The sequence below is a fragment of the Leopardus geoffroyi genome, chromosome A1, assembly GCF_018350155.1.
Source record: "Leopardus geoffroyi isolate Oge1 chromosome A1, O.geoffroyi_Oge1_pat1.0, whole genome shotgun sequence".
Lineage (NCBI taxonomy): Eukaryota > Metazoa > Chordata > Mammalia > Carnivora > Felidae > Leopardus > Leopardus geoffroyi.
The window spans coordinates 9410776-9554954 of NC_059326.1; the positions used below are offsets into that span (position 1 = coordinate 9410776).

A 144179-nucleotide genomic window follows, 5' to 3' on the forward strand; every position below is an offset into this window, starting at 1 on the left:
TCCCAACTACAAGTAAAAAGCTCAACAGACTGAAAAGTCAGCAACCCTTCTTGGATCCATAAAAGAGGGAAGGACACAGGGCAGACCACTGTCCCTGAGATTGGAGAGACAGGCAGGCAAACGTGGTTGACTAGAGCAGAGACGCCCCAGGAAACTGAGTCATACTTGACTCATTCCTAGAGGCCCTGTGCAGATGAGTCTGAGAATTAAAACACTCCACGGGAACCTGGTCACAGGGGCCCCCACAGTCTTACCTCTGGTAAATGGACTAAGTTCCCACAGTCAATAATGGAGAAAAAGTCCCTTGGGTTTCCAGGAAGTGAAGAAACGATTCTGAAATACCTCAGATCACTGGTTTTCTTAAAAAGGCCAGCCCTCGGGGGAAACTAGTTGACCAACGCTTCACAGCTTGTTCTCTGAACCTAACTGGCATGGGAAACCCAACTCCCGCCCACTCTTGCCATCCTGATCTACTTAAAGGGAGAGAAAACACTGAGAAACACTTGTGAGGGTCACAGGATCACTAAAGGACTGAGGCCTAATGACAGGATGACAGGACACTTCCCCTCCCCCACACCTTGCCACCACATCACTCAAGGCCTATGTATAGCAGCTCTTTCCACCTGGTATGTCATGTTCAGCTATCGGGAAAAGATTACAAGGCACACAAAAAGGCAAAAAGCGCAGTGTGAATACACAGAATGAGCATCAGAACCAGACATGTCAAGGATGATGAAAATATCAGACTGGGAATTTAAAACAGCTATGATTAACAGGCTGAGGGTTCTAATAGATAAAGTAGACAGAGTGCGGGAACAGACGGGCAATGCAAGCAGAGAGGCAGAAATCCTAAGAAAGAACCAGAAAGAAATGCTAGACATCAAAAACACTGATTGATACAGAAATGAAGGATGCCTTTCATGGGCTTATTAATAGACCGGACTGGTTGAGGAATGAATCTCTGAGCTATAGGATACATCGACCGAATCCTTGAAAACTGAAAAGCAAATAGAGCAAACGCTGAACTACATAGAATATCCAAGGAGTGTGGGAAATTACAAAAGGTGGAACATACATGTAATGGGAAGGGAAAAACCAGGAGAAGAGAGAAAGAAACAGAAGAAATATCTGAAAGAATAATGACAGATAACTTTCCCCAAATTAACTTCAGACACCAAACAACAGAAGCAGGAAGCTCAGAGAACACCAAGCAGAATAAATGCAAGAACAAAACAAACAAACAAACAAACAAACAAACACAACAACAAAAAAACCCCACCCGACCTCACTGTATCATTTTCAAAGTACATAAAGTCAAAGATAATTTTTTAAAATCCTGAAAGAAACCAGAGGTTAAAAAAAAAAAATTCTTACCCATAGAGGGACAAGGTGAAGAATTACATCCAATTTCTCCTCAGAAACCATGGAAACAAGAGCGTAGAGTGAAATATTTAAAGGGTTGAGAGAAAAAGAAAACCCACCACAATTCTATACCCTGCAAAATTATCCTTCAAAAGCATGGGTGGCTCAGGCAGTTGTGTCTGACTCTTGATTTCAGCTCAGGTCATGGTCTCATGGTTCGTGAGAACGAGTCCCACATTGGGCTCTGTGCTGACAGCACAGAGCCTGCTTGGGATTCTCTCTCCCTCTCTCTCTGCCCCTTCCCCGATTAGGCACGCACATGTGCTTTCTCTCTCTCTCTCAAGATAAATAAATAAGCATTAATAAAAAAAAGTGAAAGGGAAATACAGACTTTCTCAGGCAAATGAACATTTGGGAAATTTGTGACCAATGGACCTGCTTTATAAGAAATGTTAAAAGAAGTTCTCCTGCAAGAATGAAAATAATGTAGCTTGGAAACTCAGATCTACATAAAGAAGGAAGAGCCTCCAAAAAAAAAAGAATAAATGAAGATATAATAAAAACTTTTTTTCTTACTCTTAACTGATCTAAAGGATAACAGTTTATTCAAAATAATAATAGCAACCATGCATTTTATTAGGCATGCTAATGTATATATCTTCTGTGTGTACATATATGAATGTTTATGTTTGTTTACATGAAAATGAAATGAATGGCAGGAATGATACAAGGGATAGGAGGAAAAAAATTGGGATTATTTTGTTACTATGAGGCACTCACACTACCTGTGAAGTGGTATTGTGTTATTTGAAAATGGACTTGGATTAGTTATAAATGTATATGGCAAACTCTAGGGCATCCACTAAAACAAGTTTTTTAGAAATTATCATTGATATGCTAAGAAAAGAGAGAAAATAGAATCATATAACATGTTTGATTAAAACCACAGGTCAGACAAAAATGTGAAAGACAAAAATACGAACAAAGAACAAAGGGCAAATAGAAAACAGTAACAAATACTTTAGCTATTAATCCAACTATAGAATAATCATTTGAGTATCAATGTTCTAAATATACCAATTAAAACACAGAGATTGTTCAAGTGGGTCAGAAAACCTAGCTATATGTTGTTTTCGGGAAACCTACTTTAACTATAAAGACACAGATAGATTAAAAGTAAATGGATGGAGGGGCGCCTGGGTAGCTCAGTTGGTTAAGCGTCCAACTTCAGCTCAGGTCATGATCTCATTGTTTGTGAGTTCCAGACCCACGTCAGGCTCTGTGCTGACAACTCAGAGCCTGGAGCCTGCTTTGGGTTCCGTGTGTCTCTCTTTCTCTGCACCTCCCCCATTTGCACTCTTGTGCTCTCTCCGTCTCTCTCTCTCAAAAATAAATAAACATTTAGGGCGCCTGGGTGGCGCAGTCGGTTAGGCGTCCGACTTCAGCCAGGTCACGATCTTGCGGTCCGTGAGTTCGAGCCCCGCGTCGGGCTCTGGGCTGATGGCTCAGAGCCTGGAGCCTGTTTCCGATTCTGTGTCTCCCTCTCTCTCTGCCCCTCCCCCGTTCACACTCTGTCTCTCTCTGTCCCAAAAATAAATAAACGTTGAAAAAAAAAATTATAAAAATAAATAAATAAATAAATAAAATAAAATAAACATTTAAAAAATTTAAACAAGACAACAACAAAAAGTAAACGATGGAGAAAAATATAGCACATCAACATGAATCAAAAGAAAGCTGGAGTAGGTGTATGAATTTTAGAGCAGACTTCGAAGTAAAGAAGGAAAGTAAAGAAGGGCATGAATGAGGATAAAGGGGTCAATTCTCCAACAAGACATAATAATTTGTAATATGTATGTACCTAACAGAGCATCAAACTACATGAGGCAAAAATTGATAGAACTCATGGAGAAATAGATGAATCCACTATCATAGTTGGAGATTTCAACCCCTCTCGCTCAGAAAGGCACAGATCCAGGAGGCAGAAGTCAGTAAGGACATAGTTGAACTTAACAACACCATCAACCAACTGGATGTAATTGACATCTATAGATGAATTCTGAATGTACATTTTTCTCAAGCTCACATGGAATAGTCACCAAGATAAATCACATTCTGGATCATAAAACACGCTTTAACAAAAACAAAAGTATATAAGTTATACAATATGTCTCCTCAGGCCACAACGGAATTACACCGCAAATCAATAACAGAAAGATAACTAGGAAATCTTAAATAAATAAGATGAAACAATACACTTCTTCAGGGTAGGGACAGAGAGAAGGAGAGAGAGAGAGAATCCCAGGCAAGTGCCATGCTTAGTACACAGCCCAACGTGGAGCTTGATCTCAGGACTGTGAGATCATGACCTGAGCCAAAATCAAAAGTTGGATGTTCAACCAAATGAGCTACCCAGGTGCCCCTAAACTTATACTTCGAATAATATATGGGTCAAAGAAAAAGTCTCAAGAGAAAATTAAAAATAAACTAAATAAGAATGAAATAAGAACTAAATAAGAATGAAACCACAACTTAGGAAAATGTGTGGGATGCAGTGAAAGCAGTTCTTAGAGGGAAATTTATAGCATTGAATGACTCTATTGGAAAAGAAGAGGGGTGCCTGGGTGGCTCAGTCAACTATGTGTCCAACTTCGGCTCAGGTCATGATCTCACAGCTCGTGGGTTCAGGCCCACATCAGGCTCTGCGCTGACAACTTCGAGCCTGGAGCCTGCTTCAGATCCTGTGCTTCCCTGTCTCTCTGCCCCTCCCCCTCTTGCATACACACTCTCTCAAAATACATAAATAAATAAATGATAAGTTAAAAAAAATAAAAATGATAGGTCACTTTTAATTTTTCAAAAATAAAATTATACTATAAATTTGAGAACTCTTTTTCAAGCAAGCCACACCCCACTCACACTCCAATGTGGGCCAGGGAGAGGTACCTTCACCTCCAAAAACCACTTATGAAGAAGGGAAGGTTAGCAGCCCCTTAGACTCTTTCTGGAATCTTCTTTTGTTTATTCATTTGGTTAGTCATTCAACACGGTCTGCACAGAGAGTAAGATAGGGACAGGTGCCTTGCCTGACCTGAGGTATTCTGACTAGTTTGTTGAAAGGAAGAAGTTTGGGTGGCCATGGCTGAAGGAAGCAAAGCTTCGAATTTCCTAGGGAAATTAAAAAGCCAATTATATAACCTTGCTTGGGTGAAAGATCATCTCATCCCGGGATGGATTACGAGAGAACCAGAAAGCAGGACTGGAACTCTTCTCAAAAGGCCTTGAAGAGTTTTAACATGATTTCTGTGAACTTTATTGTCTTGAATGTTCACCTCCTATAACACACCAAGATGGGTGGGTCATCAAATACACTCCAGAAAGTTAGCCTGTTTCCTAGAGTTTAGTACAATCCATCTGGACGCTGAAGACGGTTGCCAGAACCGATAACATGTGGCAAAATGGCGCCCGGATAGGAACACTGAGCGCCTCTTTCGGATCATGACTGGACAGCCGACTCAGGGGCTTCCTGAGAATGTTCCCGGCACGCCCACGAACCCCGCCATGGTAAGCCATTTACCCTGGCAGAACTTACGCTCATCTGAAGATGACATAGCATTTTAAAAAATGTCATCAAATCAGAAGTTTAAAAATGCCATCAAATCGTAACATTGTGTTATGTCAATTAGAGTTGGAATTTGCCTTCTCATTTTGTGCCATCGGGTAGTTCCTTCATCAGTTGTCAAGAGGAGCATAACGTGTACTTGTATAGACAGTTCCTGAGGGGAACTGCTATTGTAGAATCAAAGATAGGCGGCCGACGACATTACGTGTCACGTCAAAACCCCTGAGCCCGAATGGGGTCGTGAGGAAATGAGCAGACAGGTGCGTACCGAGGGCCCCTCCGTGACACAACTGATCTGGGCTGCTCTGGAGAGTGGCGACAGGCAGAGGAAATCGGCGCTCTCTGGATTCTAGAGCGAAACTTCGTCACGGAGAACATTCTTGGGCCGACTGGAAGGAATTTCACGTAATTTTATTGCATTAACGTTAAATTTCTTGCGTGTCACAGCAGTAGTTTGGTGGTGAAGGAGGCGCTCGCTCTTAGGAGAAGCGGGGCTCACCCAAAGTGAGGCTTGTGCTCACCCGAAGCAGGGCTCCAGTTCACCGGAAGTGGGGCTTGAACTCACCAACAGTGAGATCGTAGCCTGAGTCAAAGTCAGAGGAGCCACCCATGCACCCTATTGAAAAACGTCTTTAAAAAGTAGGTGGTTGATGAACGAGTTATACAGGTGGCAATGTTGCGAAAAATCCTTCAGTTATTCTTAAGTTTTCTCAAATAAGTGAAACTGAGAGTAGCGATAGTTGATGTTAGAACAGGTAGGCCTTGCTTTGGATTCTGTGTCTCTCTCCCTCTCTCTCTGCCCCTCCCCTGCTCACGCTCTGTCTCTGTCTCTCAAAAATAAATAAACATTGAAAAAAAGAATAGTTAGGCCTTAGAACACCTGCTTTTCTTTTTTTTTAATGTTTATCTACTTACTTATTTTGAGAGAGAGGGCGAGAGAGTGCACACATGTGCGTGAGTGGGGGGAGGGGAGGGGCAGAGAGCGAGGACAGAGAGAATCCCAGGCAGGCTCTGCAGTGTCAGTGCCGAGCCCCGTGCGGGGCTTGAACTCACAACTTGTGAGATCATGACTTGAGCCGAAACCGAGAGTCAGACGCTCAGCCACCTGAGCCACCCAGGCGCCCCAGAGCCCCCACTTTTCAGGTGTTCTATTAAACTGCGAGGCTCAGGCCTGTCGTTTATGGAGGAGAGAGCTGGGGCCGTTGACAAGAACATCCTGGAGAAACCGCAGACGTGTGAGGGAGGCATGCACAGACCGGAAGCACTAGCAAGAACCGGTGAGAAGATCCCGGAGGGACCGAGGGTGGTTGCCGACGGCGGCCGGGCCCGGGGTGTGGAGCCGGCAGCGTGCCGCCGGAGGTTCTGGAAGCCTGAGGCTCAGCTCTCGCGGTTCAGCCTTGGCACGGTCAGAGCTGGCCCACTGCCACCGGGATAGACGGTGACAGGCCAGGTCTCAAGAATCTCTGCCCACCCCCCCCCCACCCTGCTCAGCTGAGGAGCAGGTGAACGCAGGGTGGGGGCCTGGCCTCAGCACCGAGCCTTGCAGCCCGGGGGCCCTGCCTCCTCCCAGGCCGAGGGTTTACAGCCGCAGCTCTGATGAGGGGCATCGGTGGCAGGCTGGGAGCAAAGAGGAAAATCAAAGAGGCCGCACTGGATCCAGGGTTCCTCTCGACCCGGGACTCATTGCCTCCTCTCTACTTAACCTCGCCGGAGGAGCACACGTGAGGGCCTGAAGCTTAGTGCCCCCCTGACACACGTTAGCAGAGAGGGCGGCCAAGAGTTACAGGGAAATGCGAGCTCCGAGGCCAGGCCACACCTCTGAGGATACAGCGGCCGTCGAAGAAACACATCAAGCCCAGCAACGTATACTCCCTGGGGCAGAATTGTTGGAATAGAGGGACTAAGGGGTTGAGTCGACAGAATAAATAAAACCGGAAGCGATAAGGGAGTATAAAAGTAACGTGAGCCGGGAACGAGACGATTATTGAATAGGGAGGCGCCTGGGTGGCTCAGGTGATTGAGTGCCTGACGTCAGCTCAGGTCATGCTCTCACGGTTCGGGGGTTCGAGCGCCGCATTGGGCTCTCTGCTGTCAGCTGTCAGCGTGGAACCCACTTCGGATCCCCTGCTCCCCTCTCTCCGCTCCTCTCCAACTCGAGCGCTCTCTCAAAAATAAATAAACATTAAAAAAAGAAGAAGTTATTGAACAGAAAGCACATAGCAGCACTTGGTGCCTGACACGGAGGCAGGGATTGGTTCCAAGGCCCAGAGCCGAACGGCTCGGGACAGCCGTAAGGACTCAAGCCCGCTGTGCTGCCTCCCCAGTGTGAGTGACAGAGATTCGGGGGGTGATGTTAAATCTACCCTTCCTCACCGCTTTAAGGATGTCCTTTACCAACCTCAACACTGCCTCTAAAGAGTTAGCTCTTTGCCGCACGTCTCACAATTGATAGCTACACAGCAGAGCATCGCAGCCCCTCGGTGGGGGACGTGACTACGCAGGTCTGACCGTGTCAGTCTCCAGCCTAAAAACTTTAGGTGGCTTTCTATCATCACCAGAAGGAACTCAGGACGACACCGAAGGCCCCTTACATCCCGGTCGCAAAACCACTTCCTCTGTTCTCTAAACACCTTGTGATCTAGCAACAGAAAAATTGCAAGCCCAGGGGGGCAAAGAGGCCGTTTCTCAAAGGTGGGTCCCGTGGATCTGTTACTGCTGCCTCGGAAGCTTTTGGAGAGAACTGGGGAGACACTGCCGTGGTTGGACTGGCTTGGCTGCGCCGGGCTCAGGAGGTGGGGGATGGCTTGATGTGCTGTGAATTCACGAGCCTTCCCTGGACATTCCCCATCGGGACCAAATCTTTTCAGTTGATCTTAGCCAAAAGGCCGAGAGGTGATAAGACCAAATCTTTTCATAACTTCATGCTGTTGGAACCGCCTACAAGCTTCTTTCCTACCCTGCCCACCAATTAAACTCCTACTCATCCTTCAAGACTCACCTACATAGTAATCTTTCTCAGCATTATCTCTTGTCCCCTTCCAGACTCCCGCCCCTTTGCCAGTATGGCTGGTGCCTTCCTTCGTACACGGCCGTGGTTGTGCTTATAGGCTCGTACCACACTGCACTGGTAGCATTTGTTTATCGATCCTTCTCTCCAGTCGTGAGCTCCTAGAGGGCAGGGACCATGGTTCACTTTTCTTTGCAGCCCCCGTGGGATGTGCAGCGCCTGTCACAAAGACAGCATTTAATAAATGCTCAATTAATTAAGTATAAGTGCCTAACCAGCGAATTAATTACCCTGGATAATTGTGTATTGCTAAAGGATCTGTCCAGGGTGGTTCTTTGGAATTCCTGCCTTGAGGGAGGGTCAGATTCGTTTACTCTGGCTTATCCTCGAGGTGGGTCAGCATGATTTAATTTCAGAGCTTTGTTATGTTGTCATGCTTTCCTCCAAACACCTGCCTATTCTCTAGACTGAGGCTTTTGCCTGCAGGGCCCTTCAGTCTCCTTCCCGGCACAGAGGTCGCCTGTCTAGCGGTGCTGGCCGGTGTCACTGGTGAATGTGTCGGGCGCTAAACGTGTGCTTTCCACTTTCCAAACCTACCTGGAATTCTCCGTCCCGCCCCCACGCACCCTGCAGCCTGCCCGTGAACACCTACCTGTCTTCTGAAACTTCGCTCAGGCGTCATCTTACGGAGGAAGCTCCTTTGATCACCTCCCCCCCAACCCCGAGCCCCCACTGCTCCCAGGCCCCACGAAGCACCGTCCATCACAACACCCTCCCTCTGTCCATCACAGCACCTATCACTTGGTTGTGCTATTTCTGGGGCTGAGTCTGCACAGATCCCGGCTGTGAGGCCAGGACAATTAGGGACAAAGAGCCGGGCCCTCTCAGCATCACCGGAAACGGTCCTAGGCCAGAGCCGGAGACACCAGCCTGAGAGGCAACACAGACAGGCGTGTGCTTGCGGCATGGCAGGATTCTGCAGGTGCCACGTGTGGTCTTGCTGAGGGCGGGCCTGGTGTGCAAGCCAGCCAGCGGGGCCTGGGGGACAGGGCAGGGTGTAGGAGCCACCTGTGTGCTTAGGAGAGAGTGGTGACAGCTTGGCCCTGAGAGATCCGGAGCGCAGTGCCCTGACCAGCCAGCCCGCGGCGCACAAACACCCATTCGGAAGAGTTTTGAGCTCAGATCCTGAATCCGTTGACAAAAGGGATCAAGGACTAGAGGAAAGGGTACCGACTTTTTTGTAGGCATTTCTCCCATGGCTCTTCTTCAACAGGCACCTGCTTCAGGAATTAATAAGCTCAAGTTCTTTAGGGAAGAGAACTCTTTAAAAATCGCAGACGGAAGAGCATCCATCATTCCCTCCGCCTCCCTTCAGCTTGGTTTCGATTTTAGCCTTCCCATTCAGGCTGGGTGGCCAGGCATGCTAAGCCTGAGGCAACAGCAGCGCTCCTAAAAGGACAGAAACAAGTTTTTATTAAAAGCTGGCTCGGCTTTTAAAGATGAGCTTGGCAAAATAGCAAACACACAGCACTTAGCATGTGCTGGGCCCTGTTCTAAATGCTTTATACGAATCAATTCACTAAGCCTTCCCAACAACTCTGTGAGGCACCGACTCTGATGGTGTCTGTTTTATAGATAAGGAACCTAAGGCCGAGAGGGTCATGGACTTGCCCCAGGTCTCACAGCCAGGAGAGAGAAATTGGCATTTGCAGGCCAGCAGCAGCTAGGCTCCAGAATGCACACTGTTAACTCACAGTGATATCCCACCCTCAGCATCACAGGCCATATAGTGAGGTGTGCAGGACATTTGGGACGGGCGCCCCTATGGTGGCAGGGTTATAGAAAGGCTAAGTTGGGTTTGGGGGGAGACTGTGAGTGGACGAGGATGAATGAGGGGGAGGAATGAGAAGCAGGAGCGTCCAGGGAGGGCTCTGGTCAAAGAAGCTATTGCCTGGGTGGGCGATGTCCAAGAGTGGCCAGGGGACCAGCAACGATGGGTCTGAGAGAATGTCAAGAGACCCACAAGACAGGCAAAAGCCAAGGCGAACCCTAATGTTGAGGCTCTAAACACGTGCAGAAGCCAACGAGAGGCCAAGAGACCAACATGAATGAAGAATAAGGAGATAGGGTCCCATGTGGACAGGCAGTGGAGTGGTCCAGCTGGAGCCTCCTGGTTGATGCAACCACCTGAAGGCCATGGGGGCGGGCCATGAGGAGGAGGCCTGGGTTAGGGAGCACCATGATAAATTGACCCCATTTGAAGTCTGGCCACCAGCAGTGAAAATGGCGCCGTGGAAAGAGGAACTGGGATTGATTCCTCGGGAGCATGCAGTCAGGAAACGTTTGGGCTGGATCCCTGACGTCCACTGAGCTGGGAGGCCATGATTCTGGGCTTCTGCCTAAAAGGTCCCAAGGGAGAATGTCCCTTCCGCAGCCACAGTCTCACTTGCTCTGGCCTTACTTGCTGAGGGTGCTGGTGACTTAAAGCAAACCTGCCGCCACGTCACGTCGTATAAATCTGGGGACTAAGCAGATACTAAGCTATAAAACAAGAGCACAGAAGTCATTAGCAACATACCAGTGAGCTCATCATGTCACTGTGGAGATTTCCCAAGTAAATGACTTCCTTTCCAACCACCCAGTGTCATAATGATACCACCAAGAAAGGTGTCTATTTATTCCTGGCCAGCCTCTCTCAGATTTACATTCCGATCATGAGATGGGACCTCTCACTGCATTTCAATTCATTACTTAATCAAGTGGGATGCTGACTGACCCCAGAGTGTCTTAAAGTTGGGATTATTTATGGATATGGTTTCTTGTGTAGGGTCACTGCGGGGTCTCATCTACATATGTCCCTCAGGAAAGCTGAGAAGTTATTTGCATAAGAACCCGTAGGTTTCCTGGGAGGGTCTACAAAGAGGACCATGGAGGAACTAGAGGGCAGATTGCCTACAATTAGGACCCAGCTACCCAAGGGGAGACCCTAGCCAAACCTTGAAGGGGAGCACTTTGGAAAAGGAAGCTCCCACGCCCCCTCAAGCCAAGAGTGAGCCAGTCAACACTCGCTCTGCTTCAGAGTACATCTCAGCCGAGAGAGTCTATCATGGCGCCATGACTAGCCTCAGTAGGCTCCTCAGTTCCTTTGAGGCCCTCCCTGGAGAAGGGGGTGCTCTCATGAGCCAGACCACAACTGCAGTAGACTTCCACTGCACTGGGTTCAAAACATTTCTTAAGCACCTCCGGGGGCAGGTGGGGTGAGAGAGCAACGCCAATGGGTATGCTGCTTGTCTTCAAAGGCTCTCATGGTCCAGTGAGGAAGAGAGAAATATGCCACCCAAACCTGGGCCTTGGTTTATCTTTCATTGCTTCGTGTCTTCCGGTGGCCTTGAGGCTTCCATCATCATGCAATTTAACTTTGGTCTCTAGTCATGTTCTTTGCTTTGAAGTCTACTTTAGCCAGACGTTAATATAGCCACTCCTGCTTTTTATTATTACTACTATTATTAATGTTTGCATGATATATGTGTTTCTATTCTTTTACTTCCAACCTACCTATGCAGTTGTGTTTGAAGTGTGTTTTTTATAAACAACATATGTTGGGCCCTTTTTTTTTTTTAATCCACTCCGTCAATTTCTGTCTTTTAATTGTTATATTTAGACCATTTACATTTAAGGTAACCGTTCACACATGAGGGCTTAAATCGGCCACTTTTTAATTTGTTGTCTGTTTCCTCTATTTCTAATTCCACCATTTCTCTCTTCTTACCTCCCTCTGGGTTACCTGAGGATTCCACCTTGATATAGTTACAACATTTTTGAGTGTCTTAGTCTGCAGAGTTTTCTTAGTGGTCACTATTATAATATACAAACGTAACTTATCATAGTCTATAGTATCAACGTCAACTACTTTTGAGTGATGGATAGAAACCTTACTTCCATTTTGGTCCCTCTACATTCCGCATTTTAAAAATATACTTTTTAGAATTTTCTGCACATATATTGAACACCACATCAGATGTTGTTATAATTTTTGCTTGAACCTTCCAAAATGTTAAGAAACTCATGAGAAGTAGAACAGTCTATTCATTCCCGTTTTTTACACATTCTAATGTTCCTTTATTCCTTTCCTCATCCAAACTTTCTCCCGTTATCATTTCCTTTATGTACGGGGATCTTTCTTCAGCCATTCTGAAAGGGTAGATTTCCTAGCAACAAAATCCCTTACTTTTATGTTGTCTGAGAATACCTATTTCCCCTTCATTCTTGAAAGATATTTTTGCTGGTTATAGAATTGGTGGTTGACAGTTCTCTGCTTTCAGTTCTTGAAAAATGTTGTGTCATTTCTGTCTGGCCTCCGCGGTTTCACATGAGAAATCTGCTGTTTTTGGAGTTAGTGTTCCCCTATATGTGATGCATTGTTTCCCACTGGCTGCTTTCAAGATTTTTTTTTTTTCTTTTTTTGGTCTCTACGTTTAAAAGTTTAATTACAATGTGTCTTATCGTGGGTTTCACACCATTTGGGTTTATCCCATTTAGATTTCACTCAGATTCTTGAATCTGTAGATTTATGGCTTAACCCCTCGGACGCCTTCCCAGCAAAAGTGGGGCACCACCAGCCCATTGCCTCCAAGGGCCCCACTGACCCCTGGCAGTAGGGAAGCAGAGGGCTCACTCACATGGCTCTGTCGCTACAGGATTGGGACAGCAGCTCAGCTCCTTGCTGGGCCCTGCTGACGCCGGGGGGCGGGGAGGGGGATCGGCACGCCAGCTAGCCTCGTACCTCACTCTGCCTCTTTGATCCCAGGTAAGTGAAAGGCTCAACTAGCTACTGGACTCTACTGGTATTATCCAGGGAAACTGGAGCACTGCCTGCTTTCACCAGCAGAGACTAGAAGATCGACTACCCACCTGGCCCACAGATAGTATCCTGGGGAGTTAGGGCACCACCTGCTTCCACCAAGTCAAAGACGAAAGACTAGAAAGATCTCTGCTTAGCCCTACTGAGCAAGGGATTGGAGTACTACTGCCTGCTTCTGTGGGGCAGGGGGTTGTGGAAAAAGATCAGCTCCCAGTTCGGCCCTGCTGAAACTCTGGGGGCAGGGTGTTTCTACTGGTACTTGGCTGGGGCAGGGCAAGTATTGCCCAAAAGGTTTTCTGTTGCTAGGTGACCCCTTTCTTGGCCTTTTGGCTGGGCTTTTCGTGAAGATTCTTTTGGTCTGCCTGTTGGCAATTCCAGTTTGGAGGCTTCTGTAGGGCTCTGTCCAGAATATATAGAAGGCAATTAAGAAACCCGGGGGGCCCACCACTGTGCCGTTCCTCAAGTCCTGAGGGCCCTGGGTCGTCTGCCTTCTTCTCCCCCCAAGAATCTTCTTGTGCTGGTTTGATATGTCCATGGCCTTTTTAGCTGGGCGAGAGAGGAGCTGGGAGGGTTGGGGCTGCTTCATCTTGGCTGTAACTGGAAGTCTGACTATATCGGGCACGTTGAGGAGAGGTCAGATATGTTGCAAGAGACCTACGGTTCCCTTTCGGGTTACACGCGATCTCGAAGTTCCCTCGTGAGCATGCGGAGGGGGGAAGCAGCTGAGAAAAAGAGCCAGTGAGATTGTCACAAGCTGCTGTGCCGTGCAAGGACAAGCTTTTACTGCTTTAAACACAAAGCCTTTCCTGCACATTAAAACTAAGTAGTGATCCGGGAAGCCTGCACATTGAACCAGTTTCAAAACATAAACTACAGACTTTAGAGAGCACAGCTCACGCTCCCGTGCTGCATGGATACATTTGGTGACTATTATATATTTCTCGGTAGGCTACCCAAAGTACTTAAAAAAAAAAAAAAAAAAACACCACGAAAAAACCAACACTGTAGCAGCAGTTCATTTAAATGGGCTTTCCGGGGAATGTGGTGTGAATAAACCAAATCAGTAAGATGCCCATTGAAAAGGAAGGCTTTGATATGCTACAAGAACAGCGACTTTTGGCCCCCGTTTCTGACGTCTCTTTTAACATGAAATTTTAAAACATCTGTCTCTGAAGCAGAGCAGGAAATCTCCAAGCAGCCATAATTCTTTGGTTGCAGCACACGGCGACTAACAGGCTGTCTGCATTTTTTTTTTTTTTTAAATCCTACCAGGAAATCTCTATTTTCCCTTTGAAACTAGTTCAAAGCAGGGTATTTAATGGGCATTTAGATGGAGGGAGAGTTTGAGAGGTCACTTTTACAAATGGTGTCATGAGATGAGTCATGGTCAAGGACGTGATTCTGCTTTTGGCAGGGTTATGAATGGGGCTGCTTTATTACCAAGCCAGGGGCGGGGGCGGGGTGGGGGCGAGCGGGAGACCACCTGATTCTACGTCAGTCTCATAGAAAAGGCAAGTTGCAAATGTCCCTTGTCAGGTACCTGTCTTCTGGGCACCTCTTTGAAGCAAGAATAACCCTCCTGGTCCTTTGTTTGAATGAATGGCTTTTGGAGCTGTGTTCCCAATCTCTTTGACGGTGGCTTATATTGCGTCAGTGGCCGTGGATTGGACAGAGAGGGTGTTGGGGTTATGCGTGCTTGTGTTTGCCTACGCAGCAGGGGGAGGTCAAGGTAGGTTTTTTTTTTCCTTGATGAAATATATGAGGTGCCATATGGTCGGAGTAACCTGAGAATACCAGGTGTGCCCGCATCAGAATCTGAGGTGCTGTTACCATGGAGACATTAGCTCCCTCTGCAATGCAGGGCCTCTACTTCCCCCCTCTGAAGAGCTTACTTGTCTAACAGAGGCAGGTGCTCTGACATACAAAAGAAGTAAACCTTGAAGGCAGACCTTTAGCAATTTCCGATTTCTTTTTCCTTGATTCCTCTTGGAGTTTTCTCCCTCTCTACTCAAGGCTCTTTTTTGAGCCAAGGCCTTGGCAAACCAGTAACAATGATAGTGACATCGATTCAGATGGCAGATGCAAACAGTGTCTACCCTTTTAGATGAGAACACCAAGGCTTCAAGAAAATAGGAGATTTTATACCAAAGTCATAAGTCTCATAAAGACGCTTGTCCAAGACAGAACCTAAACCCTAAACCATCTGACTTCACCCCGTGCGCTTAACTTCCTGCCAGGGATTAATCCATTACACTATTACGCCTACCTTTGCAAAGACACATCAAACTATTTTTTTTTTTTTTTTTTTTTTTGCCCTAGCTGGGCTGTTCTGAGTAAACGCCAAATGCAATCGGGGGTGGGAACGGACTAAGAACTGAGAAGCAAAATGGAAAAGATGTGAAGCCCCTGAGGGTTTTAGACTAGCCAAGTAGTGACTTACAAACAGGACATGTCACCACCACACTGAGAAGGAATGGCTACGATTTACTGAACATCTGTGTGTTCACCTTCATTCTTTCATTAAATGGGTATTGAGTCCTACCTTATGCGAAGCATTGTTCTAAGTCCCGCGGATGCAGCAGTGAACAAAACCAACAGACAAAAGTCCCTGCCTGTGGGGACTCCCCGGACTCCCCAGTCTGTGACCGTGTCAGGCATTTGGCCCTGGGAACTGGGAAACGGGGAAACCATGGTCCTTATCCTGAAGTTTACACTTAAGGAGCCAAGACAAGTGCACAAGAAGCTAACTGTAATGCCCTGTGACAAGTCTAGTATATGTGCTGCCGAAGCGAGCACGCCCTGTGACAAGTCTAAAGAGAGGTCCAAAGTGTTGTGAATGGTGGATTCTTGGGGGGGGAGGCGGGTTCCAAGGTTTTTCTCACTAGCTTAGGTGATCAAGACCCTCAAGAGATCCCAGATCCACGGACGAGCCTGGAGGTCCTGTGGGGGCCTCGTGACAAACTTCTGGGAAGTCAGAACGCCCTCAGGTAACACATATGGGCACAGGCCTTTGTGCTCTCAGGGACTATTATACTAGGTCTCCCTAACTTGTGCAACAAGCAATTGATCAGGCTTTTTGTATCTGTTTCTACCCCATTTCATTTCTTTACATTTCATTTTGCTTATTCTAGCTCTTCCTTCCACCTGCTGAGCTCTTTTTAAACGTTGTTTCAATAATCTTCACTATAATCTGTCCCTCCCAGCTTTGGGCCATCTAGAAGTTTGATATCTGCATCTTTACCTTCTACGAAACTACTTGGAGAATGGGGTCTCCATGTACGAGGTCCTGTAGCCTGGTATTAAGCCTTCTTTCCAGCCCAGCACAAATCTACTAATTAATGCCCTTGGATACAGCCATTCTATTAGCCAAGAACCCAGGTAACCATCATTCAGGTTGCATTTCTCTACCTTGTCCACAAGGACATCACTTAGAGACCTTGCCAAATGTCTCAGCAAAGATCCTTCTTCCCCCCACAGAGGCCCACGCACACGCACCTCCACCTTGGTAGAAAGTTGGAGAGATTGCAATGGCTTTAAAATTCCAAATGAAAGATGAGAATACCCAACTATCTGGCTCTAGCCAGCCTGGTGAACTCAGGCCTGTTGTTTACACTTGGGTTCTGTTGCAATGATGCCAAACTGTCAGTCAAACACAAATGAAATGTTACCAGACAACTGTCCCATTTTGTTTTATTAATTTTTGAGTAGACAGGCCTGGTATCAGAGCAACATACAAACAGAGCTCAGTGTTACCATTAAATAAAACTTACAACAAAGCAAACCTAATACATTTTAATGAGACGCACAGCCATGATTGTGCCGAGTGGTCATGAAAAGGGAATGGTAGGACACAACAATTGAAAAAACTTTCTGACACAGTAAAAAAAAAAAACCCTTGGAGGTGAGAGGTAGGTAAAGAGAGGTCCTAAGAAAAGGAAGAAGGGATAAGGGGGAGGAAATTAGGACCACCTAATAAGATCATGTGTAAGAGTGGGTTCTGCCCTTCTTTAAATCAAGCAATTCCAAGCACTGTTAAGTGTTGCAATCCCTGGACGTGGCCAAATTTACGAGCTGGGAATCTGGGCAGGAAGAATAGACTCTAAGAATATCTGTTGGGTTCTTCTAAAAGAAACTGACAAACTTTAAAAATCAAAATCAACTGAAATCAATCAAAGCTGATTCTAGGAGTACTGTTAAGATATAAAGTGAAAGATAGTTCTCACCCCCCGCCCCACCCCCCCTCACCAAGAATGGCAAGCAACAAGAGAAAAACGCTTTCCTACGCAAGAATTCTTTACTAGGGAAGCAAAGAATTAGATGATTCGATTAAAAATCATCCAGGAAGCTTAAAAAAATTTTTTTTTGCAATGTTTGCTTATTTTTGAGAGACAGGGAGTGAGCGGGAAAGGGGCGTAGAGAGAGAGGGAGACACAGAATCGGAAGCAGGCTCCAGGCTCTGAGCTGTCAGCACAGAGTCCGACACGGGGCTGGAACTCGCAAACCCTGAGCTCATGACCTGAGCTGAAGCGGGACGCTTAACAAACTGAGCCACCCAGGCACCCCATCCAGGAAGCGTTTTAAAAATTCAGACACCTAGATCACTCCGAAGCCCACAAAATCAGGATCCTCAAGATCCTGGATGCGTAGGCATGTGTATTTTTAAAAGCTCCCCCAACTGGTTCTGAAAATCACCCTAATTGATTATCTAGAACCTTGATGGATATGTATTTTATACCCAGGGGGAATTCAAAATTATAGCCGAAGAGAGAGGAAAAACTGGGGAAAGCAAGCTGAAGAAGTGGAATACACAGAGCGTCACAATGTCAAGTGTATAATAATAAAATTTAGTCAGATTGCTTTCCTAACTCCCACCACCTAGGGAAAGGGTACTCTGACTGGCAAGGTGAATGGGGAGATTGTTTTGACTCCATATGGAGCAGGCTGAGTGGGATGTCAAAACAGGAGGTTTTAGAAAATCCCAGAGAACCCCCCCTCCCCCCCCACCCCCCCTCCCCCCCACCCCCCCTCCCCCCCACCCCCCCTCCCCCCCCATCCCCCGTCTCCAGAGGCCAAAGCAGTTTTCAATGAACTCCTTTTCAAAGAGTCCTTTCCTCCTCCTCTCTTTCGCTGCCCGGGGCGAGAGGCGGAAGCTGGGTGTGCTCTTTCCACCCTGTGTGCCATTTCACCCCAACCTTGCTGAAGACATCCCCTGCGATTGTGACCTGTGTTGTTGAAGGCGCTCACGAGGGCGGACAACTCCCAACTGTTTTAGAGATGTTAGAACTGTTGCCCAAGATGTGTCCAGTCCTGCACCCCTAGGGGGCCTGCCTTCAAGCTTCCCCCTGAGGGAAGCGGACGCGCTGTATGTCAGAGGCTCACTGGGGCCCAGAGGCCGCTGGTGAGCCTCTCACGAGATAAGCCCTTTGGTCTCTCCAGAAGCCACTGCCCAGCTGGCCCCCTGTTTGCCGTCTCCGGCCCTGGACTCACCCACCTACTGTCCACCCCCCACACACACACACACACAAGGATCCGAAGGAAGCATGCGGAGTACTATCTGCAGGTTTTATTTTAAATCAAATCAGCACCGGGCGCAGACTATTTATAAAACAGAGACACGATCTGCCTTGGCAGGAACTGGGGCTTTACTAGAGCACTGAACAGCTCCCAGCACTCTGTTGATGCTCTATAATACATTTAAATAGGTTGCCTCCCACACAAAGGTGGCTGGAAGGAAAACGGGATAGAAAACTGAGCCGGTTTTCATTCCGAGATGGACCACTCGGGTCCTGTTTCACTTCTCTGTCTCTCAGACGGGGTATGATTTCAGGAACAATCAAGGTGTTTTTCTTTTACAGTTAGCAAAGCAGCAATTCCTGTCTAACACTTTCACAAGTGGATGTTGGGAAGAGAGTGAGCAGCGTAGCCAAGCGTCTTGCTGTGTGATCTCGGGCACATCACCTCAGTTCCTCTACGGGGGAAAATAATGGCACGAGGCAAGGTCTCTAAACATCCACTCGGCCCGAGAGCGGTCTGGCTTCCCAGGTCGAAAACTTCCAAAGAAGAAAAAATGAAAACAAAAGACAGACAGGAAGCCAGCTGGGCAGTCCCGTCGTCGCCCAGCACGACAAGGAGCTGTGAGGTACGTGGGTGGATGGTCACCCGCAGTAGATTGTTGTCCCCCGTCGTCCAACCCCCTCCCTGGAAGAGGCTCATACATCTCTACCCTTGCCGTGCGACACCTTGCAGAGAGAATAATATTTCCCTGTTTCACGGACAACAGGTTCGTCCACGTGGCCTGGTTTGGCCACTGAACACAGCAGAAATGATATATGCGCCATCTGATTTTTAAGAGCTTTTGAGTGCTTCTGAGCCCTCTTGCTCTTTTCCTTAGGTCATGAGGATGGCGGGTGGGGGCTAGGGGGGGTCTACGGAAGGCATCACGGATCTCCAAATGAGACGATGTAGGATCGCAGCCAAAGAGCTGCCGGCGACGTATCTATGGGAATACGAAACACACCTTTGCTATTGCAAGCCACCAAAGTGTTGGGGTGGCTTCGTTATCTCAGTCTTACCCACAGAAAGTTGACCCATCCAGCACCCACCACTGGGCCATGTGTGATAAATACGCCAAGAACGACCAGGGCTGCTCGGCTATCCTGTACTCTTAGAATGGACGCTTCTGGCTGCAGCAGCTTTATAATTTAGATACCACCATGGACGCCAGAAATACACAACTATTCAAATATGTAACACCGGCTGCCTCCCGCAGGAATTTGGGGGTGGGCGTGACGTTGCCATCATGGCTACGCCCTCAATTCACCATGTATCTAAATTCCCTTAGGCCCGCAGGAAACCTTGACCCTCTCCCTGGAGCCAAGTCACGTAACCCCTGAAATCTCGTGGCAGTCCTCCATTCAGAGAGGTCTGTGCTTATTTTTCTTGTGGTTGTTCACCTAATGAAAACACGGGATTTAGAAATTCCTTAAAGAACAAATAGATCCTCTAGGCCAGGATGAGAAACACCGCATTCAGTGATCTGAAAGAAAGGTCCCTTCCAACTCTGAAATAGGTCAATCTTAAAGCATTATCTAACCTGGACAGGATTTTCCTCACCATCTCACAGGTGGATATCCTATCTATTAGGGGCACACGTCAACCGGATGCAGCAAATTAGGGCAGAAAGACGGATGAATTTTCCAAATGAACTGACAAGATAATTTAGGGAAAATGAATATGGTTATCAGGCAAACCTGTCCCGACTTAGCAGACTTTGTTCAGAAAGTAACGTGTGTTCCTTTAAGAGGGGGGGAAAAAGTCAGAGAACTAATTAGATTTACAATCTGTGAACATCGTCAAAATAAAGAGTTCAAATCTATTTTTTTCATTCCTGTACAGCCTGAGGGCAATAGCCAGAAGAAATTACTATTAAGAGTGAGTAATGCAAAAGAGATTGTGTGCGAATTTCAATCCGAAACGTGCGAATTTAATATACAACTGCGAATTAAGAAGCGCCTTTTGATTTACGAAGTAGGCTTGGTTCATGCTTGGAACAAAGTTCTATCCCGTAGACGATTCCAAGATGGACTAATGGACCGCACGTGCACCTGGAAAAACAAGGGCGGATTTCGTAGCACTGGGAAGACACTGGGGCCGCAGAGCTGTCTCATCACCCACGGCACGTAAAAATCAAACCACCGAGGGGAACACTGTTGCTTGTGTCTCTGTGGCCCGCCGTGGCCCGGGCCAGCCGCCATCCTGCTAGAGAAAGCAGGCAACGCAGTTTGTCAACAACCAGTCATCACAAGAAGGTGATTTGGAGCCACACAAAAATCAAGGAGATTTGTGTTTATTCAGGCCATGTCCATAGACGAGACACCCGGTTCTTCTGCTCTAGATTTTCTGCTGAGCAGCCGATTTCAAATCCAAGCTTCGCCATTACCCTGCAGCGAACGTGTTTCTTCGGGTCAGTGTTCCTCAGGACGGTTTTGCTTAAGGGGTCACAGTGAGGAAAGGAGACCTTCTTCTATGATTACAGATTCTCATTGCCCACTGGGGATGTTCTCACAGTATACAAAGTACAGGAGGCAATGATCATATCGCTCCCTACCCTCACAGAGTGTTAAAGAACTTGCTCTAATAAAAGGGGACCGTCACTCTGATACAAGTCAAGAGGAAGGCGATGATCGTTACCTCTACCTGGATTAATATTCCTTCCCTCGCCACCTGCCGAACTCCTCTTCATGCTTCAAAACATGGCTGACGTCACCTCCTCTGTGAAGCCTTCTTTGTCCTTTTCCTCCTCCACACCACTGTCATCGGTGCCACATACTGTCATCGGTGCATAGAATTCTGTGATGGTTTGTTTCAGGGCTTTCTCTAGCAGGTCAAGTTCCTTCAGGCAGGGATTCTACCCAGAAGCTGCTGGACATTCGAAACTTGGAATGATTTAATGAAGGTCTAAGTAGACTTACGTAAATAATCTTAGTTAAGATTCAAATTAAAATGCATGAAAAAATAAATCTTGCTTAGATCCTCTAGGCCCCCTTCCTGCAGGATCCCTCAGGCGTTACGTAGAAAACGTCTGAACAGGGAAACCCTTGGAAAGCTCCGCTTTATGGAACCGGAGACCTTCTGACATCATGTAACACCTTTCCTTCCTTGTGAAAAGCCAGTGGGCCAACGAACTACCACTCCAGTCTGTGATTCTTAAGCAAGGCACACAGGCCCTGTGCGACCCTCTAGAAGGTACGTCTCTAACTACAGTAAGAGAAACATCGCGTCGCTCGTAAATTCCCTCTTTGTTGAGAAATTATGCTTACTTTTCTGTTTCTGTCGTAAATAGCGAGAAATGTGATCGTGTGCTAAATGAGGCAAGAGAGTTCTAATTGGGTTCTACCGCTAAACTCCAGTTTTTGGATCAGGGAAGGTATTAGAAGAAGTGAGAACAGAACCCTCTCTTCCTCCTCCCTCTACCACCTTTGCTTAAAAAAAAAAAAAAAACAGCCAAATAGTTTTCACAAATACCTGGCAAAACACTTCTATGGACACATGCCTACAACCACTAGGTAAGCCATGCCAATGCTGGGGGCCAGAACCTTTTGGGCAATTAAAAGAATCTCACCTTTGGTAAAAAGCTGAAAACAGTGTGGGCAACTGCCTGGATAGAGCTCACCCTGCATTGGACAGGGAATTAAGGGGTAGTGCGACACTTCGGTCGATTTCTGGTATCTTTAGATTTCTGCTCGGCTGCAGAAAAGTACCAGTGTAAGAGAAGAGAGTGGCCCCTAATTTTGACAGATCCCCAACGGCCATTCACCCGAGTCAAAAATGGCCCAATGCAAATCAATGTGCCCCTATTCACCGTGACTGGCAGGGGTTGGGAACATTATTCGTCATTGCATCTACTTAGTTCAGAGGGACTGACAAACAGCCAGCCTGGGCATCCAGGGCTGCTTTGCGCGTGGAGGAAAGAGAAAAAACGGACACAAAATAAAAATAGCTAACCAGCGGTGTGCTCCAGGGGGCGTGCGGAGGAAGCCCCTGACTTGTAATTACGCTTGCTGGCTTCTGTGGCATAAATAGGCCCGCGGAGGCCAACTCCAAGCTATGCGTGGTTAAAAGGCTTGCCCCTTCCCTTAAAATTCGACGATCGGCTCCGGGAGAGCCTGCCAGGGGCCAGCGCAGCACGGCGGCTCACGTTTCCTAACGGCTTGCTGCGCTGCCAAAAACTGATCAGCCCTTTAGACTCAGGATGTCATCTCGTCCTCCCGACAGTCCTCTACGTCCTCACAATACCACCACGCCTCTCGCGACCCAGCAGACGGACCCCTTGTGTAACCCAGCTGGTAGATCTCCAGCCAGAGAGCAGGAGTGAGGCTTTGACCAGAGCGCACACAGTGCACGTTAAGACGGGACATCTGTGGCGCGCGGCAGTCTTGGCCTGGTCACAGGAATACACGCGGATCCCTTCCCTTTGAAAACGCCAGATCCTCCCTCTTCGGTTCTCCCTGCTAGCCGGGACTCTCATAGCTTAGCACTTTTCTGTTAGTAACTAGGACTCTCTGCTCTACTCTTGCTTCTCCCTTCGACAGTTCCATTGACATTCGATGGAAGGGTCCTCGTCCTCCTCCCTCAGCGAGGAGAGGCCGCAAGCCGCTGCCTCGGGCGGCTGGCGGCTCTGGAAACGTCCCACGCGGATAAAAGGAGAGCCGCAACAACCTGGCGCCTCTGCGGGGCAAGTTTTGCACAGGAGCTGGAGGAACGGTTGTGCAGGTTGTGCACTGACAAGTGAAAAGGAAGAAATGGGCAGTGACATTCACATGGTATCTAGAAGGCAGGCACTCTTTGAAGACTGGGAGAGGAAAACTCACAACAGGAATGAAACTTGTCCCATGGTGTTCAAGAGCTATCACGTCCAGACAGAGCAGAATGGGGGACACTATGGGAGGGGCTGACAGAACCAGGATTCCTGGGCACACACGGAGCAGGGAGGCAGGCAGAAGGAAGACCCAGGTCTCGACCTCGAGTAGGGGCTTCCACTGTTCCGTGATTTTCTTGCCAAAAACACTGAGTCTCTTATTAAAAACTCTAATATGTGCAACTTAAACTTGAATTTTCTTATTTGTTTAAACATCTTCCAAATGAAGCGAGCGGTTCACAGGTTTGGCCAAAGGTAAATGAAAACTTCTGCGTAGTGAGCATGAATTTTAATCATTTTTAATAAAGCTCCTGACTTAGAGTTGCAGTCAATGATTTACTTCTTCCACTTGGATCTATCCGCTTTTGTGAAGTAACCTTTTCACCACAACAGTCATTAAAACTAAGCAGTGAAATACATTATAAATCACTGTACCCAGTGAGGCAAAAGTTAAAGTTAAAAAAAAGAATGAGGTGTATTTAATCTCATGGCTCTCAGTACAAACACTCTTCATAATTTCTAGAGGGCATTTTTGTACCAACAAAATTATTTGGCAATGTTTTCATATTTTCGGTCTCTAAATTTTCTAATGTGAACATTGTTATAAGTTGCACACAAAAACTACTGTAAATTACAAATGTTCTGCAAGCTATCAATACAGTCAGGGTGCAAAACTCACAAATCACTTCTTGATGGAGAGGCATCGTCACAGAAATTTGCAGAACACTGTCCCAGGTCACCAGTGACAATGGCCAGCACAGTCCTGTCCTAGGAGTCGTATGAAATGAGATGGAATCATGACTGACTTCTAGGCCAAAGGCTTTTGGGAGACAGAAACACAAGCACTGACCAACTTGATTTCTATACATATTGCTTTATGTGTAAGCATATTTCCTTTCTAAGTAATTATCACATAGAAAAATATAAGGTAAAAATATCCCCTCATGCAAGAGGTTTCTCATTTTCGTTTGAATTTTTAAAAAGTAGGTGTTAATTCTTAAAAGGAGTTCATCTATCATAATGCTTTTTCATAAAATATTAAGAGTTCATTTACAGCACAAACTGGCAAGATATATAAGAAATTGGTATGCCCTGAAAAGTACAGAAAAGATGTTTTCATCCCACATTAAAAAGTTCAGGGAGAAAATGATAGTTTCCACCGAAAACAGGAACTAAAGAGGTGATTTCTTGCAATTAGCAAATATGTGTTTCATGCAATTCTCTGATGAGAACCCAAGAAAATGGTACCTTTCTTTTAATGTGAATATTTCTGAATATGGCTTCTAGCTGCCTCGAACAACCTCCATTCCTCTGGTGCTGTGTTTCAGCAAATCATTTCCAGAGTCACTCTGCTGTATGACATTCTGTCCAATTAGCTGTCAGCCTTCTACCTTCACTGCAAGGACCTTACTTTTCCGAAGAAGATTTCATACAATCACCCCACCCCGTTGAATTAAAACTACACAAAAAGCTGTGCTCACAGCCCGACTGCTGGGCCACACAAACCCGGTGAACGAAATCTCAGGTGGGGAACATTTCTGAAGAGACATGAGAACAATTACAGTCATTTCACGATCAGTTATTAATTTAATCCAGAATACAGCCAAGTCTTGCTTGAATTTTTAAGTACAGGTAAAAACAAACAAAAAAGGTAATCTATAAGAATGTAAGCATTTTATGAATGTATGCGTGTATATTTGAATATGTACACATAGTCATCAGTTACATGACGGACCCCCCCAAAACAGTTCATTTTGTTTGCCATGTCTGATCGACCCACATTTGTCACCTGTGCTATGAATTCGGGAAGGCAGTATAGAACGTCAGTGCACTGTTTTCAAGAAAGCACACTGTTATTTATTACAAACTCTTTGCAGAGGCCTGCTTTGAAGAGAAACAAATTAAGCCAGTTCTTTCGGTAAAGGCAGAACAACTTATTACACTAAATTCAGAACCAGCTTAGATTTTGAAATACGGGCTCTGCATTGTAAACCGAAATTTCATCCACATTTATCTTTGGAGGAAAAAAGTTTTGATTGGGGAAAAGGCTTTTAAAGGCTGACGGAATCCATGACAAGGGTTCCTAAGGCTGCTTGGAAACCAAATTGTTCTTAAAAAATAACTTTGATGAGTTAAGTGTAAATGAATCAGAAACATATGGATTAAATTTCCCTTAAAATACACAAGGGCTTGAAAATTAGAGGAAGTATGCCTGGTAAAGTACATTTGAGAAATGTTACAAAACATGTTTCAAAATGTTTGAAAAATAACTTGAGGTATTTTACAAATTGCAACCGAGGCTTCATTCATTCATCTCTAATTACATAATAATTACTAACACTATAGTTTAAGATTTATGTTCTGTAATACAGTAGTCATACCATGATTAGTTATTTGTCTAAAGAAGCTATTCAAGATGTGCTAATTGGAAACATCCTGAACGTTCATAAGTAAACTCAGCTCTGGGGTAGTGCTTCAAATACAGACCCCAACCCCAGGGCCAGCTCTCCTGGTAACCGACGGTGACCAAGCACACAGCTAATGACTCTGGAGCTGTCATCCAGTGGGCAGAGCACTGTCAGGGATCTTATTAACCGATGGAGCTTTATGTCGCTTAAGTTGGTGGTCTAAATATAATTTGTGGAACCTCTTAGAATGACTGGCTCGTATAATAAAGCCTGTCCTGAAAATCAAGAAGGTGTATATTCATATACACCTACAGCAAATAACAGTGACATTCTCCAATTCACTTTAATCCCACAACACAAGAGCCTAAAAGTCTCCTGGCAAAAAAGCATCATAGGAAACAGAAGGTAACAGTGATTACTAACCTCAGAAAAATGAGTGAGTGTAACATTTATTTCAAGAATTGAGTACTTTTAGGGGTGCCTGGGTGGCTCAGTCGGTTGAGCGTCTGACTTCGGCTCAGGTCATGATCTCACGGTTTGTGGGTTTGAATCCCACATCGGGCTCTGTGCTGACAGCTCGGAGCCTGGAGCCTGCCTTGGATTCTGTGTCTCCCTCTCTCTCTGCCCCTCCCCTGCTCATTCTCTCTCTCTCTCTCTCTCTCTCTCTCTATGAATAGACATTACAAATTTTTTAAAAAGAAAAGAATTGAGTACTTTTGCATTTACACTGTTGAAAGTCATCTTGGACTATGGCAAAGAAATAGGTTGTGGAGCTAAACTGACCTAGGTCCATTCCTTCCTCCGCTTCTTAGGGGCCGAATGACTAGGGCAAGTCACTTTATAAATCTCAGTTTCCTCTTCTGCAAAAAGAGAGTAACAGTAAGTGTTAGAGCCAATGCACAGATTTAACAAAACAATAAAGGTAAGGTAAAGTGTCTAGCACATAGCAAACGTTATACACGTTAGCGCCAATCTATGGTGTCAGTTTATCTCCTATTTCTTATTTTTAACCATCATTAACTTGGGTGAACAGTCTCCACTGCTATGCTTCAGAGGCTTAAAGGTCCTCAGGAGACATCTTGCCTGCTTGCTTAACAGCCTCTCTGTAGCATTCTCTCAGATCAAAAACAGATACAAGTGCTACTTCCTCGTTCAAAATGTGACCTTGGATACACATCAGAACGTTTCTCTGCGTTCCGGCCTTTCACCTGTAACACGAGGGGACTGGACCAAGTCATTTGCTCCCAATTTCAGATCTCAGCATCCTGGGTTGCTGCTGAGTGCCTCTCAGAAGTTGCGTGAAAGGTCCACAGAAGATCTCAGGAAACTCACAATTAGAGAAGAGTTGGCCATGAGACTTTTCTTTTCTTTTTTTAATATTTTTTTTTCCAACGTTTATTTATTTTTGGGACAGCGAGAGACAGAGCATGAACGGGGGAGGGGCAGAGAGAGAGGGAGACACAGAATCGGAAACAGGCTCCAGGCTCTGAACCATCAGCCCAGAGCCCGACGCAGGGCTCGAACTCACGGACCGCGAGATCGTGACCTGGCTGAAGTCGGACGCTTAACCGACTGCGCCACCCAGGCGCCCCGGCCATGAGACTTTTCTGATCATGAGGATAGGAAGTAGCCAGTGAACACCGTCCTGCTGTGACAGGGGCCGTGGTGGCGAGCAAGGAGCCGGACGCATCCCAGGTGAATCCCCGTGTCTGTCTGGGCCAGCTGTATCTGCCTGAGGTCACGTCCAGCCAGGGAAGGAAGACAGCACGCAGGTAGTTGCCTCCAGAATCCGAGCCTGAGTGGACAGCCCACGTTGCCTTTCCGGCTATCCATTAGCAAGGCGGCAGCTGACGCTGGCCGGGCGATACTTACGCCTCCCCCCACGGTTCCCAACTCAGTCCTGCCTCCACTGGGCAAACACCCCAACATTCAAGTACGCGCCGCCGCGTGAGCCAATCCGCACGACACATCACGAGGCAGCATCGGAAACACGTACTGGAGAAAGTAGCAAGGGCCAAAGGGAGTGGGAAGGCCCTAGCCACCAATGTTCCCTCTTCTTTTGTCCCATTTACCTAATTCTTTTCTGGACAGCCTGTAATAGAGCAAATCCTCAGCAATGGTCACAGCAAGAAGACGGGTGGGGTTGTGGGATTAAAGGGACGCTGGGCGCCTTCCAGCTAGAACTATTATTCTCTAGCTACGTGACAGCATAATCAGACATAAACATCTACTTCGCCCTTGGGTCTGCCAGGAACACCTCTGGGCGCCAAAGATAAAGCTAAGAAGGCCACACACAGCCTAGGGAAATGACACACAGCACCAGAGCTCAGAGACGGCAGCTCCCTACTAGTCCTCATCCCCAGCTGGCTGTCCTCCTGAAGTTACCCGTAATTCTAACAAGCCTAACGACCCTTTCACTGGGTTCACTACAGACTGGGGGCAGAACCTGGAACAGGAATAGAGGTTGTCAGTCTGATAACAGAAGAGTAAAAATGCTGTTAAGAGCAAACACCAGGGGCGCCTGGGTGGCGCAGTCGGTTAAGCGTCCGACTTCAGCCAGGTCACGATCTCGCGGTCCGGGAGTTCGAGCCCCGCATCAGGCTCTGGGCTGATGGCTCGGAGCCTGGAGCCTGTTTCCGATTCTGTGTCTCCCTCTCTCTCTGCCCCTCCCCCGTTCATGCTCTGTCTCTCTCTGTCCCAAAAATGAATAAACGTTGAAAAAAAAAAATTAAAAAGAGCAAACACCAAAACTCAAAGGCCAGTGAGCGACAGACAGAAAAACGCTGCTACTTCGCCCCCCCCCCCCACCAGCTGCTGGGGGTAGCATGTCTTCAGGATGACCTCGAATCACAAAGCAAAGGTGAAGTTCAAGTTCTCTGTTACAAACTCGGAGAACAAGTGTGATACATTTTGGCAAGGTTTCGATAAAAGCCAAGTGAAAATAGATAAGCATATGAGGAGATGCGTGCCCTGTCACTACAGAACTGGGAATGACGACGGCAATGTTATACTGGGACACACTTTTCAGAGAGGCAAAATCACAACACTGACAACACCAGATGCCGGAGAGGATGTGGGACGACCGGAACGCTCACGTGCTGCGGCTGGGGACGCAAACTGGGACAGCTCGCGTGGAATATGGTTTGGCAGCTTCTTACGAAATTAAACATACTCTTTAGCACATATTCCAGCCACTGCATTCCTAGGTATTTACTCAAATGAGTTGAAAACTTACGTCCACGCAAAGACCTGTACATGAATGCTTTTAGTAGTTTATAGCGATTTCTTAAACTTGGAAGCAACCAAGATATCCTTCAAACAAACTGGAATATCCATGTAACATCCGTGTTAGTCCATGTTAGTTAAAAAGAAATGAACTATCATGCCACAAAAAGACACGGCGGAACCTTAAGTGCATATTGTTAAGTAACAGTATGATTCTGACTATATAACATTCTGGAAATGGCGAAGTGCAGAGACAGTTAAAAAAAATCAGTGCTTGCCAGAGGAGCGGGGTGGGGGAAAGATGAACAGTCAGAGCCAGGAGGATTTTTAGGGCACTGAAACTACTCTGTATGATCCGGTGATGGTGGATATATGACATTATACTGTTATCAAAACCCACGCAACTGTACCACACAGAGTGAACTTTAATGTACGCTATGTACTTTAGTAATTATGTAATAATAACGTATCAATATTGATTCAAGTATAACAAATGTATTATGCTAAAGCAAGATATTCATAAAAGGGGCTTGAAGCATTGCGGGGCGGGGGAGGGAGCAAAGCAGGGAGGAAGAACTCTCCCCACTGTTGAATTTCTCTGTAAACCTAAATTGCTCAAAAAAAATAAAGTCCATGGGGCGCCTGGGTGGCGCAGTCGGTTAAGCGTCCGACTTCAGCCAGGTCACGATCTCGCGGTCCGTGAGTTCAAGCCCCGCGTCGGGCTCTGGGCTGACGGCTCAGAGCCTGGAGCCTGTTTCCGATTCTGTGTCTCCCTCTCTCTCTGCCCCTCCCCCGTTCATGCTCTGTCTCTCTCTGTCCCAAAAATAAATAAACGTTGAAAAAAAAAATTAAAAAAAAAAAATAAAGTCCATGAATTAAAAAATGGAGGGGGATTCATAAAATAAGATACAGTCATCTGGAAGAGTCACCATACGAGATACCCATTTTATAGTGGCGTCCTATAAATAAGGCAAGTGTATTTATTAAACCAGTTAGAATTAATTGAAAAGTCTCTCTCATCTTCATCAACCCTGAAATCAGTAATATAATGCGTGGCAAACGGAAGAGGTCAGGTTTACCATCTGTGATCTTTTAAGAACTGATACTTGGAAAAGTCATTTCTTACTAGTGAAAGGTTTCTTACTCTCATTAACGGCAGTAAGGGCAGCAGTGACCGCAGATCAAATATGAACCACAAAGAAAACACCAACAAGCAACACTCTAGAGATTTATTACCCAATCGTAACCTATGCACAGAGACAACTAAGCTCATGAGACCAGCAAAGTAGCAGCACAGAATGTAAGGAAAAGCACGTTTAATAAATACAATTTAGAAACATCTTTTTCTTTAAATTAGGGTCAAAATACTGAGACAAACACTGAGACAAAATTCGTAACCATACATAAACCGTCTTAACGTGTAATGATTCCCTGGGAACTGTCCCCACACAACGGTACCTGAAGTCGATGCCCTGTTGCCGTATCAACACGTGAACAGACGTGTGTCCACTTTTGTGTGTTTTCAGAAAACACATGTGGGTTTTTAGAAAGTGGACACGGGAACGGTTAGGTTCCAAGATTTTTCATGTCATCACATTACTTTGCGTTTATGAAGCCACGAGAAAAGAGGGGGATGTGTGTTGTGTTTGAAACTGCTTGTTGAAATGAAACACATCCCAATAATGAAGCCACACCAAAAAGGGAATTAAGATAATCCAGACATGTCACAGAGGCTTAATTTGGAATAGACGGTTTTGCAAAAGCAAGTATGTTAAATAAAAACTTCAAGATTTAAAAAAAGGCAGCGGGAAAAGGGCAGGAGGAGAGAAAAGGAAGTACTTGAAGAAACAAGCCTGCATAGATGATGAACAGAATTTAAATATGGTTTCAGTTCTTTTCCTCCTAAAACTAAGCCTGGGTAACTGAGGTAGACTCTGGAAGTAACAAGTGCAAAGATTCAGGTTTTCCAAAGGGCAATATTTAGTCATCTCAGAGGTTGTCAAACAAAAGTGCGTTTTATAGTCTTGAACACAAAATCAAATGGGAGCCCGTTTATTGGAAGAAAACCTCTACGCTAATTCCCTATTTGTTGTGCCAAATTCCCAAAGGTATAACAACCTACACACTGCTGGGGACAAAGCAGTATCTAGCTGATTTATAGACATAAATGAAATAAGGTTGATCAAGAAATAAGAATGGGAAAATGAGAAGAATAAGTGACATTACCTTAATAGTTTTCCTTTTTTTTTTATTAATAAATCACTTGGAAATTTAGAAATACCATAGAGCTAAAGAGTTGTCCAGAGCCAAAAAAAAAACTAATAAATATTTCAAGAATTATTGTTAATCTGTGAATGTTTAAAAATGTATCATCTTAGGGATTTTATTTTTCACGTACTCCCACAGGTTCCACATTAAGAAACAAAATTAAAAGCAAATGTCCTTAGGGGCGCCTGGGTGGCTCAGTCAGTTAAAAGCATCCTACTTCAGGGGCGCCTGGGTGGCGCAGTCGGTTGAGCGTCCGGCTTCAGCCAGGTCACGATCTTGCGGTCTGTGAGTTTGAGCCCCGCGTCGGGCTCTGGGCTGATGGCTCAGAGCCTGGAGCCTGTTTCCGATTCTGTGTCTCCCCCTCTCTCTGCCCCTCCCCTGTTCTGTCTCTCTCTGTCCCCAAAATAAATAAACGTTAAAAAAAAAAAAAAAAATTAAAAAAAAAAGCATCCTACTTCAGCTCAGGTCATGATCTCACAGTGTGTGGGTTCGATCCTCGGTCTCCTTCCCTCTCTGCCCCTCCCCTGCTCACGTGCTCTCTCTTAAAAATAAATAAACGTTTAAAAAAAAAAGCAAATGGCCTTAAAAATTAAATAAGTAAGGATGAAAAGCCCAATTTGAAGGTATAAATAGATAAATATAGTAACTATAATGGAGTTTCTAGCTTTCTCTGCAAAAATAATACTTTTGTTCCCTAACAAGCCCTCCAACCATAATTCCTATATTTTTCTGTTATGACAGACTTCTAGGCTCACATAAATATTATGTGCATCACAGATTAAGTGGTATGTAAAAAATATACAATCGAAACAGTTAAGGAACGAAAGGTACAAAAAAATGTTAAAAGAATCATTACTACTGTCTCACGCAAGTCAACGTGGCCCTTTCTCGGAAAAGGCCAGAAAATATCCTTAACATTTTATGCCTATCACACAGGATACAAGCTAAGGTGGTTTATCACTTATGATGAAGGAAAGAGTGGGGCCCTACTATTACACAAAAAAGACGCGATAATCAAGATTAACACTGAAGAAGCCAAAGCCCACACAAGGTGAAAACACCTGCCTAAGCCCTTCACTCTAGCTGCAGTCAGAGCGGGGGAGAGTGACACATAATTATGCCAACGGGCTCCTGTTTTACAATTCCCATCACAGATTCAAGAGTGTACATATAAGAAACCTCCAAGGCAAGGGTTAACAGCAACTCAAGCTGTGCAAAACCCACAGAATATCAGTAACTTTGTGTTCAGGGGAGTCAGGTACATTAGCCAAGTGGCAGAGTGACAGTCACATTATAAATCTGGGCTGTTAACGCACATTTTATTCTTGACGTGATTGTATGTTTGTTCATCGGAGATTCACCAGATATTTGCTCGCCCCCTTTTTGAGTAATTAGTGGTTTCAGCCTATACTTGGACAGTCAAATATCACATCATAAAAACTGTAATCTCAGGGGCTCAACTGAAGCCCATAATTATGCAGCTAGACCACATGTTTCCTGTTCCAAGCTGTCTTGGTAGTTCAGAAGATAGAAGTCCAAGCCCAAAGCGTGTTTTTGATCATTCTAGAATTTCTACACTGCTACTGACTAGAAGATAAAAGTCTGTGATACCATCGTCTATTTTCCTGCTTCGATTTCTAGAAGGTTTCGGCCTACAGTTAAAAGCCATTTATCTGGCGCATTTCATCAACACAAATTTCCTTTAAAAAATAAAGTGATTGTGAGAGCAAAATGTTCACAATAAACACGGAACGTGCATACACAATTACATGGGTACGTGTTTACCGTAAACATGAACTTTAGGAAATGATTCATGAAAATAGCCAGATCTATAATAGTGACCTTGTTCAAACAAATTTCTTATTTTGAAACATTTAAAGGAAAAAGAGAAACACCTGTAAATATTATCTTTCCAAAGCACACACAGATTACTGCGCCTCTCCTTTTATGATGTGGACTCATCTCATTAGTTGGAGCCAGAAGCCACACGGTGTAATTACAGAAAGGGCCCAGAGTCAGTACTGCACGACAACTTGGCCCAACTCTGTAAGCCACAGAGCTCCCCCTCCAAGGGTCTTGTACACAGTAAGCAACCAGTGCAAGGTGGCTGAACAAAGGGACTATCTGATCAGGTATGTGCAAGACAGAATTGCACAAAACTCAGTCCTAACATCACTTTGTTGCAGAGCCCAAAGCACTCATGTTTTCAGATGAAGTAAAGGAACCAAATCCTTCTAATTTGATAATGCAACATAGAAAAAAAGCAAAAGACAACAATTTTCTCATTCTGGGTAAGGCAACACCCTGTCTTGCAATAAAGACAGTGGACATACGATGTACAGTAAAGGCCGGATAGAAGACCTGGGGAAGCTCCTTGGGATCCTTTAAGGGGTTTAAGAAATACAAAGCATTGGGGCGCCTGGGTGGCTCAGTCAGTTGAGCGTCCAACTTCGGCTCAGGCCATGATCTCACGATTCATGAGTTCAAGCCCTGCATTGGGCTCTCGGCTGGCAGCCCAGAGCCCGCTTCAGGTCCTCTGCCCCCCACCCCCCCACCACCCCCGGTCTATCCGCCCCTCTCCCACTCACTCTCTCTCAAAGATAAACAATGAACATTAAAAAAAAAGAAAGAAAAGGGGCGCCTGGATGGCGCAGTCGGTTAAGCGTCCGACTTCAGCCAGGTCACGATCTCGCGGTCCGTGAGTTCGAGCCCCGCGTCAGGCTCTGGGCTGATGGCTCAGAGCCTGGGGCCTGTTTCCGATTCTGTGTCTCCCTCTCTCTCTGCCCCTCCCCCGTTCATGCTCTGTCTCTCTCTGTCTCAAAAATAAATAAACGTTGAAAAAAAAATAAATAAATAAATAAAAATAAAATAAAAATAAAATAAAAAAAAAATCGCGATCACCATGCTATTATCCGTGAAGAATTTTAAAAAGAAGAAGAAATACATACCAACACAAATAACACAAAACCTAGAAAAAGGGCCTAACTAGTCAACCAAAATAGAAGTTTTAGCAATCAAAACACAAATGTATTAACGACTGCCCCTAGGACTTCAGGGGAAAAAAATATGTTACTAGATGGCAACTGTTTGCAAGATTATCTTAGTGTGATCATTTATTTATTTTAAAAGGTCATGAATAAAAGAAAACTTATCTCAATTTTTTTAATGAATTAAATAAAAAAGAGTTAAAATAAAATTACGACGCCTTATGATTTTAACTCTTATAATCTATACCTCAGGGAAGCAGGGGGTAATTTATAGCATTCTATAAAATACTGGAGTTTAGAATCAGACTTAAGTTATCTGAAAATTATGCAATTCTTAGTAGGGGAAAAAAATCTCTTAAAGCAAGATACTAAGAGGGTTTTTTTGTTACATATCTAAAAAGTTCCATTATTTTTAGTTTTAAACCAGTGGCTGCTCTCCAAAATTGAGAATTCAAGATCTCATCAAATACAAATTTTAAAAAGCATCACCATTAAAGCATAGGATGCCCAACCAAAATGGGATAAATGTAATTTAAAACAACTAACACCAGGATATTTTACTTGTGATTAGACACATCTACTACTTTTTCTGGCCTCTTTTGACCGTGACATGTGCATGTCAGATTTCTATCCTAATCTTATCCTAATGTACACTGCGGTGTACAAGTTCTCAACCTAGACAAGGAATAATTCTAAAATTTTCAAACGAACATCACTCATTATGTACAATGTTATTGTGTTAAACAAGCTATCTGGATAATTATAACGATTTTTGTTTTGTTTTGCATTAGCCACAAAAGAGTGGACTTGTTTCGAACACCCACGCATTTATTTAGTATATGAAAGTCAAGTTCAGCAAAAATCAAACATTGCTAGAGCTGAGGAAAGTAAAGGTCTTATCTATTTGAATGTATTGAAAGAAAAGCGAAAACAAACCCAGAAGTCTCGAAGGAGGAAATGCATCTGATGCACTCACTACATTCTTCCCGTCCTTCCAACGGGAAATCTTAAGTACCAGCAAAAAATACTGAAGCCCAGAGACACCACCTGACAAAACGTCTCAAAGACCACGAGGCATGAGGATATGTAAAGCTGAAGAAATGATGAGATGGCTAACAGAAGAAATGGTGGGGGGAGGAAGGGTTAAAATTCAACCATATGATAGACGGCAACAGTAAGAGTTGAATTGTAAAGGTTTAACTAACAAGTTCATTATTTAATTCCAAACTCTCGTTTTTAACAACGAGCGAGGAATTTGACACAAACGCAGTGTTGCTGTTAAAAGTCAATGTATCGGGGCGCCTGGGTGGCGCAGTCGGTTAAGCGTCCGACTTCAGCCAGGTCACGATCTCGCGGTCCGTGAGTTCGAGCCCCGCGTCAGGCTCTGGGCTGATGGCTCAGAGCCTGGAGCCTGTTTCCGATTCTGTGTCTCCCTCTCTCTCTGCCCCTCCCCCGTTCACGCTCTGTCTCTCTCTGTCCCAAAAATAAATAAACGTTGAAAAAAAAAAATTAAAAAAAAAAAAAAAAAAGTCAATGTATCTAGGTCCCTTGTGTTCAGAGCAAAGAATAGAAGAAAACAAAGCAAAAAAACCCAACAGACGCACGTGAGAAAAAGAGGTCCCTCTAAACCTTTTGTAAACAAGTTTCTACAAGAGCACGCGGAGCGCTTCCTTCGGCCTCCCCGACACCTTGGTTTGGATGTGCACTATTCACATGTGCACACGTGGATACCAGCGCAAAGCCAGGTGGTGGAGACTACCAGGCTCTCTATGTAAGCCGTTCTCATTTCTCAACTACGGTCATACTCTCGGTGGTTTGGGGTTTTTTTTCTTTTTTTTTTTTCCTGTAAGGGAAAAATCTCTCCAATGAGAAGTTTTAAACCTGTTTTTAAAAAAAACTGCAGGGAATTTCTTCACATTTTATAAGTAAAAATACCAGAAATGAAAGAGCCGACAGAAATTCAAGCAGATCCAAATTCAACCATCCATTTTTCATACTTCTCCAAGTCCGCAGCAGAGACAGACTTCGCAATTTTCTTAAGAGCCAATTCAAAGTCTCCTTTGGTAACAGGCATCTGAAGTTCCTCTTTAGAAAGTGCACGGATCTCTTCTGGACCTAAGCCATTGATTCGCCGTCTCATTGCCATTAAAGAGGCATCCCTAAAAACATACAAAATCAGTGAATACATACTGATGTAAGTGTTTTAAACACTTTCAACTGTAAGAAAGTTAACACAAAACATTCAAAAGATCATTTTCTATGTTTTTACGATGCTGCTCAGAATTTCCCATTTTCGAGCTATCTGAGGGTGCAAGAAAGGTTAAAACAGGATGGAAACGACTTAAACATAAAATGTACTATTCATGAATCCAAAAAGTCTAGGTTAGGCTCAGCTCGTACCAAATCTCCTTTTCCTCACTTGCTCTTCAAAGACAGCCAAGAAAGTTAGGAAACAGAAGTAGAATTGTGAACTACTGCATTGCATACTTGAAAACGAACACATGGCTAAGGTTAACATAATTCAAATCTTACACCAGTTTGTCTATAACCTAATTAGAGGAGGTAAAGCCAGGAAACTCCTTCTTTGGAACATGAATGTATCTACATATAGTGGATGTGGGATTCTCCACATGGAGCATTGCTGGGCTACTAAAGGGATAAAATCTAGCCCTTCCAGATCTTATTTTCAGCTCCACTCTGATCAACTGTAAATTATTATCAAGGTTTAGAAGAGGCAGATAATGCTCACAAAAAAGCTAATAGGAAGCCAACCCAACCAAAACTTCAAAATTTTATATATTTTATTATAGTGATACTAGAAACTATTGTGAGATTATGTGCCGCTAAACTTAGACGCACATGAAAAATACTAGTATACAGAGTGAGAAACAACAGATGTTATAGTTTTAAAGAAAGGCTACTGATGTCAATTTCAGTACAGTTAAGAAGGTGACAACTAAAAGAAAATCCTCTTGGGGCGCCTGGGTGGCTCAGTGGATTGAGTGTCTGCCTTCGGCTCTCGTCATGATCTCACGGTCCGTGGGTTCGTGCCCCACATCGGGCTTGCTTGCTGTCAGCCTGTCGGCACGGACCCCCTTTCTGATCCTCTGTCTCCCGCTCTGCTCCTCCCCCGCTTGCACTCTCCCCTCCCCCCCCCCCAAATAAATAAAAGAAAATCCTCTTCTTTGAGTGATGTAAATTGTCTATAAATTATTATGTCACTAAATTGAAAGGGAAATATGTAATATATACTTATATAACATGATATAAGTATTTATTACCCAGCTTAAAAGGATTGAGTGATGTGAATTACCTACAAATTATGATGTCACTAAATTATGATGTTACTAAATATGTAAGTATATATTATATATTTCCCAGTTTAAATTGATCAACTTGCTTGCTCTTCTGCATGTGGTAAAATACTACTAACCAAAACGAAATATTATTTTATGTTGACGCAGCTAGGCTCCAATTTAGGGCTAAACTGACCTTAGCTTGTCAAAATCATTATTACCAAGTAAAATTTCTTAAAAACCAAAGACAGGAAAGGGGACCATATTGTTATGTATTTATTCATCTAACAATGACCAATGAAGCTATGTAAAAAAAAAAAAAAAAGAAAAAAGAAGACAAATGAGAAACCATTTCAAGGAAATGGACTGCTGCTTTCACGTCAAAGGTTTTAATACCTATACTGACTTTAAGACCAGTCCTCATGTCAAATCTATACCTGATATCTAAAAGTCACAGACTATTAAAAAAAAAATACCTGCAAACATTAGTTATATCAGCACCAGAATAGCCCTCAATCTTTTCTGCTATATCTTCCAGCTGAATGTCAGGATCCAGTTCAACCTCACGAAGATTGATCTTCAGAAGCTCAGTTCTTCCTTTTGCTGTTAAAAGATGTTTGTGTTGTTACTGTTAGATGTTTTACTTTACAAATCATTTTGATGAGAAATCGCATATCAACATTTAGGAAAAGAAAGAGACTAATGCAAAAAGGAGTCAATAACTTGAGTTCACCTAGTATCACCAACTCATTGCAGGACTCAGAATTATTTAACTTCCTATGTGCCTTGGCTCAATAACGAAAAATTGAAACAAAACTCAGAATTTTAAATACAGATTGTGAAATATAGGAAATATAATGACTTCAGAGTAAATATTCTTAAGATATAAACATATATATTCAAAAAGTTGTGAAGAAGATTGTGAAATACAGATTTGAAAACAAAGGGTCTGTGATCCCTCATGAAAAATAAAATCATTAATATTCAACATTAATATTCAAGTACCAGACATTCTTTTAGTAAAACAACATTTGGCCTAGTTTTATAAAACTATAGACTACGTGGACTAACTCCTGTGAATCACTTTGCTCACCTTTTAGTGTGATATAGAAAAGATTTCCTATGATAGAGGAAATCGGCAATTGTCGCAAAAAACATATTAATGTGTTTTTACTTGGAGAGCTAGCCCACAGACATCTAATGTTCCAGTACGATGAGAATGTGTATTGTGTAAGCTCTAATGAAGTACAGAATTATTTAAATAACCAATCATGCTTGCTTTTTTTACCATCAGTTTTCGTGGCAAATTCGCTATTTAATACAGCACACTAAGAGAATGCAAACTTAGGTTGGATCTGGCTTTCTACTATTTCCTGATATATCAAATTAAATTTAATTTTCTCCAACTTTTCTTTTGAAAAGTTTAGATTTATTTTAAATCTACAGTTTAAAAAAAAATCAATGAACACCCATTTATCTTCCATCTAGACTCATCAATTGTCAACATTTTGCCATTATCACTCCCTTCTCCTCCTCCCCACTGCTTTCTGAATTGGGAGCTAGCTGTAGGCAATCGCACTTCATCTTAAATTCTTCAGCATGTACATCCTAAGAACAAAGGTATCCATTCAACTATCACACTTGCCAGGAAATTTAACATTGGTACATTAGAATCATCTAATAGACAATCCAGATTAAAATGTCCCCATTTTCCCCAGGACTTTATAACTTTCTTAAAAACCATCACACACTATATTTAGTTATCTCTTTAGTCTTCTCGCTTATCTCTTTAGTCTTCTTTAATCTAAAGCAGTTCCCCAATGTTTGTTTTGTATTTCATGACATTGACAATTCCTCCAAATGATCATACAGCATATAAAGATGCTTTTGCATTCCAGTAAAGACCACAACAATTTTGTTTGTGGATCTGAACAGTCAGATACTGAAATGTTTATGGCAATGGAAAGAAACAAGAACAACTAAGACAGTCTGGAAAAACAGTAAGATGGGAGGAACTGCTCTATCAGAATTTAAGACTTATTACAAAGCATTAGGACTCAGGTAAATAGATCAATGATACAGAATAGGGAGCCTAGAAGTAGATCAAAGCATACACTATAGATACCTGATTTATGACACAGGTGGTTCCAGCAGTGGGAGAAAGGATCCCAGAACTGCTATTTACTGGGGGGGGGGGGGGGGGGGGGATTGGGTCCTACCTCGTACCATACATAAAAATCAGTGCCAGATATATTACTACCCTAAACGTAAAATGCAAGAATTATGAGCATCTTAAAAGATAAAACAGGAAATATCTTAATGACTTCAGAGTGAATATTCTTAAGACATATATATATATATTCAGAAAGTTGACCATAAAGGAAAAGATTGATAAACTGACCACATTAAAATTAAGAACTCTAATTCATCAAAAGACTCTCTAAATAGAGTGAAAACACACAAGCTACAGAGTTTGAGAAGATATTTACAATGTACGTAAGTAACAAAGTTCTTATATATCCAGAATATTTAAAGAACTCCTACAAAAACTAAAAAAAGATCAGACCACCTAATTAAGAAAAATGGGCAAAAGACTTGAACAGATATATAACAACAAAATCCAAGTGGCTAATAAATAAAGGAAAATATATTCAAATTACAGTAAAACCTTGGAATGTAAGTAACTTGTTCTGCGAGCGTTCCACAAGACGAGCAAACATTTCTAATAAATTTTGGCTTGATAAACGAGCGACGTCTTGCAAAACGAGCAGTACGTGACACCAAATGTCACAGGATCACAACTGAGCCAATGGTTCTGGAAATTCGCTTTGATAGACAAGTGCTTTGGATTACAAGCAGGCTTCCAGAACGAATTATGCCCATAAACCAAGGCTTTACTGTATTTAATAACAAAGAGAATAAAAATTAAACCACAGTGAGATAGCACTGCACACCAAGAGGCTGGTATAAATGAAAAAGGCTGAGGTTTTGGAAAACACTAGGTTTTGGAAAAATGGGAAGCAATAGGAACTCTCACACCTTGCGGGTAGAAGTCTAAAGTGCAACAACCACTTGGGAAGACAGATAGGATTTATCGACTATTGTTCCAGCTATGTAGCCTGACCCGCAATTCGCTGCAAGGATGGAATGCGGCATCTTAACCTAAGGAAGCTTAGACGTTTTCACCATGATACAAGTATAAAAATATTCATAGCAGCACTGTTCATAATTGCCTAAAACTGGAAAGAACCAAAATGTCCACCAAATAATATGATGGATAATCGTGGTACAATCACACAATGGATATCACAGGCCGAATTGTGTCCCTCCTACTAAAGTATTATGTTTGAAGTTGAAGCCCTGACCTTCAATACTTCAGAATGTGACTGTATTTGGAGATGGGGCCTTTAAAGAGGTAATTAAAGTAAAAACGAGGTCATATGGGTGGGCCCTAATCCAGTCTGACTGGTATCTTTATAAGAAGAGGAAATTAGGACACAACACACACATGCACGTGCACACACGGAGGAAGACCACCTGAAGACACTGGAAGAAAATGGCCACCTACAGGCCAAGGAAAGAGGCTCCAGAATGAAATAACACCTTGCTTGACCTTGGACTTGTAGCCTGAGAAAATAAATTTCTGTTTAAGCCACCCAGTCCGTGGCACTTTGTTGTGGCATACCTTGCTGACTGACACAATGGAATGCTATATGCAACAAAAATGAACAGCATCTAGAAATCGTAATCTGGATGAATCTTAAAAATGTACTGGAGCAAAAGAAGCAAACTACAGAGGAACACCATCAGTGTGATTCCATTTAAGTTTTTTTAAAAAAAAAAAGGTTAAACTTTGGGGATATATTATTAGGCGAGAAAATTATAAGGGAAAAAAACAAAGTATTTCCATAAAAGGAATAACAGTGATTACCAGTAGGGGGCAAGAAGGGAGCTGTGCTAGCGAAAGAACATACTGGGGGCTTCTGAGGTCTGATAACGTTCCATTTCTTGAGCTACAGAGGTAGTTATCTGCCTGTTTGCCAATTATTGGATAGATTGAACCAAATTTTAATACGTTTCCATTGTGAGTTCTATTTCTCACTCACACAAAGTGAGACAAGAGCGAAGCAACGCAAAGAGCAGCCACAGTGGGAAGAGAAGCAAGCACGCATTATCTGGGATTGCCAGAAAAACAGAGTGTGACTAGGCAATCTTTACCTCCAGAATTCCTTAATTTGGAAGTAAGGAGGCTCCTTATCTTTGTCCATCCCCAGCCAGCAGGCCCATCCCTTGAGGTATGGTGCCAAAGAAGTCCTGTACTCAGGTGGCCAGCCAGAGGGGGGTGGGGGAAAAAGAGGGAGGGGCAGGAAGCTCCCAGGTCTGCTGCTACACAAAGTGGCGGTGCTCCCGATGCCTCCGTAAGAACTCCAAACTTAACGTAAGTGTGACTTCATAGTGCTCCACACACACGTGTTAGTGTGAATGTTAGTGAACAAAGATCACTTTGCTCTTTTAGTCCTGATACTAGAATTCATTGTATTTGGAAATCAGAATGTTTAACTGCCCTAAGAACTCAAATGCCAAGTTTAATATACTGTATTATCCCATAGAAAGAAAGTTCCAGACAGTCACCTTAAATGAACTCTGGAGTATAAGCCAGTACTGAAGCCCTAGTTGGAAGCATCCTTTTCCCTCGTAACTATAATTTGGGGAAAGTGACTTCGAATTCTGCTTGTATCAGTGGTTTGTTAGAAGGTTCCAAGTGGGATTTATCAGCTCTATAAAACTGTACGAATGATATTTAATAACCTTGTGAAAGGATTTAACAAGTAATTAATAGATTAATAGTCAAGAACCACCAACACTACATAACCAAGTTAATAAACATTCTAAATTTAAATAAACACTGTTAAAAGGATCATACACTTCTTGTGATAACAACTTCCCTGAGCACACTTGGAGGTCCAGTGCAGAAGAACATGAGTGCACACTCTGGGGCCAGACCGTCTGGGTTCACTGCCCTGCTCTGCCTCACTGGGTAGGATCCTTAACCTCTCGGTGCCTCAGTTTCCTCACATGTCAAATAAAGATAAGAACAGAATCTACCACATAAGACTGTTGTGAGGGGTAAATGGGTTAATAGATGTAAAGCCTGGCCCACAGTCAGCACTCAAAAAACTGTTCATTGCCCCCGCACCCACCCACCACCACCATCAGTCAATCGACAAACAAGATTAGAGGGAGACAGAGAAAAGCCAGATCCCTTCTATTAAGGAACATCTGGGAGACAGATAACCCAGGGAAGTGAAGTCTACACAAGGGAGACAGGCCAGGCCAAAAGAAGCCTTCACAGAATGAGTATGCTTTAATGCCAACTTTGAAAAACCAATCATTTTTTTTTTTAAGTTTTATTTAAGTAATCTCTACAGCCAATGTGGGGCTCGAACGTACAACCCTGAGATCAAGAGTCGTATGCTCTACTGACTGAGCCAGCCAGGTGCCCCAATAAAATTTAAATAGAGTGGAAAAGGGAGAAAATCTGGAAATGGGAGTACCATAAATAATGACATGGAAGTAGAAAGAAGCACATATATATACGCCAGAGGCGGGGAGGGAGGATGGTAAGGAGAAAAGTACAAAAGAGGACTGAGAAACACAAATAGATATAAACAAGACAGATAAGAACTTATGGTAAACACACACACACACATACACACACGCACAATAAACAAAGAACTCTGACCCTGATGTGATGGAAAATTAGACTCAGCTCTAAGAGACTCTATGATGCTTTAATGATTTAGGGAGGTTATTCTAAAAGCAAAATATAATTAAATGAAAGGGGCTAAAAAGGGAGTTCATTAAGCCGATCAGGCGGTTGCTGCCATAACTTAGATGCATAAAGTGAAGGAAGAGACTTATGTAAGGCCAAGCTCCCCCTGGGCCTGCTGTTTTGCCTTTTGTTAACTATGGCAGGTCGTACTTCCCAGGATGGCTGCGAGAGTCTCTCTCATCCCACACACGCTTCGGCGGTGCGGTCTTGACGCTCTCCCACCCAGAGGTAGTCTAATTCCCACCTCTTGAAAATGGGTGGGCTTGTAAATGCTTCAACCCAGGGTACAGGAGAAGTGACACTATATGACCTGTAAGGCCAGGTTATAAAAAGCGACGCCCCTAGCGGAACGTCTGGAGCCACGGCCACCACGAATGAAATCGGACGGTCTTGAAGCCACCGCGCCCGAAGCAGCCTGGGCCAATGGAATGACCGGAGACAACATGAAAGTGCTCCAGCAAGACAGCTCCAGCCGGGGCCTCCGGGTGCCTTTGGTATTATCTATTCTCATTGTTTTACTTTTCGCCTTTTCCAACTAAAAATTTACTTTCATAGGTTGCTTGTGTTCATAAAATGTCCTCCAACTTCTTTTTACTTTCATATAATCTCTTCTTCCCGTTAATTTTACCCTAGATTGCTATATCATTCTTTCAGATCTTTCCACATGTTGCTGTTTTGTCTATTCCAGACCTTTCTATCCTACCAGATGCTTCAGCCACAAGAGCTATCTATCTATTCGTTTTCAAGCAATCACACCTTTGTTTCTGTTTTTCTCTCTCTCTTTTTTTTTTTTTTTTTCTGTTTTTCTCTTTGGAAATGAGTGAAAATGCAACTCCCTCCATGAAGTCTCCCCAAAGCACCTCAGTCAGAATTTATCAGTCCTCATTCTCCACTCCGAAGTACTGTGGACCAGAGTGGGGGATGGGTTAAATAGGTGATGGGGATTAAGGAGGGCACTTGTGATGAGCACCGGATGTTGTATGGAAGTGATGAATCACCATATTGTACGCCTGAAACTAACATTACACTCTATATTAACCAACTGGAATTTAAACAAAAACTTTAAAAAGAAAAGGAAAAGTACCACGGAGAACAATGGCACCACATGTTACACTGTTTTCCCTGCAGTTAGGTTAAGTGTATGCCTACTTTCCAACTACAAAGTGAGTTCTCTAAGGATGAGGCCTGTCCATTACTTATCTTTATATTCCCACAGAACCCAATAAATGTCTTTCTAATAGCAAAGAGCTACATAAACACCTACTGAATTAATACAGATGACAGAAAAAGAGTGGAGTTCTAATTACGATGATCTGTTTGGATGCACTTTAGGAGAAAGCGATTTCTCAAGTTCTGTGGTCACAGGTACAGACCTTCAGACTAGTAATGAGCAGACAGAAGCACTCAAAAGTGATTACCTATAATGGATATAACGTTTTCATAAGGGAAAACAAGTTTAGAAGAAAACCCTTCAGTCAGCCAAATCTATTTTCTTCTCCAATATTTCAAGGAAAGCTAAGTTCCTACCTTTGTATCATAAAGTACGTGTTTCTCCCCAACACCTAAGTTCTCCTTAGCAGTTTATAAAATTGCTATCATCAACTATTTTTCTAGTTACATTTTTTTCTCCCTATCATGGTAAATTAAAGTTCAAAGTACAAAAGTTTAAATGGTGTCAGTTCAAGTAGTAAAACTTTTATTTTCCCCATTAGCATTAATTTCTTATTTATAATCATTGTATACAGTAGTAAAGTTGAAACTCATTTCATACAAATATACTAGATAGCATAGAGAGATTTGTTTTAGAAAACAAGGAAGAGTAAAAAGAGGAACAAAGAGAAAGTAAAGAAACAGTAAATCAGAAACTGTAACAAACCACTCAAATTTCAAAATTTCATGCGGCTAATATGAGAGCGAGCCAGGCACTAAGGAGCTGATTCTGGGAGGTGTAATATTCCAGAACAGCTTCCAGGTTCTAAATTGAACCACTTCCATTAGTGCTTTAAATAAGTTTATTATTATTGTAAATTCAACTGGTAATTTAAGCATGTTTTAAGAAAAAGAACATTCTTCTTTTTAAGTAACAAGATTATTAGAATTAATGGTATATACATAGTAGCAGGCAGGAAAGACAATGCGAGATGGAATCGGTGAGCCAATTAATTACACCGTAGAGCTTGGAGATCTAGTCACAAAAGTGAGTAAGGAAGATGTTATAAAAATTAAGTTCCAAAAGTCATAGGTGAGGCTTCCACTTCTGATCATCAGGAAAAAACTGGTACCAGACTTGTCTTTTTATGGTAAACAAATATAGAACAAAAGAGGCAACTTTTTTCATGCATTAGCCAAGAGACAGCAAGTAACTGTAAATTGGCTTTTTCTTAAGTTCTGCCCAAAATTTGAGTGCCTGCTGGAATAACATTTAGTACCCTTCAAAGAAGGGTACATGATCCAGACTCTCCACAGTGTAAAATATACAATAAAAATTACTGAACATGTGAAGAAACAGAAAAGGTGACCCACAGTCAAGAAAATTAAAAAGCAGCCAATAGAAACTGTGTTCCACATATAAGAATTAGCTGACAAAAACTATAAAGTAGTATATCAATGATCTATTTCCTTATTTTTACAATATTTTTTAATGTTTATTTTTTTTGAGAGAGAGAGAGAGAGACACAGAGTACGAGTGGAGGAGGGGCAGAGAGAGAGGGAGACACAGAATCGGAAGCAGGCTCCAGGCTCTGAGCTGCCAGCACAGAGCCCAACGCGGGGCTTGAACTCATGAACTGAGAGATCATGACCTGAGCCAGAGTTGGAAGCTCAACCGACTGAGCCACTAGGTGTCCCCCAATTATCTATTTCTGAATAAAAAAGTTACACTAAAGCATGGTGGCCTAAAATAACAATTTATTACCTTCATAGGTTCTGTGCATCAGGAATTTGGGAGAAGCTTAGCTAGAAAGCTCTAGCTTAGGGTCTATGATGGCTAATTTTATGTGAACTTGGCTGGGCCACTGTGTCAGATATTTTGTCAAACATTATTCTAGATGTTCCTGTAAAGATGTTTTTGTATGATGTTAGTATTTAAATCAGTGGATTCAGTCAAGCAGACTGCCCTCCATAATGCAGATGGGCCACATCTAATCAGTTGAAGGCCTGAACAGAACAAAAGCCAGACCTGCCCAGAGCAAGAGGGAATTGTGCCCAGAAAGGGCCTTCAGACTTTAATTGCGACATCAACTCTACCCTGAGTCTCCAGCCTGCCAGCCTACCCTGAAGATTTTAAACTTGACAGTCTCTGTAATTCCATGAGCTAGTTCATTAAAATAAATCTGTCTCTTTATACACATGTTCTATTGGTTCTGTTTCTCTAGAGACCCTGACTAATACAGGACCTCTCACGAAATTTCAGTCAAGGTACAGGCCAGGCCTACAGTCATCCAAAGGCAGCTAACTCACATAACAGAAAAGCTGGTGTTGGCTCTTGGTGGGACATGTTAGTTCCTTCTCACATGGGCTTCTCCACAGGCTCTTTGAATTCATGGTGTGGCAGCTGGCCTCCCCAAAAGCATATGATCTGAAAGAGGGAGAGCCAGGCAGAAACTATCCTTTTTATGATCTGGCCTTGGAAGTCATATATAGATAGCATCATTCTGCCATATTCTATTCCTTAGAAACAAATCACTAAATCCAATCCATTTTCAAAGGGAGGGAAGGAAATTCCACCTTTTGAAAGAAAAATCTCAAAGAATTAAAGGAAAAGATGGACAAAATGGATGAAGAGATGAGGAATCCCAGCAAAATAATGGAGGCTATAAAAAATAACCAAATGGAAATGCTAGATTTACAAAATATATCTGAAATGAAAAATTCACTGGACAAGACTGAAAGCAGATTAGGCAACGGCAGAAGAAAGTGTCAATGATCATGAATATAAATGAACAGAAATTATCCATCTGAATAAGACTGAAAAAAAATGTAAGAGAGTCCCAGTGACCTATGAAACAATATCAAAGTCCAACATACATATAGGATAAATAAAAGGAAAACTTCACAGAGGTACATCATAGTAAAACTGCTGAAAACAAAAAGATAAACATAATCTCTTAAAAACAACCAGAGGACAACCACTTAAGAAAATCCAACCCGTTTTCTATAGTTAGACATATAGTACCACATGACCCAGTTATTTCACTGGTAGGTATTTATCCAAAAGAAATGAAAACATGTCCACACAAAGAACTGAACATGAATGTTGACAGCAGCTTTATTTACAACAGTCTCAAAACAGAAACCACGCAATGTCCATCAATAAGAGAATGGATAAATAATCTGTAATATGGCCATAAAAGGAAATACTACTCACCAGTAAAAAAATAACATTGATAAATCCCAAAACAATTATGCTGAAGAGGACAGTCCAAAATAATTCATACTGTATGATCCTACTTATGAAATTCAAAATTATAATGGCAAAGATCAGATCAGTGGTTGCCTGAGGTAGAAGGTGTTGGGAAGAAAGAAGAACAGACAAAGGGGCACAAGAAATCCTATCATAATGAAAGATACGTTCTGTACCCTGATTGGGGTATGGTTTCACGCTGTATACAACTGTCAACATCATCACATTGTAAGTGAATAAAGTTTATTACATATAAATCATTCTTTGATAAAGCTGATTTTGAAAAACAATAGCCAGGAGGGAAAAACACATTATATATACAATGAGATGAATGAAAGCTAATCTCACAGCAAAAAGCAGTGGAGGCCAGAAGATGACAACATGATATCCTCATAAGTAATGAAAGAAAAAACAAAACAAAAAAACTTCCCAACCCAGAATTATTTATCGATCAAGAATATCCTTCAGAAATAAGGGTGAAATAAAGACATTTCAGATAACAACAACTGAACTTGATGCTGGCAGACCTTAAACCAGAAGAAATGTTACAGAAAGTTTTCCAGACAAATGGGAGATAAACCCAGATGAAAATCTGGACCTTAAAAAAGAAAAGCAGAGCAGCAGGGGTGTTAAATATGTAGGTAAATGAAAAACACTACTTTCACAAAGGCAGAGGGAGGCAAACAGTTATTATATTTTACATGAAGTGGTACAGTATTAGCTTTAAATTGACTGTGAGAAGTTACAGGTACATATTATAATCCCTAGATTAACTGCTAAAAAAATAGGTACAGGTAAAAAAATCCAATAAAGGAATTAAAGTGTATAAAAAAATCAATTATCAAAAGAAATTAGGAAAAGAGGTACAGAGAAACAAACAAAATGGCACACTTAAACATAACCATATCAATAATTACATTATACTTAAATGGACTAAATACTCCAATTAAAAAACAGAGACAAACTAGATAAATAGCAAGACCCAACGATATGCTGTCTACAAGAACTACACTGTAAAAATAAGGACAGGGTGAAAATTAAAGAAGAAAGCAGATATATCATACAAACAGTAAGCAGAAGAAAGATGGTGAGGCTGTATTAATATCAAAGTAAACATCAAGCTAGGGTGTCTGGGGGGCTCAGTTGGTTAAGCATCCAACTTGATTCAGGTCATAATCTCACGGTTTGTTGAGTTCAAACCCTGCATCGGGTTCTCTGCTGTCAGCATAGAACCCACTTCAAATCCTCTGTCTCCCTCTCTCTCTCTGCCCCTCCCTTGCTTACTCTCTTTCTCACTCTCTTTAATAAACATTAAAAAATAAGTTAACATCAAGCCAAAGAGTATGTAACCAGAGATAGAGATATTTTATAACGGTAGAAAGACAAAGAGGGTATAACAACGATAACTATCTATGTACCTAATGACAGAACTTCAAAATGCATAAAGCAAAAATTGAGAGAATTAAGGCAAACAGTTATAAACAAATTCACAATCATATTTGAAAAGTTTAACAACCTATTCTCAGTAATTGATAAAAAAAAAAACTAGAGTAAAAACGTCAGTAAGAATCTAGAAGATTTCAACAATACTATCACACTAACTTGATCTGACCAACAATTACAGAATATTGTAATCAACAAACACAGAACAACATTCTATTTAATCGCAACTAACACATGTCACCAAGAAAGACTATATGTTGAATTATAAAATAAATTCAATACAATTTAAAAATTGACATTCTACAGAGCAGTTCTTGACTATAATGGAATTGAATTAAAAATCAACAAGAAGATATCTAGAGAATCCTCACATATTTGGACAGTAAACCACAAACTTCTAAATAACCCGAGTCAAAGAAACAAAAACAAAAAGGAAAATTAGAAAATATTTCTAACTGAATAAAGAAAATATGCTATAGCAAAATCTGTGGGATGAAGCCAAAGTGGTGCACAAAGAGAAATTTATAGCTGTAAATATTTATACTAAAAAAAGAAGAAAGGTTTAAAATCAATAGCATAAATTTCTAACTTTGGAAAGAGAAAATTAAACTCAAAGTACAATGGAGAAATGATAAAAATAAGAGAAAAAAATCAATGACATAGGAAACAGAAAAATTGCAAAGCAAAATATTGAGTTTTTAAAAGATTAATAACGTTGATAAATCTCTAGAGCAAGATGATCAAGAACAATAGAGATAAAACACAAATGACCCATTTTAGGAATGAAAACTGAGCCATTACTATAGACCCTACAGACAATAAAAGGAAAATTAGGTGTATAGATTTGTATTATGTCAACTTAAGCAAAGCTGTAATTTCATTTCCTAGAATTCTCCTCACTGAATAGTTCTGATTCGGTGTGCACCACATAAGTCATTATGGGTGAAATTTATAAGGCAGAAATGAATCAACTCAGAAAATTGGTTCAGAATATGAAGTGCATTTGCAGCTCTAGCATACTGTCACTTATCTGCTGGCTCTGCCCTGCTGGGGCAGATTTCTTCCTTCAGCTTTTTTGACTCCTTAGCCAGGTGTATATTTAATACTGTTACAAACAGTGCCAGCTTCTTCAATAGGACATCCCAGTCATCAAAGTTGGAAGTCTTAGAGGCAATGAGAGCCCAGCATGGGTTCCAGTATGTCCTCATGGGGTCCCAGCTCATCCTCAGAGGTTATAATTTGTCTTTCTTTCCACCACTTCATCTTGTCTTCCTGACTGCTCTCGCTACTGACTTCAGGCTCCAGAACCAGATGTGAAATCAACAGCCTCACATAAACCCTTTAGTCAGCTTGCACATTTGTATTAGGTCAAATCCCAATAAATTTGGCAAATTAGAAGAAATGGACAAATTCTTTTCAAGACAAGGTATCAAAACTTAAGAAAAATCAGATAACCTAATTAGACAGCCTTATACTTATTTATTTTTAAGTCAATGGAATAGAACAGAGAACTGAGAAATAGACCCACAAATACACAGAAAAATAATTTTCAGCAAAGGTGCCAAACTAACCAAATGTAAAAAGAAAACTCCTTTCAACAAATGGTGCTTGGAACAACTCGATATATATTTGAAAAAAATGAAACTCAACCTCTAAGCAATACTATACACACGAAATTACTTCAAGATGGACCACAGATTTAACTATAGTTTCTAAAAGAAAAATAGGAGAAAAGCTTTGCCCCTTGGAGTAAACAAAGATTTCTTAAGACACAAAAAGTGCTATCTGTAAAGGAAAAGCTTAACAAGAAGACCATCAAAATTAAAGCTTTTCCGAGGTACCTGGGTGGCTCATTCAATCAAGTGCCCAGCTCTTTGTTTTAGCTCAGGTCATGATCTCACGGTTCATGGGTTCAAGCTCCACATTGGGCTCTGCGCTGATAGTGCAGAGACTGCTTGGGATCCTCTCTCTCCCTTTCTCTCTCTCTGCCCCTGCCCTGCTCATTCTCTCTCTCTCTCTCTCTCAAAATAAACAAATAGGGGTGCCTGGGTGGCTCAGTCAGTTAAGCATCTGACTCTTGGTTTCTGTTCAGGTCATGATCTCACAGTTTGTGAGTTTGAGCCCCACACTGGGCTCAGAGCTAATGGTGCAGAGCCTGCTTGGGATTCTCTCTCTCTCCCTGTCTCTGCCCCTCCCCTGATCGTGCTCTCTCTCTCCTTCTCTCTCTCTCTCTCAAAATAAATAAACTTAAATAACTAATTAAAACTTTCCTTATCAATAGACACCATAAAGAAAATTGAAAGGCAAACCACACTGGAAGAAAATGTTCATGATGTATATATCTGATAAAGAACTACACAGCATTAATAGAACAACAAATAAACCAATTAAAAACTGAGCAAAGGACTTGAAAAGACACTGCACAAAAGATACACCAATGACCAACAGGCCCATGAAAAGTCACTCCACATCATAAGTCATTAGAGAAACACAAATTAAAACCATAATTAGAGTATTTCAGACTTGTTAGGAGGACTAAAATTAAAATACCGACCATACCAAATGTTGGCAAGGATGTGGAAATACTGGAATTCTCGTTGGTTGATGGTGAAAGAGTAAAATGGTACAACCACTTGGGAAAAGTTTGAGTATTATAAAGTTAAACATATACATATCTACCCTAGGACCCACCTGTTCTATTCTTAGCTATAGTACCCAACAGAATCCAAAACACTCATCCACAAAAAGATTTGCACAAGAATTATTTACACCTTCATTCCTAATAGCTCTAAACTAGACATAACTCAAATGTTCAACCAAAAAAGGAATACATAAATTGTGGCATAATCATATCAGGAATATACCAATACACGTAACCATGTGGATGAATCTCAAAACATTATGGTGCCTGAAAGTAACAGACACAAGAGTACATACATATTACGATTCCATTCATGTGAAGTTTAATAATAGGTAAAATTCATCTATGGTGACAAAAACCAGGAAAGGTAATGCCAGTTAAGGGTTTGAATTAACTGGTAGGGGGCACATAGAAACTTCCTGGGTGCAGAAATATCCTACATCTTCAGTAGGGTACCAATTAAACAGGAATATTCATTTGTCAAAACTCACCAGAATACACACTTAAGATTTAAATTTTATCTCAATTTTATGTAAATTTTATTTCAATATAAAAAGAAAAAAATTCACTTATGAAAATTTCAACAGTCTTCAATAGGATGAAATTATATTTTTCGGAGTAGCATATTTTGAAGAAAATCCCAAGAGAACTTTATTTTTAATCACTTAAGATTTAATGAGGACTGTAAAAGTAAAAATTCAGGGGCGCCTGGGTGGCTCAGCTGGTTAAGCGTCCAACTCCGGCTCAGGTCCTGATCTCACAGTTAGTGAGTTTGAGCCCCACACTGGGCTCTCTATTATCAGCTCGAGTCCACTTCAGATCCTCTGTCCCCTTCTATCTCTCCCCCTCTGCCCCCCCCCCTTGCATGTGCGTGCAAACTCTCTCTCGCAAAAATTAACATTCAAAAAAAAAGTAAAAATTTAGATATCCTATCAAATTTATTAACACGAATACTGCTCTGAAATGTAAGGAGCTCAACAGAGAACTACTGTGGCCTCTCTTTCCACTTAAGGCCAATTGGTTTTGTGATACTACAACCTTTAAGTAGAATGCCAATGGACTAAATTCTCACGTAAATGGAAAAAGGAAGTAAAATAAAAATATATATATAGTAAAAGGAAGGCATCATACCTGTTGGGAGAGGTATATATATCCTTTTTTCTAATCTCCTTCTCAAAGCTTCATCAATGTCCCATGGGAAATTAGTAGCAGCCAATACCATAACCATTTTGGAAGGATCATCATTCTCTAAAGCTCCTCCAACTCCTATAAATGGTAAGGGCAAAAGAAGGAGTTTTTCTTACAGCTCCTTATTCTTTCATTCAACTCACATCTCTAAGCATCAGCCACAGGCTTCGTCATAGGCTCAATGACGAAAATAATGCAGTCCTTCTGACCTCTGTATGGTGACAGAACCAGACACATCAACAGATAACTACAAAACAAGGAGGGAACGATTTACATCATCTAATCCGATATGAAAAATATTTTTTTTCTGTAAGAAAATGAATATAGATTTAATTTGCTCTGAAAAGAAAAGGCATGGGAGATTATGCTGTTTTCTTCCTTATTTTTTTAAATCATGAAGTTCCTCAAAAAAAATTGTATTTTAGTTGTCAGTCTAATTTATTTTCTCAAGAATAAAAAGGTTCACATCTACTAATGTACTAGCATGCAATCATAACATTTGTTGCAGGTTATATACTGCAACAATTTTATCCTTCAAACTTCTAAGTGACTTGTTAAAAATCAACAAAAAATTTGAGAATAAACCTAATAGTCACCACTGCAAATAGCATTTCTTTTTATACCAAACAAAATATATGCACATTGAGTCTACCTTTTCCAGAATTAAAATTTTAGAATACGAAGCTTCAGATTACACAATGGCAACTCTGGAAAATGTGAAAAAAAAAAACCATCAAAAACTCCACAAAGTTTATTGATAAGAGTTTCTAGTTGTAGCCTGGCATAACAAAGTAGCGAATTTATTTTTTTTTTAATTTTTTTTAATGTTTATTTCTTTTTGAGAGAGAGAGAGAGAGAGAGAGACACGTGAGTGGGGAGGGGCAGAGGGAGAGGGAGACACAGAATCTGAAGCAGGCTCCTGGCTCCGAGCTGTCAGCACAAAGTCCAATGCAGGGCTCCAACCCACGAACCATGAGATCGTGACTTGAGCCGAAGTCAGACATTTAACTGAATGAGCCACCCAGGCGCCCCACAAAGAAGTGAATTTAAAGCAACCCAGTTCAATACGGTATTTTCTTAATAAATTATTACTAAACTCCTGATTCAACCATTGCCACAAAGAATCAAGCTCTCCAGGGTGCCTGTGTGGCTTAGTTGTTAAGTATCTGACTTTGACTCAGGTTATGATCTCATAGTTTGTGAGTTCGAGCCCCACACTGGGTGAGCTCAAGACCTGCTTGGGTAGCCCCGCTTCTCTCTCTCTTCTTCTCCCTCTATCTTTCTATCTGCCCCTCCTGGGATTTTCTCTCTGCCCTTCACTCACTTGTGCCCTTTCTCTCTTTCTCTCTCTCTCAAAAAAAAGAAGGAAAGAAAGAAAGAAAGAAAGAAAGAAAGAAAGAAAGAAAGAAAGAAAGAAAGAAAGAAAAAGTAATCAAGCTATCCAACTAATAAGCAACAGAACTGTAGTCACAAATACCCCTCGATGAAATTCAGCTAAATTTATATTCAGTGATATTTTTAAAACATCTAATAGGTTTCCTCTAGATCCCTCCCCAAAAATATAACATACTCACTCTTTTCTTTCATACTTTAGCAGAAATTAAAATGATAAACGTTTTGAGGGGAGGACTTGTACTACATTGTTTCATGTATCTTACAGTGCCTGGCACCATATAGAACACACACTACAAGTATTCAGTAAGTATCTATAGCTGGTGTATAACCTTATTTGTTTTGAAACAGCACATTCTGGATATTAACACATTTTACATATACCACACAACTACCAGAATAATAAACCTCTAAAAGAAGGCTCTGGCCCATCACTCTCTTCCTTCACTGACATTCCTTTGTCTGAAAAACTTCTGCCAAAGCTTCAAAGCCCAACTCAGCGATTCCCTTCCATGATTCCCTTAGTCTGGGTGGCACCTTTCCTACTGTGTTTTCACTACACCCAGAGGTCAGTTCTACCACACAACTTATAACGTATTGTTAAGTTGCCTGCTTCCCAACTAGACCAGTGGTTCTACTATCTGGTTTCATGCTCCTTTTATTTTTTTTAAGTTTATTTATTTAGTTTGAGACAGAGAGAGAGAGAGAGGGAGAGAGAGAGAATCCCGAGCAGGCTCCGAGCTGTCAGCACAGAGCCTGCCCGACGCAGGGCTCGAACCCATGAACCGTGAGATCACGACCTGAGCTGAAATCGAGAGTCAGACATTTAACCAACTGCGCCACCCAGGCGCCCCTCAGGCTCCTTTTACACTCTTCAAAATTATTGAGCTCCAAAGAGCTTTTGTCTGTGTGTAATGTAACTATCAATATTTAGCATGAGAAATTAAAATGGAGAATTTTTAAAAATATTAATTCATTTTAATGTAACAATGAATCTATTATTTGTTAATGTAAATACCATTTTATGAAAAATAACTATGATTTTCAAAACCAAAAAGAAACCAGTAAGAAGAGTGGCATTTTCTTACATTTTTGTAAATCTCTTTAATGTCTGACTCAACAGAGAACAGCTGGACTCTCATATCTGCTTCTGCTTTCCACCTATTGTGACATCCTAAATGTCTTGTAGTCTCTGAAAAACTACACTGTATTCTCGGGGAGAGAATGAGAATCAGATATTATCATGAAAATAGTTTAGCCTTTGCAGACCTTTTCAAAGGGTCTTAAAGGGGTCCTGGGGCCCCGGACCACATCTCCGGAACCTCTGCTCTTAATAGTTAAGTCCTTGCAGACCATGACGTTCCTTTTCTTTGTAACTTCAGAACCTGAAATGGTACGTGATTCATGACAGGTATACAAGAAGTGCTTTTCCTGAGTGCACGAACAAATGGGGGGGGGGGGGATGAACAAATGATCACAAATAAATTCGGACTGCCTTCTAGTCCCTTCCCTGACAATTTCCACAATACGAATCTCCACAAAATTCAAAAAGGAAATATAATGGCTGGGTGACAGTAATTAAATATCAATTACCATCCATCTGAATGAGTAGTTCAGACTTGACTCTGCGACTTGCCTCATGTTCATCAGAGGTTCCTCTTCGACTGCAGATGGAATCTATCTCATCAATGAAGATTGTGGTGGGTGCATAAAATCTAGCCTTTGTGAAAAATATTTTAAAGAAACCATTTAATGAGCTCATAAAATAATCTGATTTTTTTAATGCCATTTCCTCCTCCTAAGGAAATGGTAAAAACAAAAAGAGCAGAAATTTTTCACTGCTTTAATGTCACCATGTGGTTACCAACAGAGATTAAATCATTTATATCACATAAAGGAAATTTCTAAAAATAAAAGCTATATGGTTGGTGAAGGTAGCTGACATACATGGGGATTCATAATACTATTATTTATACTTTCTGTGTTTGAAAATTTCCAAAATATAAATCTTTTTAAAGACAAATTACCAATCACCATCCTCAAACATACATACTTTCTTAAATAACTACCGCAAATCCCTTATGAAAAAGGAACAAACTTCAATGATAGATCAATTTGATTTTTAAAATATACATTACAAAATAGTCTGCTCAACCAGCTCATTAGAAATACAGAAATATCCAACATACACAATTCCAAAGTGTCTTCAACCCTCACTGGAAAGGATGCTGAAGGGCCTTCTCTCATGTCAGAGAGGAAAACCCACATCAACTACTCCACAAAACCCACTACCCCATATCTTCCTCATGGGTCAAGAACTGTTCAACTATAAGTCCATTTGCCCTTTTAAAAACAGATCCCCAGGTGAATGGATCTAGATTTATAGGGATATCATTTGCCTACACAAACAGTACTTTGAAATCTGAATATATAGATCATCACTCACCATTTCAAACAACAGACGGACTAACTTCTCAGATTCACCTCTATATTTAGATGTCAATGTAGAAGAGGAAACATTGAAGAATGTTGTGCCACATTCGGTGGCAACAGCTTTAGCTAGCATAGTCTTCCCAGTGCCGGGGGGTCCAACCATCAGTACGCCCTGAAATTTCAAAAGATGTATTAAATGTTTTATCAGATTAAAATACATTCTTATAAAGTATCATCAGCTATTGACATACATAAAAATTCCCATCAAAAGGTAAACCCAATTATCACAGTGAAATCATGGTGCATTTGATATGAGTATCATTTTACAGAGTAAAAAAAAAAAATGAAGACTGGTTTCATAAAATGTCTCGAATCAGAGGTAGTCAGAAATGGGTGTTACAACAAAAGGCCCAGACAAGAAGAAATCTTCTGATACATTTCGAAAGAACCTACCCAGGGGCACCTGGGTGGCTCAGTTGGTTAAGCGTCCAACTCTTGGTTTCGGCTCAGGTCATGATCTCACGGTTCATGAGTTTGAGCCACACTCTGGGCTCTGTGCTGTCAGTGTGGAGTCTGCTTGGGTTTCTCTCTCTCTTAGTCTCTCTCTGGTCCTCCCCCACTCATACTCTCGCTCTCAAAATAAACAAATAAATTAAAAAAAAAAAAAAAAGAACCGACCCAATTTTCTTAAACCTGGAAGAAGATACGTATGTAGAGTCTTGAGCACTGCTTAAGAATGACTGCTCTATTTAAACATAAAATAAAACCTTTTCTACCACATCTAGTAGAATTACCTATTCCTTGCCCTCCTAAGGGACAAAACCAATCTTCCACAATACATAATACACAGTTTTTAATCAAAACTAGATCCACTTATCAGTTAGTAAGGTAACCGAAATCTAGTGGCAATTCAAGCATAACCAATTTAGCTAGCATTTCGTCACCTTAATGTGCTAGACAATAGTTTACATACGATAGTGTTACCGATGAAAGAGCCACTAAATATAACAGACTCAAAACTACATTTTAGTTACTTAATACCTTTGAAAACAAAACTATTCTGTAAAAATAAATCAATAAGGAGTAAAAATTATTCAAGAACACCAATCCTTTAGTGTTGAAGCCTACTGGATTTTCAGATACTTCCTATTTTCTTCTGACACTTTTAATGGGAGTGCAGATATATAGGTGACGCTACATTCCTTTTGTATAATAGTGGATGATCTTAATTCCTTCCCATTTATTTGGCTTAATAAGCTTCTGGGGATTTACATTTTGAAAACTATGTGCACATAAAAGTTTCAGAAATTTAGAAAGTGTCCAAACGCTTTTCTAGTGTAAAAATTAAGAAAAGGAAAACTCTTTTAAAATAGAGCCTGGAGGCCAGAAGGGGGAGCTCTCACACCCTACAACCCCTAGTCGATTGCAGACCCAAAGGGGAGAGATCGGTCTTGCAAGTCTGTGCTACCTTAGCTACTTTACCACCCCAGCAGGAGGAAGAAAGGTTTTTCTACTCCCCTGGCAACAGTCCAGCCAATGAAAGAGTGTCATAACCCAGCCAATGAAAAACCACTATACTTTAACCTTACCCTTTGCTCCCATAGACTTTTCCTTTTTTTTTTTTTTTTTTTTTAATGTTTATTTATTTCGACAGAGAGAGCAGCAGCAGTGTGGAGGGGGTGCAGGGAGAGAGACAGAGAGTGAGAGCGAGGGAGAATCCGAAGCAGGCTTCCTGCTGTCAGTGCAGAGGCCAACTCAGTACTCTAAATCAAGAGTCCGACAGTCAGATGCTTAGCTGACTGAGCCACCCAGGAGCCCCTCCAATACACTTTTTCTTTGCAACAGGCCTCCCAATTTCCCCTTTCCTCTATAAGAGAGTGTTCCTCTCCTTTGTTCTCCAGTCTTGCCTATGGTTCTGCCATAGCTTGCTTGTCCTAAATTGCAATTCTCTGCTATTCCTAAATAAACCCAGTTTTTGCTGATAAAGTAACTGAGTTTTATTTTTCAGGTTAACACAGCTATAGAATTCAGACACCCAGAAAGAGCAGAGGTCACTAGGATTTAAAACACTACTTTTATAAAAAGTATTTTGCTTTGCAAGGAGCCTTTAACGGTGCATGAGATTGGTATTTTGGAACCTGTAAAAACAACTAATATAGCACAGCTATAGCCAAATTCATTATTTCTTTTTCTAATGTCCCCTTTGAATGCCCTTCTCAGTTCCTGGAATGTCCTTCAATGGGGCCACCTCCAACAGGAGCTAATTTCCAAAATTAGCATCTGTACATAGATAGATTCACACAGTACAGTATTTATAAACGTCAGCTCCTCTTTCAATTATCTCCTCGGTTTCCTGTATCTCCTTCTCTATCGGCTCCTTCCCTCAGTATATAAACAGACTTAAATCTGTCCTGTTAACAAAAAAATCCTTCACTCGACCCTACATATCCTCTAGCTACTATTCACCTCGCCTTCCCTTCTCAGCCAACCTTCTTAAAGAAATGGTATGCGTTTACTACTTTTTCTTTATGAGCTACAATCCACCTTCCGCCTCCACTAATTCACTAAAACTGCCTAATTTACTAATGCCAGGGTCATTTTTCAACTTCTGTCGTTTCTCCTTCTCTCTGTCCATTGACGGTGCTGATACCTAACGTTCGTTCCCTTCTTCCTGAAACGCTTTCTCCCTGGGTTAATTCTATGACCCTCTTCCTTCCCTGGTACTCCTCCTACTTGGGACTCTCTTCAGTGCCTTTCGGCTCTCCTCTTCCTCTGCCCTTCACATTCTCAAAGCGATTCCAAGCCTTTTGCTCTTTTCCCTTTATAGACCTCCTTGAACCATCTCATCCACATGCATATTCTCACTATTTTAATTTAAATCCAAACTCTGTCCTAAGCTCCACACCTCTGTTTCCAATTACTTGCTGAGTATTTACCCAAACATATTTTGTTTCTATTTAAACCTGCGTCTCTTCTCAATTTCCAGTGTCAGTTTATAGCATGCATGCTGTATAATAAAGGATTTGGCTGGTTTTTTTCCCCCCGTTCCTGGGAGGTGGAGACCACAAATCCTCGGAATTTCCAAAGTGACAGGAGTGTCTTTGTTGTTTCATTTGAATCCTGAAATTTTATGTTAATGTGGTGACTCATGGTAGGCCCCTATATAGTTTATGCTAATGAGATGATTCAGATGGTAGCTGGCCTTGCCAGAAAAACCAACCATAGGATCAGAGCGTTAGGACTTTGAGCCAACTTTGGGTTGAGTGATGTCAACTAGACCTCTAGAGAAAGGAGACTGGAGACTGAGACGCGTGGGCAGTGATTCAATCAATCCCAGCTATGTAATGAAACCCCAATAAAAACCCTCCACAGTGAAGCTTGAGTGAGCTTCCTTGCTGGCAGGACTCTATGTGTTGTCACACACCCATGTGCTAGGAGGGCAAAGCAACCTGACTCTATGGACAAAAACACAACAGAAGCTTCGCTTCCGGCATCCTCCTGATCTTGCCCCTATGCGTTTCTTCCCTTGGCTAGTCCCGATTTGCCTCCGTTTGCTATGATAAAAATTGTGATGGTAAGTACAATGCTTTCCTAAAGTCTGTGAGTCATTCTAGAGAATTGCCAAATCTAAGGGGATAGTAAGAACCCCCAAATTTATAGCCAGCTGGCCAGAAGTGAAGGACACCTGGGGACGCCCAAGTAGGCAGTTGGCATCTGAAGTGAGGGCAGTCCCACGGACAAGTGCCTTCAACCTTTGAGGTTTGGCCCAAAGTAGCTGGTGTCCCAAGTAACTGCACACTCCTTCAATTAAGCCTGGAATTTGGGGGTCATACAACTTGTCCCTCTTCCTCATCCCTATAAACTATGAGTCATATCTTTTATGTATCTCATAAATCTACCCATTTTTCACTGGCCAAATAACAAATGCCTTTGTTCAGGTCCTCACTGTTCAGCTCGACTGGTGCAACATCTTCTTAATCAGATTCCTCATCTATATCCATCTAGGCCCATCTCCAGTCCATCCTCCATACTTCTGGTCAAGGTGATCTTTCTACGTTTGCAAATCACCCTCCTGCTAAAGACTTACAGAGCTTGGGGCGCCTGGGTGACTCAGTCGGTTAAGCCTCCAACTCTTGATTTCGGCTCGGGTCATGATCCCACAGTTTTTGAGTTCAAGCCCTTCATCAGGCTCCACACTGACAGCACCGAGTCCACTTGGGATTCTCTCTCCCTCTCTCTCTGCCCCTCCCCCCCCCCCGCTTGCTCTCTTTCTCTCAAAATAAATAAATAAACTTTATAAAAAAAAGATTTACAGGGCTCATCGTGATAGGTGGGTGTATGCCTACTATTCCTGCTGTCTTAAAGCTCCTTTATTTTTTTTTTAATTTTTTTTTAAGGTTTTTTTATTTATTTTTGAGACAGAGAGAGACAGAGCATGAATGGGGGAGGGTCAGAGAGAGGGAGACACAGAATCTGAAACAGGCTCCAGGCTCTGAGCTGTCAGCACAGAGCCCGACGCGGGGCTCGAACTCACGGACCGCGAGATCATGACCTGAGCCGAAGTCGGCCACTTAACCGACTGAGCCACCCAGGCGCCCCTTAAAGCTCCTTTAAATACCTACTTTTAAATACCTACTTTTCTCTCTTTTAAATATCGTTTTAACAGTTACAATAAAAAGGGAATATACAGTAATTTGTTACCAAAATTTGGTAGATTTGTAACAGTCCACAAAAGTTTTTAAATTGTAGAAGACAATCAAAATGCTATGGGTATTCCAAGCTATTTGTGTAAATACACAATTTCTCCTCTTCTTTACTGTAAGGCATGTCCAAAGAGAAAGAGATATTGAGAAGAGAAACAGACCTTCCTACGTAATTCAGAAGGGCAAAGTAAGATCATGGTTTTATTTCACTCTACCAGTCAGATTTGCCTGTGACTAAGACCAAACAAAGTTCCAGGCAGCCATTGTCAGAAGGTTCTTTTTTAAGATGCCAAAATAAAAGCAACGGACTTGGGAACTAGCCCTGGGCAGACTTTTTAATCTAAAGTAGAGGGCATGTCTTAGAATTATACCATGCTTAAATGAAGTGACCAAAATAATTAACAGTGAGAAATACGTCAACTTTTAGAAAGGCATTTATTTGATCAAACACTTATTCTATGAGATTACCTGCTGTTTAGGGGCACCTGGCTGGCTCTGTTGGGAGAGCATGCAATTCCTGACCTTGAGGTCGTTGAGTCTGAGCCCCAGGTGAGGTGTACAGATTACCAAATAAATAAGTAAATAAATAAATAAATAAATAGGCTCTTTAATTTGCTTCTTAATTTTTTTATCTACAGAAACAGACATCTAGAAAATTCTTAAAGCTAATCCCTAGCTTGGCAAACCTGAGGGGCATGACTTAACCGAAGACGGTAATTTCAACACTCTGTCCCTCTCTTGCCATGCAGAGGCAACACACCTCAACTACAAATTCAAATCCAGGTATTTAGGGGATACACAAACCTCCTCCAGCTTTTACTCACTGTGCTAACAAACACATAAAGAAACCACAATGGTGTCTTTCATTATCACGTAAGCCACATTTTTATACCTATTTTATTTTAATACATGCTCACCTTCCACGGCCTTCTAATCCCTTTGAAAAAGTCAGGCATCCACATTGGCAGAACAACAGCTTCCCTGAGCAACTTCTTAGCTTCTTCCAAATCTGCTATGTCATCCCTTTGCAACGACAGCAAAGTTTCGTGTTTATTCAAGGACACCTCTGACTTATGGGCAATACTAATTCTTTTACATTTTTTATTTATGAAGTTATTATTACATTAAGAACATGATTTAATTAATACTGCATAAAATGATCAGTGAAAACATATGGCAGTTATTAATTAGGACATGTTATTCAATTAACAACCTTCATCAGTTATGGCAACATCAAATTAACATGTAAAATGTCTTGGTTGTATTTTGAAAGAATTGTCCTGTCAATCCTACACACTCATATATTAGGCATGAAGTCACAGTCGGGAAGATTAATGGATAATAAGAAAAGACTCACACCAGGCCACCCAATAACGTGTTTTCTCTGCTACTTTAATTCAAGAACTTAAAGACTAACCAATGAATGCTAGGATTCCTGGATACGATGTCTCTCTCAAGAGTTTCTACCAGATCCTTATCGTAGCCCGCACCATCAAATTTGGGAATTTCACCATCACTTGCACCATCTTGCATATTCTTCCTTCCCTGGAGACAGATATAAAAACAGTACTGTTCAATAACAAAAGATCATTTTAGGGGCGGCTGGGTGGCTCAGTTGGTTGAACGTCCAACTCTAGATTTTGGCTCAGGTCATGATCTCACGGTTTGTGGGATCGAGCCCCGCATTGGGCTCTGTGCCGACAACTCAGAGCCTGCTTGCGATTCCCTCTCCCTTTCTCTCTGCCCCCTCCTGACACATGCACTCTTTCCCTCAAAATAAATAAACATTTTTTAAAAACACAAAAAAACGAGATAATTTTAATTAACATCACTGAGTTTCAAAATATTACAATGTAATCATTTTAAATAATTTTTTTGTTATTTTAAGATAGCGTTTTCTGATTACCCAAATGCCACCCTTCCTTGTTCATTTCCTCAGAAACAGATGAATTGGCCAACTTTATTATCCACTCCTTCAAATTTACATCCGTGGACGGACAGTTGCAAGTAAGACTAAAATGACCCTTGCTAGATATTTCTGAATTTGTGGATGCAGGGAATTTCCACCACCACCAGATAATACGCAGACTATTAATGCAGAGGACAAAACAACCTTAATTCACTGAGAACCTACTACCTGCCAATAAATCTCACATATACTCACAACAAGGTAGGTATTATCCTTATTTTTAAAATGAGGACCTAGGACTCAGGTGAAATAACTTAATCACCCATAATTATTAAATGGCAGAGTAGAGATTTTAATGCATCTCTTCCTGACTCCCCGAACCCGTGCCCTTTGCGCAACATCAGACCATCTCATGCCTAATTGAGTCGGCTTACAGCTTAAGAGCTTTACAAACTATGACATCCTTCAAAGCAACCAAGAAGAGGCTGCATATAGGGAAAGAGTGGGGACTCTGAACTGCTTCTTACAAAGCCTTTTCCCTGTTACTCTAAGCGCCCCTCAGGATTCAGGGGTTTCTTCCTAGTAAGGTCCTTGGACCACATCATAAAGTCATTGTAATGATAATGGTAAAAGGACCTTTTTAAGTAGTGCTATTAAGACCACTAAAGCAATATACTTTACCCCAATTCTTCATTTAATAATATGGTGGCTTTAAAAAAAGAATTACATGCTCTGTTTTCTATGGGGTTCTGCCAAGATTAACTCAGCTTTGAAGAGCTTGAAATGAAATGTGCTCAGTTGCTAGAGATAGTTCAACCAATGGAACGATGTCAGGGGACAGAGCCAAATACCTCCTCAGAGCTTCAGCCCCACAGTTACTGTCTAATACAAAAACGAAAGGGAAAGTAGTCAAAAAATGAGTCAATATCCTAAGCTTAAATCTGAAGGGAGAGAACAGCAATGAACCCCTCCTACCACACTTCATCTGAGATACACCATAGGCTTGACCATAAGTGCTGACAGGGGACTAAATGGCTCCCTTTGGGCAAATGCTCTAGTTCATTAAGCCACTAGGTAAATGACCAAATAGTAATCTTGGTGACTCGACCCAAAAAAATGAATAATTTTCTGTTTCTAGGTAGCACAGTGACACTATCAAGCTGAATTTTCAGAAAGATTCTTGTATTTCAGATGATAGATATCAATATTGACACTATGAAAAAGGGTAAATTTCGGGGCGCCTGGGTGGCTCAGTCAGTTAAGCATCCAATTTCAGCTCAGGTCATGATCCCACAGTTCAAGGGTTCAAGCACTGCATGGGGCTCTGTGCTGACAGCTCAGAGCCTGGAGCCTGCTTCGGATTCTGTGTCTCCCTCTCTCTCCACCCCTCCCCCTCTTGTGCTCTGTCTCTGTCTCTCTCCCTCTCTCAAAAATAAATAAATATTAAAAAAAAAGAGTAAATTTCTGGCATACCTACACAACAAACATTACATCTACAAATTTAAAATGAGCTCGGCCTAGAATCACATTTTATAATACAGGTAGGGCACAGTTACAAAGCCACATTCAAACAAATCACCAGAAACTAATCCCTTTAAAAACTCTTCTAGGGCTCAGTCTGTTGAGCATCCAGCTCTTGACTTCAGCTCAGGTCATGATCTCACAGTTTGTGGGTTCAAGCCCCGCATCCGGCTCTGCACTTGGGATTCTCTCTCTCTTCCCCTCCCCTGCTCGTGCTCTCTTTCTCTCTCAAAATAAATAAACTTAAAAAAAAAAAAAAAAAAAAACCACCTCTTCTAGAAATAAATCAACTAAAGAATGCAACAGAAACTGATATATCTGAGACTTCAGTCTTGAAATGGCATCGTAATTTAAGACCTACCAAAAAATTACTATTAAAAAATGTAGGTAGACATCCATTTTAATATGAATGTCCAAGTGGTAGGAAAGACTTGATAAATACTACCAAGAGAAAGAAAAAGCTGTACACTTATCTGAAAGTAATAGAAATCAGAGGATTTTTAAGAATAATAAATACGTGAGCATCTGTCTAACACATTTCATTGTGCAGTAGGTTTTATCGGTGAATGCATATACACTATCTGCCCTCATTGAGCATCTGGTCTGGTAGGGGAAACAAGTAAACAAAACAAAAACACACATAATCATAAACTGCGAAATGCTACGAAAAATGTGGGTGGTCAGGGTGGCTAAAAGGTATTGAGCAAATAAAACAGATTGGAGAGGAAGGCAGGGGCCAGCTCACCTAGGCCCCTGCAGGTCACAGTGAGGAGTTTAGATTTTATTCTAAGTGCACGGGGAAATTTCTGAAATGTGTTCGATAGGGAAGTAACAGGATCCGATTTACATTTTTAAATGATCCTTCTGCCTACCATGTGGGAAAAGGATGGGGTGGAGGGTGGAGAAGAAGCAGAGAAAGAAAAGCCTTTATTACACTACTCAAGGTCAAGCCTCTTAATTCGCAGAAGAGGAAATATAGGTGTAAGCCAGTCAAATGACCTGCCCTAGAATCCAAAGTTTATCAAAGGTAGAGATGAGATCTTAGTACAAATTAAGCAAAAAAGATTCTAGGAACTTTTACAAATCAAAATGGTGAGGTTATTAAAGAAAAAAATCAGGGAAACTAAAAGTAAATCATTTCGTTACATTGAGAAATCAACAAAATGGGTGACCATTATCCTTCGAAACAAATACCCAGCTAACCTGGAATAGGGATATCAAATATAAGTAACTGTAGTTTCAGTTCACGGGCTAGACTAACTGTAATACCTAAAAGGGACTGAGTTTTCAGGCAACTAAGATAACCTCACCCAAGATATTATTACCTGTACAGTTTATTAATGATAACAATACTAGCTGCAATAACACTGAAATGATCTTAGAATTCTTTGCTTAGATTTTCACATTAATTGACAAAGGTCAACATTAGCAAGAATCTGATATTTAGCATGAAGTCTAACAGCCCTTTTTCCTCAAAATATTTTAGTATCTTTTTGCTAACATCTCAATTACCCTTATCAAGAAAGATTTGTTAATGATCTTTCATTAGTATTGGCTCATCATTCTATTTGAAAAAAAAATGAGGCTAAAATTAGCAACTAACCCAATATTAGATAGAGTCCATTAATAACACAGCTTGGCCTAAAGCACAAACAACGGTTTTTGCATTTTATTGTGTGCCTCCCCACAGGGGCAGATGAAGTGGAAGATGGTCAGTTACAGCTCTGAGTCTTGCGTTTCAGGTGACAAGTGAATTAGACCCAGAGAAGGATACCCAGGGTGAGAAAGGATTGAAAAACCACGTCATATAGAGGAGAATCAAGGACACCAGAGACATTTAAGGTAAAGAAGAAAACACTAACGGACCCACATGACCAACTGACCTGTTTACCTCCATCTCCTCTATCTTATTCTAAAAGAAAGAACTGGGACCAATAGAAAGTGACAAAGGATATAAATTTCAGATCAGCAAACAATTTTCTAACAATGGGTTCTAACAAAGGGGTCATTGCTCTTGTTAGGTGGTGAGCTACCCAACATCAGAATTACTAGCTAATTAGTAATAAAAAGCCACTGGCCCACAGTCCCAGTGATGTCTAAGTTCATCTCAACTGAGGTCAGCAACATCATGCCAGTGGTTTGGAATCGGTCATAGAAGTACTTATACCACAGAAATCAGCTAATGGTATAAATCGGGGCTTGATTGTTTTGTTAACAGTCTCGACTTAAGAAAATAAGGGGGGGAATGTTAATGCAGGTGAAACTTAAAAGTATGTCATTTCCGCAGTTGTTACTTCATAAATAGCGCAGAAATTAAGGAAATATTTTTCCGGTATCTGAAAACCATGATCCGATTCATCGAAGTTGCTCAAATACCTGATGAATGAATGAACTACCGACATACATTTCTATTGTTACACTTTCATCTTACTCGTTAATGAAAAAAAAATACCACCCAACATTCATGTCAGAACTACATTTCTCTTCATCTGTTAACTGCAACCATAGGTTGGCCACAGACACAAGATTAGTAAAAATCAGCAGAGGCCTTGTGTGAGAGGCCATTAGCTCTACAAAATTTACAATAATAGTACTATATATTTTACGATTTGTAATGATGTGCTACACATCCTTAACATCAGATTTATAACAAATGTGTGAATGTGTATATACACACACGTTTTCAGGAAACTAGTTACTGAACGTTTACCAGTACACTACTAGTGAGATGATCATCGTTCGTCAAATAGTACCCATATGATGGTATCCTTTTCTTCAAGGAAAAAAAAAAAGTTTTCTTCAAGTCACTGTTCATCTGTACAAGGACCCATCAACAGCTCTCAATCCAGTTTATAACATCTCTCCACATCAGACATCCAGACATCCCTACACTTACTCAGGGATGATAAGGAAAGGAGTCAAAAAGGGTCATTTGTTACATGTAATTCAATGAAATAAAGTCATTGACATGTAATAATTTTAAATTAATTCTATTAATGTAATTTACCATACTTTATTCTGAATTCTATTTAAAGGCATATACAGCTTTAATCAGGAGATCATAATGGAAGCACTGCTCATTTCACTAACAGTTAATTCACCATAGAGCCATAGTCTGAAAATACTTGAGAATCAGAGTTTTATGAATTAAACTTATTTTCGGTTGTAGTACAAAAACATTTCCTCTGCTACCTAATATTTTTAAACCATCTTTTTTCAATAAAAAAATGCATTTATTATTTCTGCGTCTATTTCTATACCGACCCTAGGTTTAAACAGTTAAATAATAATACATCAAGGGGCACCTGGCCGGCTCAACTGGTGGAGCACGTGACTCTTGATCTCAGAGTTGTGGGCTTGAGCCCCCTGTTGGGTATAGAGATTACTTAGAAAAGACAAAAATCTTTAAAAAGAAATAATAATACATCGAACGTTCTCAGGTACATTCAAATAAGACTGAAAAATATAGCTGTAAAGGTGAACTGATTCTTCTGACTCCCTCTCATCAATAAGAAAATAATCAGCGTGAGGTCAGGAGTCACACTTTATTAGAGTCTGTATTCCCAGTCCCTGCAAAGTATGACTAATACAAAGTACGCACACAATAAAGGTGTGTTAAGTAAACAGGGTAACAAACTGGCTTATGATGAGTCTGTGGACCTCAGGGAGAGAAAAACTGTAAGGGCTGAACAACAGATCACCACACACAGTGATGGTTACTGGTTAAAAACCAGTATTTTTGGGGGCGCCTGGGTGGCGCAGTCGGTTAAACGTCCGACTTCAGCCAGGTCACGATCTCGCGGTCCGTGAGTTCGAGCCCTGCGTCGGGCTCTGGGCTGATGGCTCAGAGCCTGGAGCCTGCTTCTGATTCTGTGTCTCCCTCTCTCTCTGCCCCTCCCCCGTTCATGCTCTGTCTCTCTCTGTCCCAAAAATAAATGAAAACGTTGAAAAAAAATTTTTTTTTTAATAAATAAATAAATAAACCAGTATTTTTAAGCTTGGACCTCACTGGAAACCTGTCAACAGTTTTAAAAAAAGGGGGGGGGGTGCTTAATCACTCTCAGAAAAGGAGCTGGAAAATCTTATAAAAGGCATCCGTGATACATTAAAATAAGACAGTAAGCGTTTTCAAACAAGAGGCTGCATAGCAAACCGATTAAAAGCCCAGGTGTTCAAAGAGTTCAACTCCTAGTTCCCGCACCGACTTGTGCAGGTGCGACGCTGGTGCCTCAATTTCTTCATATGTAGAACAGGGGAAATAATGCTGAGGTCACAGAAACTTATAGGAATTAAGTAAGCCACCATATATATAAAGCTTCAAACATCCAACGATACTGAGAATCTTGGGTGAGGTACAGAATTTCTCATGTCCTCACTTTTTTTTTTTTTTTACATCTATAAAGTTAAGCATTGAAGTACAAATTCATCTGAGATCACGAGCTACCGTATACAAATATATAATTATATAATTTTTATACATATTCATGTAACTAAATACTTTTCCTCAAAATAATAGTGTCCTTACTATCGCCAGTGCATTCTGAATTTTCTAGTCTACTCTCCTTTAAAAAAAAAAAAAAAAAAAGCTGGTTGCAATACACAAAACTAATTTTAAAAAACCAACAGCACTGGGAACCAAAATATCTCTGAGGAGGCGTCCAATACAAGGTACTCATTTTCAAATTAGCTTTCAAAAGCAGTTTCACCTAAACTTCCTCGAACCCTATCACAGGTCTCAGTGAGTTTTAGGGACATGGTATTCTAATGGGTATTTGAGTGCTTACAATGATCATAGCTGAACCACGTACGCTTTTCAAATACTAATAAACTTTGCATTCGTTTTTCTTAATTGTAGCCCCTTTTGTGTCCAGAGTGACTCAGAAGACATCTTTTATCTTCAAACAACTGTAGAGTTCTCTTTTTAAAAAAATAAAGGGCTTACTTTCCAGTGACATTCTGAGTACTTACATGTCAGTGAAAGAATAGAATTTAGAAAATTATTTGGAACTTTTTAAGAGAAAGACAATTTGCAATCTCCAGAAAAATCTGACATTCAACAAATGCTGCCTCATTGCTTTGTTCTTTGCTGACGAATCACATTAAAAATCAACATTTATTTAATTGTTCCGGGACTCTTTTCAAATCCAATCCATATTTTTAATCTAGTTTGGTAGGGATATTCCATAATATGAAAAAATCCTAAAATAAAGAGGAAAAGATCTGTGACTTCACAAATTCCATTCCAAGCTCCATTCCTTAATCTATGACCTGGGGCTAGGTACTTCGGCTCTCTCCCTCAGTTTCTTCATTTGTAAAATGGGAAAAAGAGGACTACCTACTTCATGGGATGGTTTCATGGATTAATGTCTAATTGCTCTGAACGCTGCCCAGCAAGGAAGCATCCAAATAAACCAAGACCAAGGTTATTCTCTTGCGTTATGTGAAATTACGGTGAAAGCCTGGCATTTCCTCACACAGTTCTAAAAGTTTTCCTGAAAGCTACGAGCAGAGTGAAGGTTGGACTTTAGCCCCTACTTTATGTTCCAAAGTGCACGCCAGGGTTAACTGACAAAATGAAGAACAAGGAAAGAAACAAAAATGACAGATAACATAGAGATTTTTAAGTATCCATTCAGATGGCTTTTGATAATGGGGGGAAAACAGTACAATTTCACCAGCAGGAACAATTAATTAATTTATTGGTGTCCCTCATGAATCCCAAAAAGGATCGGAGATGGAATCACTTACTGTTTTATGGTATAATAGCTCCGACAAATTATCAATGTAAAAATATCTAATTCCTTTGCTGTGTCCTAGCGAGGCAGACAAGTAGAATCTATCTCTGAATCTAGCTCATGAACAGAAATACTCCAAAAACACCGGTTGTATTCTACCAGACACAAGGCCTAGGAAGGTGGTCTGTGCAGAGTCCTTATCTACTAATTGAAATCATACATCATAAAAATATTCCAACACAGCATCTAATCTTTAAGGATAACAACTTGCTATTAGTGGTAAGTTATATTTTCATTATAAGTGTTCTGGTATCGACATGATGACGTATCCTGAATCTCTAGCTAGGAAAATTTTCAACTTCTTGGTTGCAATTCAATAATCATCATCATTCATTTATGACGTCACAATGGAAATGGGAAATGCTATCGCTAAAAATCTAATTTTGTTTTCACTAAAACTAAAGCTAAAAGATGGGTCAGATCATCCTGGCTGGCTCCCTACTCTATAAGATTATCTCCAGCCCATGTTTCTAAAGTCCACTGTAAGGGCAGTACAGAATCGCCACCTAGTACTATGTTTATTCACGGATGAATTTCCCAGATAAAGTAAATGCACACAGTGAACCCCAACCTAGGAAAATTCTCTCGTTAAGAGAAAAAAAAACGATATCCGCGTTAAGTCCTTCCCCTACAACTGTTTTCATTTATTGCTCATTTCAATTCAGAATACTTGTTCAAATATATTTTAAGTTTTAAAACTTTATTTTGAGTGTTTCTCCCAAAGACCTATTTTACTAAAGATCTGTGTGTCTTTATTGAAATACACCTCTGAGGTTATTAGCATTGCGGGGTTCTGCTTAGATTGCAAAGACTGCTTGGGGTTCTGAATCAGACTTTTTTTTTTCCACTCTCTTCCGTGTCAAAACCGGGGGTACCCTGAAAACCCGAAAGACATGATAATATTCACCAAAAGCCATGGGCCTCAAGCGAACGAGTTACAAAGAGAGTCTTGCCTTATCCTCTCTTCCTTTTGCTCTATAATCCTTGTCTCTACTGGTGGAGGGTTTTTCACTCTTCGATATAGGATGTGCTCGGCCCACAGGTCCCCGGGCTCCCGCTCCGGGCATTTCTTTCCTCAGAGGTCTTACTTCTCGATTGGGACGCCTTATCTGAGGTGGAGCTCTGACAGGAAAAAAATGAAAATGAAAATTAATCAAAGGCAAAAGTAGTTTGACGCTCTTGTAGTCAATAAAACTATTCAATCAAGAAGCCCTAAATCTCCATCGTTTCCCTTTTGCCAATTCATGGCTACAACTATTAGATCAGTTCTTAAAAGTACTTTTCTGGGGGGGTGGGGGGAGCAATAGTGCTTTTCTATAAAATAGACTGGTTGATACAATTTTTAAGTACATATAAATGATATGTATAACAGCAGTTATTTTGTCAAAAATAACTATTAATCACCAATAGAGGGCAATACAGACTATTTCCATCTAACAATCTTAATAGTGTAATGGAAAGTCAATTACTTTATTCATTACTGTCTTAAACCCAATCTAAGTAACTTTTAAAAAAACAAATGCATTTGAAACTAATATCACATTGCATGTAAATTATACTTCAACTTTTGCAAAAGCATTAAAAGCTGAAAGGACAGGAATTCAAAATACAACTATTCGCGCAGTTGACTTAATTTACTGATTTCAATCAAAATTGTTTCCTCTGCTTCTGTGCTGGAAAATCCACCATTTCATTCATCAAATTATAAGCAGTAGGGCTAAACAATGCAATTTTTCATATACAAATTCACTTTTGTGTGAAAATGTTATTCTTGCATCGAAGGTGCCAAAAATCACAGGCTCGTTCAAATTACACAGGCCCCCAGATGTGAATGAAGAACTCAGAGCCCCATGTATGGCGAAGGATGTTAACTAGACACATGGCAGCCCATTTCACAACGTATAAAAATACTGAATCGTCAGGTTCTACACCCGACGCTAATGTTGCATGTCAATTATACCTCAATGTCTTTTAAGTTTTGACAACTATATAAAAAGTAAGCATGTGCACCAAGTGTCGCATTCTGTTCCCTGTAATGCAAAAACACTTCCTCTTCAAATAGTGAAACTCTAAGGTTTCTTAGCACAGTATTTAGCATCTCTCTTTGGGTGCTACGGGGATGCTATACACTCTGTGCCTAATCTCTTGGTTCTTCTTCCTTGGACTGTCTCTGCTTCTGTTTTCCTATCTTTTCTCTCTCTACTGCTCTGCCTTCACTTGTAGCCCTTGAGATCCCATATGTGTATTCCTTTTTTTTTTTTTTACCCATATGCCATACCTATTATTATCCCTTTTCCAACTTCATGCTTTCAATTCATCCAACTCATCATGGAGTCTCTCTCCCTGATATCAGAAGTGATACATGTATATAACTCAGAACGCAGCAACACAGAAAAACAGATGAAAAGCCAGGAAGGATGCCAACTTAAGGCAACAGAGGTAAAAAAAAAAAAAAAAAAAAAAAAAACAACAACAACAACAACAACAACAAAACTGTTGACATATGGCAGGTCTAATACAGCATCTTCAGACTGTTGGAATGAGACCGCCGCATGAAACTGCTGGGATAAGAGAAGCTAGGGCTCTTCGGTTATTACACACTGACATCTGAATCCTTGGAGCTGACTCAGCTCAATAATTATTTATTGACCACCTATTAGGAGGTATATAGCCACTAGTGTGCTAGGCCCCAGGAGGAGACAAAGATGAATGGGCAATCTTGTGAAAGACATCACGGAAAAGGAACTGGTTACAAGGCATTTTCAAATATAAAGATATTACTGCATTATCAGTTTAGGGCAAGCTTAGTCTTTTAAGCATCTGCCAACAAGGCAACACTGTGATGAGACGGATTTAAGACAACCAAAAACGTTAGGCGCTCTGTTCCCGGCATTTCACTGCAACAACTATCTTTTGACCGAGCGTTTGCTCCGTTTTGCTGAAGTAGCGGAAAGCAGCAGGGCAGCCCTTTACTTTGGGGCGCGGGCATTTGCGCGTGCGTAAACGCCTTCCCTGAATCGGACTCGTGGGGAAGGCCCAAGACCACACAAGGAGAGACGCGCTCTCTTCCACGCACAACGTACGTCAAGTCCGCCCTTCTGGTGGCAGCTGCGCCTGCTATTCAAACAGTCCGTCGTTGTCTGTGGGCCTGCTTTTTAGAGGCACAGGCAGCCTGAAGCTTTTGCTCCCCAGCAGCAAGCCCGTCCCCTACAGCTGCGTGCCAGGCTGCTCGTCAGTTGCTGGGCTTGCCCGCGAGGCCTCAGCTCCCAGGGCTGAGCCGTAGTGAGTCCCGAAACGTTTCTTCTGCCTTCGCGGCTGGCACATTCCCCGCCTCAGCTTGCTCTCCAGCGGAGGCTTAGGGGTCCCGCTTCAGTCCAGTTGGCACACGCGTCCAGCCCAGGCAGGCCGTGCCGTAAGAAGAATGATGTCCAAGCTCTCGCACAGGCTTGCGTCCCAAGTGTTCGCTGCCGCTGACCTTGTCCCGCCACTCACCATTCTGATGGGCTTATACGCGGTCTGAACGAAACTGCTCGAGAAGCCAGAGGTGCCCTTTGGGGCAAGACCCGCAACCTCACGAAAAGGGTGCCTGTGCTCCGAGAAAAAGTCTTCGGTTCCATCTCGCTGCGGTTGGATATTACATTTGTAACAGACCCTGGCAACTTCCCAAAGGACATCCTTGATTCTGTTCTGTACTTCCTCCATTAGCGCATCACTGCACAATGTCATGCTTCAATTTAAGGATTCAGTGACAGCTTCCAGGCTGAGGGGAAAAAAAAGAAGTCTCGGGGCTTCTTTTACTGGTCTCGTTTAAAAAGAGGCTTCAGGGGCGCCTGGGTGGCGCAGTCGGTTAAGCGTCCGACTTCAGCCAGGTCACGATCTCGCGGTCCGTGAGTTCGAGCCCCGCGTCGGGCTCTGGGCTGATGGCTCGGAGCCTGGAGCCTGTTTCCGATTCTGTGTCTCCCTCTCTCTCTGCACCTCCCCCATTCATGCTCTGTCTCTCTCTGTCCCAAAAATAAATAAACGTTAAAAAAAAAAAAATTAAAAAAAAAAAAAAAGAGGCTTCAGTAGGGTTACACGGCACCACCAACCTCTGCCCCGATGGTCAAAGAGAAGACGACACTGTACTAGCTTACAGTATTCCCCAGATAGAGAATATCTGATCGATCTGCAGATACAAGATTAGAAGGTCTGCACTATACTCAGTTCTCCTAGATTCCCCTCTAGAAACGAAAGAAATGCGCTTTCTGTCATATGCAAATAAGCCTAATTTGTTCCAAAATCCAGTGTTTCCTCTTTCTAAGCTATATTAAGTATCAATATTCTATGGAAATGTCCTTATCAGCACTAGTTGTAACAGCAAACACCTGAAAACAACCCAACTGTCCAGTATCAGAACAAATGCATATATATTCACATAATGATATAATTCACAAAATACACATGAATGTGAATTATAACCACATGGAACAACACTAGATGAATCTCAGGACAATTATGTTGAGTGAAAAGGAAGGTTCAAAAGACACACACAGACAGCAACATAGGATACTGTCTGGGGACATAAATATGTGTACTAAAAGTAAAGAAAGGCAAGGGAATGATAAATCCCAAGTCCAGGACAGTGTCTAACTCTGAACGGGGAGGGAGGGGAATGGAATGCAGAGGAGCTCATAGGGGATCTTCAAAAGCAATAGTTCAGTTCTTTATCTTAAACTCTTCGCTGGGTCCGTGGAAGCTATTGTGTTGTGACGCCTTATACCGTCCGTAATTTGAATTATTTACATTATCTGCTCAGTAGTTAATAAAACTTTAAATCTGATTATACTACAACACTAAGTAAAAGATCCGGGCACCTAAAAAGGGAAATTATAGAATTGCTACAAAGTTTTTGGCATGTTCCAGAAAGACGCACGTGATGTGAGCTCAGAGTCCACATCCTCGGTTGAACCTACTAGACTACTGCCTGGCAAATCTCCATAAAACATCAGGCAACAGAAAGAGAACTGTCTGTATTATAGCACCACTCTTCCATGGTTCCAGAAGTCAAGGGAAGAAGCCCTCTTTCGAAGACACCCTTCATTCCACACCATATTAAGTAACAGGGTCTACAATACTAGCACAATTTTCTCCAACTGTTATATAGGCTCCTTCTTAAGATTCCTACCCATTGATCTCTATTTCTTCTAGCATTTTGTTTCATCATTATTCTAATTTTTTTTTGTTGTTCATACATTGTTAGAATTCTGGTATAAGAATAAGTAATTTGGAACAGGTCCTATACATGCCCAAGAACATAATCCAGATTGTTTAAATTTCACTTCTGGACAAGAAGGAAAAATAATCTTATTTTGCTATTAGATTAACTTACATAACTCCAGAATTAAATAAACAGAAAAACACCTCCTCCATATCTAATAAAAATATAAGAGGGGCGCCTGGGTGGCGCAGTCGGTTAAGCGTCTGACTTCAGCCAGGTCACGATCTCGCGGTCCGTGAGTTCAAGCCCCGCGTCAGGCTCTGGGCTGATGGCTCAGAGCCTGGAGCCTGTTTCCGATTCTGTGTCTCCCTCTCTCTCTGCCCCTCCCCCGTTCATGCTCTGTCTCTCTCTGTCCCAAAAATAAATAAAAAAAACGTTGAAAAAAAAATTTTAAAAAGATAAGAAACATAAGTTCCAAGTAGTTCATACTGATATTTTGGCTGTAAGAACTTGGGAGTCAACATGTGAGACTTCTGAGTCCAGGAGAAATTATCTGTTAAGAAATCAGGAGGTAAAAAACAAAGCTTAAATAGAAATGAGAGGACTTAGGATTTGAAACTAAACATTAATGATTAAGAATTTTATGTCCACTCTCATCATATATATGACTGCTATTTTTTCAAATCAGTAAATATTTATTGTTTACCTAATAAGTACAGAACTATGCTGGGTATACTACTGCCATAAAAACATTGCAGGGCACCTGGGTGGCTCCGTCAGTTAAGCGTCTGGACTCTTGATCTCAGCTCAGGTCATAATCTCACTCATTCGTGAGTTGGAGCCCTGCAAGCTTGCTTAGGATTCTCTTTCTCCCTCTCTCTCTGCCCCTCCCACACACTCTCTCTCTCTCCCTCAAAATAAATAAATTAAAAAAAAAAAAGTCATAAACACTATTCCTATCCTCACAGAGAAACAACACGGTGATCTGAAGTCAGCATGAGATTTAGAATCCTAGGGGAAGCCGGGTGGCTCAGTCAACTAAGCGTCCGACTCTTGGTTTTGGCTCAGGTCATGATCTAATAGTTCGCAAGATGGGCTCTATGCTGGCAGTGTGGAGCCTGCTTGGGATTCTCTCTCCCTCTCTCTGCCCCTCCCCACTCGTGCTCTCTCTCTCTCTCTCAAAAAAAAAAAAAAAATTGGTCTACCAATTATTGATTATATGAGCATATTACTTACTATCTATACTCGTCATGTTCTTCCTCTGTAAATGGAGATGTTAATACTTCATAGAATTTGTAAATCTATTTGTCACTAATATAACATGTTCAGTAAAATGTAAACACAGTACACAACTCAATAAATATTAATACCATATAACCACCAGTAGATGAAGATACAGAACACTTCCCAATATCTCAGAAAGCTTTTTCACGGTTCCTTTTAGTCAATATCAACCCAGAAGGTAAGCACTATCTGACCTTATTATCGTAAGTTAGGTTTGCCTGTTCTAGTTTCAGAGAAATGGAATTCTACAGTACATACTTTTACTTGGTCTTTCTCTCAACATTACCTGTGAAATCCATCCATGTTCCTGCACGGAGCATGAGTTCATCTTCCTTCAATGTTGTGCTGTATTTTATCGTGTAAATATAATTACAACATATCTATTCTACCGTTGATGAACACTTGAGCTGTTTTCCATTTGACACTATTATTAAAGCTTCTATGAATATGGGGTTATGTTCATGGTAAACATAAGCATTCATTTCTTTGTTATGTACCCAGGAACAGAACTGCTGGATCATCAAGTACATGTAAGAGTAGCTTTAGTAAATGTAGCTAAACAGTTTTCCAAAGTGATGACGTCACGCTACATTCGCATCAACAATATAGAAGAGTAGCAGTCACCCCATCCCAGCCATTCTGGTGGAGGTACAATGGCATCTCATTATGGCTTTACTTTGCCTTTCCTGACTATGGATGCTGAGCCCTTTTCAACAATATGCTTCTTGGCCATGTGAACGCTGTCTTTTGTACAGTATCTATTCCAGTTTTTAGTTCACCTTTTTTTTTCAATCAGTTGTCTTTTTCTTATTGATTTATTGACTGTCATTCTTTATATATTCTGGATGCAAGTCCTTTGTCAGATACATGCACTGTAAACATCTTCTAGTATATGGCTTGCCTTTTTACTTTCTTAACGGTGTCTCTCTTCATGACGAAAAGTTCATAGTTTTAGAATTCTGATTTACCAATCTTTTCTCTTTAATAATTTTGTGTCCAGTTTCATAAGTCTGTGCTACTCCAAAATCATGATATTATCCTTTCATGTTCTCTTCTGGAAGCTTTATCTTACTATCTTTTACATTTTAGGTAATGATCTATTTCAAATTAATTTTTCTATATGATGTGAGGTAGGAGGAGTCAAGATTTCCTTCCCCATAAATACTCAATTAACCCAGAAGGATTTAGTGACAAGACCCACCTTTCCCTACTAAACTGCAGTGGCACCTTCTGCATAAATCAAGTGACTTCACAAAAGTTAACCTTTAATAATAAGTTCCAGTTCTAAAAAGAACTTTAGACATTTTAGTTGTTAGGCCATGTTAGGCCTAACAGGCCATGTTAGGTTAAGTCTTCCCTCATTATCCAATGAATAAATCGATCACACCCAGAAATACATTGAATACTATAGGTCTTCAAATACATTGAACAACTATATGAGTTGTCTTGTGTCCTCAAGGGTACCTTTTGTACTCTTCAGAAGCTTAATTTGATTTTTAAAAGTATTCAACTTATTAAAGTTAAAAAATGTAAAAATTCAGTTATTCCTTAAAACTTTTAGATTCAGCTTACAAATCTTTTCCTATATACAAGATTGGCAGATTTTAGAAGCCATTTTTAAGATGCTTTTGAACAATGTTTTGTCCCATTTCAAACCTGGTTAATTAAATGCCACCAAAATTTTTTACCTACATTTATAAATGTATTTTATTTCCTTCTTAGTTCCTCAACTGTCTTATTCAATAAAGCATAATAATTTACATATAAATACTTTTATAAACCTAGTAAATTAGACTTATAAATAAGCCTAAACTTCTTCTAAATGTTCCACAAAAGTGACTTACCATAAATTTTTATGTAAAAAATCACAGACCTCCATTATTCCATAATACATTAAAAATTTTTTTTAATGTTTATTTATTTTTGACAGAGAGAGCGTGAGCAGGGGAGCGGCAGAGAAAGAGGGAGACACAGAATCTGATGCAGGCTCCAGGTTCCGAGCCATCAGCACAGAGCCTGACGTGGGGCTCGAACTCACAGACCGCGAGATCATGACCTGAGCCAAAGTCGGACGCTCAACCGACGGAGCCACCCAGGCGTCCCGTATTCCATAATACACTTAAAGGTGGAATTGCATGCTTATCACCCTCACTAGCCATATCTCCTTAAATTACAAGTACATAAAAATAATAAGTAAATATGCAAATATGCACATATCCCTTAACAGAAAAATATTACTCTGATTCTCTTAGACATTTCGATACTTAATTCTAAATCTTCGTGGAGTTGACAGATGCTTATCCACTACAGAAGACAATTGTCGTCCACGTTAACCAAGGGAAGATTTAACCAGCAATTTCAGCTGGTATGAGATCTGGAGCTACAGACACCCTCACACCAAATATCATGCAAGACCATTTCATGTCACAGGGGTTGCCTTCTTAACATTTTGCCATTATCTACAACCAGACGGCTGGGATAGAAACTGAATCTTTGTCAGTAATCTTGAGGGGACATACTGATCCTTATTTAAAGCCGCTGTGCCTGTCATTCTACCACTTCAGAGGTGGGGGGAGAGGAGACGATACCGTTACTAATTCATCAGTCTAATGGTAGAATTCTTCCACTCCCAGGAAGGTTAATTACCTGATTGTACTTTGCTCTTCTTTACCTAAAGATAGACAAGCCTTGTGTTTTCCATGAAACTCTAAAGACTTTTAAATCTGAAAAACTTGGGGCGTCAGGGTGGCTCAGTCAGTTGAGCATCCGACTCTTGATCTGGGCTCAGGTCATGATTCCAGGGTCATGGGATTGAGTTCCCAATCGGACTCTGCACGGAACATGGAGCCTGCTTAAGAGTCTCTCTCTCCCTCTCCGTCCCTCTTCCCTACTGGTGCTCTCTCTAGAATAAAAAATAAATAAATAAAAATAAAAGTAAATTTGAGGGGCGCCTGGGTGGCTCAGTTGGTTGAGCATCCAACCTTAGCTCAGGTCATGATCTCACAGTCTGTGAGTTCGAGCCCCACGTCGGGCTCTGGGCTGATGGCTCAGAGCCTGGAGCCTGCTTCAGATCCTGTGTCTCCCTCTCTCTCTGCCCCTCCCCCACTCACGCTCTGTCTCTCTCTATCAATAAATGAATAAACGTTAAAAAAAATTTAAAAAAATAAATAAATTTGAACACTTAAAATATTTATTCTCTGCCTAACTCTAAAGACCTCAAAACTAGATGTATAATGGCACTCTTACGGGTTATAAAGGCTACACAATTTCTACAAATATTAAAATTATACCAGTTGAACTTTAGTTATCTCACAGTTCTTTGTCTAGCTTATAGTCAAGTTCTAAGATTATTCTATTTATTTTAAAAAAAATTTTTTTTTCAATGTTTATTTATTTTTGGGACAGAGAGAGACAGAGCATGAATGGGGGAGGGGCAGAGAGAGAGGGAGACACAGAATGGGAAACAGGCTCCAGGCTCTGAGCCATCAGCCCAGAGCCTGACGCGGGGCTCGAACTCACGGACCGCGAGATCGTGACCTGGCTGAAGTCGGATGCTTAACCGACTGCGCCACCCAGGCGCCCCAATTCTATTTATTTTTAAAACACACAGACACAAAAAACATATGAGATAGTCCCTGCATCTAAGAAGCTTAAAATTTGGCTAAAAATATATTCATATTTTAAGAAATATACTGGACATCCCGTTCTGTCCACACATAAATCTTACAGCTAAAGCCTTGCTGAGCAGCTCCCCCCTAAACTAGAAACAAGAGTCCTCAAAGACAACAAATTGTAGGATAAGACCTTGAAGAACTTGTAATAATAGAAGTATGAAAAAACACGGTAACAACAACAAAAATAAGCTGAAACCCTTCCCACTATCAACCGTGTAGGAATTCTGGATAAAATGTAACAAATACCCTTTTACATACATAGGTGATATTACCAGAGGGTAAGAGAAATACCTAATGGCCAAAAAACAAATAAAAGAGAGCTGATGACATGACAGTCCTTTAGGCTTTCCAGGCCTCACACACTTAAGGACTTGAGGTTTAAATTTTTTTTTTTTTAACCTTTATTTATTTTTGAGACAGAGAGAGACAGAGCATGAACGGGGGAGGGGCAGAGAGAGAGAGAGAGACACAGAATCGGAAGCAGGCTCCAGGCTCTGAGCCATCAGCCCAGAGCCCGACGCGGGGCTCGAACTCACGGACCGCGAGATCGTGACCTGAGCTGAAGTCAGACACTTAACCGACTGAGCCCCCCAGGCACCCCAAGGACTTGAGATTTAATGACCACACAGAAAGACCTGAGACAAGGCCTGAGGCCCCACATCAATCAAAGAAGTTGCACTGAGACTATCACATAAAGCCAGGACTGTCCAAGGACTACAATCTCAGTAAAAGAGTTGAATTTATTTATTTATTTTTAAACGTTTATTTGTTGTTGAGAGACAGAGTGTGGGAGGGGCAGAGACACAGAATCCGAAGCAGGCTCCAGGCTCTGAGCTGTCAGCACAGGGCCCGACGCGGGGCTCGAACTCATCAACAGTGAGACCATGACCTGAGCCGAAGTCAGACACCCAACCGACGGAGCCATCCAGGCGCCCCAAGAGTTGAATTTAAAACACACATGTGGAAGAAGCAAGTACATCTGTTTATCTGGCCTATGTTCCATATTTGTGGAGTGAAGCAAATGTCTCCCCTAGAAATAGTAACCAAGGGCCTGCTGTCATGTGATTTGGGATTCAGTTTTATAGCTCAAAGAAATTTTCCTAAAAGTGGTCCTGGGGGCACCTGGGTGGCGCAGTCGGTTAAGCGTCCGACTTCAGCCAGGTCACGATCTCGCAGTCCGTGAGTTTGAGCCCCGCGTCGGGCTCTGGGCTGATGGCTCAGAGCCTGGAGCCTGTTTCTGATTCTGTGTCTCCCTCTCTCTCTGCCCCTCCCCCATTCATGCTCTGTCTCTCTCTGTCCCAAAAATAAAAATAAACGTTGAAAAAAAAAAAATAAAAGTGGTCCTGGGCAGGTAACATTCCAGGGCACCTGGCTGAAGCAAACACAGACTCTCAGGAGTGACATCCCTCCAAACAAGCCACATCTTAAAATGACTAAAACCATGGAGAGACATTAACTTTACCACCAACAAGAGCCATCAGGAAAAAAAAAAAAAGAAAAAGGTAAAACTCCCAATAACTTCTGATAATAGAACTATCAATTATAGACTATAAAATGAATGTTTAAGATGGTTTTTGGGGGCACCTGGGGGGCTCAGTCAGTTAAGCATCCAATTCTGGCTCAGGTTGTGATCTCACGGTCATGTTGGGCTCTGCACTGGGCATGGAACCTGCTTAAGATTCTCTGTCTCCCTCTCTCTCTGCCCCTCTCCCCCACTTGCATGCACGCATGCTATCCCTCTCTCTCAAAATAAATAAATAAATAAAATAATTTTTCTAAAAAGATGGTTTTTAAAACCATAAAGAATTTGAAACAGGGGCACCTGGGTGGCTCCGTCAGTTAAGCATCCAACTCTTGATCTCGGCTCAGGTGATGATCTCACGGTTTCATGGGTTCGAGCCCCATATCAGGATCTGTGCTGACAGTGTGGAGCCAGCCTGGGATTCTCTCTCTCTCTCCTCTCTTTCTGCCTCTCCCCAATTCGTACTGTCTCTCTCTCTCTCTCTCTCTCTCTCTCTCTCTCAAAATAAACATTTTCAAAAATTAAAAAAAAAAAAAGAATTTGAAAGGAAAGAAATACAAGTCTTAAGGAATATAAGTGAAAATAAAGCCACACTTAGATAAGTCATCACAGAACTGTTTAACACCAAAGACAAAAATAAAATCAGGAAAACACTGGGAGAGAAAAGACAAGTTATCTACAGTTAGGCTGATAATGTAAAATAGGCTGATAAGGCAAAAATAATACAATTACTAACGTCCTCTTCAAAGCACAGAGAACAAAGAATCTAGTATTCGATACTAAACTATCATTTAAAACTTACAGGAAAGTAAGTCTGAGACAAAACCTGAGGGTTTACCACTAAAAGAGACGTGTACTTCCGCAAAGAAACTGATTCTAGAAAGAGTGAAATGCAAAGACGTGTACTTCCGCAAAGAAACTGATTCTAGAAAGAGTGAAATGCAAGGAATGGTGAATGAACAAAACAATTGGTAAACACATGGATAAACTGAAGCATTTTATTAGCTCATTCATTCGACAAATATTTACCGAATGCCTACACTATGCCCAGCACTATTCTCGGTGTTGGGGGTACAGCAGTGAAAAGGTCAAAGGCCTTGACCTCACAGAGCTTCCAATGTAGTAGGGATAGTTAACAGTAAGTGTAGACCATAGTATCAGGCATCAATAAGGACTGTGAAGCAAAGCAAAGCAGAATAAGAGGACCGAGTGACGACAAGCGAGGGGGTACATTTTTTAAAACATTTTTTGAGTACAGCTGACACATAACATTACATTAGTTTTACATGTACGACATAGTGATTCAACATCTCTATGTTATGCTGTGCTCACCACAAGTGGAGCAACCATCTGTCACCATACAACGTTATTACAATATCATCGACTACATTCCCTAGGCTTTACTTTTTTTTTTTTAATATGAAATTTATTGTCAAATTGGTTTCCATACAACACCCAGTGCTCCTCCCAACAGGTGCCCTCCTCCATGCCCATCACCCGCTTTCCCCTCTCCCCCACCCCCATCCACCCTCAGTTTATTCTCAGTTTTTAAGAGTCTCTTATGGTTTGGCTCCCTCCCTCTCTAATTTTTTTTCCCCTTTCCCCTCCCCCATGGTCTTCTGTTAAGTCTCTCAGGATCCACCTAAGAGTGAAAACATATAGTAGCCTAGGCTTTACTTTTTGTTCCCATGGCTTATTCACTCTATACGTGGAAGCCTGTACCTCCAACTCCCCGTCACCCATTTTGCCCATCCCTGCGCCCCGCCCCCTGCCAGGGGGATAAATATTTTAAATAAGGTGGTCAGGGTAAGACTTTATAGGTGACATGTGAAGAAAGACCTAAATAAGGTGTCATCTAAATAAACATTAGTCTTCTAAATATCTATTGGGGCTGGGGGGAGGGGGGACGGGAATGGGTGATGAAAACTACAAATATTTCTTGAGCACATCCTCATGCGCCAGGGTGTTCTTTACATTTGACTTGTATTCAATCACTTAATTCTCAAAATAACCCCACGAGGTAACCGTACTATTGATCCCCATTTTACAGAGAAGGAAAATGAGGGAAACGTTGAATGGCATGTCCTCACAGACACTGAGTGACAAAATTAGGATGAACCCTCAAAGTCTGACTAATTATCAAGTGCCCGGCAAAGGAAGCCGCCTTCCTAGAATCTGATTTCCTAGAATCTTCCCCTTATTCTTTGCATCCATAGTGCCTAGGACACCGTGGCTGCTGGGTACGTTGAGCTGGATCGGACAGAGAAGAAGAGAGATGAGGACTAGCGAACAAGAGGCAGCCATAAGGGAAAGAGAAGAGGCCACAGTCAAAAAAGAAAAAGAAGAAGAAGAAAGGAATACTGTAATGTCACAGAAGTCCTATGAAGAAAGTTCCAAGGAAGAAAGATGGTAAACATTACCAAATGTTACAAAAGTTAAATACAGGAAGTCTTGAGACTTGTAGGCATTCAGTCATTAAATTAGGAAGTTATCTTCAAGAATTCGGTCCCAATATCGCAATGATGGAGACCCAAGATCTCTAGTTATTCAGGAAAGTGTGGCCATGAGAGACGAAACAGGCACAGTCCACATTCCACAGTCTGCCAAAGGAGCAAAGGGGGGCAATGACAGCAGCTCAAGTGCAGCAAGGTGAAGATTTTTTTTTTCCGATAAAAATTGAAAAATCCTAATGTGTTAGGATTTCGTTCTGACTTACCACTACTTTATGCCCATTCCTTAGTTTACCTCTAATGAATTAAAATTTCTACCTTTTAGTTGTCTTTCCTGTAACATAAAAAAATGGTAGAAATACCAAGTTTCTAGGTACTTATTGTAATACATACCTACAATTCCAAAATAAAGACTTCAAATAGGTGACTAAGTTCTACAAAACAAGAGAAATGTCCCCTAGGGTAAACTTACAGAAAAGAAATAAAATAATATGAAATAGCCAAACAAAATGACCTCCCACTCTCGGGATACGTTCAATCAGAATTCAGACCCCGGAAAACATCTACTCCTTCTGTCCTCACTCTCAGATGAACCTGCTTGCTTTTTTTTTTTTCCCTTCATCGAAATAAGCAGAAGAGAATTTCCACAAATGCTCACCTCTCTACCTACACACTTCTCTACATCCATACCCTTGTGACAACGAGCCTTCCCTCCGGTTACCATGAATCAGCTGTCCATGCACCCCTGCCCTTGTACACTAGACCCCATCTCCCTGTCCACTCCGGAACACTGCCCAATACCATCCCCTCCCTCCCTGGCGTCATCAGTTTCCCCCTCCCCTGCAGCATTCTCGCCAGCCTACAAACACCCTGCCAGTCGTCTCCTCTCTAAAACAACAAATCTTGACTCTGCGTCTCCCCCAACTACCGCTCAATTTCTCTGCTCCCCTTCTCAGCATACACTCTTTGTTTTCAAATCCTCTCTTCCGGTTCTCTCCACCCACTCCGCTATTTGCTACCATTCCACGAAAAGTGTTCAGCACAGTCACCAATGAGCTCTATGTCGCTAAATCTAATAAAAAAAAATTTTTTTTATTTTTTTAATGTCTATGATTGAGAGACAGAGAGAGACAGAGCGTGAGCATGGGAGGGGCAGAGAGAGGGAGACACAGAATCCAAAGCAGGCTCCAGGCTCTGAGCTGCCAGCACAGAGCCTGACGTGGGGCTCAAACCCACAAACCGCGAGATCATGACCGGAGCCGAAGTCAGACGCTTAACCGACTGAGCCACCCAGGAACCCCTAAACATTTTTTTTTATGTTCATTTATTTTTGAGAGAGACAGAGTGTGAACAGGAGAGGGGCAAAGAGAGAGGGAGACAGTATCCTAAGTAGGCTCCAGGCTCAGAGCTGTCAGCACAGAGCCCGACGAGAGGCTCAAACCCACGAACCTCAAGATCAGGACCCGAGCTGAAGTCGGAGGCTTAACCGACTGAGCCACTAATACAATTTTCAATCCTTATCTTACTTGACCTACATGCAGAATTAGATAAAGCTGTTTATTAGAATCCTTAAACCCCAATTTCTCCTAAAAAATAGGGATGATAGGGGCAGCCTGGGTGGCTCAGTTGGTTGAGTGTCAGACTTTGGCTCAGGTCATGATCTCACATGACATTCATGAGTTCCAGCCCCGTGTCGGGCTCTCCACTGTCATTAAGAAGCCTACTTTGGATCCTCTGTCTTTGCATCTCCCCCACTCACACCCTGTCTCAAAAATAAATAATAAAGCATTTAAAAAATAGAGTTGATAATAATAGTATCTATTTTGGAGGGAGGTTGTAAGGATTAAGAAATAAATCCTGTAAAGAGTTTATTAGCACAGTACCTGGTTCACAATTAGGAACTCAATAAATGTCAGTTATTATGGTTAATCAACACTGCCAGCCACTAAAAATATTCTAGCTACTAAAAATAAAGTCCACTCCATACTCCAGAAACAGAATCTTGGAAGAAAATGGGACTCTAAAATGTTTTTTAAAAAGGGGTATAATCTCAACCTGCCAATCATATTAGACAAATAACCTATTCCACCATATAAAGAATGATCTTAAAATTTCCTTCTTAAAATTCCTTACTTGCTGATGATTTGTAAATAACTAACACTAACCCCAACCTCTCAAGTTCTGGTTCTCATTTCCGGTTCCTATATAAATAGCTTGGTCTAGATATTTAATTAACTGCTCCAATTTTTCTCTCATTCTCTGTATGTCATTAATCACCAAATCCTGTCCATTCTACCTCACTAATGGCTCTCACAAAACCATACGCTTAAGAGGGCAAGGACGGACTGTGTCTGTTTCTGAATCCCACCATACCCCCAGCACAGCACTGGCACCTGGCACAGTACTTGGCATATAATAGGTGCCAGCATCCTGGCTCAAGCTTCCCAGGATGCCTGGATTATTTTCTCTTATTGGCTTTTTGAGGCCAAGGTCTGTATGCCTGTTACCTTTATACTTTTCACAAGGCCAAAGATCATGCCTAACATAGGGTGAATGCTCCGAAGACATACGCTGGATAGATCATGATACAGTGCTTTTATTCCTAAGACTTCAAAACAATTTTACAAAACAATCTCATCATAATCTACATGTTACAGGGAGAAACATGAAGGTTGGAGAAATGAATGTAACTTGGAAGACTAGTCAATTAGTGGTGGAACTGCTAAACACACACACACACACACACACACACACACACACACACACACACACAACTTGCTCTCCTGCCTCTTCATCTCCAGAAAGTAACCGAGCCACAATCTGGATGAAACACCTATAAGGATGAGATGGTAGTTTACTCTCTATTGGTACTTGACCTTGGCCTTACTTGATCTTTTTCCACTGCAAATCAGGCTTTAAAATGCTAGCAGTAACATAATCTATTTAGGTATCCAAAGAAACATAAAGCGACAACCCTAATACCAAGTCAATAAGAATTTCCTCTTTGCTGAAATTCTACAGAATAGCACAGATTGGATAAAAAATAATTTTACTATTTCTGTGTACACAGAAACACATTATGCCATTTCCCTTGGTTCCAGATGAAACAACATTAAAGGGCCTATTAAGAGTTCTATTTTAGGGGCGCCTGGGTGGCGCAGTCGGTTAAGCGTCCGACTTCAGCCAGGTCACGATCTCGCGGTCCGTGAGTTCGAGCCCCGCGTCGGGCTCTGGGCTGATGGCTCAGAGCCTGGAGCCTGTTTCCGATTCTGTGTCTCCCTCTCTCTCTGCCCCTCCCCCGTTCATGCTCTGTCTCTCTCTGTCCCAAAAATTAAAAAAAAAAAAAAAGAAAAAGTTCTATTTTACCTGCACAGAATGAGCCAAATGATTAATTTCAGGCTTGTGGATCCCATTCCTACTGACATCTATCCCAAAAGCTGCAACTTAAAAAGACCTAATGCATTTATTTTTTAAGTTGATTACAGAATAGTCTCTTGAATATATGCTACATCAAACATGGCTCCGATGCAGAAAATCTCTTCCATCGCTTCAGATCTCACCAGGAGAGACCATTTTTAAATGGTCTCATTAAAAAGAATACACTAAATAAACTTACATGGAAAATATTATAAATAATTTAATTAATACAAAATACCCTTTCACTCAGGACACGAAAAATGATCTGGAGGCTTCATCTCCCTGGAGTTTAGTTCTAATATTGCCACTAGCTCCTATCATAAACCATTTGTAGCTCAGCTGCCTCACATTTAAGGCAATGAATCTAATTCATTTTCAAAGATTGCTTTGATACATGCAAGCAGCTGCTGGTGATTTAAAACATGGAATCATGATGGAACTCAGCAGACATATGACATATAAGGCATAACTTGAAACGATGCACAAACCACTGCCGGAAACCACAGTATAAGGATCACCTTAGCGTGCAGAAACAGGGATTGAGAAGTGTTAGAAGTGTGAGAAGTCCATTAAGTGAAAAGGACAGAACTACGAGCAGGGTTCCCAAATTTGTAACTAATGCCAAACAGATCAGATGCATCCCAGAAACATTTTGTCCCAAACAAGGTAAATTATATTCTCCTATTGACTCACACTCTAATTCCAGTGTAGTGTTCCCATAGGGGGAAAAAAAACGCAAACGTAACTATATTTAAAATATCAATAAGTATCTTCAGCTTCTTTATTCTCTCATAATCTCTAATGAGAATTTAACCAAGTAGGTAAGAGATCTATCTATGTACTAGGATATATTAAAACACACCCACAGATACCACTGAATACATGTAGGAAAGTAACGCAGCAAAGCAGATATAAATAAGGTGAAAAGATTTAGACTCAAATCCTGGTTCTGCCACTTACTTATTCAGATGACTTTGGGAAAATAACAAACTCCGTAAGCTTCAATTTCCTCAGCTGTAAATGGGGTTCATAATAATAAATTAGCAATAGTAATGTGAGCAAAGAATAACAGTAGCTACTTCGTGGAATTGTTGGAGGTTTCAATAAGATAATGCTTATAAAACATACAGTAAGTGACCATTATTAATTAGTTTTCATCCCTTCCCTGAAAATGATCACCCACTTCACAAGACTTGGACATTTACAAAATCATAACTTCTCTGCCAGAGTTATTCACGATGTTTCAGAAAACAAAGGATGTATGCAGAATGAGCAGGGATGAAATAAAGGAATTTTATAAAGAAGGTTATAATTTTTTAATTCTGTTATTCTTATTTATCTGAACAATAATATTGCAGTGCTTTATTCCAGAATTGACCATTCGTTTTAATTACTCATTATATGTCAGTTACTTAGGCATTAAATTCTTTTAATTAATTCCATCAGGTAGAGAGATTCCCACTTTACATACAACAAAACTAACATTTGGAGAAATTAAATAACTCGCTCAAGGTCCTGAAGCAAGAGAGTGGCAGGAATGGAATTCAAACTCAGATCTCATGGATTTAACTCAAGTGCCTTCCCATTAAACCAAGAATATCTAAGGACTATAACCACTACTCACTATCTCTAGGTGAAAATTTCATTACGTTTTGTTGTATGTGACCTGTAGAAGAAACAAAACTGTAAAAGGAGGAAAATATTATACAACTCTAACCTCCCAAAACTTCAAACCCTAAACTTACAATCTTAGTATTTACTTATTTTATCAGCCCGTGCACAATACTCAAGAATTCTTTCACTGGTAGAACCTTGTGAAGTTATCAAAAGTTTTCCCGTTGTTGTTGATGATACACATGAGAATGGGAACCTGTTCCCACCCAACCCACCGCCACCCCCTCCCCCACCCCTCTCCCAAACAATATATAGTCTTGGATTTGTTTTTATTAAGGTTTTCTGGTCCATAAAAAATCTTTATATATAATGGCTATATACAGGGAAAATTCTTTTTTAGTTTAGTATGGAGAAACGAGGTTCAGAGAAATACATTCTGTTCCATTCATCTGTCACTTTCATTAAGAATAAGGATTAAAAATAAATAAAATCTGTGTTATGGGCAGTTAACAGAGGATAAATAAAAGGAAACAGTGGGCTAATGATGTTTCTCTAATAAGAAGTTTTCAGTAAGTGTTCATCAATGGGAAATTACCAGCCACACTTTTTTATTCAGTTTGAGCCACAAATATTAGAGTTAATATCTGTGGCCACAGCTTTTTAAAATAAATCATGGTGCTCTAGCAATTTGGAACAGATATTTCCTATATTGTAAATTATTTCCAGGACCAGATGACTTCACTGGCAAATTCTACCAAACATTTAAAGAACAGTTAACACCAATCCTTCTGAAACTCTTCCAAAAAATCAAAAAGAGGGGACACTTCCAAACTCATTTTACAAGGCCAGCATTACCCTGATATCAAAGCCTGGTAAGAATACTACAAAAAAACTACAGACTGATATGCCTAATGAATACAAAAATTCTTAACAAAGTATTAGCGAAATATTCCTATTGAATATAAATTCAACAATACATCAAAAGAATGATATACCCTGACCAAATGGGGTTTATCCCTGGGATATCAGGGTGGTTCAACACACACAAACCAATAAATGTGATACAACACATTAACACACATTAACAGAAGGAAAACTAAAAATCGTAGGATCATCTCAATAGATGCAAAAAAAAAAAAAAAAAAAAAAAAAGCATGTGACAAAATAAAATAGTCTTTCATGATAAAAACCCTCCATAAATTGGGTACAGAAGGAACACACTTCAACATAATAAAGGCCTTATACAATTAAGCCCACAACCAACATCATACTTAACAGTGAAAAATGGAAAATTTCTGCTCTACGATCAGAAACAAGACAAGACTGCCCACTCTCATCATTCTTACTCCGTGTAATACTAGAAGTCCTAGCTAGTGCAATTGGGCGAGACAAAAAAATAAAAGGCATTCAAATCAGAAATGAAGAAGCAAAAGTTGTCATTATTTGCAGACAATATGATCTTACACATAAAAAACTCTAAAAGGCTCAATCAAAATTCTCTTAGAACCAATCAAGAAATTCAGTAAAGTTGCAGGATATAGAGTCAACATACAGCAGTCAGTGGTGTTTCTACAAACTAACACGGAAACATCTGAAAAAAGAAAGACAACGATCCCATTCACAACAGCATCAAAAACAATAAAATCCTTAGGAATAAAGTTAATAACCAAGGAAGTGACGATCTGTACAACGAAAACTACAAAACTTTAATGAAAGAAACTGAAGAAAATACAAACAAGTGGAAAGACACCCCATGTTTACAGATGGGAAGACTAACACTGTTAAAATGTCTATACTACCCAAAGCCATCTACACATTTAACACAATCCCTATCAAAATTCCAATAGTGTTTTTCACAACAATGGGGAAAAATATCTAAAATTTGTATGAAGCCAGAAAGACCACCGATAACCAAAGCAATCATGAGAAAGAACAAAGCCAGAGGCATCACACTTCTGATTTCAAACTATACTACAAAGCTTTAGTCATTAAAACAGTAGAGTACTGGGCGCCTGGGTGGCTCGGTCAGCTGAGCATCCAACTTCAGCTCAGGTCATGGTCTCACTGTCCGTGAGTGCAAGCCCCACATCAGGCTCTGCACTGCCAAGTGTGGAGCCTGCTCAGATTTCTTGCTCTCTCCTCTCTCTACCCCTCCCCTGCTTGCGCTTTCTCTCTCTTTCAAAATAAATAAATAAACTTGAAAAAAAAAAAAAACAGTACAGTACTGTCATAAAAACACATACAAAGACTAATGGGACAGAACACAGAGTATAGAAATAAACCCTTGCATTTATGGTTAACTAATATTTGACAAGAGAACCAAGAATACTCAATGGGGAAAGAATAGTGTCTTCGACAAATGGTGTTGAGAAAGTTGGATAACCACAAGCAGAAAAATAAAATTGGACACCTATCTTATACCATTCACAAAAATGAAGTCAAACTAGATTTAAAAGACTTAAACATAAGATGTGATATTGTAAAACTCATAGAAGAAAACATGGAAAGAAACTCCTCGACATTGGTCTTGGCAATGATTTTTTGGATTGGACATCAAAAGCAAAAGTCAAGTGAAACTACATCAAACTAAAAAGCTTCTACACAGAAAAAAAAAAACAAGTCAAGAATGAAAAGGCAGCCTACTGAATGGGAAAAAATACTTGCAAACCATATATTGAGTAATGGGTTAATATTCAAAATACATAAAGAACTCATACAACTCAACAACAACAAAATCCAATTAAAAATGGGCAGAGGAACAAAAATAAGTATTTTTCCAAATGAGACATCCAAAATGGCCGATGGGTACAGAAAAAAAAATGTTCATTACTACTAATTATCAAGAAAATGCAAATCAAAACCCCTATGAGATATCACCTCTCACACCTGTTGGAATGGCCCTCATCAAGAAGATAAAAGGCAAGTGTTGGCAAAAATGTGGAAAAAAGAGAACCTTTATTCACTGATAATGGGAATGCAAATTGGTTCAGCCACCGTGGAAAACAGTATGGAGGTTCTTTAAAAAAATTAAAAATAGATCTACCAAATGATCCATCAATTCCACTGCTGGGTACATATCCAAAGGAAATAAAAACAGGATACGGAAGAGATGTATGCACTCCCATGTTGACTGCAGAATTATTCACAAAAGCCAAGCTATGGAAACCATCTAAGTGTTTGCTTATTTGGTGGAATATTACTCAGCCATGAGAAAGGAGGAAATCTTGCCATCCGTAGCAACATGGATGGACCTTGAGGGCATTATGCTAAGTGAGATAAGTCACACAGAAAAAGACAAACACTGTATGATATCACTTATACCTGGACTCTGTAAAAACCAAAATTGTAACAACAGAGAGTTAAACACCAGCGGCTGAGAGTTGGGAAGATGCTTAAGGGTACAAACTTGCAACCAGTAGATAAATAAGTCCTGGAAATCTAACATACAGCATAGAGGTAATATACAACAATACTGTATTACAATTTTCGAAGGTGCTAAGAGACTAAATCTCAATTGTTCCCCCCCACACAGACAAACACAAAAGACCAATTATGTGACACGATGGAGGTGGAAGCTAATGCTATCATGGTAATCAAACTGCCATATATATACATATCTCAAATCAACACATTGTACGCCTTAGCTTCTATAATGTTACATGTTAACATACCTAAATAAGGTTATTTTCAGCTTTTAGCTGTAAACTAGAAGTATATTTCTGAATTAATGCCTTTCAGAAAAAGACTAAGGTATTTTGTTACACATACATACATAAAATCTTCAAGTGCTGATCAATCAAAATGCCATTATTTCTTTTTTTCGGTATTTACTTTGGGACTTCCATGGTAACAACCCTATGACTCCTGAAATGTTGACTTTGGAGAGATAAGGGTTATCTTAATCCAAAACACATGAAAGTGGTTACATCTGCAAAAAGGGCTACGTTGTTGCAGACTTTAGAGAAGAATCATCATCTAGTGTTTTTATGATGGGAATCATAAAATCATTTGTAAGTCTGTGGAAAAAACCCTGAAGGAGTAAATTAACCCCTTTTCACAGTTTTTTAAATGCTTTTAGAAAATTCTGAGATCAACAAGTTAAACACATGATCACAGCTACTGACCGAAAGGAAACTTATTTTGTATGACGCAACACTCTGGTCACAACAGCACTTCACAATCTGAAAGCCAGAAAAACCTAAACTCAGATCCTGGTCTAGCTCAGCTTATAGGTGAGGGCCTCTCAGGTCTCAATTTCCTCACTTGTGAAAGTAATGGAATTATTCATTCAATGTTGGTTGAATGCCTACTATGTATCGAACACTGTTTTAGCAACAGAAGTCTGTTGTTCATAATTCGTTTTGAGAAAATAAAAACGTGGCCCTTGCCCTAGCAAAGCTCCTAATTTTGTGAAGAGACAAAGAAATGCAATGTGCTAACTGCTATGAACAAACTGCTGTGCTTGAGCAAACTGAGAAAGGCTGCAGAGAGAAAACACAGTTGAGCTGAGACTCCAACAATGAATATGAATTGCTCAGATGGGGATTATGGGAATCCCCTGAAGAAAACAAACTGGGCAAAGACAAAAAGACAGGAAAAAACAAGACTAGACGGGTTTAATGTAGATGATGCGTAGGCTGGGCACCAGGGAGATAAAATTTAGAGTATTATAGACCACACTGGGGAATCTGACCTTTAACTTTTAAGGAATGATAAAGTTCCTTCTACATTATGATTCTGGAAACTGGCTGCAGGCCCAACCAGATGAATCCAATCGGTCCACCATTTCATCTAAAGCTGTCAGAATCTTCTAAAGCAAAAAAAAAAAGTTTTAAAACAAAAAAGCCATCCAAGCTTTGATGCTGATAGGAAATCTAAAAGACCTCACTCACTTAACTGGTAAATTTTAGGACTAGCAGATTTCCATTGTTATGATTAGAGTAGTCAAACATTCTAAAAGCAAGATATATGACAAATGATTTACTTCTACTCTACGTCAAATATAAACTCTATATAAACGGAGAGGTGTGAAAATTGTAAACGAGTATTAAATTTACATACGCCCAAAATATTTTCCATACTTTGTTTAAATAAAGCTCCACTCTCTTCGTTCGGAATATCAGTTACCTACAAAAGTACCCAAAGAGACTATAAAGTCCCATTTACCTGTGTTCTGCAGGTACAGGGGGCGGCCAAACAGCAGGATCTCTAAATGGCTCATCTTGACAGGACACAGGGAAATCTGGGGGCTTGTCAATTTTAAAACTTTCCAAAGTGCTGACAATACTTTTAACTTGTTCATATTCTTCCAGTAATTCCTGCCGAACCTTAAAAGGAAATAATCTTTACGCTAGAAACTGTTTACGGTTTACATGAATGGCAAATAACAAATTGCTACTGAATGCAAGTTTTCTCAATATCAAAGTATGCAAAATGAACCATTAAAACATTAAAAAAACAAAGAACCATGTAAAGTAATATAGATAGAGGGCAGGAATTGGACTGAAAAAAGACATTATGCACCTTTTTGTAAGGGAAGTAGTCATGATTTTTTCAAAACGGAACTCTATTTCTACCAATGAATGTGATGACCACTAATATAATTTAAAACAAGCACTAAGGCAGTAACAAGGTAACCATTCCCCGAAATCTAAAATGTTATGCTAAATCCTTTTAATATATTTGTAAAATAGCTTCCAGAATACTATCAGCCAGAATTTTCACCAGCATTAGGAAAGGCTAACTCCGAATATCACTAAGTGTGAAATGCCTATTACGAACATCTGAAAACCTGAAATGGTGTAATACTAAGCATTACCCAGTTCCATTTTTTTTTTTTAAGTTTATTTATTTATTTTGAGAGAGAAAGAGAGAACGAGCATGGGAGGGGCAGAAAGAGACGGGGAAAGAGGATCCGAAGTGGGCTCTGTGCTGACAGCAGAGAGCCGGATGTGGGGCTTGAACTCACTAACCGTGAGATCAAGACCTGAGCCGAAGTAGGACGCTTACCCGACTGAGTCACCCAGACGCCCCTCCAATTTTTATTTACATTCTCTTTCACCTAAAACCTGAACTCTTCTGGCCTTGTTTAAATTCTTTCAAGTGTTGGATAAAGTTCATTTTGAATTCAAAGGCAAGATTTTTTCCCTCATTTAAAAAACTTCACTGAGTTCCTACTACATGGAACTTCTTGTGTTTTCAAACTTTGAGACCAAACTAATTTTCAAAGGCAAATAGATAATAGATTGAAAATTATATTCATAAATTCCTTTTAACAATTCTAATTTGTTTTTTGACCAGAAAGTATACTTTACTGTAGAGAAAAGAAAAACCTAGATAAAATTCAACTGCTAATATATGCTATTGGAGAAATAAAATTACAGAACCTAAGGGAAATGAACCGTAAAAATAAATGAATAGAAATGGTCACTATTTAACACAATTAAGGAATTGTCAAAAATATTTCCGTGCTAGATTAATAAACCACTCTTGCCTGTGGCTACTGTGCAGATAGCACACAACTACAAATTTCAACTAGAGTTAAAGCAAGTATATTGTTCTCACTCAACATAATTTGGTAACGCTTAAGTCAGAAAATAAGTCAAATTGACCCTGAAACCTTAGTGAAATATCAATTTCTGACATGGAAAAATTAGAAGAAACACTTGAAAGGCCTTAGTACATTAAATAGAAACTTCAAAGAAATGCTTGACTTTGTACTTTTAATTTTAAAAGGATTTTAAGTTTTAAGACTAAGTGGGGAAATTCTAATTCAAGTTTTTATTAACTGTACTATTATATAATCAAGTTGTACAGTCAAGAGACACAGCAAATATATTAGCTTTATTAGATTATTGATTCCTTTGTATTTGTAGGGAGTCTTTCAAAATACTCTTTTAAGAAAGAGGAAACTTTCTTAAAGGAAAAGTTTTGTGAAATGGGTCAAGACTCCATGTAAAAATGAAAGGGAAAAGGGTGAGTAGAAATACCTTATATCAAAAATTTATAAACACACACAATAGGTGACTGATCATGAAAATTTAAAAAATTACAAGTAGATTCCATGACAATTAAGTACCTGCAAAATATGCCTCATGAAAGATATTATCAAAAATATTCACCAGGCAAGACAAAATTATTCAGAGTACACTTTAAATACATTTCAGTATTCAGACAAATAAGAAACAACTATTTACAAAACCTCCAACTAATAGTCCAACGGTCTATACTCCAACTAACAGTCCTCCAACGGTCCAACTCTGGTCTCTCAAGTGTAATAAACTATTACCCTCACCTGAGCGTGTCTTACCTGTTGCCATTTGCCTTTGACAGCCGGGTCTCTGACTGATTGGCAATGTCTCTGAATCTGCTGGATCACCCCCTGGTAATATACCATTGATGAGTCATAGTTTCCAAGAAGTGCAAATTCTCTTCCTTTCTTTGCATTGTCACAGATCTCAGCCAAATTCATCTTCTTGAAGAGAACTAAAGAGAACACATAAGGTCTTCTTATTAAGTTTTCAGCACCAACTTTAGAACATTTTTTCTTATTCTTTAAAATATCTGCTTAGGGGCGCCTGGGTGGCTCAGTCGGTTGAGCATCCGACTTTAGCTCAGGTCATAATCTCACGGATCGTGGGTTCCAGCCCCACATCCGGCACTGTGTTAACAGAAAAAAAAAAAAAAAAAAAAAAAAATTAAATTTAAAAAAAAAGTATCTGCTTAAAAGTACTTTCAAAGTCAAAATGGTTCTCTCATTCTTTGAGGTTATCTGAATGCATCTTATAATACTGAGCAGTTTCTAATTTTGGAAGCACAAAGGAGATCATAAAAGAACACCCAAGAAGATAACACAGAAATTACACAGCTCTGAACTACTGGTTTATGTTACAGGTACATAAATTGGACACTAGTTTTCCTTGCTCGTTTATAATTACCACAAGCTGTAACTACAATAAAGATGAGCTTGATTTTATTCAATTTATTTTTGACGATGTAGAAACATATAACTGCAGAAATTAGTTCTCCCTAAAACATTTTGGCCCCCCAAACAAAAGGTCATACTTTCTTTTTCTTTTTGGAAAGACAAAATGTTTTATTTTAAAACACTGGGAAAGCTATTGAAAAGACAAATATCCATTATATAACCATGAACATTAAATATCTGGAAACTGTCAATCTTCGAAAAGGTGGTAGGCACTTCCAAAGAGCTAAATATTGCAAATTATTCTACCGTATGTCTTCTCTATTATCAACAGTACTTGATGTGATGTAAAATACCAAGAAGACTCAACTAATTATTCAGTCTCCATCTTAGGGTTCAATTCAATTACCCAAGTAAAAGATTTGTCCAAGATGTTCCTGTCACAAGAAACTTCTGGGTGAATTTCAAAAAGGTTCACTAAAGGATCTTCCTTTGTTTGAGTATTACTGTACTGTTGGTTACTGGCCACTACAGATGCTGGTTCTAGGCCAGCCCAAGGGTCTTCAAGCATTGAAGGCTTGAAATAACTTTCCAACTCATTAGACATTCTTTTTTCTCCACCACGATCCAAATGGTGTAGATATCCTTGGAGAACTCTGGGGGTGAGGCTGCTGCTCCCCTGGGGAGTAGCCAAATCGCTGCTGGGACCCCACGGAATAAGGAGTGAGGGCAGCCGCCAAGGGACGCCAGGGAATGGAGACCCAAATCAGCCTCCCACCCCCCCACCCCCCCCCCCCCGAAGCTGCCGCCCTGTGGCAGTGGGTGGCTGCTCCCTTTGGGCCTTGATCCTTGATCGGGGCAGAATGGTGGTGTGTGTTGCGGATTCTCATAGGGTCCCAGGGGGAGGGCGGCCGCGGTTGGCCTCCAACCGGGGTAACCCAGAAGCTGCTCAAGCTACCCCAACCTCCTACACCCACGCCAGGGTAGGGAGCAGTCGGGATCAAAAACTCTGTCGGTGCATATCAGGAGACGACGATGAAGACCTCACTGCCATGCTCTCCCCCAAAAAGTCACACTTACGGAAGACATTTTAAAGGAACAGCTTGTCGTGTGGTCCATGCAGCCTTTATATGTATTTAATTGTCCCATACAACTGAAATCTAAGCAAAAACCTGTGAATGAAACTACCTGAGCCCCTTTTGCTCCTCAAATTGTAATCTTCTATGATCTCATCATTCTCTATAGCTTCCTGTCTGTGCAAATAACTATCATTTTTCTTTCCCCTTCTACAGATGCTAGAAAGAACATCGTCTGACCTTCCGGTTTCTACCAAAGCTCTCTGTCCCGGTAATTCTAGCTTTTCTTCCTGGCTTCCCAAAAGTCTCCCAGAATCATCCAAAGGCTCCAAATGCCAAGACACTTGCCACTAAAGACTACAAATTGGGGGGAGTTCAGAGATATAGACGAACGGCATCCTGGAGGAGTCCAAATTGCCCTGCTTATTTCCCAGAACAGTAAACCAAAGGATCCACTTAGTAGAGAGCATCAAAGTATTTCTCCACGCCTTTGTGAGGCAATTAAATTCTGGTGTGAGCTTAGCTTTCTCTCTACATCTTATCTATTCTTAAGGAGCTCAAAAACCCTTCCTCAAAATTAAGCACATCTAGTTCTAGGCATTTGAACGGACTCCGGTACATTCTTAAAAATAAAGCTGTTTCCTTTATGTGTTTTGATTATTAGTCCCTTCCCCCAGCATAAGTTCCTTGAAGGCAGCATCTGTGTTACTTGGAATTACACCACAATAAAAGGTACACTAGCTTTGCACAGTTAGAGACTTCAGCATTTAACAGATCTACCCACAGAACACAGGGCAACGGGGCAAAGCCTCTTCTTCAAACTAGAACATTAACACAAAGCAATAAGATCTCATACTGAATGAGCTGTAATTAGTAAGTCCGGTAAGGGAAAAAAAAAAAAAAACTGTTCCATATACTATTTTCTTTTAAAAGCATTAATTCTGCTAATATGTGCTGTCACACAACTATGCAGGATAAAAATATCTTCATGTAGGGGCCTCCTGGGTGGCTCAGTCAGTTAAGCATCCAACTCTTGATTTCAGCTCAGGTCATGATCTCATGGTCGTGAGATAGAGCCCCATGATTCTCTCTACTTCTGTTCTCCCTACTCCCAAATGCTCGCTCTCTCTCTCTCGCTCTCTCTCTCAAAATAAAAACCAATATCTTGATGTAAAGCAGGGGTCAGTAAACTCTTTGTATAAAGAATCAGACAGTAAACATTTTAGGTTATAGTAATAACCACTGAGCACAACTTGTTATAAAACCAGTCTCCTAGTAAGAATGAAGCTTTTTTGGGGGGATAATATTTCACTTAGTTGAGATTCAAAATTAGCGTTCCCTATAATCAAAATCAACTGCAAACGTTCATATGGTAATGCTACTTTTTAAATAAGAATGTATGTATTTCATGTTTGAAAGTGTCTTTTTACCCTGAAAGGTGCCGGGCCGTCACATACACACGATTTCAATTCAGCATATTCATTGTTTGGAAGATATCTACAGACTTAAATCTTCTCTTAATATTTGTCTTTCATCTTTCAGTATGTCCTTCCACTGCAGATCAATCACCTCCAATCGGAGGTTAAGGTGGGTGCAAATGCCTCAACCACACAACGAAACAGATTTTGTAATAGGGTCGTTTCCTTTGCACTCACATCAAAGTCTGAGACCGAGCTCAGAAAATACGTCTACTGCAACCCTGAGTGGGAACAGCGACTTTGTTTTCTTTACCTTAACTTCTGATGGCCTGCAAAGCTACCTAAAACAGCTTAATGTTATTTGTGATTCAAACAACACTCGTTGGCATCGAAATCACTTTTCATTTTGCATATAAGCACGGTTTGGCTTATAATTTTAGGTTGAATACTTTAAGAAACATGACCAAGTCTGCAGCAAAAACTGACTTCCAAAGCCATTCGGTGTTCAAGCACAGTGGTTGAGAGCAGTTCTTCTCATTCGGAAAGATCTCAAATCAGCCCAAAGCTCAAAAGACTGGAATAGAATTTTAAGGTTACTACTAAGCCACTGAACTGCAATGTGGTGGGGCAAGTCAGGATTTTCTGCTTCTACTTCTGATCAAAATTCACGCAGCTAACAATGACTAAGTCCACAGGAGCAACACGACCAGTTCTGTATTTCATGCTACACTCAAATGTTCTCTGCAAAATACCTGCTGATAAATACAATAAATAACCCTATATTTTAGCCACTTTACATTTCCACAGTTTCATACATTTGCTCACCTAAGCCGTTTTCTGTTAGAGACATATTTTTACTTCCATCAATTGTAACGCATCTTAACCGATCCCACCTCTCGGGTCATACAAAATTAGTGTTTTCCGAACGTTTTGTAAATATTTTTGTCAGCAGTTATTCCATGAGCACTATCATTAAAACTAATTCTTCAAAAACTTCAAGCTTAGACTTGACTTCTTGAATAACAATAATTGAGCTGTATTGGTAACCTCTGTCGATCCGCAAAAGCCAGGGAAAACCACTCGAAATCATTCGCTTTGTTTTTTAATTGATTATTAATGTTCTCAACCCTTGCAGCAACTGTTCTTGCCAAAAGGCTAATAGCTTTAAACAAGTTTATTCTCTCCAGACACATTTCTTTGGCTACTACAATCAAAGGCGATTTAGTTAAGGCACCATCAGTAGTAAATGACTTCCTTACTTGACTAACAAATGAAATACTCAGAAACTTAATCTGGGTACAGTCTGATTTTCATTTTTAATAATCCTGTGAAGAAATTCTGCTGTGGTTAAGATGTTCCTTTTTCAATTTTCTAATTTTTCTGGCCATTGTCTTCCTGTGAGTTGGGAACATTGTGATGAGTGATTAGTTTGGTAAATGTCAGCATATACTGTATTTCCTTAGCGCAGCTATAGTCTCACCGCATAATAATCAATGCTTTGTCATCTAATTTGATAATCTATACTCTAGTGTACTTTAGAAGTGTAACATGTTGGAGCACCTGGGTGGCTTAGCCAGTTGAGCGTCTGACTCTTAATTTCGACTCAGGTCATGATCTCACGGGACTCCACGGGTTGTGGGATCAAGCCTCACATCGCTGAGCTTAGGATTCTCCCTCTTTCTCCCTCTGCCCCTCTTGCCCATGTGTGCATGCTCTCACTCTCTCTAACATAAAAAATTAAAATTAAAAATAATAATAATAATAATAGGGGCACCTGGGTGGTTCAGTAGGTTAAGTGTCTGACTTCAGCTCAGGTCATGATCTCACAGTTCGTGGGTTCAAACCCACCATCCGGCTCTGTGCTGACAGCTCGGAGCCTGGAGTCTGCTTTGGATTCTGTGTCTCCCTCTCTCCCTGCCCCTCCCCTGCTCATACTCTTGTCTCTCTCTCTCTCTCTCTCAAATAAACATTAAAAAAAATTTTTTTAATAAAAATAAAAGTATAACATGTCAAGTCCATTTTTCTCATCTTTTGTTTCAACATGATGGGTACGTGCTGATAATAAAGTAGAATGTCACAGTACAATGATATACAAGGTACGTGAAACAGTGATTATAGTGCACCCAAGTAGTACAAAACAGTGAGAAAGTCACAAAATCTCAGTCCCAATGACTCAAGCTCACAAAAGCAGCCATAAAGAATATGTAAACAAGTGTGTGTGCCTGTGTTCAAACAGACCTTTATTTATGGACACTGATAACAGAATTTCATTTAATTTCCACATGTCACAAAACAGTATTCTTCTTTTGACTTTTTTAACCATTAAAAAAATGCAAAAACCATTCTCAGTTCATAAGCCATTCAAAAACAAGTGGCAGTCTGGATATGGCCCCTAGATTCTATTTTGCTGAGTCCTGCTTTCCACTTCTATCTTAAGAATCCAGAAAAATACAAGCAAATTAAACAGCAAGGAAGTAAAAGAGCATAATAAAGTTAAGAGCAGAAATCAATAAGATAGAAATAGAAGAATAAAAAAGTTTCAATGTAGCCAAGCTGGTTCTTCAGAAGTACCATCATAATGAATATATCTCTAGTAATATTGACCGAGAAAGGGAGAGAGAAAGCAAGATTAACAAAATCAGAAATAATGGAGGGGCTAGCACTACAAACTTTAGAGATATTAAAAGGCAAACAAGGGCTTAATAAAATATGCAAATGCTATAAAGGTCACAAAATACCAAAGCTTACTCAAGAAGAAACAGAGTGATTAATCTGAATAGTCCTATATCAACCAGTGATACTCAATTTGAAATTTAAAATCTTCCCCAAAAAAACAAACAAAAAAAAACCCTCCAGATCCAAATGGCTTCACGAGTGAATTCTCCCAAAGCATTAAAGGAAAAAATAAAACCAATTCTAAACAAATTCTCAGAAAAAAGAAAAGGCATGGGGCGCCTGGGTGACCCAGCTGGTTGAGCATCCAACTCTTGATTTCAGCTCAGGTCATGATCCCAGGGTCATGGGATCAAACCCCTCATTGAGCTTCACGCTGAGCAAGGAGCCTGATGTGTCAGATTCTCTCTCTCCCTCTGCCCCTCTTCCCCGCTCATGCTCTCTCTAAAATAAATAAATAAATAAATAAATAAATAAATAAATAAATAAATTTTAAAAGGAAAGAAAGAAAAAAGAAGAGGCAGAAAAACTTCCAACTCCTACTTTAAGGGCAGCATTATCCTGATAGCAAAACTAAACATTATAAGAAAAGAAATTTACATAGCAATATCCTTCAGGAACACAAATACAAAAATCTTTAAATTTTAGGTAGTCAAATGCAGTAATACATAAAAAGGATAATGCATTATGACCAAAGAAGGGTCAATACCAAAAATTCAAGATGGTTTACATTAAAAACCAATCAACAGGATTTTAAGAGACTAGAAATGAAATGTATGATCATCTCAATAGAGGCATAAAAAGCTCTGACAAAAAATCAACACCATTCGTAACAACTTTTAGCAAACTAAGAAGAGAATTTCCTCAGCCCAATAGAGTATTCACGAAATCCTTACATCTAAAATCATATTTATTGTGAAAGACTAAATGCTCTCCCCAAAGATCAAGAAATAACAAGCCCAGTATATTTGCTCTCATTCCTTCTATTCTACATTAGAAGAAATAATAATAAAAAAAAATAGAATAAAAAATAGAATAAAAAAATAGAAAAAAAAAATAAAAGGCATACAGATTGGAAAAGAAGTAAAGTTGCTTTTATTCATATACAACCTGATTATTAATGGAGAAAATCCTAGGGAATCTAGAACAGCTACTAGAATTAGTGAGTTTTGTAAGTAACTCAAAATTTATTTTGTAACTCAGAAGTTATTATGCTGCAGGACACAAGGTCAATATAAAAAAAATCAATTGCATTTCTACATACTAACAATAATTGAAAACAAAAGTTAAAAAACAAAATCACCAAGAAATATGAAATATTCAGGGATAAATTTAACAAAATACATTCAAGAATGTCACATGGAAAACTACCAAATATTGCTAAGAGAAGTTAAGGATGACCTACATTAATGGCCACATGTATGTTCACACATTAATGAACTGAAACGTTCAATGTAGGTAAGATGTCAATTCTCTTGAAAGTGAGCCATACTCAATACAATCACCATCAAAATTCCAGCAGCCTTTCTTATAAAAACTGACAAGCTGATCTCAAAATTTACATGGAAATACAAAGGGCATAGAATAGCCAAAACGGGTTAGCAAAAGAGTAACGTAAGACAACTTATACCGTCTGTTTCCAAGATTTACTATAAAGTTGCAGCAATGAAGACAGTGTGGGATTGGCATACAGACAGACTCACAGACCAATGGAACAAATTAGACAGTCCAGAAAAAGATCCATACATATATGGCCAATTAATTTCTGACAAAGTTCTCAAGGCAAGTCAACAAGGACAATTTTTTTTTCAAAAAGGGGTGCTGAAACAACCAGATATCCATATGCAAAAGGAACCCGAACCTCCACTCTTATCTCACATCATATACAAAAATCATCTCAAAATGAATTGATGACCTAAACATAAGTTAAAACTATAAAACTTTCAGAAGACAACCCAACCCAAGGTATGGAGGGGGGAGGGGACACCAGGTCCTCAAGCCCCAGTTCCCACAGGGCATGATGAGTCAGCTGACATCTTTACGTACAGTAGGTTGCATTACAGAAGAATCCTCAGTTAGGGAACCCAACCTATTATATTGAACAGCTATGCAGGTCTTGTTCCAAAGGAAGATATTCTTTCCTCCGGGCTACAAGCAAGCCCAACCTTTGCTCTGGAGGAAGAGACAATATCTACTTTTCAAGGCTGTTCAACTTTGTATCAGCTTTCAACCTGGGGAGCCCCCTTGCCTCTTCTATGTTGAATCTTTTGTGTGTGTGTCTAGCACATGTCTTTCTCTTTCTTGGTTTACTCCCTTACTTTTATAAAGCACATTTTCTTTCCATAGATGGGAGGTAGAGTTTTTGAGATTTTATTCTACCTTTATTCTACCCTCGTACGTTTGTCATGGTTTGATTAGCTACTGAATTCTAGTTTGGAAATAATTTTCCTTCAGAATTTTGAAGGCACTGCTTTATTGCCGTCTAGGCTTCAATTAGGTTGGGAAGACTGAAGTCATTCAAATTCCTGACCCTTTATAGATCACCTGTTTTTTTCCCCTTTCTGCAAGTTTGTAGGATCTTCTCCTTGATCCAAGCTTTCTAAAATTGTTGATGATGTATTTGAAATGGGTCTATGTGGGGGAAAGATCCAACATGGTGGAGAAACAGGGGACCCAAAGTTCCCTTGTCCCTCAAACACAGCAGTGTTGAGGCCAAAGGACTTTGAATTCCAAGAGTCCGGGCTGCAGAGTGGCAGAGACACTGGGACAACCTGGCAGGCCACCGGTGCGTGATTGTGAACTGGGAGAGAGAAAATGGGTGCGTAGGCCGGAAGGGGAGGGATCCCCTTCTGCAGAGTAACGAAAGGAAGAGAAAGAGAGGCTGTGAAAGTGTAGAGCTGTATCTGGACAAGAGAATTACCATGGACCAGGGGTGGAGAAGGATCCAATCTCTAACCGTGGGGCGTTCTCCAGACTGGGCCAGCTGCCCAGTTTGCACACCTGGGGAGGAGGGGAGCCTGCCCCTGGCTCGGTAACTAGTTCAGAGCTGCAGTCCACAGTAGGAGAAAGCAATCCCCTCTCTGGAGTGCTGTGGGAAGAAGGAATATAACCATTCAAAGGACAAAGACTGCCTGCGACTGCCAGCCAGAGGCCATATATTGGCGGAACCGGGGGCACTCGGAGAGAGCCCCTTGAAGACATCGGGGGTTTCAATCCCAGCTGAGCACCAGGGAGGCGCGGGAGTCGGCAGAGGGACAAACTGCCTCGTTCGCCCCGCGGCACAGTGAGGCTGGCCTAAACTGAGTGGTTTGGGACACCGGTCGGGGCAGCAAAACTGAGGGGTCGCCATTTTTCTCCCCACCACCAACAGGGTGGGGCTTCAGGGAAGGGACAGCGGGTCCAGAGGGGAGGCGGTACCCCCTACACCAAGCCACGCCCCTCCACGCCCGGTAACTGCATACCCACTGGAGATTGACGCTGACCAACCAGACAGCCCCCTCCTCCAGACAAGGCGCCCAGCGGTTTTGCATTTTCTGATTTAATTCTTGGACAGTTCTTCTTACATACATTTTTTTTTTTCTTTCTTTTCTCCTTCTTATTTCTTCCTCCTCTAGTCTGGTTATTCTGGTTGTTGGTTTAAGCAGATACATGTAATCTATTCTCTTTATACCTGTTCTATATCGCCTTATTTTCCTCTCTCTCTCTCTCTCTCTCTCTCTCTGGATTAAGCCATACAGTTTCTCTGCCTGGTCTATTTTCTTTTCTTTCTTTTTTTCCCGCCCGTCATTTCTCTTTGTATGGGATAAGACCTCTTCCACCAACACTGCTCCCGCCACCCCCCCCCCCATTGGTTTGCTGTTGTTGTTTGTTTGTTTGTTTTTCTCCAGGGCTACTTCAATGAACAAATCAAAGCACACCTGGTGGAGGGTCCAAAACATCACTACGAATAGGGAGATAAAGCAACCAGAATCATAATAACTGAGAACAAGCAACACACTCCAAAAAAACATCTCCTGAAGGGCCAGGCCCAGGACAGCATATGACCCCTCTTTAATACACTGGTGCTTGCAGGTGCAGGACACATAACAAGCTTTTAAAACACATAAGGGACAGAAAACTAGCCAAAATGACGAAACGGAAGACTTCTCCTCAAAAGAAATTCCAGGAAGAAATGACAGCTAAAGAACTGATCAAAACAGATATAAACAATATATCTGATCAAGAACTTAGAATAATAGCCATAAGATTAATTGCTGGGCTTGAAAAAAGCATAGAAGACAGCAGAAAATCTATTGCTGCAGACATCAAGGAACTAAAAAATAGTCATGATGAATTAAAAAATGCTGTCAATGAGGTGCAAAATAAACTAGAGGCAATGGCAGTGAGGATTGAAGAGGCAGAAGGGAAAATAAGTGAAACAGAAGATAAAATTATGGAAAAAGATGAACCTGAGAAAAAGAGAGATAAAAAAAAAATCCTAGGCCACGAGGGAGGAATTAGAGAACTAAGTGATTCAATGAAATGTAGTAATATCCTTAGCACAGGAATTCCAGAAGAGAGAAAGGGGTCGAAGGTGTACTCGAACAAATCATAGTCGAGAACTTCCCTAATTTGGGGAAGGAAACAGACATTGAACTCCAGGAGGCACAGAGAACTCCCTTCTGATGTAACAGGAATTGATCTTCTGCACGACATACCATAGTGAAACTGGCAAAATACAAAGATAAAGAGAGAATTCTGAAAGCAGCTAGGGACAAACAGGTCTTAATCTACAAGGGTAGACACGTAAGGGTAGTAGCCAAGCTATCTACTGAAACGTGGCAGGCCAGAAGGGAGTGGCAAGAAATAGTCAATGTGCTGAATAGGAAAAATATGCAGCCAAGAATCCTTTACCCAGTAAGGCTGTCATTCAGAATAGAAAGAGAGATAAAAGGGGCGCCTGGGTAGCTCAGTCGGTTGGGCGTCCGACTTTGGCTCAGGTCATGATCTCATGGTTCGTGGGTGTGGGCCCCGCGTCGAACTCTGTGCTGACAGCTCGGAGCCTGCTGCCTGCTGCAGATTCTGTGTCTCCCTCTCTCTCTCAGGGGTAGGTAAACATTAAAAAAAAAAAAAAATGTAAAAAAAAAGAAAGATAAAGGTTTTCCCAGACAAACAAAAACTGACGGAGTTCATCACCACTAAACCAGCCCTACAAGAGATCCTAAGGGAGACTCTGTGGGTGGAATGTTGCAAAGATCACAAAGGACCAGAGACATCACTACAAGCATGAAACCTACAGATAACACAATGACACTACGTCCATATCTGAATAAGTCCATATTTGACACTAAGTCCACTGAATGTAAATGGACTAAATGCTCCAATAAAAAGACACAGGGTATCAGAATGGATAAAAAAAAAAAACAAGACCTATCTATTTGCTGTCCACAAGACACTCATTTTAGACCTGAGGACACCTTCAGATTGAAAGTGAGGGGATGGAGAACCATCTACCATGCTACTGGAAGTCAAAAGAAAGCTGGAGTAGCCATACATATATCAGACAAACTAGATTTTAAACTGAAGGCTGTAACAAGAGATGAAAAAGGGCATTATATCATAATTATGGGATCTATCCATCAAGAAGAACTAATAATTATAAACGTTTATGCAACCAATTTGGAAGCACCCAAATATATAAAATAATCACCAACATAAGCAATCTTATGTGGTAATTGCAGGGAACTTTAATACTCCACTTACAACAATGGACAGATCATCTAGGCAGAAAATCAATAAATCAAAAATGGCCCTGAATGATACACTGGACCAGATGGACTTGACAGATATATTCAGAACTTTTCATCCAAAAGCAGCAGAATACACATTCTTCTCAAGTGTACATGGAACATTCTCCAAGACAGATCACATACTGGGTCACAAAACAGCCGATAAATATAAAAGAATTGAGATCATACCATGCACATTTTCATATCACAATGCTATGAAACTGAAAATCAACCACAGGAAAAAGTCTGGAAAACCTCCAAATGCATGGAAGTTAAAGAACATCCAACTAAAGAATAAATGGGTCAACCAGGCAATTAACGAAGAAATTAAGAAATATTTGGAAACAAATGAAAATGAAAACACGACAATCCAAACCCTTTGGGATGGAGCAAAGGCAGTCCTAAGAGGAAAATGCATTGCAATCCAGGCCTATCTTAAGAAACAAGAAAAATCCCAAATACAAAACGTAACACAACACCTAAAGGAACCAGAAGAACAGCAAAAAAAAAAAACAAAAACAACAACAAAAAAAACCAAGGCCAGCAGAAGAAGAGAAATAATAAAGATTAGAGCAGAAATAAACAATACAGAATCCAATAAAACATAGAACAGATCAATGAAACTAAGAGCTGGTTTTTTGAAAAAGTAAACAAAAGGGATACGCCCCTAGCCAGACTTCTCAAAAAGAAGAGGACCCACATAGATAAAATCAAGAATGAATTTGGACTTATCACAACCAATCCCTCAGAAATATAAACATTTATCAGAGAATACTATGAAAAATTTTATGCCAACAAACTGGACAGCCTGGAAGAAATGGACAAATTCCTAGCCATCCACACGCTACCAAAACTCAAACAGGAAGAAATAGAAAATTTAATAGACCCATAACTAGTGAAGAAACTGAATCAGTTATCAAAAATCTCCCAACCAATAAAAGTCCTGGGCCAGATAGCTTCCCAGGGGAATTCTACCTGAGATTTAAAGCAGAGTTAATACCTATCCTTCTCAAGCTGTTCCAAAAAATAGAAATGGAAGTTAAGATTCCAGATTCATTTTATGACGCCAGCATTACCTTGATTCCCAAACCAGAGACCCCACAAAAAAGGAGAATTAAGGCCAATATCCCTGATGAACATGGATGCAAAAATTCTCAACAAGATACTAGCAAATTGAATTCAACATCATATAAAAAGAATTAATGGGGCGCCTAGTGGCTCAGTTGGTTAAGCGTCAGACTTCAGCTCAGGTCATGATCTTGTGGTTCCTGAGTTCAAGCCCCATGTCAGGCTCTATGCTGACAGCTCAGAGCCTGGAGCCTGCTTCAGATTCTGTGTGTGTCTCTCTCTCTGCCCATCCCCTGCTCGCACTCTGTCTCTTTCACTCTCAAAAATAAATAAACATCAAAAAAAAATTTTTTTTAAAGAATTATTCATCATGATCAAATGGGATTCATTCCAGGGCTGCAGGGCTGGTTCTATATTCACAAATCAACCGATGTGATACATCACATTAACAAAAGAAAGGATAAGAACTATATGATCCTGTCAATAGATGTAGAAAAAGCATTTGACAAAATATAGCATACTTTCTTACTAAAAACCCTCAAGAAATTCAGGATAGAAAGAACATACCTAAACACCATAAAAATCATATATGAGAAGCCCACAGCTAATATCCTCCTCAATGGGGAAAAACTGAGAGTTTTCCCCCTGAGATCAGGAACACAAAAGGGATGTCCACTCTCACCACTGTTGTTTAACATCGTGTTTGAAGTCATACCTCAGCAATCAGACAACAAAATGAAATAAAAGGCATCAAAATTGGCAAAGAAAAGTCAAACTTTCACTTTTTGCAGACAACATGATATTCTACATGGAAAACCCAAAGGACTCCACCAAAAGTTTGCTAGAACTGATACATGAATTCAGCAAAGTCTCAGGATACAAAATCAATGTACAGAAATCAGTTGCATTTCTATACACCAATAATGAAGCAACAGAAAGAGAAATCAAGATCCCATTTACAATTGCACCAAGAACCATAAAATACCTAGGAATAAACCTAACCAAAGACGTAAAAGATCTGTATTGTGGAAACTATAGAAAACCTTTATGACGGAAATTGAAGGAGACACAAAGAAATGGAAAAACATTCCATGCTCATGGATTGGAAGAATAAATATTGTTAAAATGTCAATACTATACAAAGCAATCTACACATTCGATGCAATCCCAATCAAAATTGCACCGACATTCTTCTCAAAGCTAGAATAAACAATCCTAAAATGTGTATGGAACCACAAAAGACCCTGAATAGCCAAAGTAATGTTGAAAAAGAAAACCAAAGCAGAAGGCATCACAATCCCAGACTTTAGCCTCTACTACAAAGCTGTAATCAAGACAGTATGGTACCTGCACAACAACAGACACATAGACCAATGGAATAGAATAGAGAACCTAGAATTGGACCCACATGTGTATGGCCAACTAATCTTTGACAAAGCAGGAGAGAGTATCCGATGGAAAAAAAGACAGTCTCTTTAGCCAATGGTGCTGGGAGAACTGGACAGCAACATGCAGAAGAATGAAACTACATCCAGATGGCCAACCGACACATGAAAAAATGCTCAACATCACTTATCATCAGGGAAATACAAATCAAAACCACAATGAGATACCACCTTTCACCTGTCAGAATGGCTAACATTAACAACTCAGGCAACAACAGATGTTGGCGAGGATGCGGAGAAAGAGGATCTCTTTTGCACTGCTGGTGGGAATGGAAGCTGGTGCGGCCACTCTGGAAAACAGTATGGAGGTTTCTCAAAAAACTAAAAATAGAACTACCCTACGACCCAGCAATTGCACTACTAGATATTTATCCAAGGGATACAGGTGTGCTTTCAAAGGGACACATGTACCCCCATGTTTATAGCAGCACTATTGACAATACCCAAAGTATGGAAAGAGCCCAAATGTCCATTGATGGATGAATGGATAAAGAAAATGTGGTATATATATATACAATGGAGTATTACTCGGCAATCAGAAAGAATGAAATCTTGCCATTTGCAACTATGTGGATGGAACTGGAGGGTATTATAAGTGAAATTAGTCAGAGAAAGACAAAAATCATATGACTTCACTCATATGAGGACTTTCAGAGACAAAACAGATGAACATAAAGGAAGGGAAACAAAAATAATATAAAAACAGGGAGAGGGACAAAACAGAAGAGACTCATAAATATGGAGAACAAACTGAGGGTTACGGGAGTGGTTGTGGGAGGTGGGATGGGCTAAATGGGTAAGGGGAATTAAGGAATCTACTGAAATCATTGCTTCACTATATACTAACTAATTTGGATGTAAATTTTAAAAAATAAAGTTAAATTAAAAAAAAAAAAAGAATGAAACTAGACCACTTTCTTATACCACACACAAAAATAAACTAAAAATGGATGAAAGACCCAAATGTGAGTGAGGAAACCATCAAAACCCTAGAGGAGAAACAGGCAACAACCTCTTTGAACTCACTCGCAGCAATTTCTTCAACACGTCTCCAAAAGCAAGGGAATTAAGAGCAAAAATGAACTATTGGGACCTCATCAAGATAAAAAGCTTCTGCACTGCAAAGGAAACAATCAACAAAACTAAAAGGCAACCAGCAGACTGGGAAAAGATATTTGCAAATGACATATCAGATAAAGGGTTAGTATCCAAAATCTATAAAGTACTTACCAAACTCAATACCAAAAAACAAATAATCCAGTGAAGAAATGGGCAGAAGACATGAATAGACACTTTTCCAAAGAAGACAACCAGATGGCTAACATGAAAAGATGCTCAACGTCACTCATCATCAGGGAAATACAAATCAAAACCACACTGAGATACCACCTCACACCGGTCAGAGTGGCTACAATTAACAACTCAGGAAACAAGAGATGCTGGTGTGGATGTGAAGAAACAGGAACCCTCTTGCACTGTTGGTGGGAATGCAAACTGGTGCAGCTGCTCTGGAAAATAGTGTGGAGGTTCCTCAAAAAATTATCCAAAGGATACAGGAGTGCTGATTCAGGGGCACATGTACCCCAGTGTTTATAGCAGCTCTTTCAACAATAAGCCAAATTATGGAAAGAGCCTAAATGTCCATCAACTGATGAATGGATAAAGAAGATGTGGTTTATATATATAATGGAATACTATTTGGCAATGAGAAAGAATGAAATCCTGCCATTTGCAGCAACATGGATGGAACTGGAGGGTATTATGCTAAGTGAAATAAGTCAATCAGAGAAAGACAGATATCATATGTTTTCACTCATATGTGGAACTTCAGAAACTTAACAGAAGACCATGGAGGAAGGGAAGGGGGAAAAAAATAGATACAAACACAGAGAGAGGGAGGCAAACCATAAGAGACTCTTAAATACAGAGAACAAACTGCGGGTTGATGGGAGGGGTGGGGGAGAGGGGAAAATGTTTTAATTAAAGTATTTTCATTCTCACACTTCCATCATTCTCTCGTAATGCTCTTCTTTCTTCTAGGAGTTGTGAATTCCTGAAATTAGATATTTATTTTAGAAACACTGAAGCAGCCTCAACAACAGCAATGTGAACAAAATAACACTAATTAGAACAGTGGTGGCAAAACAAATCAGATTTAAGCATTTTGTCCCACACTGAATTCGACCAATGTGGTCCAGCCTCTACATATATTTTTCTTTAAAGTTTATCAAAATCACCAAAGTCCAGTCTATTTCATGCAATGACTACTATAAATCCCAGCAATTAAAAAAAAAAAAAAAAACATAATCACAACTGCTAGAATTACCACATCTTGAAGTATGTTTTAGTAGGAATAAATTGACCTAACTATGTGAGCCCCAGTCAGCAAAACAGCTAACTTTGAAAGCCACAATACCCATCTCTTTATGATGGGTTATATTCTCAAGGACTATAGCTTGCCATGAATAATCGAGAATATGACGCAATCAAAAACCCAGAGACAAGAGGAAAATGTCTGTAGCAATGAAGCCTTTTTGTTTCCTTACCTAAGCTCACTTCTCAAATACTTGGGAAACAGAAAAATGACTGTGTATACAAAATAAAAGAATCTAAATAGATAATCCTTGAAAGGGCGGGCCTACGCCGGCCTGCCGACTCCATCTTGTTCTGTGTCCTTCACCTAGACCACGCCTCCTCCCCTTGAGTAACCTCCCGCTCACCCATTCAAACTTCCTGATCAAAACACGCCCAGCGACCTGCGTAACAGGACTCTGACCCTTCCCCAGCCAATCAGCCGAGGCCACGCCCCTTCCCCAGCCAATCGGCTGCCCCCAGACCTCTATAAAACCTTTGTGCTTTTGAAACTCGCTCTCTCTCCCTGGTATCTCACCACTGTGTCAGTGCAGGTAGGGGACTGAGCTCAAGCTAGCTCGAATAAAGGCTCTTTTGCTTTTGCATCGGACTCGGCTCCCTGGTGGTCTTTGGGGATCACGAATTCTGGGCATAACAATCCTAAGAGCTTAAATGTTTCTCAGAAGTAACCATCATAAAATTTCTGCCCATGGATTAAATTCTTTAACATACTGAAGCAGCAGATAATGTTTACCATCTGCCAGTCTGTCTCAAGATGGCAGCTTAAACTATAAATTTTATTGGGGCTCCCGGGCGGCTCAGTCGGTTAAGCATCCGACTCGGTTTCAGCTCAGGTCATGATTTCATGGTTCATGGGATTGAGCCCCATGTCAGGCTCTGCACTGACAGCACAGAGCCTGCTTGGCATTCTCTCTCTCTCTCTCTCTCTCTCTCTCTCTGTCCTTCCTCTGCTCTAAAAAAAAAAAAAAAAAAAAAAAAAAAGAATTACAAAGTTAGAAAGGGACTCAAAAGGTCATTTATTCCATCTCCATACCTTCAAATAGGACCTCATCGAACAATCCATAGCAAAAGAAACATAAAAACATCTAGTGGAGATTAAATAACTCACCTTAGAAAACTACTCCTTTTTTAAAAAAACCTCTCCCATAATCTATGCCTTAAATTTGTCTAGCTAATGACTGTATACACCTAACTTTGACTAAGTATTCTAAGGCATTCTTTCACTAGGTCTACCATATATAAAATAGTTATCTAGGAGAAAACAATGTCTGAAATAATAATGAGTCCCGGGTGGCTCAATCGGTTAAGCATCTGATTCCTGATTTTGGCTCAGGTCATGATCTCGAAGGTAGTGAGTTCAAGCCCCACATCAGGTTCTGTACTGGAGGTGCGGAGCCTGCTTGGGATTTTCTCTCCCTCTCTCTCTCTGCCCCTCCCTTGCTTGTTCTCTCTCTCAAAATACATAAATAAACTTAAAAAAAAGAAATAACGCTGAGTACATTAAAATATACACATTTCCATTCACAAATAGATGCTCAAAATTAGTAACATGATAATATAAATCAGTCCAGAAATGAGATCTCATCAATTGAAGTTGAGGGCTATCAGGATCTCAAATCATGCAGCGCAATTCCCAATTTCTTTGAAGATGAAACCCAGGCAAAGATGTTATTCCTATTAATGGTCTATAAAAGAACATCTTATAGCATTTAAGGAAGCCTTACTTAAAAGAATTGACGAATCTTTTTATTGATCAAATCATTATTTTGTAATGGAACCACTGCCTGATCTACTTGCTTAATATAGTCAGGTAAAGTCACAGGACATGGCCTCTTGTCAAACAGAACCGACAATCCTGGCATATTGTTGCTAAGGGGGACAAAGAAAAGTAGCCTCAGTTACTGAGCACTTAGGGTTTACCTCCATTAAACCGTCCAATCTTCCCCAAAATCCTATAAAATAGTATTAACATCTTTTTTTTAAATAAGGGTACAGGTTTGGAAACTTGTCTGTGATTACACAGAAAATAAGTTGTAGTTCCAGAACTGGACAACAGATATAACTGGCCCCTTCCACTCTTACCACATGCAGTAAACGATCCTTGGAGAAATGTTCTCTAGAAAAGAATATCACTGTACATACTGCAAAAATCAAAGTATTAATCCAAAGAAGCCATAAGGGCTTTCTAATTTTACTGTGATATTTACACAAAATAGATAATAATTATCAGTTAAATGAATAAATCTAAAGTTGTTGGTTGTTGAGGAACAATCAATCAAAAGTTCTTAGCCTGGATTCTCTTCTCTTTAGTCATACATTAGGCTACTGGTCTCAATATTTTAAGCTCTCCTTTAGTAAATCAAAATTTAAGGGTGATAAAAAAAAAATCACACAACCTTATGTTTTGCTGTCATTGAAAATTATCGAATTCTAATCTCAGCTCCATGAAACCATTCTTAACCTGTCCTAGCTCAGTAACTATTCCAAAACCCCACCATTCTCCTTTCCCACCGAATGCCCCACCCCCATCTCCTCTCATCAATTGACCTTGACTCCTATCTACCTCTTAGAGAACATAAGCTTTGAACTCTCGAACCTTTTACCACCCAACCTATAAATATCCATATCTATTCTCACTTTTCTTCCTTTTTCAATGCATCTCTCCTCCTGTCTACACTAGCACACTGCCTAGGATTACAGCTAGCTAGCACTTAGTTGATACTTTAAAAATGTAACAAACTAATTCTAGACTGATTCTTCCAACTCTGCTCATCCATCGTTCCCTACATTTTCAGAGATAGATCCATCCACTATCTCCTCTCTCTCATCTCCTACATCTTCAAACATTTCCTCTTCATTGGCTCTTTCCCTAACAGCTCATCAGTCTTTAAAGAAAAAAAAAAACAAAAAATAAAAAACCCTGCAAACCTTTTTCAGTTACTGCTTTATCCCTTTCTTTTCTTCAGAGTCAAACTTCTTTAAAGAAAAGTGTGTCTGGGGATTTTATATTAAGGAAGTACTGTCCATTTCTTTTAAGCAGGATAATAGTACAGTTTTTTTTTTTTTTTTTTTAAGAAAGAATCCTTAAAAAATTTTTTTAAGTTTATTTAAGTAATCTCTACACCCAACGTGGGGCTCGAACTCACTGCCCTGAGGTCAGGAGTTGCGCTCTCTACCAGCGGAGCCAACCGGGCACCCCAAACAGATATATATTGAAAACAATTACAGATAAAAAGATATGATACCTGAGCTTAGCTTTAAAACAATCCAAAAATAAATAAATTAATTAATCAAAAATAAATAATCCAGTTGGGGGCAAGGGTTATAGATGAAACAAAATTGGTGGTGTGCTCATTCTTCAAGCTTAGGTAATGACTACATGGGACTCATCATTCTATTTTCTTTTGTATTTGTATTATTATGGAAAAAGCAAATGTTTTTTTCAAGTGGCTTAAGCTCACATTCCTCTTTCTCATTTTTGCAAAGTTTAGAAGTGATTTGAAGTCACCAGATCCACTGGGTACGTTTCAATCTTTACCTTACTTGCCCTCTGCAAGACACATGATACCCTGGACCATTCCTGCTTCTAACTTTCCTCTCGTTTGTCATTTGTTATGCATGCCCGCTCTGATTCTTCTCTTTCTCTGCCTCCCAATCTCTCAGTCTCATTTGTGGGCATTTCTCCCACTTGCTTTCAAACATGGTCCTCCCTCCCCTCCTCAAACACATACACACACACACACACACACACACACACACACACACACACACACACACCATAAATGCTGCTGCTTCCCAAACTTATTCAAACTTTTCCTTTTTCGTTTCTATATATTCCTATGTGAGCTGACTCATTCTCTCCTTTAATTTCAACTACTTATGCACATGTAAACCTCCACCTCCAGCCCTGAACTGTCTCCTGAACTCCAGATCCAAATGCATCCTTACCTGAATATCCCACAAGAACTTTGAATGAATACTCAAAACTGAACTGATCTTTATCTTTCACCCCATCAAAACCCTGCTCCTTTTCCTCTCGATCAATGGTTTTATTATCCTTTCAGACATCCTAGGCAGAAAACTCGGAATCATTTGTCTTAAGGTTCCAAATATGTCTAGCCCCCAACTTAAATCGTACTAATTTTATCCCTTAAATACTTCTACAATCCCTGTCTTTCCATAACTCCAACTGCTTAGTTCAGACTCTCTTCATTTTTCCACTGTATTTTTTTTCCCCTAAAACTGATTGCCCCATACCACTCTAATTTCCCCTCTCCTGGGTCTATTCTTCACATTTCAGCTGGAGTTCTCTCTCTAAAATACAAACCCAGGGGCGCCTGGGTGGCTCCGTTGGTTAAGCATCCGACTTCAGCTCAGGTCATGATCTTACAGTCCATGAGTTCAAGCCCCACATCGGGCTCTGTGCTGACAGAGCAGAGCCTGGAGCCTGCTTCAGATTCTGTGTCTCCCTCTCTCTCTGCCCCTCACCTGCTCATGCTCCGTTGCTCTCTGTCTCAAAAATAAATAAAAACATTAAAAAAATGTTTTTAAATACAAACCCAATAACACCACTACTCCATTTGAAATTCTTCAATGGTTGCCCCATGATGAAAAACAAAAACTTCCAAACTCTTTATCACGGTACCAAGTACTTTAATATCTGGCCTCTCCCATCACTATACTGCATTCACTCTGGAACTGGGGCATCAGAATGACCTAGGATCCTCCAAACAAAACACTCAAATATATCCTTTGCTTTTTGTTGTGCCATTTGCCTAGAATGAGTTTCCTCAACTTCCCTCCAGTGAAAGCCTACTCAACTTTCTTTAACGCGGGTCAAATGGAACATCACACTGGAAACTTCCCCTGATCTCCTTAGGGGAGGGTATTTCCCTCCTTAGATACCTCCTTAGAGTCAGGGTATTTCTACCAATGGGTACAGAGAACAGCCATCGGTGGCTGAGATCACGACTTAGATGAGTTAGACCCACTTGGGTTGAAATCCCAGGTTCAAACCTTACCAGGTACGACTCTGGACAAAAATCTTTAAGCCTGTTTCCTCATCTCTGAATAACAGTAGTTAGGGATTTTTATGAGGATTAAATAATGGACTACATACAAAATACTGTATAGTGCCTCGCTGAGATTAGGTAATCAATAAATGTTACTGTTATATTGCGATTTATTCCCACTCTGGGCTCCTATAGCAACTTGCACCTATCTCTGTCATACCGTTATGATAACATGACTGTTTGCCCATACAGAACACATCGTCTTTTTATTCCCACTATCTGGCATAATGTCCACAATTTAACAGGTTCGTTAACAAAGCTTGAATGAATAAATAAAACACTTCCGATCCCTATAGTATTAAGGCGTCAAATTTTTTGCTAATGGTCTTACTAGATTTAAGTTCCATCTCCTTGTACAAAATCGGTAATTTAAGTAAAATTTACAGGCCAGTCTCATTTTAATGGAGGAAAATAGGAATTTTGTAGTGGCCTTATGTTGTTTACTTGTTGAAAACACACCCACAAAATAAACCCGCCGTGCTACCAACGATTTTTCTGCAAACTATATAAAATACCAAATTTCTAGGATGGTTGTCTCCCTGTTGAAAAAAAAATTTAAAGGTTTTCTAAATCTGTGTCAGCTTCCTTACCACCAGGACCTAAGCCAACCCTAAGGGCTAAGGTGTATTACAGAGTTGCTGTTTCGTTTTGTTTTGTTTGGGCAATTGTCATCCTGAAAGCACGCTCCTGAGAAATTCCGAAGAATACTGAAATAACCAAAGAAAATAATTAGTACCCACTGCTAAAAAGCAAATAAATAAATAAATAAATGAGAAAGAAAAGTCTGTGCTTTAAAAATTCCAGTAATTTAAAGTTAAACTAATCTTCAAAATACAATCAAAATATGTGCAGGCAGCGGCCAAGCTAGTAAGTGGGAAGGTGGGGGTCCTCATTTTGTGATCTTAACCCTCAATAAATACAATGCAAAAGGCAAAACGGTTATGAAAAAAAAAAAGGTACTACTATATAAAAGCATGGTCTCTACTTCTACACGTGACCTTTAAACATTAATGCCTTTTGAATAATAATTAATTAGGGGCTTAATATGCAAACACCTCTGAGCTACTTCAGAATAATCATGAATAAAAGCCTAGAAACACACGTTCTCAGGAAAAGGAGAAAGGCCTGTTAAAAAAATTTTTTTTAGTTTCTCAGGTCTCGCATCAAATGTGTGCCATACATACGGTTCGGCACCGAGAGGCAGCAACCTGGGAGGGTCAGAGGCGCCGCAGGCCCGAGGCCCTGCGGCTGGGGTGGCTGCTCATCCCTGAGACTTACGCGGGGCGGTGGCCCAGCCCAGCCGGGGTGGGGCTGAGCGCTGACAGCCGGGGCGGGCCCAACGGCGGGCCACCCAAGTCTCACCTCCACTTCCCTTTCCCAGCGCAGAGCCCAGTTCCGCGACCACCCAAGAGCCCCCGCACCACAAAGACAGATTTTTTTTCTCGCCCGGTCCGCTCAAAGTTTATCGTTCTCTGCCAGCGGTCGGGGCCGCCGGGCTTTGTAGTTCGCCGGTCCAGGCCACCCCGCCGAGGCCGAGAGCCTGTGCAGCCGCTAAACTACAATGCCCATAATGCCCCGCGAGCCTCGCGCTCCCACGGCCCTCCTCCTCCCCCCTCCCGGCGCCCCAGGACCGCGGCACTGCCCTGGCGGCGGGAGACCGGGCGGGGCTGTCCACCTGAACGCCCCACCACCTTCCCTCTCCTGCCCGCGGCGCTCTCCCTCGGATTCATTACCTAGGTGCCGCAGGTCGGCCGGCTGTGGGTGATGCGGTCCGGGTGGGGGTGGGGCACAGGCCGCCGCCGCAGCCGCCGCCGCGGAGTCCGTTAGTTCCCGACGTGCGTGAAGAGGCGGTGGCGGCGGCGTACGGTTGCCATGGCAGCCGCGGACCGAGCGGTGGGGGGCGCGCGGGGACTCCAAGACAACTCGGGGGAGGAGCCTGGGAACCCCACCCGGGTGCGGGGGAAGGGAGGCGCCTGGGTGCTTCGGTGGAAGGAGGGAGACTGTGACATTGAGGAGGGCGAGTGACTAATGACTCGGTGGGGCCGGATGAGCCCTGCTGCGGCAGCGTCCAATCCCTTTGGCATGACGCGTGTCCTGTGCCGTCGGCGGAGCGCGTTGGTGCCCGCTCTATTCCGAGAGGGTGCCTGTGGCGTCAGAGGAAGGAGCGCCCCAGCGGCTCAGCGCCGGCTCTTTAAAGGTCATCTGATCCGGCCCCTCCCCCACCGCCTCGGCCGAGTGGCGGGGTGGGACCCGAAGCCACCCTGGGGCTTTTCACCGGGAAAGTCGCAGTCTCTCACACCTTTCTGCCACTCTCTGAGGAGTGGGCTAGAAATGAATCCGTTAGTAAAAATGTAGTGCCTACAGCCTTTAGGCTCATTCGGGAGGTTTGAGAACTTGTGCGTGGCAGTGATTTCAGCTGAATTTTTGATGTGTAGTATTTCTTAGGTAACCGTTTGCGGACTCTCCAGGACCCACCTGAGAGATGCAGTGCGGTAGAAACTGAGGTCAAGCGCATGGGCTTCCGAAACCCGCTTCTGGGTTCACGTCCTGCCCCTATACTTGGCAGCTGATAACCGGGGGGGGGGGGGGGGGGGGGGGGGCAATTTCTTTACCCCCTGTGATGCTGAAAGTTTTAATCTGCAAAATGCAGGTAATGGCCAGCTCCCAGTGCTTGTGAGAAATAAAAAGCATTAGTGCTGATGAAGCACCGTAAAACAAAGACTGGCATTTAACAATAACTTTTAAATCTTAGTTATTTAACATTTCCTGATAAGTATTAGAAGAATGGGTAGCCTGGAGGTGAGGGTGGGACTTTTTTTTTTTTTTTTAGAGGGGAGGAGGAGGGGGGGTGGGGGTGGGCAGAGACAGAAAGGGAGAGGGAATCTTAAGCAGGCGCCTGCTCTGTGCGGAGCCGGAGGTGGGGCTCCATCTCCTGACCCATGAGCCAAAATCAAGAGTCAGATGCTCAACAGACCGAACCGCCCAGGCTCCACTGAAGAGGGAATTTTCCGCAGTGATGGAGAAGATGTGTATCATGCTTAGCGTTTGGGTTACAGAGGTCTGTGCATTTGTCAAAATTCATGGAATGGTGCAGGTAATGAAATGCGTGCATTTCACTGTGTGTGAATGTACCTCCAAAAAAGAACATAATATTTTTTTAAGATCTGCCTTCGCAACTTTCAAATAGACAACACAGTGCCATTAACTGTAGTCCTGCTGTACGTTACATCCCCAGGAATTATTTATTTTATAACAAAATTCGTACTCGGTGACCCCCTTCACCCATTTTGCACCCCCGCCCCCACCTCTGGCAACCACCAATTTGTTCTCTGCCTCTGTAAGATTGTTATTAGAGCGGTAGACTCTAATAGCGACCACAGAGATATTCTGCATCCAATCTCCAGATTTTGCAAATGAGGAAAATGAGACCTAGAGATTTAAGTAAATGGGGGAAATTACTGACCCTGTCGTTTTCTAGCAATAAACGTCTCTTGAGAAATTATGATTGAAAATAGCAAGCTACTGTGTATATCATCCAGTTCTCAGTCGGGGTCACCTTGTCCACAAAAATCTTGTTGCGATGGACTCAAGTCCCTTTTCCACCTCCTGTGGAAAGGCCAATGTCTTCTCCAAGATTGTACATCCCCCGTGGGGGGCAGGGGAACTTACCATCACAGGGTCACTTCTGGCTCTGAGTTCTTGCTTTCTCTGAACACATAGACTCTCTCACATCTCGCCTTCTGCAACTCTTTTCTCTCCTGCTGACCCAGTGTGGAAATCAAACACTTTTCTTTGGCTGTGTGTGTGTAGCAGGCTCCTCTAAAGGTTTGGAGCAACTAAAGGGTTTTTTGTTTTATTTATTTATTTTTGAGACAGAGAGAGACAGAGCATGAATGGGGGAGGGTCAGAGAGAGGGAGACACAGAGTCTGAAACAGGCTCCAGGCTCTGAGCTGTCAGCACAGAGCCCGACGCGGGGCTTGAACTCACGGACCGTGAGATCATGACCTGAGCCGAAGTCGGCCCGCTTATCCCACTGAGCCACCCAGGCGCCCTGCAACTAAAGGGTTTTAAATGAAGGATGTAAATAGCCTAAAGTTAGAAGTCCATAGTCTTGAAAGGCCTTCAGTATCACAATGGCATTGGTATCCACCAACCCCTCCCCATCCTTTCTCAGCATAAGCTGCAACTCCCCACTAATCAACATCTTCCTGGTCCCATCCCTCTCCCTTCCTCTTTTCTCTCTTTATACAGTACTTTTAGTTATCTCTTTCTCCTAATCTGTACCTTCTGGACCACCTTCCACTCCTAAACTGTTTATCAAAGTGTTTTCCTACACAAAATATTTTCCCCAAGAGGAACTCTAGAGCCAGCTATTAAAAGCATATGTTGCAACACAGTATATATCTGCATATTCTACTTGATTCGGTCCACAGTATACTCAGTAAATATGAAGCCTGTGCAGAAACAGAAGCAAAAATGAACTGTTGGGGCCTCAACACGATAAAAAGCTTCTGCACAGCGGAGGAAACAATCAGCGAAACTAAAAGGCAACCCACGGAATGGGAGAAGATATTTGCAAATGACATATCAGATAAAGGCTTAGTATCCAAAATCTATTTAAAAAAACTTACCAAACTCAACAACCAAAAAACACATAATCCAGTGAAGAAATGGGCAAGAGACATGAATAGACACTTTTCCAAAGAAGACATCCAGATGGCTAACAGACACATGAAAAGATGCTCAACGTCACTCATCATCAGAGAAATACAAATCAAAACCACAATGAGATACCACCTCACACCTGTGAGAACGGCTAAAATTAACAATTCAGGCAACAACAGATATTGGCAAGGGTGCGGCGAAAGAGGAACCCTCTTGCACTGCTGGTGGGAATGCAAACTGGTGCAGCCACTCTGGAAAACAGGATGGAGGTTCTTCAAAAAAATTAAAAATAGAACTACCCTACGACCCAGCAATTGTCCTCCTAGGTATTTATCCAAAGGATACAGGAGTGCTGATTCAAAGGGGCACGTACCCCAATGTCGATAGCAGCACTATGGACAATAGCCAAAGTATGGAAAGAGCCCAAATGTCCATTAACTCATGAATGCGTAAAGAAGATGTGATATATATACACAATGGAATATTACTCGATGATCAAAAAGAATGAAATCTTGCCATTTGCAACAACATGGCTGGAGCTAGAGTGTATTATGCTAAGTGAAATAAGTCAGAGAAAGACAAATATATGATTTCATTCATATGTGGAATTTAAGAAACAAAACAGATGAACATAGGGGAAGGGAAGCAAAAATAAGATAAAAACAGGGAGACAAATCATAAGAGACCCTTAAACACAGAGAACAAACTGAGGGTTGCTAGAAGGGTGTTGGGTGGGGGCAGATGGGCTGAATGGGCGATGGGCATTAAGAATGGCACTTGCTGGGATGAGCACTGGGTGTCATATGTAGGTGATGAATTACCAAATTCTATTCCTGAAGTCATTATTACACTATATGTTAACTAACTTAGATTTACATTAAAAAAAAAAAAAAAGGCTTATACACATGACCTGTCCAGGCTACCTGCATAGTGGGTTCAATTATGAGAACTACTTAGTATAAATGAGGAAGCAATTGATTGTGGCTGGGATTTGCTGTCTGAAAGAAATAAAAGAAATTCAGGTCTCCATGATCGTAGCTTACATTATGCAGAAGAAATGATAGCATTCAAGCAATGAAACCCAGAACAAAATCTGAGTTAATACTTGATAGCAATGACATCCTTATAGAAGCAACACCTGGACTTGTCACCTCTAGCAATTTGATCACAACTCTGCGTATATAATGAGCATATAAATAGAGTCTCCTTTACTCCTGGAGAAGATAATACTGATCTGCTATCGGCAGAACACATGTTTTTGTAGTAGGGATGATAGGCTCACGTGACCCATCTAGCCCTCATCTGGTTTCCCTTGTGACCAGTCACTTGCATTTACAAGGCAGCTGGCCAGGGTTGTAGTGCAATCTACAGCCATGAAGAAGTCTGCAAATGCAAGGTCCCAATGCATAACCCTCCTTGTTTGGGAGAAGTCGAGACCCCAGAGAAACAGCTCAGCAGGACAAGCCACTTAAGGAGAATGATGACAGCAGTGAAAAGCAACAGCTGCCTTAAAGTGAAGCTGAAGGAGGGTGGTCACACCAAGGAAGACCATGGGCAACTGAAGCATGGCCTTAGGAAACCTAGTGTGGCTATGGAGCCAGCAAGGAGTGAGGACTGATAAAAATGGTTTATTGTTTTCACTGGAGACTTTGGATCATTTCAGGTAATAAACACACTGTGCAAATCTGCAAGTAATAACGGGTTAATCTACAGACAATATGGTCCTGAGCCTCAGTAAAGACACTTAGCACATCTGGGGCAGCTGGGTGGCTCAATCGGTTGAGCGTTGAACTCTTGATTTCAGCTCAGGTGGATGATCCCAGCCAGGGTTGTGGGGACTAAACTTCCATTGGGCCCTCGCTAAGCACGGAGCCTGCTTAAGATTCTCTCTCTCTTCCTCTCAGCCCCTCTCCCCCACTAGCATGCTCTCTCTCTTTAAAAGATAAAGACTTTAAAAAAATTTTTTTAAATAAATTGAAAAAAAAAAAAAAAAACCCGGAGACTTAGCACATCTGGTTCAAAGTCAGGCATTTTCCCTCAGTTCTCAGTCTTGGCTGCTATAGCATTTGACTTTGCCCGCCACCTTCCTTAGTGGTTCATGACCTTGGTTCTCCTGAAAGCATACTTCTCCTGAAAGCATGCTCACCGGCTCGTCCGCCTGCTCCTTCATTGTGGCAATAGTTCCCAACATTCAATCCTACACCCTCTCCATTTATAGGGTTTCATCTCTCAGTTCTGGTTGACACACAGATTTCCCTGACTAGTTCTGATCCCCAAGCTCCACTCCTGCCCCAAGTTTGCTGGGTCCTTCCTCACCTCGTTCTGTCTAATGTTCTCTTCACCTGGGATGCTATCCCCCTCCCCGAAATTCGACCTGTATTCTTCAAAAACTAACTCAGGCCTCTACATGAAATCTTTCCAGGTCATTCCTGCTCACGATAGTACCAGCCTACTCTGCAGTCACAAAGTTTCGTACCTATACCACCGACTTTGACAACTAACCATACTGCCTAGTGGCAGCTTGTGGGTCGTTGACCCGTTGGCCTTTGTCTTTTCTCCTTACTAGATCTCAAGCTCCTCTGATGAACACTTATGGGTATTTCCAAATACATCTTTAGAATACCTTTTATATAAGGGCACAGTATTTTTGACTGATGGCTGGCTCCTTAACTTTTCTCCTGAGTTAACCCTGCTCTGTGTGGCTCTCCCCCTCTAGTGCTATAGAGGACATTTACAGCCTCCTCATATAAATATTCCTGAAGCCTATAGAAAATCATGGGCCCCCATATGTATTCGGTGCGAGGGTGCCTCACGAGGAAGTTCCTCCAAGTGACTTTTGGTAGGGAAGGAGTTCAGGAGGTAAGTGGTTCTGAATTCCGACACTCAAACTCACTACTAGGACCTAGAGCAAAGTTTAGTAGGTCATGAGATCAAGGTAATGCATCCCGTCCAGCTTTTTAATGCTTCAAATGTGAGAGGGTAAGATAGAGTAGGGGAAGGTAGAATCAAACAGAAGCAATAGGAAATGAAATGCAGGGCATGTACGCGTAGCCCTGGTCAAGTACTATATGGTGGTCAGTGGGCTTCAAACCTACCCTCTCTCCACTGTTCCACGCTGGGGGAGCTGGAACCCCACAACCCACATTTCTCCCTTGTCTCTGGCTCGTGGGTGCACTCGTAGAAGAGCACAAGGCTGGAAGACAGGGAAGCCACTGCTCCCAGGGTCCCTTCCTGTCAGCATCACCCAAGCAGTGGCCCTTTGGCCTGGTGGCCAGAACTTGTCTCCACCTTCTAGCTGCCAGCTTCCAGAACCAGCCCCCTGGCGCCTCCTCTCCCTCCACCCCAGACTTAGCAGCAGGAACCAGGCAGTGCCTTTCTTCAGAGGTCTGGGTCCCACCTCTGGGTTCCTTCTCCTGGCTGCTGGGTTCTGAGGACCCCGCCCTCCTCTCCTCTCTCTGATCTCTGCCCCAGAGGCACTAGCTGCTTTTTGCAGTTACTACTTACATGGTGACTCCCGTGTTCCTTTTAAATTTTTTCAGCCCTCCAACACCTATTTAATCAATTCCCCATGCGAAGTTCTCTCCATGGAAATACTTCCTTTGGCTTCCTTTTGCCTGATGGCTGGACGCTGACAAATACGCATTGTGAAGTGAAATATATCTCCTGTGAATGTCGATCCAGAGGGTTTAAGAAACACTATCTCAGAGGAGTGGGAGAGTTCTTCACCAAACAGATGCCCTACGTGCCAAGGGTCCAGTCCTTCCACAGATGGGTGCTCTGTGTCTCAGGTATGAGAAGAGCAGAGACCCAATTCTGCCACAGCAACTGTCACCGTTGGACCCTAGGCCTAGCGTGGCCTTAAGAATCACTGGCGATGAGCTTACAGTTGCCTACCACAGTTTGGCTGGAACCCCAAGCTTCATGTGGACTCCGACCTCTCTCAGATATGTAGAAATGCAGCTTTATTTTTAATTTTTGGTAATGTTTATTTTTGAGAGAGAGAGAGAAAGAGACAGAGTGGGAGTGGGAGAGGGGCAGAGAGAGAAGGAGACACAGAACCTGAAGCAGGCTCCAGGCTCCCAGCTGTCAGCAGAGAGCCCCATGCAGGGCTCGAACCCCCAAGCTGTGAGATCATGACCAGAGCCAAAGGCGGAGGCTTAACCAACGGACCCACCCAGGCACCCCGAAACGCAGCTTTTTAACTTGCTACCCTTAGCAAGTGGGGGGGAAACAAGAGTTAATGATGAAAAAGCAAGAAAGGGGTACCACAGACCTCACCAAGTGGGACCTGGGGAGGCCAAGAGAAGGATGAAAAATACCGATTTTCAGGGTGGATTTTTTCTCTCTGATGTTGCCCTTTCTCACAGGTCACATGAGGAGGTAATAGACAAGAGAAGGAAACGAAGAACCTTATACCTATGTTTCTGCCATATCCAGCCCAAATGAGGCTTTTGCTCTATTTTATTCATGAACTGACTATACTTCTGCTTCAGTGCTCCCATTAGCAGTGAGGCACTCTTTAAAGACCAGAGCTATTAGGCCAGCCTCACTTAATCACCCATTCTTAATGAAAAGAACTGCTCCACATTTGGGGAATTCAAAACATTTCTTATGTATGCCAAAATAAACACAGAACCTCTTGGCAGTCGCCTGTGGGGATTCTCCTTGCTTATGATTTTGTATTTCCTTATGCTAATTTAGAAATAGGAACAGGAAACCCAGGACTCGAGGCTGTTAAGCGGATTGGTAACACTCTGGAGTGTTGCGGGTACGTAACTCAATGAATGAATGTCGAGTCCTCCGTGATAGCTCGAGTAATAGTATTTTCATTGAGCACCGCAGTAAGTCATTGCCTCCACCCGGCGAGATGCTAATACATTAGCACCCAACTGCGCGAGGACCTTACATTTAGTAGAGGAATCCATACCGGACGTGAATTACTCAGGCAAATGTTGGCAAGTTACCTCGCTGGTGACGGGCAGAACATTTTCTAGCGAGCTGAAAAGCATGTTACAAGGTAGCTGGCATGTCATAGAGGGAGAGCAGCTTGTGATCAGGTTTTCTATTTGGAGAAGGCAGTGCTGTGCCAAGCAACCCCAACCACAACACATTTAAAGTCTGAATGGGAAAAGGAGCGGTACATCTGGGATCCTATTTCCCCTTCCAAGAAGATACAAGTCACTCTAGATGGCTTCTCCTGGTTCCAGAGTCCTTTTCCTGCCTGGGGTTTTTTGTTTTTTTTTTCTTCTGTGTCCTGTTTTACTTCAACTGTAGGGGATTGAGAGTGATGGGCTTGGGAGGCAAATTCTATTTCCTCTCTTTCCGCTTGTTTTTCTGCTACATTTTAGGTCTTCCTCGTGATTTATGTGCATAAATGATGGCTTACATGAATCATTCCTAAACGGTTAACTACGCAAGCAAACTGTTCATCATCCAGTTCTCCGTGATAGCCTCTCCTTATGTTCACCAGGCTGCCTCACTCCTTTCTCAAATCCCACCGCAAATTTCACGTTTCCGAAAAGCCCTCTCTGACAGCTACAATGAAGACTTCTAACAGCCCTTATTCAACCTCACCTCTGTCCCTTTTCCCCAGCTCACCAGTTAGCTGTTCTCACTATCTGACGGTGCAGTCACAATAAAATAAAGTAGGGGCAGCAGACACATAAGTTTTGTACTGTTTCTTCCCTCTTGATCTGTGCCTGGATTTATGCCTTCCTGACAAATAAGCAGGTCATTGTGTTTAAACATTACAACCTAAGTGAGAATTATAGAGAATTGTATAGTCATACCTTGGAGATATTGTGGGTTTAGTTCCAGAACACCACAATAAAACGAGTATCACAGTAAAGCAAGTCAAATTAAATTTTTGCTTCCCCAGTGCATATAAAAGTTATATGTATACTATAATCTTTTAACTGTGCGATAGCATTGTATCTAAAAAAAAAAAAAACAACAATGTACATACCTTAATTCAAAGATCCTTTATTACTAAAAGATGAGTTTTCAGCAAGTCTTAATCTTTTTGCTGGCAGAGGGTCTTGCCTCAATGTTGAGCGCTGCTGACTGATCAGGGTGCTGGTTGCTGACGGTTGGGGTGGCTGTGGCAATCTCCCAAAATGAGACAACAGTGAGGTTTACCTATGTTTATACGTGGAGGGTTCGTTCAATCATTTTAATTGCTGCAGTCATAGAAGACAGTTCATCCCTTTCCCACTGATGGACATTTCGTTTCTTTCTAGCCTTCACGTCCAGGTACGTCCGGGCTGCTGTAACAAAAATACCATAGGCCAGATGGCTCATAAACAACAGAAATTCATTTCTTCCATTTCTGGAGGCTGAGCAGTTCCAGGTCAAGTCACCAGCAGATTCAGTGTCTGGTAAGAGCTGGCTTCCTAGTCATTGACTGTGGTCTTCTTGCTGTGTCCCCATGTGGCAGAAGGGGACAGGGAGATCTCTGCGGTCTTCATGAAGACACCAGGCCCACTCATGAGAGCTCCACCCTCCTTACCTAATCACCGTCCAGAAGCCCCACCAAATACCATCACTTTGGGGGTTAGGGTTTCAACATACGAATTTAGAGGGGACACAAGCATTTGGTCCGCAACATTCTACCCTTGGCCCCCCCAAGTCCACGTCTGTCTCACATGTCATCAACCCTAAACTCCAAAATCTCATCTAAATATCATCTAAATCAGGGGTGCCTGGCTGACTCACTTGGCAGAGTGCAACTCTTGATCTCGGGGTCATGAGTTTGAGCCCCATGTTAGGCATGGAGCCTACTTAAAATTTTTAGAAAAAAGTAATCATAAATAAATATTAATAAATAAATATCATCCCAATCATTTATGGGTGAGACTCGAGATTCATCCTGAGGCCAATTCCTCTCCAGCTATTGGCCCGCAAAACCGAACATACCCTGTGCTTCCCAAACATGAACTGGTGGGACAGGCCCCGGACAGACTTTCCCGTTCCAAAAGGAAGAAACAGGAAGGAAGAAAGGAGGGAGGTCCAGAGTAAGTCCAAAACCCAGCGAGGCAAATTCCATTAGACCTTGAGACTAAAGAACAATCTAGTTTGGCTTGATGCTCTACCCTTCACGTACACTGGGGTAGTGGTCCTGGCCTCCCAGCTTTTTTGGGCAGAAAATGGCTCCCAAATCTTCCAACGGCTCTGCCCCATGGCTTTGGATGGCCTCACCTGCCATGACTCCCCTGGGCACCACTCTTATGGCTCCAGTGTCCTATCCTTTGAAATATAGGTGAAGGCAGCCATGTCCCCAGCGATTGTACACATTGGAAGCAGTGCAGATACTACTCTCCCTTTCGGGGCGCGCAGGTGGGGGGGGGGAGCAACCATTGAGCCCACACTGCACCTGGGCCCACTGGCTGCTTACCTGAGGCAGCCGGCTGAGGAGCACAGTTGGGGAGGGCGGTGGCCATCACACGGCGTGAAGTGAGGCAGTGCCCAGCAGCCCACACCGAGCTCCTGAAAGTTCCAGCAACCCCTCTTTTGAAACTGCCCCTCCCTGCCCTCCCACTCGGGGCCTGTGTGGGAATGGTAGGCCTGAGGATTCTGAATCACCTTGGTCATTCCCGCAGCGTCTTGGAGAAAAGCACCTGGCTTCTGCCAACATGGCGGATCTCCTTATCCAATGGTCACTTTGCGGCGCCCTACCGTTCTCTCCCAAACAGGCTTTCTCCTTCTTTTCGACAGGAACAGATGGAGAACTGCCCAAATATTTAAGTTCTGATTGCTTTTTTTTATTAACAGTTCCATCTTTAAGTCATTTCTCTCTTGTTGAATTTTACTGTGAGCCGTCAGGAAGAACCAGTCTGCTTCTGCAACACTTTGCTTAGAAACTGCTTCAGTCATGGGGTGTCTGGGTGGCTCGGTCTGTTACGCCTCCAACTCTTGCTTTCGGCTCAGGTCATGATCTCGTGGTTTGTGAGTTCGAGTCCCACATCAGACTCTGCGCTGATAGTGCAGGCCCTGCTTGGGATTCTTTCTCTCCCCTCTCTCTCTGCCCCTCCCCTGCTCATGTGCCCCCCCCCCCAAAATAAACAAACTTAAAAAAAGAAAGAAAGAAACTGCTTCAGCTATATATCCAATTTCATTCCTAGAGCGAAAGGATTTCAATCTTAAATGGAACCAGAAGGTATGAAATGCGGAATCTCAAGAATGTACCCTCAGAAGAATGGAACTTAAGAACCAAGAGACTGATTTCCATTAAATGCCCGATTTACCCAAGACCAAGACTCACTGCCTCACCAATGAACATCCAACAAGAATCTCTCCCCTTTCTCAAGCCAGTAAACTTACTGCTCGGACTCTGGCTCAACCTCCCCTTCATTGCACTCCTTGCCCATAAATATTTAAATATTCTCCCTGGATGCTGACTGGACCAGCCTAGAGCTTGCATTGCCCAAGTTGTATCCCTCTGCTATTCCCAACTCAGTTTTAGGCCAAGACAACACACTTCTCTGTGGGTCAGGAATCCAGGCACGGTTCATCTGGGTCCTCTACTTCAGAGTGTCTCATGAGGCTTCAATCAAGGTGTTGGCCAGGGCTGGGGTCTCTTCTGGGAAGAGCTCTCTTGGCTGGGAAAAACCCACTTCCAAGCTCACTTGGTTGTTGGCAGGATTCAGCTCTTTGCAGGCAGTTGGACTGAGAGCCTTAATTCCTTGCTGGCTGTCGGCCAAAGGCTACCTTCAGTTGTCTGCTATCTGAGCCTTTTCACAGGACAGCTCATAACATACCGACTGGCTTTGTCAAAACCAGCAGAGGGGAGACTTTGAAAGCAAGACTTGACGGTCAGAATCTTCAGTACTATCTCTTCATGGATAATAATATTCATGGATAGTATTCTTGAATATTAACCTACTCATCTTGCATATTCTATTGGTTAGAAGCAAGTCACAGGTCCCACCCCATAATCAAGGGGAGGGATTACCCAGACGCGTGAATGTCAGGAGGTAGGGATTATCATGGGCCATCTTAGAGTTCATCTGTCGTAGGCAGGCATAATAGTTAAGAATATTGGTTAGCCTGTCAATTAACAGCAAAAGAAACAACAGATGTTGGCGAGGAAGTGGAGAAAGGGGAACCCTCTGTTGCACCTTTGGTGGGAATGCCAACTGGTGCAGCCACCCTGGAGAGCAATATGGAGGTTCCCCAAAAAAACTACAAATAGGGGTGCCCGGGTGGCTCAGTCGGTTCAGGTCACCATCTCACAGTTCGTGAGTTAGAGCCCCACTTCAGACTCTGTGCTGACAGCTCAGAGCCTGGAACCTGCTTTGGATTCTGTGTCTCCTCTCTCTGCCCTTTGCTTCCTCTCTGTCTCTCTCTCTCAAAAATAAATAAACATAAAAAAAAAAAAAAAAAAAAACCTAAAACTAGAACTACCCTACAATCCAGCAATTGCACTACTAGGTATTTATCCAAAGGATACAAAAATACAGATTCGAAGGGGCACATGCATTCTGATGTTTATAGCAGCATTATCAACAATAGCCAAACGATGGAAAGAGCTCAGTGATGGATAGAGAGGATGTGCTGTGTATATGATTGAATATTACTCAGCCATCAAAAAGAATGAAATCTTGCCATTTGCAACGACATGGATGGAACTAGAATGTATCATGCTAAGCGAAGTAAGTCAATCAGAGAAAGAAAAGTACCATATGATTTCACTCAAGTGTAGAATTTAAGAAACAAAACAAATGAACATATGGGAAGGGGGTGGGGAAGAGGAGAGAGGGAAATAAACCACAGGAGACTCTTGACTATAGAAAACAACTGAGGGTTGGTGGAGGCAGGTGGGTGGGAGATGGGCTAGATGGGTAATGGGTATTAAAGAAGGCACTTGTGGATGCCTGGGTGGGGCTCAGTCTTAAGGGTAAGCATCCAACTCTTGATTTTAACTTAGGTCATGACCTCACATTTTGTGAGATTGAGCCCCACGGTCAGTGTAGAGCCTGCTTGCTCTCCCTCTTCCCTTCCCTGCTCACAAGTATGCGTGTTCTCTCTGTCTCGAAATAGATAAAGAAACTTTCAATAAGTAAATAAATAAGGCACTTGTTATGATGCGCACTCAGTGTCGTACGTCAGTGACGAATCACTGAATGCGCCTTCCGAAATCAATATTGCACTGCATGTTAACAATTAAAATTTAAGTAAAAAGTAAAAAAAAAAATAAAAAAGAATATGGGTTAGCCTGTCATTACAAACCCAAATAATGGTGGGCCCAACTAGACTAGAGATTTATTTCTCCCTCATTTGGAGGTCCGGATACATGTACAGGGCTGGTATGGTAGTTCACAATCATCAGAGACCCGTGCTCCTTTTATCTATTCCTTTGCCATTTACAACATGTGGATCCTATCTCATCCTACAAGATAGCTGCTCTAACACCTGCCGCCATGTTGTATTCCAGCCCCTCAAGTCCATTCTACATACCGTGGCTAGAATAATGGTACTAAAATGCAAATTTAATCATGTCATCCCTCGGCGTAGAAACCAGTGGCACTTCCAGCCTACAGTAGAGTTCCTCAAACTTTTTTTTAACCATAAATCCCTGTACTCAGTACAGACATACATATATATGCACATCACACACACACACACACACACACACACTCAAACGTGTATCTCCAACACATGTAAGTTTCATCAAGCAAAACACACTCTTACTACTACTCTGATATTTCCTATTCTATTTCTTTTACATCGAATTCATGAACTACTAATGGATGTGGGCAAACACAGGCCTATGGGGTGGTGACCTGTTTGCTTTCTCCCTGCACTCCAAACCCCTCCTGCTCCAGACCTATATACCTCCTCCTTCCGTCTATAACCACCTTTCCCAACTGGCCTTCTCACCTTCCCAGCCCCGCCATGCTTTTCAAGAATCAGCCCAGGCATTGCTTCTGGAACCCATTCCTTGGTGCCCAGTCCCTTTCCGTGAGCCCCATAACACTCTACGTCTCCCCCATCATAGCACTTAGGCTGATTCTTCTCCTCTGTTCACATCTCTGCTCCCCCCTAAGCCACTTCCTTGAGAATGGGGACTATGACTAAGGTTGACGTATCCTCAGCCCTTGCGTGGTGACTGACATAAAGTCAAAACCTAATAAATGTTTCTTGCGTGAATAAGTAAATGAATGAATGTCACAGGGAAAGAAGTTGCGGACAACATTTACTGAAAATCTATTCTATGTAAGTGTGGTGCTAGAGAGAATCATGAAAAAGATAGCAGAAGCTGACAGTGATGAATTTTAAAAAAGGTATAAATGACCAGAGTTCATAAATAAGGAGAGTCTTTATATCTACAACTAAGTGCCATCAAGTGTCTCACTGACAATGGATTGAGTGGTGTTAGGTGCCATTGAAAGACCCCATTTCTTGCATCCCTTCGCTTAATCCATTTCCTGTTTCATCTCCTACGAGAAAACTCAGACGTCCCTCAGACGTCTCTCTCCTAACCCGGGCTTATTCTCCGACAGTGAGGCCCAGTGTAGAGCAAAGGAATAGAGCTCTATCCATGTGATTTTTGTTTCAATTTTTTTTTTTAATGTTTCTCATCTTTGAGAAAGAGAGAGAGACAGAGACCAAGCAGGGAAGGGGAAGAGAGAGAAGGAGGCACAGAATCGGAAACAGGCCCCAGGCTCTGAGCGGTCAGCACAGAGCCCGACGCGGGGCTCGAACTCACAGACCGTGAGATCATGACCTGAGCCGCAGTGGGCTGCCCAACCGACTGAGCCACCCGGGGGGCCCCAAATAGCCATGTGATTTTTGATCAAGTACCCCACGTGACTAATTCAGGGCCTTTCAAAACAGGCCCAGGGAGCCAAAATGAGGTAATATGACGTGTTACAGACTTCGAGGGTGGTTGAGGACACACACAGCAGCTGCTGCAGCTGCCTTCATGAGCCAGAAAATTCAGGAGTTCAGCAGGAAGGGAAGTGTGAATCCAAAACCTGGTCTTCTCAGGTCAGTTCTGGATTCCTGGCTGGTGAATTCATGAATAAATCAGGCCAAAAACATATGCAGGTGACACGGAAAAGAATAAAATACTACAAGACAACAACTTACACTTTGGGGTTAATTTAAAATCCCAGATGCGGGGATGCCTGGGTGGCCCAGTCGGTTAAGCATCCAACTTCAGCTCACAGTTCATGAGTTCGAGCCCCATGTCGGGCTCTCTGCTGTCAGCTCAGAGCCTGCTTTGGATACTCTGTCCCCCTCCCTTTGTCTCTGTCTTTGCCTCTCCCCCCAATCACGCTTGTGCCCACACTTTCTCTCTCTCTCTCTCTCTCTCAGATTAAAAAAAAAAAAAGTAGCATTATCTCCTTTGATCCCAGAGCAGCCCTGTGAGGGAGGTCCAAGTATTATCCCATTTTATAGATGAGGAAACTGAGAGGTTAAGTGACTGTCTCTGGGTCACACAGTGAGTAAGTAACTAGAATTGTATGGAATTCTAATTCATAATACTATTGATCTGTTACAAGGGAACCGCAATCAGAAGGCTGGATTCTAACCCCAGCACTGCCAGCTGCTTAGCTGTGTCATCTTGGAACGTCATTCGGCCTTTTTGAGCCACATTTTCTCATCTACAAAAAATGCACATAGTAATACCTTCCCTATCTGCCTGGGGCGGGGGCGGGGGGGATGCTTATGGGGACAGAACCCGGGGTACGTGTGAAAGTGCTTTATAACTGGTTTGGTAATTTCAGCAAAATAATGAGAATACTTGTTACAGTGCCTTTTACTGCGGTCATTCAATAATTTTGCAGCATATATTGCCTTTGTGACACCCCTGCGGCCCCCACCCCCACAGGTGCACCTGCAGCAGGCCGATGGGGGAGGAGACGCTTTCTTCTCCGAGGGACTTTAGGGCAGCAAATTCTCAACGTTGTAGCACGTTAGCGTCACCCGGAGCACGTTAAATACGCGCCTGCCTCGACCCCACTGTGACCAATGAAAATTTTAATGGGGGTGGGTGGTAGTGGAGATGGGACTGGGCATCGGGATTTTTTGACGGTCCCCAAGCGGTTCCAGTTTGCAGCTAAGCTCGGGAAGCACTGCTGTAGAGACTACGGATGTGCTCCAGAGATGGCGGTACCTAAGCAGAGTGGGTCCGAGGGTCTTTTGGGAAAGAGGTCCAGGCGTTGGACCTTGAAGCACAAAGACCCTAGGGTCCTTCCATCACCTATGCAACTGACCTCCTTTCTGCAGCCACTGTCAGGAGAAAGGAGCCCAAGCAGTACAGAGCCCCCGTCCTCGTCACTGTTTCTCTACTAAAATCTGCCTCCCCAAAACATTCCACAGTATGTTCCCATGTCAAGGACTACTCACCTATGAACTCCCTCCTCGTACCAGAAATGAGGAAACAAAATCAAGAAAAGGATTCGATTTGGGGGAGAATCCCTCTTTAGATCTGGGCACCACAAGCAAGGGACATTTCTCTTAAGGTGATCCCACTGGAAATTACTTCGAGATGAATGACACGGTCTCATTTGATCGATTCTCTCCCAAGACTGGAAACGATTTGGTAGGAGGAAACTCCTGCTACAAGACCTGGAGATTTCAATAATGAAGCGGTTTATCTCTCATCTGAGAAGAGTTTATAGGCCACAGCATAGCCTGGAGACAAATACCCAGCCTCTGGGACCCCACAAAGGCAGTAATTAGGCGGCATTTTATTGTGATGCAATGGGTGTGTGCGAAAGAAGGAGCCAGGCTACTCTCAGGGGCTTTGGAACCAAATTGGCTTCCCGGAGAGCCAACAGAAGAAAACTGGCAACCTAAAAATATTTAAAGAGCGTAGGACCCCCAAGGGAAAATTTCCAACTATTGAAGTGAAAAAGACTGAGCATTTGCTAAGTCCAAAAAGGAGCTTTTTAATGAAAAACTCAGCAAAGTGCACAGACTTTGGGCAAGGATCTTAAAAACATAATAATTAAGGTCATACCAACATAGACAGAGTAATCAAACCCGGGACTTTGTATTTTCTTTATAAGGACATAAGAGAAAGCATCTAAAAATAGGCTCCACAGATAATGATCCCTTCTTTCTCCCAAGTTCGTGAGGTTACAACACCTTCACTGTACAGAAGATAGGTTCCATCTCACCATCTGTCAGGCATAAACCTGAACATGATCTCAAGATCTTTTTCTCTGGGCTGTAATTACAATTCTGTTACTTATTCCTCAACACAGCCTACATCTCACATGCTCCTTATAGGAATGATATGCAGTGGGTGCTATGGTTAAGGAAGCTCTCAGACACCAGGCTCAGCTGCCTGGCCCAAGCTGTCTGACCTTGGCAATGACTTCACCTCTTTGCGCCTTGGTTTCCTTGGCTGTATAATGGGGATAACGATAGTACCAGCCAGACTCACGGTGCCTGACACACAGCAAGAACTCAAAAAACATTTGCTGTTATTATCACTGCACTTTGCTTTTCCCTTAGTGCCTGTAAAAATATTTAACCTATTTAAAAAACAAAAAGCAAGACACATAGGCTAACAAAGGATCGTTTTCAGATTCGTAGGTTTATATTTATGTGGAACGTCTCAACAAGCCATCGAGTTACACATTTAGGGTATTGTTTTTTCATTACAAGCAATTCTACATCCAGAAAGTATTCTACAATGTGGTCCCTGATCTCGAGGTTTTGTTAGTTGGGAAGAGGCACACACGCAGATATAGGGTTCACGCGGGGAGAGACCAGAAGCAGGGAGAAAAGTTGGACGACTTTTAGTAATAACCTAGGTATGAGGTGACGAGGTCCTGGACCAAGGTGGGGGCATTGAGAACATGAAGTGACAGGCATGAGAGATACGACACAGATTTGTCCCCTTCACCCCATTCTCATAGCCTAAATGCTTCCTGGACTCAGCCTTTGTTATCCGAGCACAGGAGGCCAAATTCAGGAGCACCAGATGCATTCCCGAGGTTTCCAAGCATGTCTGGGCTCTGGGGCTTCTCTAGCTCCCTTTCTTGGGTGCTAGAGCGTGAAGGCTCTGTGGCCTCAGGAAGCTATTCTTGTGTCCTAGTGGACTGTCTCATCCTAATTCCCACTTGCTCCCTCTTGCCCTTCTATCTAGACAGTAAGACAAAATCGTATTCATTTCTTGCTCCTTCTGAAGGTTATACGGTATTCCCAATTGTGCGGGGCTTTTTAAATTATTTGAAATTATCTTTGAACTTTTTAACGTTTACTTCTTTTTGAGAGACCAAGAGACGGCATGAGTCTGGGGAGAGGTAGAGAGAGAGGGAGACACAGAATCCGAAGCAGGCTCCAGGCTCTGAGCTGTCAGCACAGAGCCCAACGTGGGTTTCGAGCTCACAAACCGTGAGATCGTGACCTGAGCCGAAGTCAGGCGCTCAACCAACTGAGCCACCCAGGCGGCCCTGTGTTAGTGAATACTTTTAAATTAATACGTCATGAGTAAATTAGAACGTAGGTTAAAAAGGTCACAAAAGTATACTTTTTACATGAACGCAGTTTACCGTACCTAAATTATTCCTTGATAAGTTGAAAAGAAAAACAAGCAGGTTTACTGAACATACGAAACAGTGACAATCACAGATCGAAAGCCAAGTAAAAAAAAACTCAACTGACTAGTTACTTTACTCCCAAGGTCTTTATTTTTATTTTTTTTTATTTTTATTTTTTTTTGAGAGAGAGAGAGAGAAAGAGAGAGGGAGACAGGCAGAGAGAGGATCTCAAGCAGGCTCCGTGTTATTAGGGCAGAGCCCAACTCAGGACTCCAACTCACAAACCATGAGATCATGACCTGAGCCAAAATCAACAGTCGGTCGCTCAACCAACTGAGCCACCCGGGCGCCCCCAGTCCCAAGGTATTTGCTATTGGTCTAGAAGGTTAGACATTTGTTATGTGTAGGATAATATACCTCACATTGTATCGTGGGATCATCCCTTATGCAAGATTAACAAAATGAAAAAGCAAACTGCAACCATCCGCTTTTTCTTAACACCCCATCGAAGTAGAGACGGTTGTGCCCTGGATAGTAATTTAAAGAGATGATTAGTCTCGATAACCTCTTAAAATGCCTTTGAACTCGGCAAGTCACATGCGGCTTGGTGCTTTCTGTGTCGAATTTAATGATGGAGACAGTGACACGTAGAGCCCCCCCCCCCCCTTAGAGTGGTCTCCTGGTGGGCAGCATGAGTGTCACCTGGGGGTGTGATGCTCGAACCCCACCCAACACCTTCTGAACCAGAGTGGGAGGGGCCCAGGTCCCTGTATGCCACGGTCCACACAGCAGGTGGGAGCAGAAACCTAATGAAAAGCCACGTGGCTGAAAATAAAATAAATGTAGTCGCTTCATAAGCATAGTTTTATAGTCACATACCTCTTCGGGCAGAATAGTCTCCTAACTATTTTTGAGCTTTAGAACTTACGATTTTCCGGTCAACGTTCCACAACACTGGCGTACCTTTAGGACTATCTTAGGGCAATCTCCAGGAAGAGAAGGAAGAAGAGGGTGTGAGTGCGAAGGACCTGATTTATATTCTGGCCCAAGCACTGAGAAACACGCACCTCGCTCTTTTCCTCACGCCGCCATCACTTGGGGGAGTGAGAGCACGCTTTAGATTAAAAATGGTTCAAACCGACTTGGCCATAAATTGGCATTCTCCTGCATCTTAAAAAGCACGCGCCTTCCGAGACACTTGGCTCCTAGAATCTAATCACGGCAGACACTCCTCTCACCCCCCACCCCCAGCCCCGTGTTGGAGTCGCGCGGCCTCTGCTTTGCTATCTGTGGTTGTCAGGTGCACTACCTCCCGTGCAGGCCATGTTTAACCACACCTACAGCCGCCTCTCACAGTGTGCGTGCCGTGCTGTGAGCGTGGGCTCTCCCGCCCCACGCCCGCCTTCTCTATCCATGAGTCTCAGCTCAAATGCTTGGTCCTCCGGAAGCTCTTCCAGAATCGCCCAGGCAGATTCACTCCCTTTGTACACAAATCCATTATAGCCATTATATTTTCTGTATTTTTAAAATATTTATTTATTTTTTTTAACTTTCTATTTATTTTTGAGAGACAGACCATGAACAGAGGAAGGGCAGAGAGAGAGGGAGACACAGAATCCGAAGCAGGCTCCAGGCTCTGAGCTGTCGGCACAGAGCCCGACGCGGGGCTTGAACTCACAAACCGTGAGATCGTGACCTGAGCTGGAGTTGGACGCTTAACTGACTGAGCCATCCAGGCACCCCTATTTATTTATTTTGCGAGAGAGACAGTGCAAGCAGGGGCAGAGAGAGAGAGGGAGAGAGAGAGAGAATCCCAAGCAAGCTTCAAGCGGTCAGCACAGAGCCCAAGACAGAGCTCAATCCCACGAACCGTGAGATCATGACCTGAGCCGAAATTATGAGTCGGATGCTTCACTGAATGAGCCACCCAGGCGCCACTCTCATAGCATATGTTTATACTCCAATTTCTCTCTCCATTGGACTACATCCCTTAAGGACAGGAATGATGTCTTGCCTTTTGCGGGCTCAGCAGCTGGTTTATTGCCCCATAACAAAGTAGTGTTTAATGAATACATCATATGAATAATTGAATGAATGAACGAGTGAATGAATTATACCTAAATGAAGTTCTACAGAAGCATAGAGGCGGCAGCTATAACCACTGACCAGCCACACCAAGGAGACAGCATCTGAGCTCGGTATTAAAGGACAAATCTGATTTTTAGGAAGGGAAAGGGAATAAGAATCACAAACAGAAGGAGGGCATGAACAAAGTCATGGGGGTGGGAAATATGGCAGCCTTCCCAGAAAGCGACGAATACTCTACGTCCAGTAGCAGACAGACATTAAAAAGGAAGAAGCCAGGGCTGACTCTTAGACCAGGATAATGTGTGAAGAGCTTAGGCTTTATTCTGGACATAGTGACAAACCATGAGGGGCGCCTGGGTGGCTCGGTAGGTTGAGCGTCTGACCTCAGCTCAGGTCACGATCTCTTGGTTTGTGAGCTCAAGCCCCAAAGGGAGCTCGCTGCTGTGAGCACAGAGCCCGCTTCGGATCCTCTGTCTTCCTCTCTCTCTGCCCCTCCCCAGCTCACGCTCTCCCTTTCTCTCTCAAAACTAAATAAACATTAAAAAAAAAAAAAAAAAAAACGAATCATGAAGGAACTTTGATACGTGATCAGATAGGTGACTTCCCTGGAGATCGGTTAGGAGGAAATTGCTGCTGTCCAGGGATTTATAGTTATAGCCTGATAAAGCACAGCAACAGTGGGACAAAGCAAACAAGGGAAACCTGAGGGACCTTTTGGAAATAGGAGCGACCCGTTGAATGTGGGAAGCGAGGGACCCGTGCGGCTGAAGACTGACCTGAACCCTCTGACCTGGTGACTTGAGTGCAGGCTCGGACAGCACGGCCCACGAGGGCCATCTCGTCTTCACGAGCAGGGTTTTAGTGGACGCCTGGCACTCACTGAGCGTGCAGCCGGGGGCACCGAGCAAACATGCCTCGCCAGAATTCATGTTCCTTATGCGCGCCAAATACATTAAAAAAGGGAAATATTGCAATCCTTATGATGAATGTCTTTTTCAGAGACTCTCTGAGCGTTTCTTAGACTCTCAGCATGTTTTTCAACCACAGATGGATTCACAACCCCTTCAACCGTCTCGTTCAACCTGTCCACCCACCAAACTGCCCCCTGCCCCCTCCATAAACGGAAATCACCTTGACGATCGTGTGTGTTGGGGGGGGGGGGGGCGAGACAGGCAAGTGCTTGGTATTTTTAGTTTTTTGGAAGGGAGTGCTAGGACAGTTTCAGCCCACCGAAAAGAAATCCAAAACAGTAAAACGGGCTGAATGTTTTTCTCCGGTAGAAGAAAAGAAAGCAAACCTACTACAGGTAAATTGAAATCTGCAAATAGACCCGCAACGCATCGCTGAGACCTTCTTGGGATAATGGCTTAGTTAGACTGGGGCCACAAATCTTTACATTTCTTCACTCGCCTGGCAGGACTAATGAGATTTTATGGCGGGCAGGCTGTTTATCCCTTGGGTGACATTGGCAAGAACAACTATATCTTTATTAGTTAAGACTTTTCTGCACTACAGCTTTTTCCCCACCAAAGACTGCCCCAGCCTGGATCACAACACACACAACACGTAAGAACCTCATTTCTTCGTGTAAACACTCCACCGCCCCCCTTCTGTTGTTTGGCTCCAATCCTTCTTTCCTAACATCACGTCACTCCGTCAAAGGGGCTGGCAGAAAAAAATGGACCAAAGGAAAAGGGAAGAAAAGGTCTCAAGGGGACCTGCAAAGAGAGATAGGGCTGACAGCTCCCCTTCTAGAACATTCGGTGTGCCCCAAAGCCATTAGGAATAGAGCTGCAGACCCTCTGTTACCGGCAGTACAGGCGGGGCTCTGCTCCCATCAGCAGTGGCAAGAGATAAGAGCACGGTGACTCTGGGAAAAGGAATTTGACCCCTTTTGTGGTTTTCTTCAGCACTTAATTAGCATCCATATACACACAAACAGACAAACTCACATATTTGACAATTGCCATCACAAATGCCTACAATGACGTATGCATCCTACCTTTGTAACTAGGAAAGTGGCCCCAGGCCTCAGACCAAAGGATAGGGGAGAAATTGCCCAGCCAGAGTCAACGCACAGGTTCTATTTTGGGATAAGGCGGAATAAACACACTCCACCCTGCTTCTCCCATTGAACGCAGCTACAATGGATGGACGCAATGCTCGGAGCAGCTCTATGAGGTCTTTCTCAAAAGGAAAGAGTAGCCGGTCATTTGGGGAAGAAAACAAGAATTCAAAGAACCTTTAAACTGGCTGTGGACTTAGCGTTTCTTTTCCCTTTGGTGTCCCCTAGACAGGACTCGAGGCAGACCGAACCCCAAAAGGAGACACCCGTGTGGACAGAGAGAACTCGAGCAGAAGCCTACTAGCTCAGGTTCAAGATGTGAGAGAGAAGTCTTCTGGCAGTGACAGCGGCAGCACGGAAGGTCCACGGCATAGAAAATGCCAACGAAGGGGAACCTTCCTCTCCAGTTAAAGGAGGGTGGTCCAAGGACCATGCTCTTTTCCTCTCCGTGTGTACCCACCACTTGGCCCAGGACATGGGAGAGTCACAGGAATGGCACAGAGTAGACTAAATAAAACAGCAGCTTTCTAGATGGATGAACCCAAAGGAGAACCTGCAGGAAACTGGAAAATACAGGGAGATCAGGGAGAGAAAGGAGTTTGGAAAAAACAACCCCATAAAGTTCTTTGCTAATTCAGGGGGGGGTCTCACCCCAAGCTACGCACGCTTAGATTTGATCACGTACAGCATACAAAGAGTCTGAGAACTGAACTAACAGATACACCACCACCCGGATCCCAGACTGACCGTGAGATGGTGGGCGCTCAGGGGAAAATCTAAATAGTACCGCAAAGACTTTGCAAATATGGAACTGATAGTGGAACCACAACCCACAGAAATTTGGTCAGAACTTGCAGCCTAAGCCCGACTGTGTCAATTGTCTGCTAGTAAAAAAAAAAAAAAAAAAAAAAAAAAAATTCAACATTCTCTGCAGGATTTAAGTAAGATCCAGTATTGGGGCACCTGGGTAGCTCTGTTGGCTGAGCGTCCGACTTCGGCTCAGGTCATGATCTCACGGTTTGTGAGTTTGAGCCCCGCATCGGGCTCTGGGCTGACAGCTCAGAGCCTGGAGCCTGCTTTGGATGCTATAACTCCCTCTCGCTCTGCCCCACTCCCACTTGGGCTCTGTCTCCCTCTATCTCTCTCTCCCTCAGAAATTAAATAAATAAATA

At 41.8% G+C, this 144179-nt stretch overlaps 1 protein-coding gene, 1 long non-coding RNA gene and 1 pseudogene across 7 annotated transcripts; 1 reads left to right on the top strand and 2 right to left on the bottom strand.

Annotated features, from left to right (window-relative positions):
* Positions 1–18400: 18400 nt before the first annotated feature.
* Positions 18401–120812, bottom strand: KATNAL1 (katanin catalytic subunit A1 like 1). 6 transcript variants are annotated; one of them, XM_045468006.1, is made up of 12 exons: positions 119967–120225; positions 97181–97356; positions 95038–95198; positions 71667–71835; positions 62906–63033; positions 62406–62511; positions 56799–56957; positions 55946–56072; positions 52904–53038; positions 37930–38056; positions 36093–36316; positions 18401–19348 (listed from the first exon to the last, which is right to left on the bottom strand). In XM_045468006.1, exons 2-11 carry the CDS (start codon positions 97340–97342, stop codon positions 36118–36120), a joined length of 1473 nt encoding a protein of 490 aa, XP_045323962.1. In that variant the 5' UTR covers positions 97343–97356; positions 119967–120225; the 3' UTR covers positions 18401–19348; positions 36093–36117. The 6 variants fall into 6 exon arrangements, with proteins under 6 accessions (XP_045323962.1, XP_045323877.1, XP_045323639.1 ...); XM_045467921.1 differs by lacking the exons at positions 18401–19348; positions 119967–120225 and adding exons at positions 119279–119395; positions 120422–120812 and having other exon boundaries at positions 35962–36316; XM_045467683.1 differs by lacking the exons at positions 18401–19348; positions 119967–120225 and adding an exon at positions 120422–120812 and having other exon boundaries at positions 35962–36316.
* LOC123592774 lies at positions 32774–52507 on the top strand. The gene is made up of 3 exons (XR_006709942.1): positions 32774–32884; positions 34418–34420; positions 52475–52507. It is a non-coding gene; the product is annotated as an uncharacterized LOC123592774 (long non-coding RNA).
* On the bottom strand, positions 97952–101139 carry LOC123581590 (annotated as a pseudogene).
* Positions 120813–144179: the final 23367 nt, after the last annotated feature.

Bases quoted from the DNA above. Each gene is read 5' to 3' on its own strand.
- KATNAL1 (XM_045468006.1), bottom strand. From the start codon at position 97,342: ATGAATTTGGCTGAGATCTGTGACAATGCAAAGAAAGGAAGAGAATTT. The intron at 71,836-95,037 runs GTAAATGGGACT...TTTTCCTGTCAG, and splicing joins CCTGTACCTGCAGAACACAG to AGCTCCACCTCAGATAAGGC. The intron at 62,512-62,905 runs GTTAGTCTTTAA...GTCGTTGCAAAG, and splicing joins AGGAATCCTAGCATTCATTG to GGATGACATAGCAGATTTGG.